Consider the following 123,222-nt stretch of genomic DNA (forward strand, 5'->3'; position numbering starts at 1 on the left):
AAATCAACTGAATGGTGGAACGACCAGTTGCTATGACACACACTGACCACCAGAGGGCAGATGCTCAACACAGGAGTTGCCCCCTGGTGGTCAGTGTGGCCCCACAGGGGGAGCGCCACTCATCCAGAAGCCAGACGCACTGCTGGCAAGCGGCAGCGCTAAGGATGTCCAACTAACGGCTTAGGCCAGCTCCCTGCACAGCTCCCAGACTGCTGGGCTGAGGGACCACCCCCCCCCTACCCAGTGCACTAATTTCATGCACCGGGCCTCTAGTATATATATATCAAATCACTTTGCTGAACACCTGAAACTAATACATTATTGTATGCCAACTTAATGTTAATAAATTTTTTTTAATGTCAAGATGGCAAAATCAGGGCATCAAACTAAGTACAGGGCCCTGTGTGGCTGCATAGGTCACAGGCCCATGAAGCTGGTCCTGGTGTCAGTTTCAGGGCCCAGGTTTTAAGAGACTGGCAGCTTTCAGTTCCTGTCTCTTGGGACACTCAGTCCAGCCAGCTGCCATGTAAGCACTCAACTGCCCTGAGCTGAGATCACCACACCATGAGAAGCCCAAGTCACATGGAGAGGCCCTGGTGAATGACGTGCCATCTGGAGAGAGACCAAGGAGCAACAAGGTGATCAGCACATAAGTGAAGAAGCTATCTTGGGAGTGGGTCCTCTAGTTCCTGCCAACCAGCCAAGACCTGCCCAAGTTCCTGACCCACAAAAATGTGATAGAAACAAAATGTCTGTTTTAAGCCACTAAGTTTTGGGATAGTTTGTTACCCAGTAATAGATGAAAAAATATACTGTCTCTAGTGTTCTTTAAAATGTCAGTTATTAAGTCCTGACAATAAACCAGCCGTGGGCAAACTACGGCCAGCGGGCCGGATCCGGCTGTTCTATCCGGTTCTCTTGCTCTCCCCTCGCTCCTTTACTTTGAATTTATATTAGTTCACACAAACACTCCATCCATGCTTTTGTTCTGGCCCTCCGGTCCAGTTTAAGAACCCATTGTGGCCCTCGAGTCAAAAAGTTTGCCCACCCCTGCAATAAACGCAGCATTTTTCTTTATTAACGGGTAGGGTCCCTAGCGGCTGCCAGCCACTGGCCAGGGCCTCCCTTCCCCGGCTGCCAGCTGCTGGCCTGGGCCTTCCTTCATTTTGCACCACCCTCTAGTGGTCAGTGCACGTCATAGCAAGCAATAGAACTCCCGGTCAGTCGAACTCCCTAGGGGACACTTTGCATATTAGGCTTTTACATATATAAAAGATTTATTTTTGTTAATCCTCACCTGAGGATATTTTTCCATTGATTTTTTTTAGAGAGAGTGGAAGGGAGAGCGAGAGACATAGCGAAACATCAATGTGAGGGAGACACATCAATTGGTCACCTCCTGCATGAGCCCTGACCAGGGCCTGGGCTGGGAAGGAGCCTGAAACCGAGGTATGTGCCCTTGATTGGAATCGAATCTGGGACCCTTCAGTCCACTGGCTGATGCTCTATCTACTAAGCCAAACTGGCTAGGGCAAACCAAACACTTTTAACACACTGTCTCATTTAATTGTCACAGCCAGTCTGTAGCAAAATATTACTACATTGTTAAAATAAATTTTTTATAGAATTCAAAGAGGAAGTAAGAGAGGAATAGAAACATCAATGACACCCTAGCCGGTTTGGTTCAGTGGATAGAGCGTCAGCCTGTGGACTGAAGGGTCCTGGGTGCGGTTCCGGTCAAGGGCACATACCTAGGTTGCAGGCCCGATCCCCGGCCATGGTCAGGGCTTGTGTGGGCAGCAACCAATTGATGTGTCTGTTTCACATTGATGGTTCTGTCTCTCCCCTCCCCTTCCACTCTATCTAAAAACCAATGGGGCCCTGGCCAGTTTGGCTCAGTGGATAGAGCATCGGCCTGCAGACTAAAGGGTCCCAGGTTTGCTTCCCGCCAGGGGCACATGCCCAGTTGCAGGCTCAATACCCCCTAGTGGGGGTCGTGCAGGAGGCAGCCAATCAATGATTCTCTCTCATCATTAATGTTTCTATCTATCTCTCTCCCTTCCTCTCTGAAATCAATAAAAAATATATACATAAAAATAAAAACCAATGGGAAAATACCCTCAGGTGAGGATTTAAAAAAATGTCCACACTATCCAAAGCAATCTACAGATTCAATGCAATCTCTATCAAAATACCAATGGTAGCCATAACTGGTTTGGCTCAGTAGGTAGAGCGCTGGCCTGCAGACTGAAGGGTTCCAAGTTCGATTCTGGTCAAGGGCACATGCCCAGGTTGTGGGCTCGATTCCCAGTAGGGGGCATGCAGGAGGCAGCCAATCAATGATTCTCTCTCATCATTGATGTTTCTATCTATCTCTCCCTCTCCCTTCCTCTCTGAAATCAACAAAAATATATTTTAAAAAAGAAGAAGAAGAAGAACAACAAAGTTGGAGGAGTCATGCTACCTGATATCAAACTATACTACGGGGCCATAGTAATCAAAACAGCCTGGTGTTTGCATAAAAACAGATATATAGATCAGTGAAACAGAATAGAGAGCCCAGAAATAAACCCATGCCTTTATGGTAAATTAATCTATGACAAGAATATACAATAGGGTAAAGACAGTCTCTTAAATAAATTGTGTTAGGAAAACTGTACAGATACATGCAAAAAATGAAACTAGATCTCCTTCTTACACCATATACAAAAATAAATTCAAAATGGAATAAAGACTTAAATGTAAGATCCAAAACCATAAAACTCCTAGAAAAAAACACAAGCAATAAACTCTTTGACATTGCTCTTGGTTATATTTTTTTGGCTATGTTTCCTTGGGCAAGGGAAACAAAAGAAAAAATAAACAAATGGGAGTACATCAAATTAAACGTTTTTGCACAGCAAAGGAAACCATCAACAAAATGAAAAGACAACCTACTGAATAGGAGAACATATTCGCTAATGATACATCCTATAAGGGGTTTATCCAAAATATATACAGAACTCATACAACTTAACACCAAAAAACAACACAAACCCAATCTGATTAAAAAATGAGCAGAGGTCCCTGGCTGGGTAGCTCAGTTGGTTAGGGCATCGTCCCATACACCAAGGTTGTGAGTTCAATCCCCGGTTAGGGCACATACAAAAACCAACCAATGAATGCATACATAAGTGGAACAAAAATCAATGTTTTTTTTCTCTCTAAAAAAAAAGTCAATTAAAAAAACAATGAATCCATGAATAAGAGGAACAACAAATTGATGACTCTCTCTCTTTTTTAAAAAATAAAATGGACAGAGGACCTGAGTACACATTTCTCCAAAGAGGACATAGAGATGGTCAACAGACATATGAAAAGATACTCAAAGTCAGTAATCATCAGATAAATGCAAATTAAAACCACAGTGAGAAATCACCTTATACCTATCTGAATGGCTATCATCAATAAATCAACAAACAAGTGTTGGAGAGGATGTGGAGAAAAGGAAACCTTCATGCACTGTTGGTGGGAATGCAGATTGGTGTGTGGAAAACAGTATGGAGGTGCCTCAAAAAATTAAAAATTAAACTATCATATAACCCAGCAATCCCATCTCTGGGTACTTATCCAAAGGAAACAGAAACACTAATTTGAAAAGATAATATGCATCCGTATGTTCATTGCAACATCCTATATAATAAAAGCCTAATATGCAAATTGTCCCCTAGGGCCATCTTTCGACCTGGAGTTTAACCACTCGCTATGATGTGTGCTGACCACCAGGGGGCAGCATGGAACATGGTGGACGTCGGCGACACGCTACAACCTCTCACCAGCTACCTGGGGGAGGGGGTATGGTGAGAATGCAGGGTGCCCACCAAGCTCACTCTCACTCTCCCTGCTACCCTCCTCTGGGACGCCAGGGCTCCCGCACTGGGGAAGCCCCTGTGCTCAAGTGCCAGGGGCCCACGAGGAGCCTGGCCTGCACCCGTGTGGCATCTTTAGGGTGAGCCGGGCTGCAGCCACCAGGACTGCAGAGGCCGGTCGGGCTCCCCGTGGGTTCATGCAGGAGCCAATCTGCGAGGCCGGCCGCAAGAGAGCACACTGCCTGCCAGGCTTCCCTGTAGCACTGCTGCTGCTGGGTAGCCAGAGGCCCATGCTGTGCCCCGGCCCGCAGCATCCGGCCGTGCTTACCGCATCTCCACATGGGGACTTGGGCACTGTGACTTAGGCAGAGGGGGTGTGTGGGGGGGCCCAGGGGCCCAGGTGTTGCCCAGGGCCCAGAGGTCAGCTGGGACCTGCCCTTCCACACCAGATGCTCACACTTCGATTGCCTGCCAGGCCTAGGGACTACACCCTTTGCACAAATTACGTGCACTGGGCCTCTAGTTATCTATAATAGCTAAGATATGGACTTCTAAGTGTCCATTGATAGACAATTGGAAAAAGAAAAGGTGGTATCCTATATAATAAAAGCCTAATATGCTAAGTGTCTGACTATTCAACTGTTCGATCAGTCGCTATGACGCACAATGACCACCAGGGGGCAGACGCTCCAATCGGTAGGTTAGCTTGCTGGGGTCCGGCCGATGGAGACTGGGCGAGACTGGGCGAGACGGGCTGAACATGCCCTGGAGCCCTCCCCGGCCCCTACCTGCACTGCTGGGGTCCCTAGGCCTGGCCTGCACCCTCTCACAATCCAGGACCCCTCAGGGGATATCATAGAGCCAGTTTCGGCCTGATCCCAGCAGGCCAGGCTGAGGGACCCCACCGGTGCATGAATCTGTGCACTAGGCCTCTAGTATGTATATAATGGAATGTTACTCAGCCATAAAAATAAATGAAATCTGCCCAGTCCGAGTGGCTCAGTTGGTTGAGCATTGTCCCATGCACTGAAAGATTTCTGGTTCCATTCCCGATCAGGGCACATACTTCGGTTGCAGGTTTGATCCCCAGGGGAGCATGCAGAAGGCAACTGATCAATTTTTCTCTCTCACATCAATGTGTCTCTCTCTTTCTCACTTCTTTTCTTGAAGCATGTCCTCTGGTGACGATAAAAAAAAAAAAAATGAAATCTTGCCATTTGCAACAACATGGCTATGTTAAGTAAAATAGGTCATACAAACACCGCCCTGGCCAGTGTGGCTCAGTTGGTTGGGCATCATTCTGTGCACTTAAAGGTTGCCAGTTCAATTCCCAGTCAGGGCATATGCCTAGGTTGCAAGCTCGATCCCCAGTAGGGGGTATGCAGGAGGCAGCTGATCAATGTTTCTCTCTTACTCTTACTCTTCTTTCTTCTCTCTCTCTCTAAAAATAAAAAATAAAAATTTTAAAGACAAGATACCATATGATTTCACTTATATATACAACCAGAAAATGAACAAACATGCCCTAGCCAGATTGGTTCAGTGGATAGAACGTCGCCCTGCAGCCTGAAGGGTGCCGGGTTCGATTCCAGTCAAGGTCACGTACCTCTGTTGCAGGCTTGATTCCCCGGCCCTGGTCAGGGCCCCTGTGGGCAGCAACCAATCAATGTGTTGCTCTCACATCGATGTTTCTCTCTCTCTTGTCACTCCCCCTCCCTTCCACTCTTGTCTAAAAATCAATGGAATAATATCCTTAGGTGAGGATTAACAATAACAACAAAAAAGAACAAACAATGCAGAAACAAACTCATATATACAGTGAACAAACTGATGGTTGACAGATGAAAGGGGGTGGGGCTGAGTGAAAAATGTAAAGGAATTAAGTACAAATTGGTAGTTAAAAAATAGTCATGGAGCCAAAACCGGTTTGGCTCAGTGGATAGAGCGTCAGCCTGCGGACTGAAAGGTCCCAGGTTCGATTCCGGTCAAGGGCACGTAACTTGGTTGCGGGCACATCCCCAGTAGGAGGTGTGCAAGAGGCAGCTGATCGATGTTTCTCTCTCATTGATGTTTCTAACTCTCTATCCCTCTTCCTTCCTCTCTGTAAAAAATCAATAAAATATATTTAAAAAAAAATAGTCATGGGGATATAAAGTACAACATAGGGAATATAGTCAACAATATTGTAATAACTATGTATGGTGCCAGGTGGGTACTATAACTATATATGGTGTCAGATGAGTATTACATTTACTGGGGGGGGGAATTACTTTATAAGTTATATAAATGTGTAACCACTATGCTGTACATCTGAAAATAACATATTGAATGTCAACTGTAATTGAAAAATTAAAAAAATTAAAGATTTTTAAAAATTGATTTTTAGAGAGAAGAGAAAGAAACATCGATGTGAGAGTGTAACATCAGCTGCCTCCTGCCAGGGATCAAGTCCACAACCTGGGCATGTGCCCTAACTGGGAATTGAACCAACAACCTTCTGGTACATGGGACAACACCCAACCAACAGAGCCACACGGGCCAGGGCAAAAATTTTAAATATTTTTTTAAAAAGAAAATGCACACGTAATCAACTTAATCCTTAAGTGTTTGACTGGCTATTTTGTTTTATTTTTTAAGTAAAGATTTTGTTTTAGATTTACAGAAAAGTTGCATGAATATTAGAGTTGCTATACACTGAGTGGCTAGATTATTATGATCTCTGAACGCATAATAATCTGGCCACTCAGAGTATATCCTATATAATAAAAGGCTAATATGCAAATTGTCCCCTCAACCAGGAGTTCGACCAGCAGGCAGGCCGGCCAACCACCCATGTCCCCTGCCCCTGGGCAGGCTGGCCGGACCTCACCCATGCACAAATTCATGCACCGGGCCTCTAACACACACACACACACACACACACACACACACACACACACACACACACACTGAGTGGCCAGATTATTATGCGTTCAGAGATCATAATAATCTGGCCACTCAGTGTATACCCTGTACTCAGTTTCCCCTATGGTTACTTTATTTTTTCAATGTTTTCAATCACAACCTCTACCCTATGTTATTTGGAACTCAATGAAATACGTTTCAGAGAACACTCAGAGTCCAGTGCTGGGCCATAGTGTGTAAGCATTTACAAGGGCTCCCTCCAGAAGCAGCAGCTCCAGATAAGACTCAGGGGAGTTCCTGAGTCTCTGGAGCATTTGATTTTAGCTTGGATGTCTTTGCAGTCCAAATCCAATAATATGTTTTTAGCTCAAAAGGGTATGTCTTTTCAAATCCCGCAGACATAGGCCTAATATGTTTCAGGATTCTCTCTTGTTTATTTGACATGTTATCTTTCCCACGTCTTGGTATTCCTGGAAGCTTCTGAAAATACCCACAGAAAAGCAAACTTAAACAAAAACCAGCAGAAAGGCCTGTAGAAAGCACTGGGTGAACACTAGCAAACGGAAGAGGATCAAGGCCCAGAGACATAAGGTATTTCTTGAGGCAACTCCAGGATTAGCACACAGGTCTTGTTTCCAGCTCAGAGCTCCACTGGAGTAAATGCTCTTGGGGATGCCTGTTCAGCCTGCACTGCTCTCTCTGGAGGCCACCCAGCCCACCCAGAGCAGTCATGATTATACAGGACCCTGTCCCCTCAGCCATAGCTGACTGACTCTTGACTGGGCCATTCAGGCTCACCCTCGCATGAGGCTGCTATTGGTATTCAGTTATTCCCACGGGCCAGCTAACCTGAGACAGAGAGGAGGCCATGTTTGGCCTTGTGCTAAGAGGAGACAAGGCAGGTCAGTCAAGAGGGACAAGAGTAAAGCGCACATGTAGAAAGAAGCTATAAGAAAGGTCCTAAAGGGGAGAGCAACCTGCCTGGCTTCTCAATGGCTTCAAAGCCCTAGTTCCGGCCTTTTGAACCCTGGCTGCCCCCTGCCCTGGGTTCCACAAGACTTCTATGAAAGCAATTGGTTGGCCGGCATGGCTCAGTATCAACCTATGAACCAGGAGGTCACGGTTTGATTACCAGTCAGGACACATGCCTGGGTTGTGGGCTTGATCCCCAGTGTGGGGCGTTCAGGAGGCAGCCAATCAATGATTCACACATACAGTATATGTGTGTGTGTATAGAGAGCACGTAACATATATGAATGGCTCTATTCTAACACCAAAAGTTAATTTTCCTGTTCTTTAAAAAACAAGTTTTTCAGATTATAAATATACTCATTGTAGAAATTTTAGCTTTCTTTTACTTACAAATAAATCATTTTTGTTCTATCTATACATCCTAAGAAATATAAAAATGAAACCTCAAACACCTGTAATGAGATGCATACATGTTTGACAAAGGATATGTATGAAAATGTTCACAGCTTTTAGTGATAAAAGCCCCAAACTGGAAACTATATAAATACCTATCAACAGCAAGGAGGGTCGGAGCTGGAGGAACTCATGAGCAAGTTTCATTCAAAGAACCAGAAGAGGCTGGAGGGTGACAGCTATGCCTAGCTGAGAGCACCCGCCGCGGCCGGCACGGCGCCCACCCCTATGTGGAGTATTATTTTTTTGTGTGTGTATTTTGTACCGTGGACACCAGGGCGTGCGCTGCTGGCGGCCCCTGCACCCGGCGGGGGCCAGCTCACCTGCTTCCTGCCCATGGCCTGTCCTTGGGCTCAGCAACACCCGCCCACACTCACCGCCTGCCCAAGGCCCACCTCAGCCAAACTTGCCGCATGGAGGTGCCAGCCCCTCCCAGCTCTCCCCACACCTCTCCCGGAGGCCATGGGAAACCCCTCGCCTCTGACCTCCTCCATCCACAAGGGGTCCCTGGGACTGGGCCTCTGTCCCTGTCCCACTCGCATGACTGCTCACTTCCCCATCCACTGGCACGCCCTGTAACCCGCCCCCCCCCCGCCGGCAGCCATGGGCCAGAGGGCAGCAGACCTGCCACCCAGCCATCCTGCCGGCCCCAGGTAGTGCCCACAGCACCCACCCTGTGCTCTGCTCCCCAGGTGGCCAGCGGGGTGCTGTACTCCCTGCACCTTTTCAAAAAGCAGGTGTGGCCTGGACTCACCCAAGCACTGGCCTTGGACATCCCACCCCACCCCCACTGCCCAGACCTCCGCCCCATCCCTGAAGCAGAGCCCAAGAAAGGAACTTCTCTGGCCAGTCTCAGGCCAGCCTTGCCCTGCGTGCTGTACAGGGGCCTGGGAGGCCTGGAGCCTGGACTCTGCAGACCACACCCCAGAACTGAGAGCCACACTCCGAGGTCCTGACATTAAACCAGTTTTCTCCTCACACACACAAAAAAATTACACAATGGAATACTATGCTGCCATAAAAAAGAAGGAATTACTACCATTTGTAGGCACCTGGATGGAATTAGAGAACATTATGCTAAGTGAAATAAGCCAGTCAATGAAAGAAAAATACCACATGATCTCACTCATTTGGGGCTAATGAAAAACATTATAAACTGATGAACAAAAAGATAGATACAGAAGCAGTAAAGCATCAAACAGACTGTCAAATTACAGCGGTAAAGTTAGGGAGAGGTGGGGGAAATAAGAGATCAACTGGAGGACTTATATGCATGTATACAAGAGTAACCAACGGATGCAAAACACTGGGGGGTGAGGGCATGTATGGGAGGCAATGGTAAGATATGTACACATATAATACCTTAATAAAAAAAATTTAAAAAAATACCTATCAACAGGAAAATGGGAAAATAAATTGTGGTGTATGCACACACTGGAACACTATGCAGCAATGAAACCGATGCAAACTACACGCAATAACTCAGGTCAATATGTGAGTGTAGTGAGCAAAAGACAAAAGTGCAGTTTATTTCATTTATATGAAATGTAAAAACAGGCAAGAGTTATCTATGCTGTTAGATGTTAGGATAGTGGTTACACTTGGGGTGATAGTGACTGGAAAGAGGTCCAAGGAGGGGCTTCTGAGATACTGATCATGGTCTGTCTCCTGATCTGGGTGGTAGTGATGCAATTGGATTCACCCTGTGAAAATTTATCACACTATACACTTATAAGTGGACTTTTTGTATACATGTTATAATTCAAAAAAACTTTAATTCCAATATTGATAGCAGTGAGATTTTTCATTGAAGCGTGTTAACTTTCCCTTTTTATTTGCTTCTAAAAAATGACTGGCCTGGCCTATGTTGCTGGTGTTTTTCTACCACTTCCTTCACTACTTTTTTTATTGATAATGGATATTTTCCCCATTGTTTTTTAAAGAGTGTGATAGGAGAAACATTGGTTGCACCCTCCCAACTCGGGCTGGGGATTCAACCTGCAACCCACGTACACACCCTTGACCAGGAATTGAACCCGAGACCTTATGTGTAGGTCAATGCTGTAACTACTTAACTACACTGGCCAGGGCCCCTCACTGCTATTATATGCATCTGACTTTATGAAACATCTGAAATTATCAGCCCTTCTGGAATCAATTATTCAAATTGATCAAGAGAAGTTTCACTTAGGGTCAGGCTAAGAGCCACATCCTGTCCTGCTTGCGGCTCCTGCCAGTCCCCATCTACAGATTTGGACAAGCAGCCTGTCAGTGAGCACCATCTCCGGCCTAACTTCTCCCATGACTGCCCCTTCCCACTATCTTTGCTCCATGTCTTACTTTTGCTCTATCCAGCACATAGCACATGTCTTCAGGAGAGGGATCCACATCAACCTTCATCCTACTCACTCCCCATTCCTCTGCTTTTCCTAGCCAGACACTGAATCAAGTGCTTTAGTGCAGTGGTTGCCAACATTTCGGACTTCATGGATCACCGGTTGACCGATGCATTAGTGATTACATTTCATCGTCAAAGGCCTTTGAGGGAGGTCCCATTGGCCTCATGCTGCAAGTGACACTGAGGCTTACAACTGGTGAAGATTTGAATTTGCCAACTCTTGACCACTCCTCTGCTGGCTTCTCAGTAAGCCATCAAGGGAATCACCACAGGGGTGACTGCATTATCTTGCAAAAGCTGACATCTTATACTGCACTTCTTGTGGGTAAATTAATTCCACTTCTCCCTTCAGGAAGCACGGACCTAATCCTTCAGATGAGAAACTACTGGCAATTGTACAACCTAGTGAGGCCACTGGAACCAGAACCTGTGCCCGTCTCCCAGGCTCAAAAGAAACCCCTTATACACAGCCAACCAACACTGGCACCCAAGTTCCTTTCTCTTTCAAGTCTAATTTTACCTATTCAAGGTTTGTAGAGAAAGTAGTGTTCTCGTCAGAGGGGTAGAGTGGATAGGGCTGGTCCCACACCCATGTGTGGCAGCTAAAGTCAGGAATATATCTGCTTTAGAGGTCCCCCTGAGGAGCAAGGGGTCCCCAGTCACACACCAGGAGCCCAGCCCAAGGTTCCAGTGCTGGGAAAAGAAGTTTCCATAACTTCTGGTTGTGAACACCAGCGGGGACTTTGGCTGAGTGAGACAGAGCGCTGCTGGAGTCATAGGCATTCCTCTTAAATGGCCCGTACACACTGACTTACTTGGGACTCACTTTCTCTGCGCTCCAGCAGAGGCCACTATTCCTTTGCTGGGCCCTCCCCCACAGAACCAACACGGTGCCACATCTGAGTCTCCATCAACCTGGCTAACACTACCCAACTGATGGAAAACTTCCCAAACCTGGTGAAAGAAATAGATATACAAGTCCAGAAAGTGGAGAGTCCCAAACAAAATGAACCCAAAGAGCCCTATACCAAGACATGTCATAATTTACAAAGATTAAAGACAGAGAATCTTAATTTCCCAGACAAGAAAAAGCTAGAGCTCATCACCACTAAACCAGTATTATAAGAACTGTTTAAGTCCTGGCCAGTGCGGCTTGGTTGGTTGGGCGTCAACCCATTCACAAGGTTGCAGATTCAACTTATGATAGGGGACATGCCTGGGTTGCAGCTGATCCCTGGGTAGGGAGCATGCAGGAGACAGCCTACCAATGTCCCTACCCCCCTTTCCTCTAAAAATCAACTTAAAAATGTTAAAGGGTCTTCTTTAAGAAAATAAAGACCAAAAATACAAAATCAAGGCCCTGGCCAAGCAGCCCAATTGTTTAGAGCAGTGGTTCTCAACCTTTCTAATGCCGTGACCCTTTAATACAGTTCCTCATGTTGTGGTGACCCCCAACCATAAAATTATTTTCGTTCCTACTTCATAACTGTAATGTTGCTACTGTTAATGAATCATAATGTAAATATCTGTGTTTTCCGATGGTCTTAGGCTCTAAATGCAGTGGTTCTCAACCTGTGGGTTGCGATCCACAGGTTGAGAACTGCTAGCAGGGTCGCCTAAGACCATCGGAAAACACAGATATTTACGATTCATAACAGTAGCAACATTACAGTTATGAAGTAGCAACGAAAATAATTTTATGGTTGGGTGTCACCACAACATGAGGAACTGTATGAAAGGGTCACGGCATTAGAAAGGTTGAGAACCACTGGGTTAGAGCATCATCCCAATAACACCAAGGTTGTGGGTTTAACACCTCCAATCAGGGCACATACAAGAATCTGTCCCTTCCTCTCTCAAAAAATCGATAAAAAATAAAGCAAAAAAACACTATTAAATATATATATACACATATATACACACACACATATATATATATATAAATCAATTGGCAATAAATACATGCCAACAATTACTTTAAATACAAATGGATTAAATGCTCTAATAAAAAGACATAGGGTGGCTAAATGGATAAGAAAACAAGACCCTTAGCCCTAGCTGGTTTGGCTCAGTGGAAAGAGCATCAGCCTGCAGACTGAAGGGTCCCGGGTTCGAGTCCAGTCAAGGGCATGTACCTTGGTTGTGGGCACATCCCCAGTGGGGGCTGTGCAGGAGGCAGCTGGTCGATGTTTCTCTCTCAACGATGTTTCTGACTCTATCCCTCTCCCTTCCTCTCTGTAAAAAAATCAATAAAATATATTAAAAAAAAAAAAGAAAAAAAAGAAAACAAGACCCTTAAACATACTGTCTACAAGACACATCAGATCCAAAGACAGTGAAAGTAGAGGAATGAAAAAAGATTATCTCATGAAAATGGAAAAAAAAGAAAAAGCTGGGATAGCAATACTTATACCAGACAAAATAGACTTTAATTAAGGCTGTAATAAGACACAAAGAAGGAACCAGCATTCCACTTCTGGGTATTTACCTGAAGAAACGCAAAACAGTAATTTGAAAAGATATACACATCCATATGTTCATTATTGCCTTTATAATAGCCAAGACATGGAAGCAACCTAAGTGCTTATCAATAGACAAATGGATAAGGTGGTGCCTACATACAATGCACTATGACTCAGCCATAAAAAAAGAATGAAATTGCCGAAACCGGTTTGGCTCAGTGGATAGAGTGTCGGCCTGCGGACTGAGGGGTCCCGGGTTCGATTCCGGTCAAGGGCATGTGCCTTGGTTGCGGGCACATCCCCAGTGGGCGGTGTGCAGGAGGCAGCTGATCGGTGTTTCTCTCTCATCGATGTTTCTAGCTCTCTATCCCTCTCCCTTCCTCTGTAAAATACCAATAAAATATATTAAAAAAAAAATGAAATCTTGCCATCTGCAACATGGAAGGACCTAGAGTGTATTATGCTGAGTGGAGTAAGCCAGAGAAAGACAAATGGCATGATTTCACTTAACTGTAGAATCTAAAAAAACAAATGAACAAAACATAAACTCAGAAAACATTTTAATGGTTGCCAGATGGGATGGGGGGTTGGGTAAAAAAAGGGTGAAGAAATTAAGTGTAAATTGGTAGTTACAAAAGTCATTGGGGGGGGGGGGGCGGTTTGGCGGTGCGGGCGGACCCTAACCAGTTTGGCTCAGTGGATAGAGCATCGGCCCTTGGACTGAAGGGTCTCAGGTTCAATTCTGGTCAAGGGCATGTACCTTGGTTTGGGATTGATCCTCAGTAGGGGGTGTGCAGGAGACAGCTGATCGATTCTCACTCATGTTTCTAACTCTCTATCCCTCTCCCTTCTTTTCAGTAAAATCAATAAAATGTTAAAAAACAAAATAGTCATGGGGGGCCCTGGGCAGGTAAGTCAGTTGGTTAGAGCCTTGTCCTAATACACCAAGGTTGTGGGTTTGTTCCCTAGCCAGGGCTCATACAAAAATCAACCAATGAATGCATAAATAAAGTGGAACAAATCTGTTTCCCTAATAAAATAAACTTTTAATATAGTATTGTATGTAAACTGTAACTGAAAAATAAAAAAAATTAACTCTTTAATAGGATAAATTTGAGTAAAGAATTGCTTCAAATTCTTGTCCTACTAATAAATATCACATTATTTAAAAAAAACAATTAGTTTTTAATGATATTAGTGCTATTTTACATTTTTGCAGATCTCTTTAATACCTGGCTTAACAGTAGACAACTAAATTCTCTTATTTAATCTTTGCAGTCTGTGATGTCATGTAGCCTTAAAACTGCTGAGACACATCATTATATACTGTTTAAAAGTCAAGTTCAAATTAAGAGAAACCACATGCCAGTAATTTAAACAAAGGAAACAAAAAGAACACTAAGGTATGATGGGATAGTATCTGTTGAAATTAGCTGCTACCTCTGGACCTGAGGGAAATGTGAATGAGTCCTTCTTCCAGCTGAGATTGACCCAAAGAACCTCCCCACCCCCGCTTCCCTCACTGCAGTTCCACCCTAATTCCAAAGGTTATGAGGACACTTGTTACTTCCCAACTTTTCCAGACATTTGACATGGCTTGCATAATGGCCTATTATTAGCCATTTGCATATTAGACAAATCCAACTGATTAATTAATCCCAAGTACTTAGAATAGTGCCCAGCACATAAATATCCAGTAAATTTTAATTTCTTTAGTGTCAAAATATTTTTTCAACCATTTAAAATTGCAGAAATCTAGTTCATAGGCCTTACAAAATCAGGCAGTAGACCAGTTTGTCAATCTCTGGTTCAGATGATGCCTACTTGTATTGAGGAAGAGCATATAAAGATGCTATTCATTTTAAAAAGAATGCGCTACCCTCAGGCACGAGGATATAAAAAAATATGAGGGCAGGACTGGGGGAATGAGGGGACAATGGGGGGATAAGGACACATTTGTAATACCTTAATCAATTTTAAAAAATGCTTTCCTCATAACAAAGTATAAAAGCAACTAGCCACGTGGAGCTGTTTAATTACAATTAAATAAAAATTTAGCTGTGTACAGGCTCTCAGTTGGAGTGTCGTCCCATGCACCAAAAGGTTGTGGGTTCAATTCCCCTTCAGGGCGTGTACAGGAAGCAACTGATTGGTGTTTCTCCCTAAAATCAATAAAAAAAATATTCCTGGGTGAGGATTAAAAATAATACTAATAATGATAAAATAAAAATTTCTTACATTAGCCATACTGAAGTACTTAGTAGCCAGAGAACACTTGTATCATTCAATACAAACCAGAATACAACAGCAGTTTAAAAGGTCTCACACATTTATTACTGAACCATCCTACTATTGCAGGGGGGAAATAATCAACAGAGCAAAATCACAAGTCCATTAATTCTCCAATTAAAATGCCCCAACTGTCCAGACAGTAGCATCTTTTCAATCATTTAAAGGTGTAGGCAACCTGGATACAGCATAAATATGTGAGTCATCTCTCATGTGTGATTTCTCATAGGCCCAGTTTGGTTCTTCTCCAATGTCTCCTCTTCGAGTTGTACCTACACAGAAGGAAATTCCAAGTTACAAAAGCAAGTCTGACCTCAATTTAGCTGCTCATTCACCACAAACTTTGCCTTTTTATGTACCACAATATCCTTGAAAGGCAAAGGGTCCAGGCTTTTCTTTCCGTTCACAAGTTTGGAGCTCTTTTTGGAGAGTAAAAAATGATTTGCTAGATGTTTAAGAACTAGTCAAATCAAATTTTTACCTCTCAAAATGATTCCAGGGTAGGAAGACACTGGTTCTTATGTGGTACTGAAGCAGTGGGTAAGCTCTCCCCTCCCCAAGTGTACGCTCACTCAACTTTGATTCAACAGACCTGAGGTAGGTAAGACCTAGACAGAGACATGTATATTTTGAAATAATTCAAAAACAGTCATTCCTACATAATGGGTCACACCCACACACCAAGTTCCTGCATAATTTTTACAATATATCAACACTCTCTCACTTTAATAGCAAAAAAAGTGAATTGCAGAGCTAAAGCCATCTCTGAACTGTCCATGTTAGCCTGTCATGATTTTACCCTCATAAAGGCAAAATCAAAATGACCAACACAAGATTTTCTTTCAGCAGGATAATGGCAGTACTTCCACAAAATGAAGCACTGAAATTGCAACCTGCTTTCAATACATTTTAAGACTGAAGACAGCTGAGCCGATAGAAAAATAATTCTGTGCCAGTTCTCTGGGACAAAAGTGTGCAATGCTAAATATAAAATACCTCCCCAGCTTTAGGAGCCCACAGAGCAAGACGCAAATATTGATAACCGCAGGCACCCAAGCTTCTCATACATTTCTTTCAATCCTTACAACAACCCAAAAGCAGGTCCCACCATCACCAGACAGAGAAACCGATGTTCATGTAGCAATGTTTAAAACAAAAAAAAGGGAGGGGCGGGGCGCTTTACTATGGATGCCTGATGTTCTCAACAGAAATCCATCAAACTTGTAGAAGGGCTGAGCTGCCAAACAAACCACTTCACCAAGTGCCTCAATGCTCTTTTCTCAGTACTGTATGATGGCAACACCATGTGCTTTAAATTCTAGTTGCACCTGTAACAATGAGATATCCCCCATACACATTAATATGCATAAATAAAGACTAGTGTTTAGTACCAAATAAACCAAAAGCAGCAAAGTGGTGGCATGTAAGGCTACAGAGGGTGGCGATTTTCACATGGTGCTATTAAACACCGCACTGTCACTGGCTGTGAGCCTTTGGGCAAATCTCACTGATTTTTCATACTAATTTTTCTTCCCCTTTAAGACCTATATCAAGGTCCACCTGGTCTCCAAAAAGCAGTGGGGTTGAAAGGCATGCAGGAGTTTTAAGGCCTAGCTTTGCAGGAATTGGCCTAGATGACCTGGGATTGGAAATACTTTACTTTGTAATAATTCTAATGTCTATTCTTCCAAAGCCATCAATTCAACTACTTCTGCAGTGGAGGGCAATATTCCAATCTTTAAAAAGATAAACACTTCAAAGATGGATTAGGTGAGCATCATGGCCTTCCTTGCTGGGCTGTGCAATGAGATAGCCTCCCATATTATGTTCTGGCCTAGCATGAAGACAAATAGGAAATTAACAAATATTGGAGGAGTGTCTAAGCCCAGCTGTGGAAGCATAATTAAAAAATTTCAGAGTGGCGGCATAGGATAAATTGGATTGTATACAACTTTTAATTATTTATGACCCCAAAGCAATCTTAAATTAAAAACAAAACAAAACAAAACAAAACACAGGAGGGTAGTGTCCTTACCTGATTTTATTACCAGTTTTCATCCGAATCCATTGGGGAATGGGCCGATTCTGCTTTTGTTTCTTGGCCAGGAATCTCTTGATCCTGAAAGTCTTGTGGGAAGACTGGGAAGGATATGCAACCAATTTAGGAATACCAGAACTTGCTCAAAATATTCAAAGTCAAGAACTCCCTCAATCCAACAAACATCTAAATGCCTAATATATACCAAAAGCAACCCCCTAAACTCCAAAGCCATCATGCCCTTTGTTTTGTTTCTCGCAACTTCTCTGCAGGCAGGTCCCATAATTCCCATAGTTAAAAAAGTCAGGAGATATGTAACCTGACCCCCAAAGGAAGCATATTAATGTGCAGAGATGGGATTCAAACCCTGATCCTTTCTGTTGAGTCTAGGGCACCCTCAAGTCTTTTGGAGGAGGTACCACATCAGGGATGGTGAGAGCTGGGGAACTAGGTTTTCAGGAAAGAACACAGCTTTTAGTAAACTAAATAATGTATAACTTGTAAGTCTGTAAGTCTCAGTACCCTTCTTTTTTAAAAAAATATATTTTATTGATTTTTTTACAGAGAGGGATAGAGAGCCAGAAACATCGATGAGAGGAGGAACACCGATCAGCTGCCTCCTGCACGCCCCCCACTGAGGATGTGCCCTCAACCAAGGTATATGCCCTTGATCGGAATCAAACCTGGGACCCTTGAGTCCGCAGGCCGACGCTCTATCCACTGAGCCAAACCGGTCAGGGCTCAGTACCCTTCTTTGTAAAACAGGAGTATCCCCTCTTTCGAGGCTCATTAATTACAAAAGTAATGAGGATTTACACAACGTTCCCCACATTCAGTAGATATATTCTAACCCACTGGTCATTTTGATATTAATTCTAACTCTACTTAAAAATGAAACTTTTCCAAGAATGACTATCCCCACTTCCCTTTGCATCTTTTGGCTTTCATGAAGAACTCGGGTCAACCTAACCCCAACCGACGTCCCGGACCCTCCCCGTTTGCAGGACAATCTGGAGGAATAGCATGAATGCTCGTCTAAAGTCTGGCTCTTGTGGCCCAACACACCCTTGAATTCATAACAGGAGCCATTTTAAAGAAGGCAAAGACTACACCCACCTCCCAGTTCTCAGTAGTTGTAAATTAAATTTTCTGTCAACTATTAAAACTATAAAACACCAAATACTGATTCTCTCCATACCCAGAAGCCTATACACAATTTAAACTTCTCAGGGAACCGTCACAGGAAAATCCCACAACAGTGACTGTCCGCAGTTGGCATCTTACGAAAAATGCCCAAATGGCAAAGAGGTTCATATTACAGCGCTCCTTGCTCCAGGAGCTTCCATGGGTAAAGCTCAAGTCCCTGGAAGGACTAAAAAACTCCTGGAAGCTCAAAACGTGGTAGGTTCCTGGCCGCCAACTTAAAAAAAAAACTTTACGAAAACCAGCAACCCCATTCTATTCTCCATGCCAGGTACGTGTCGTAGGCAGCCAGCAGCTGGGCCACGACTGCCGCGACCCCCCCCCCCCCATGCCTTCTCTCTCTGCCCCAGAATCACAGTTCGCTCGGGCGACGGGAAGCGGAACCCGCTCTAGGCGGCGGCCTGGAGCACAGCGCTCCGCAGTCAGACCTCCCAGCGCCAGCGCAGCCCGTCCCCACCCCCCCCACACACACACAAAGGCTAGATTGCTCACTAGTTTCCCGCCAGGCCCGCCGACTGGAGCAGGGACCAAACTCGGCCTTCCCTGCAAAAAGCCTCAAAAAGGCCCTCGCATCTCGGCGCAGCCCGCGGCGCAGGCCAACTCGCGGGACCTGAGAACTCAGGAAGCCTCCCCCACGCGGATGGTAAAGGATGGACTTACCATGGTGAAGGAGAAGCGAACGCACGCACCTCGATGGCGGAGAAAGAGAGAGAAGGAAGCGGAAGGACGTATTTAGTGGCACTGCCGGGGTGGGGCTATGGGTACTGAGGCGGTGCACTCACCACCCCCTCCGTGCGGGCCCTCCCCTCGCGCGCTCCCACGGAGCTGTGGGAACGCGGGCTCAGCCCTGGGAAATGCAATTTGCTTTGCGTGTCTTCTGTAGGTGGGTTCCTTGGAGCCTTTCAGTGTGCCGGGGGCACCTGTTTCGTGGGTGAGGATGGCAGCGATCATAAACACCTAAGCAGAAGCGCTGGGAGGCCAAGCGAGCGGGGTGGGCGGGCCTAACTCCAAGGGGTGGAGAAGGGACGACAAGTCTGAGCGCCAAGGGTTTGCGCCTGCGCTTGGGCTGGGAACGCCTTTTCTGAATTGTTTGAAGTACAGTAGACCTTGGGACTACGGTTTTAAACTGTGTGCGTTCACCGACCCTCTGGATCCCGGTTTTCACATCCGCAGACTCAACCAAAACAGTATTTTCCACCCGCGGTTTGGAATCCTATGGTGCGGACGTGGAGGGCCAACCTTATGCATTGGTCTAGGTCAGGACTGTATGCATTGTTCTACGCCATTTTATATAAGGGACTTATATCTGTGGGTTTTGGTATGGGGGCAGGGTCCTGGAACCAATCCCCTGGTGGATACCAAAAGGGAACTGCCTTTTGGGGAGTCAAAATTTATGCGTGGATTTTTGACTGCGTGGAGGTTGGCCTAACACTCCCCCCACCCACCCCGTGTTGTTGAGGGTCAACCATAGTGGTCACCTGGCTGGGTGGTGGTGGAGAAAGCAGAACAGCTGGGCAGGGGCTGGACCAGGTGTGCCCTGTAAGCCTACAGACTGCCATAGAGCTGTCTGAGCAAGAGGTTGTCAATCAAGGTTTTAAGCTGAGAATGTTCTGGACAGAACCATTTTCTTGGCTGTTAGGAAGCCCAGACTGGCTTTGTAGTCCACCTTTGGCAAAATGTACAGGAATTAATGGCAGCATTTTGGATGTTAATGTTCCATTTTAATCTTTTCCCAATTGAAAACAAAGGTAGCCCTAACCGGTTTGGCTCAGTGGATAGAGCGTCGGCCTGTGGACTGAATGGTCCCAGGTTCGATTCTGGTCAAGGGCATGTACCTTGCTTGGTTGCGGGCACATCCCCAGTAGCACCAAGTAACCAAGTGGCACACAGTAGTTGGCTTAGAGCACAGGAAATGAGGTTGAGCAAGCAGCCATCTGTGGAGAATAAAGGCTTTTGGATAAAGAGGAAAAGATTTGGAAGATATATGTATTCACTTGAGAAAGTAAGCATCCTTACTATGTGTAATATTGGGATAGATTGGGCAGTAGAGGATGGGGGGAAAGGTCTTCAGAGAAGGGGCTGCTTGAGGGAAATCCTGGCAGAGAATTGGAAAAAGCAGAGAAAGGGAGTGAAGGAAGGCTTTCCAGGAGAGAAAACTATAGCAAAGATTGGGGTTTATGGATGCTTTCCCAGGATATAATGGCACACGATAGTGTTACATTGGTAGGACTGGTTGTTGCTTCTTTTGTTTTTTATGTTTTTACTAGAGGCCTGGTGCACGAAATTCAAGCAAGGGGCTCAGCCCTCGCAGCTGCAGTGACTTGCCTTAGCCCTCACAGCCGCAGAGGCTTGCCTCAGCCCTCGCAGCCCCAGCTTCGTCCAGAAGGTCATCTGGAAGGACGTCCGGAAGGTTGTTCGGCTGTCCAGTCTAATTAGCATATTACACTTTTATTATTATAGATTGATTTTTAGAGAGAAAGTAAGGGAAAGAGAGATAGAAACATCAATGAGAGAGAAACATTGATCGACTGCCTCCTGCACACACCCTGCTGGGGATCGAGCCTGCAACCTGGGCATGTGCCCTGACTAGGAATTGAACCAGCCACCTCCTAGTGCATGGGTTGAAGCTCAACCACTGAGCCATACTGGCCAAGCTGGTCATTGCTTCTTAAAGCCTCGGTACCACCACCAGTTTCTGCATTATTCGTGGGCTCATCATAGAGCATGCACACCTATATATGATGGTGTCTCCATTTTTTTTATAATAATTTACTTATGATATTTCTTTAAAATCAGACGGCACTTCATTGGTGCCTCATTAAAAGTTATACCGGTCTATCCTGATGACTGTAGAGGATTTTTTGGTGAAAGAGGTGGGTAGGTCTTGGTAGCTGCTTTACCTTGCCATGGTGGTTTAAAGCAGTACTTACCAAATTTTCCGAGGTGAAGGCCAGTGCTTTATCTTTTTTTAAATCTCCAATTTGCAAGAACAAATTTATAATTTATAAAATGCAATAAATTAAGTTTGCCTCAGTTCTTATTAAATTATTTCATTTTATTATTATTCTGTCAAATGGCGATAAAAGCTTCTAAATGGTTACTCTCAATTTTTGTACATGTCTTGCAAAAGTGTAGAGGCTAAGAGCATGTATCCAGAGCTTCCCAGGGTAGGCTCAGGAGTCTGAGCTTTATCCTGGAGGTGAACAACTGGCAACTTCTTCAGCAGAATAATTTTTTGCTTTAAAGCCATTTAATATAGATAGCCACCCTTGATTCTTTCTCTTATACCCCTATTTCAATCTTATACCCCATAGCAACAATTTTCAACCTTTTTCACCTCAATAATTACTAAAATTCTGTGGCACACCAAAAAATGTATTTTGCAGATCTGACAAAAAAAATAGGTATAATTTTGATTCATTCACACCGGATGGCTATTGTTGTATTGGTTGTTATTTTTTTTACTTGACAATCTAAAGGAAAAAGAGGCCAGTGCCCCTGGCTAATAGATGTTACATGTTTGTTTTCTAATATATATTTTTATGGATTTCAGAGAGGAAGGGAGAGGGATAGAGAGATAGAAACATCAGTGATGAGAATCATCCATCAGCTGCCTCCTGCACGCCCCCCACTGGGGATCGAGCCAGCAACCCGGGCATGTACCTTGACTAGAATCGTGACCTCCTAGTTCATGGGTTGATGCTCAACCACTGAGCCACACTGACCGGGTGGGTGTTGCACGTTTTTAAAATTCTTGTTGCACACAAATGTGCCTCTTGCCACATTGGTTGAAAATCACTGCCCTATAGCAAATCCTGTTGCTCTCTCTTCAAAATATAACTAGATAAATAAGGTGACTAGGGAAAGCTTCACTGAGAAGGTGACATGTGAATAAAGACCTAAAGAGACTGATGGAAGAAGCTTCCAGCTAAAGGAAACAACAAATGTAAAGGCTCTGAGATGGGAAAGTAACTGGCCAGTGTGACTGAAGCAGGGTGGCTCAATTGATTAGGCATCATCCCATGCACTGAAAGGTTGCCAGGTCCTCATTGCCCCCACCCTGGCTCAGGACTCCATTATCTCTCCCTTGGATTATTACAGAGCCTGCTAACTCTTCTCCCTTCTTCTGACTGTCCCCACATAGTCTCTACTAAACATGGCAGCCAGAATGATCCTATTAAAACCAATCTAACTGCATCACTCACCTGCTTGATCATGATCTCACTCCGGGTAAAAATCCAAGTCCCTACAATGGTCCACAAAGGGCAAATACCACTAGACCCTTCCATCCCCACCTCTCTGACCTCATCTCCATCTGCTTTCATCTTCAGCTCACCCTGCTTCAGTCACACTGGCCAGTTACTTCCCCATCTCAGAGCCTTTACATTTGTTGTTTCCTTTAGCTGGAAGCTTCTTCCATCAGTCTCTTTAGATCTTTATTCACATGTCACCTTCTCAGTGAAGCTTTCCCTAGTCACCTTATTTATCTAAAATTGCAACCTCTGGCCCTGGCTGGTGTGGCTCAATTGATTAGGCATCATCCCATGCACTGAAAGGTTGCCAGTTTGATTCCTGGTCAGGGCACATGCCTGGGTTGTTTGCAGGAGGCAGCCGATCAGTGATTCTCATCATTGATGTTTCTATCTCTCCCTCTCCCTTCCTTTCTCTGAAATCAATTTAAAAAGTTGCAACTGCCCTGACCGGTTTGGCTTAGTGGATAGAGCATCGGCCTGCAAACTGAAGGGTTCGATTCCGGTCAAGGGCATGTACCTTGGTTGAAGGCACATACCCAGTAGCGGGCGTGCAGGAGGCAGCTGATTGATGTTTCTCTCTCATCGGTGTTTCTCTCTATCCCTCTCCCTTCCTCTCTGTAAAAAAATCAATAAAATATATATATTTTTAAAAATTGCATCTTCTGCTTTCCACTCAGCATTTCCTTACCACAATCGTGCTTTATTTTTCTCCGTAGAACTTTCTGATATAATATTTTTTTCTTTTTTGTCTGATCCCATCCCTACAACGTAAACTCCATGGGGGCCTAGATTTTATGTTTTGTTCACTGCTGCATTCCTTAAGCCTGGAATAATGCCTCACAATAGTAGGTGCTCAGTACATTTTTTTTAAGATTAAACAATTTCTGCCTGGCCAGTGTGGCTCATTGGTTGAGTGTTGACCCATGAACCAGGGGATCATGATTTGATTCCTGGTCAGGGCACATGCCCAGGTTGTGGGCTCAATCCCCAGTAGGGGGTACAGGAGGAAGCCAATCAATGATTCTCTCTCCCTCTCCCTTCCTCTGTTTGAAATCAATAAAAATATATTTAAAAAAAATACACCATCCTCAGGTTGCTGGCTGGCCGTACACAAATAGGAAGTGGCTGGGTTTGCCCCTGTTTTCAAACCTCTCTTCTCTCCTCACACTTGCAGTCTTTCCTCTTCCATTCTCACTCACTGTTGATGGTCTTGCTTCCTAGTCACTGAGAAAATTTGAGCCATCACAGAATTTCCATAATTCACCTATCACATCCCAGCTAACCAGCACCTGGCACTCAAATCCTCTGCCTTCCTCCTGTTCCTACAGATGAAGTACATGTGCCAAGGCCAGCCTTTTTACTTACGTGTGCCCTCGATCCTAACCTCTGTCACCTATTCAGGAACTGTGTTCTGGCAAGCCTTTCTTTTCTGTCCTGCTTTTCACTGGATTGTTCCCATCAACAAATAAATAGTTGAGCCCTAGCCGGTTTGGCTCAGTGGATAGAGCGTCGGCCTTCGGACTGAAGGGTCCTGGGTTTGATTCTGGTCAAGGGCACATGCCCGGGTTGCGGGCTCCATCCCCAGTGGGGGGGGGGCATGCAGGAAGCAGCCAGTTGATGATTCTCTCTCATCATTGATGTTTCTATCCCTCTCTCCCTCTCCCTTGCTCTCTAAATCAATAAAAATATATTTCAAAAATAAATAAATAGTTGATCATCTCTCCCATCTTAAAAACTTGCTCTTTACTTCAGCTCCCAACTACTGCTCCTTTCCCTCCTTCCCTTTACAACAAAACTCTGAAAATTCTGTTTATATTTACTGTTTCCAATTTCTCTCCCCCCATTATTTTTTGATATATAATACACATACCATAAAAGCCATCATTTTAAAGTATACAATTCAGTGGGTTTTGTTTTTGTTTTTAAAATATATTTTTATTGATTTTAGAGAGGAAGGGAAAGAGAGATAGAAACATCAATGATGAGAATCACCAATTGGCTGCCTCCTCCACGCCCCACACTGGGGATCGAGCCCGCAACCGGGGCATGTGCCCTGACTGGGAATGGAACTGGGACCTGATTCATAGGTCGATGACAATAGCTGAGCCATGCTGGCCAGACCAATTCAGTGGCTTTTCGAATGTGAGAATACTGCTATTTTGAGAACACTTTTATTGTATCCATTAGCAGTGACTTTCCATCCTCCTTCTCCCCCAGCCTTAGGCAACCAATATTTCTGTTTCTATGAGTTTGCATATTCTGCATATTTCATATAAATGGAATCATACTTTATGTCATCATTTGTTTTTGGCTTTTTCACATAGCACAATCTTTTCAGGGTTTCTTCATGTTGCAGCATGTGCAGTACTTCATTCCTTTTCATGGCTGAAAAATATTCCACCGTGTGGACATATTTTGTTTGTCCATTATCAGCTGATGGATACCAGGGTTGCTTACACTTTTTGGAAGTAGTGAATACTATAAACACAGTGTGCTTAAATTCTTGCAGTCCTTTCCTGCTTTGGTGTTTTTAATAGAGCAGCCAGAGGGATCCTTTTGTTGTAAAATATTGTCAGGTTATATCATTCATCTGCTCAAAACATTGCAGTGGTTCCTACTAGTATATCATCCTATATCCTATATAATAAAGAGATAATATGCAAATTGACCATCACTCCAACACACAAGATGGCTGCCCCCATGTGGATACAAGATGGCCACCACAAGATGGCTTGCAGGGGAGGGCAGTTGTGGGGGACCAGGCCTAATGGGGAGGGCAGTTGGGGGCAACCAGGCCTGCAGGGGAGGGCAGTTAGGGGCAACCGGGCCAGCAGGGGAGGGCAGTTGGGGGTGACCAGGCCTGCAGGGGAGGACAGTTAGGGGCGACCAGGCCAGCAGGGGAGGGCAGTTGGGGGTGACTGGGCCTGCAGGGGAGGGCAGTTGGGAGGAACAAAGCCTGCAGGGGAGGGCAGTTGGGGGGGACCAGGCCTGCAGGGGAGGGTAGTTGGGTGGGGACCAAGCCTGCAGGGGCGGGCAGTTGGGAGGAACCAAGCCAGCAGGGAGGGCAGTTAGGGACAATAGGGCCAGCCAGGGAGGGCAGTTGGGGGCAACCAGGCCTGCAGGGGAGGGCAGTTGGGGACGACTGGGCCTGCAGGGGAGGGCAGTTGGGGGCGACGGGGCCTGCAGGGGAGGGCAGTTGGGGGGAGGGCAGTTGGGGAGGACCAGGCCTGCAGGGGAGGGCAGTTGGGGGGGACCAAGCCTTCAGGGGAGGGCAGTTGGGGGGGACCAAGCCTGCAGGGGAGGGCAGTTGGGAGGAACCAAGCCAGCAGGGGAGGGCAGTTAGGGACAATAGGGCCAGCCAGGGAGGGCAGTTAGGGGCAACCAGGCTGGCAAGGGAGGGAAGTTAGGGGTGCCCAGGCTAACAGGGGAGGGCAGTTGGGGGTGACCAGGCCTGCAGGGGAGGGCAGTTGGGGGCGACCAGGCCTGCAGGGAAGGACAGTTAGGGGTGACCAGGCCAGCAGGGGAGTGCAGTTAGGGGCAACCAGGCTGGCAGGGGAGTGGTTAGGGGTTGATCAGGCTGGCAGGCAGAAGTGGTTAGGGGCAATCAGGCAGGCAGGCGAGTGTTTGGGAGCCAGCAGTCCCAGATTATGAGAGGGATGTCCAACTGCCTGTGGGATCAGGCCTAAACCAGCAGTCAGACATCCCCAGAGGGGTCCCAGATTGGAGAGGGTGCAGGCTGGGTTGAGGGACACCCCCACCCCCAGTGCACGAATTTCATGCACCAGGCCTCTAGTGTGTGTGTGTGTGTGTGTGTGTGTGTGTGTATGTGTGTATGTATATGTATGTGTGTGTATATATATATATATATATATATATATATATATATATATATATGGCTAATATGCTAAGTGTCCCTCCACCCATCCAACCAGTCACTATGACACACACTGACCACCAGGGGGCAGACACTCAGTGCAGGAGCTGCTGAGCTGCAGTGACTTGGCAGCAGTTCTTGGGTGACGCACCCCGAAACTAGACACGAGGGAGCCTGATTTCTCGCGGGGCCACACAATTCCACCTTCTGCCATGGATTATATTGTTGCTGGGGCACTGTCGGCCCTGAATCTGGTTTACTGCACACTTGCATTTGCATTCCACACCCTGTATGACAGCACCTTTGCAGCGTGCCCTCTTGTACTCCGGGACCCCTCGGGGGATGTCTGAGAGCTAGCTTTGGTCTGATTCCTGCAGGCCAGGCCGAGGGAACCCACCTGCCGGAGGGACTCTGCTTACTCCTCAATCGCTGGGGAACTGCAGGAGGTTGGCTCCAGGGCGTGTCTGCCCTCGTCTCACCCAGTCCCGCTGGTCACCTTTTAATTAATTTCCTTTCAATGTGCACAAATCCATGCACTCGGTCACTAGTTTGGAATAAAAGCCAAAGTCTTAACTATGACTTGCTGGATCTTGCCCATTAGCTCTTGTGACTTTATTCCATCCCTTTAGTCTACTCTCCCCCTTGCTCACTCTACTCCAGGCATAATGGCTTCTGCCATTTCTGAACAGGCCAGGCGCACTCCTAATCCCAGGGCCTTTTCACATATTTTTCCCTTTGTAGTAGGAGTTTAGTATTTGTGAATGCATAAATGAGCTCTGGGATATTTCTAAGGATGGTTAATACTATGTATGTAGCTGTCAATATATATTTTCCAAGAATTCGCCAAGTATGAGCCTATCTTTGCTACCATGCCTTCTTTAAAGATATAAATGATCATAATAAATTTTGTGGTGTATAGGACAGCCCCAGAGACAGTAAAGAAATTTCTGTGCAGCCCCCATATAGAGCTTCTATATACCAAACAAAGGCTATAAAATTTCTCTAACTTTTCTCCTATGGAATTAGTTTCAAGATAACATCTATGACTACCATAGAAAGTTAGATCTTAGTTTGCCTCTTGAATTTTTCCTGCCTACATCCCTTAGCATCACTTCTTTCACCAGCACAGCAAACTCCCCATGGCTGTAAGAATCATGGGAGCAGGGGCAGTGTTCACTACCAGTCTTAGTGCCAACACTAGGAGGTACTCAATGAATGTTTAGATATCCAGGTCTGAGCTGTCTCCATTCTGTCTTTATTTCCAGAGAAATCAAAGCCTGTTTGAAGAAAAGTGAGCAAAAAATGAAATGAATGCTAACTTTTCTGTTGTTTACAGCATAGTTTTTTATTAAGAACATGAAACTATGAGTTATGAGGAAGTGGTCTTCACCCCCTTCCCTCCTGACACAAGAAAGAGAACAAGGAAGCAAACAAGAGGAAGGTGGCAATGTGGGAAAGGAAAGCAAGATGGACTTTAAAAACTATTTAGCAGGAGGGAGGGCTTTCCTGTAGTCTCACCAGTTGTTCTGGTTTAGGGATTTCCTCTAGCAACATGTGGCAGTTTAGGGGCAGGAGACTCCCACACCACTGCCTTTCTTACATGGTGCACTGTACTCTGGTTATTTCTAGCTGTCTCTTGCCACCACTGGGCCATGGTTAAAGGATAAGGACTTGAGTACTTGACCCCCCCAGGCTCTGGCACTGTCAGTGATTAGTAAATGTTTGCTAAATGAGTAAATAAACGAGAAAAATTTACAGGGGGTGGGGAGTGTGGTTTACTGAGTTGGACTGGCAAGGCAAGTAGAACGAAAGAGGGAGGTGCTGACATGAAAACAGCCTTAAGAGGGCTGGCAACAGGCCCTAGGCTGGGTAAGCAGACAAGTGATGCCAACTTACGAATGATGGGTTTCAGAGCATCGCTTCTAGGACTAGCTCCTCTAACTTCAGCTGCCAAGAGGGTCTGCATTTCACTAATGACCTCAATACTTCCAAATGTAATGGACACTTCAGATTTCTTATCTTCCTTAGCCTCTCTGTGGCATGAGACATTGCCAGCCGTTCTCGTTAAAATTTTCCCTTCCCTTCTTTTAGTATGCTCTCCTTCAGGTGAGGACCATTCTCTTTGTTATCTTTGATGGCTCTTCTTTTTCTTTTTATTAATCTTCACTTTTATTAATTTTCCTATTGATTTTTAGAGAGGAAGGGAGGGGTTAGAGACAGAGAGAGAGAAACATCGATGTGAGAGAGACACATTGATTGATTGCCTCCCATACCCACCTGGTCTGGGCCGGGAATTGAGCCTGCAACCAAGGTTGTGTCCTTGACCAGAATCAAACCTGGGACCCTTCAGTCTGCGGGCCAATGCTCTATCCACTGAGCCAAACTGGCTAGGGCTTGATGGCTCTTTTTTTTTATTGCCTTTTTAAAATATGTTTTTATTGATTTCAAAGAGGAAGAGAGAAACATCAATGATGAGAATCATTGCTTGGTTGCCTCCTGCACATCCCCTACTGGGGATTGAGCCCACAACCGGGGTATGTGCCCTTGACCAGAATCAAACCTGGGACCCTTCAGTCTGCAGGCCAATGCTTTATCCACTGAGCCAAACCGGTTAGGGGTTGATGGCTCTTCTTTACCTACCTCTTGGGATACTGGTTTCTAAAAGCTGAGGAAAACACAAAGCAGTGACTTATTAAGTAAAGATAAACTGACACCATGTTAGGAGGAACTAGCAGGATGAAAATTAAGCAACAATTCAAGGATGTTGTCCAAACATTTTGGTTCTTATGGAACAAGAGGGAACCATGATTTGATCTTGGTGGGTAAAATAAAGGCAGAGGTTAGTGAAGGCAGAAACAAATATCATTCCTCCCCTTTCAGAATTTGCAAGAGATTAATTCAGTATCAAATTTAATTTTTGAAAACTAATAGCTATTTAGTAAAGTTAATAAACACACTTAGCTTCATACTTGAGTGATGTTGATATTTATTGACACCAATGCAAAACAAGCTAAGACTGAAAGTTGTTATTTAAACAGGAACAAATATTGGTGCAGTTTCCTTCCTGGACAGGTCATGCACTCAGATCATGAGACCTAAGATAAAACAAAGACTGGATTGTCAAGAACCAAACAAGGGTTAAATTTTACTTATTAATATAAAAATTGCTAGAGGCCGAAGGAGATGTTTAAAAATATTCTTTCCACTAATATCACATAAGCAAACAAAAATCTAAAACTAATCTTAAATTTTAGGACACAGGATACAGACATTGACATGACTATCTAAATTTTGCATAAGCAAACACTTGTTATAAACGTCACTGTACTTGTACTACAATTACATGCTTGTTGCTTCTACACAAAGTCAACACTTATCACCAACAATGAATGTAACTAGATCTGTCAAGACTTCAAAAAGACTCTGCTCCATTAAATTAAGAAAATTCAATTCAGGATTAACAAAATCTTTTGATTTTAAAGCTGGCTCTCTTCTTCTCATGTCATACCTAATTAAGTCCACTTGACATTTCCCACCTGCAAATTGTCCTCTCTCTGATCTTTGTCTGACACTTTAATTTGTAAGAATTGCAAAAAAAAATGAAATCGTACTTCCAGTCTGTACCCGCAATCAGGTTCCTGCTTTGACGCAAAATACACTCCTCTGCAGTGTACCCCACCAGCACAGCGACCCCCTTTCTCTCTCTATTCCTTTGCCCGGAGGCACTTCTGGATTGCTTAATACATGCTCTTTGGCTGCCTACACAGCCAGGAGGACATGTATGGCCATTTGGACTTATCACTCCTCTCCTCCTTCTTTTCTATGGCTAATACCACTTTCCTGCTTTTTTTCTATTGCTGAATCTCCAGACTTGGTGCCGTCATCAGGGGGACAGAGTCGATTTCGGCTTCGAGCACCTGGTTGGTAAAGCTGCATTGCTGGACGATCCTAAAGTAAAATGAAATGTTAAAACATTGCTACTCAGTGTTTACAGGGGATTTTCAATCATAGGTTATGTATCGATATATACCAATACCAACTCATACAAGGCCAAAAATGTGAGGGCACTATACATGACAGTAAGTATTGGTGGTTAATTTGCTTCTAACAGCCTGCATCCTTTCCCCTATCTCCAAAGAAAAGCAACCACTTTATAAGTATTATTTTATATGCCTAGGGTAAATTTTCAATAAAGCTATTATCTAATTTTCTTAACGATTTCAAGAGGAACTGAATTAGCTAGATTTTTTTTTTTATTTAGATAAACCACAGCCATTGCCTATCTCTCTTCCCTATTGGTAAATCGACTTTTATTTTTTTAAATAATTTTATTAATTTCAGAGAGGGAGAGATAGAAACATCAGTGATGAGAGAGAATCATTGATTGGCTGCCTCTTACACACCCCACATTGGGGATCAAGCCCACAATTCGGGCATGTGCCCTGACTGTGAATCGAACCTCCTGGTTCATAGGTCGATGCTCAACCACTGAGCCTTACACTATAGATTAGTTGTTTTTCCAACTTTTCACCTTGAAAAATTTTAAATCTATAGAAATGTTGTAAAAACTTAAACAATGAATACTGATACCTTTCTTCTAGATTTACAATTTTAACATTTTGTCACGTGCTTTTTCTGTCTCTAGTATGAACACACCTATATACACATTGAACAAGGATATCCTTTTACACAATACAACTGCTATTGATCAATCATAGCATCACACTAAAAGGACACCCAGACATTATATGCTTCCTGATATGATGCATAGGAAGTACACAACACTATTTATGAAGTGTTCTTGCCAAAAATTGCAGCCTCATATATTCAGGCCTCTAGGTGAAGGCATGCCTGTTTTTGTGAATAAAATGTGATTGGCACATAGCCACACTCATTCTTTTACATATGTTTATGCTTACAGAGCTTAGTGGTTGTGACAGAGACCATATGGCCCATAAAACTGAAAATATTTATAATCTGGCCCTTTACAGAAAACATTTGCTGACCCCTGCCCTAGATATGACCATCAGCTTTCAAGGAAACAAACATTAAGGAACATGTTAAATGATACCACAGGAATGTAATTAGCCTATCTGGACCATTAGAAGCTCTACAGAACAAACTGGTTTCTGCAACAAATAAATGGAAAATAAAAGGAGGGGATTGTTTAGATTAGAAGAGATTTAAGGGGACATATCAAGCAAATACAATTTGTGGACCTTGTTTGGAGCCTATAAAAAAGATACAAATGAGACAATTGGGAAAATCTGAACACAGCAGGTAGGATATTAAGGAATTATTATTAGGTTTTTTTAATGTGAAAATGCTATTTGGATTATATTTATTAAGAAAAAGACTTGATCTCTAATATTGATGAATGTAAAGAAGAAATTATACATCTTGGATTTGCTTGAAAATAAACCAGTAGAATGGGTAGGGATGGGGTAGAGGCGAAAGGAGGTTGGCCTCTAGTTGATAATTATTGAAGCTGAGGGATGGGTACATTGTATTATTCTGCTCTACTTTTGTGTATGTTTGAAATTTCTACAGTAAGTTAATAAAGGACCCAAACAATACTGAAAAAAGCTGCAGAGTTAAAGTTCCTATAATAAAATTGTCTATAATAGAATTTCCTTTAAAAGTTCTATAATAAACAATGAGCTAGCCCTTTTAGGAAAAGAAAAAATAAGTGTAACAAAAAGCAGCACCTTGTTTCTAATGCGATCTCTCTTAACCACTTCCTCTTTCTTTTCTGTTTTTTCTAAGCTGCCTAGTGATTCTGTACTTTCAGTCTTCTTTCCTTTATCCCGAAGTGCTTCTTTCTCTTTTTTAATTTCTTCTTCCTTTCTTTTAAAAGCCTTCTCTTTCTCATAGCGCTCCCTCTGCTTCCGGCGCTCTTCTTCTTGACGCTTTAGTCTCTCTCTTTCCCGAAGGATGCGCTCTTGATCGCGTTCATAATCCCGTTCCCTCTCCCGATAGTCTCTGCCACTCTCATCTTCAGGTCTGCATGAAAAAACAAATCTGAGAAGAATGTACCCACAAAGATCTTCTAATCACAAATGTAGTTATACTCTGATTCTAACTTGGCCACTGCAATGAGGCTGCACTTTTGGAGCAGAGTAAAAAAAAATACGAGCATTTTAAAAAACAATAACAGCCCTAGCTGGTTTGGCTCAGTGGATAGAGCATCCACCCATGGACTGAAGGGTCCAGGGTTCAATTCTGGTCAAGGGCATGTATCTAGGTTGCAGGTTCCATCCCAGGCTCTTGTTGGGGCACACGTACATGCAGGAGGCAACCAATCAATGTATTTCTCTCACATCGATGTTTCCCTCTCCCTCCCTTCCACTCTTTCTAAAAATCAATGGAAAAATATCCTTGGGTGAGGATTAACAAAAAAAGAAAAACAGTAACAAAAAAACAAAAGTCATCCACCCAGATCAAGATATTAGAATATTTAAAACCTTTCCTCCTCATCCCTTTGCCCTTGTTAAAACAGCTTATTTAATTCAGGTATAAGTCAAGGACATAGCAGTAAAACTAGCGTTTAGAAATACGATGAAAACAAATGTACTAAAGAGCCCTCATCTACTGACCTCTTAGGCTTTTCATCTTTAAATTCGCCATCACAACGTTTGGGCAATGTACAACTTTGCCCACTGGCTCTTTCATCGCTCAGATTCTCTTTGTCCAATTTCTTGGCTTTTTCTCTTTTGTCCAATTCTTTTTCATCCCCCTTTTCTGGCTTCTTGAGCAGCTTTAAAGAGAACAAATTTATTTTGAAGGGTGGGACACTGTCTTCTAAGCCTATCAAAGAAAACAATATACTAAATATTTTAAATTTTGACTACAAAAGGCCCCTTTTTCTGCAGGTACTTAAACTTTCAGGTGAACAAGTGTACAAGAGCAGTAATGTACTAAAAGGTTGCTATTAATATGAAAGTGTTATTCACTCAAATTAAGTGGTTTAATCACTTGTGGCAATAGGATCAAGACTCCTTTGGCTTTAAATGGGTCAACCTTTAAGTGAACCAATGCACACTTCCAAGTATGCCTTTTGTAGCAAAGCAGCATGTCAATACAACTTGATGGGAAAATATGCCACAAATTCAAAATGCTAGGTAGATCATTACTATTGGGAGTATTTTTATGTATTATTTGGAATGACAAATATCTTGGTCACCAAAGGAGCGATCTATTGTGAGAATAATTTTGCCTTGAGCCTGAGAGTAACTTACTTATATTATGGTACAATCATATTATCTTTAGAGATGAATAGTAAGAATTATTTAGCATTGGATTTAAAAATCCAAATACCTCATACAACAGCACGGTGAAGTTCCATCTCTACTAAGTAGGAACTCTGTACAATGTCATATGTGTATGAGAGGATGTAGTTCTAAAATAAAAGTGGTTCATACAGACCAAATTTCTAACAAAAGTTTCTTTTTCATACCACTGCTACAAATCTCTAGAATACCCTCAAGTGTTGGATATTCAGAGAGACTCTTAGGCAAAATAGAAGACTTTCAAGTCTCAGGGTAAAGGCATCATACAGGTTACCAAGCAAAAGGCCAAGCACCAAAAATTTAAGCATGAAGTATTTCAGCACACAGTCAGCCACAGCAAATGATGAGTCCAAATTGGACACTAAGAAGGCATTAGTGTAAAGTGAGGATACCATGTACAGGTTTCATTGGAGGTGTTCTTATTTCTCTAATGAACATCTTTGTTAGGAAGCCAAGATGTTCATTACTCTAATAAGAACATTAATGGGTGTCTCTAGCATGGATGGCTCTACCTTCTGCCTTGCTGATAGTAATAGCAAGTCAAGTCACTTGTGGTATGGCAGACATTGCTACAAAGAATTAAGATGGGAACTTTCCCACACTGTGGCCAAGCCCCCTATCAACAATAATGAGCCCTGGAGAGCCTCAGGGAACCACAAACTGCTGAATTTTGAGGAGGTAAAAGGAGACCCTGCCACCTCCACAGACTGTGAGATTTTTTCCTGACTTTCTCTGAAGTACTAGTACTTCCCCAAGAAGTTCATTGGAGCAAGGGCTGTCCAAGCCATGCCTTGAGAAGGGAAGCTGCAAGGCCAGGATCTTTCTACAGGTTTTCCTCTTCCTTTATGCAAGGTGTTAATCAGAATCAGCTGCTCATAGATTCCCAGGGAGATGGAAGAAGTTAACATGGGAATCATGTGAGAGGGGAAAGCATGTAATGCAAGGTATTATCTGTAGTACTTGCACAAGGCAGTTAGGAGAGGCAGCTAAAAAAGAGAAAGAGCTATTTAGGCATGGTTGTCCTCTGGCTGCATATTGTTGAAGCTTCTGGGGACAGAGCAGAGCATCAGGAAGTCATATGGGCTTCCTTTTAAAGTAGGAATTTAAAATAGCTTGCTTTTAAGAAGACTAGTCAGTCTGAAGGGTTTTCTACAGGTATCACTACCACCACCACCAAAAGGATTTATTAACTAAGACCTGTGTGTGTGACATGATACTAGGTGTTCTGTATCATGTACTTAGTCCTTACATTTTTCTGATTCACAGCTTGTAACAGAAACCTGTGTACCTGAAGACAGTGGAAAACAAACAGATGAGGCAACTTCATGTATCAAATATGAAGGAAAAGCTGAATAAAAACCATAATTCATGCCAGCCAGCCCTACTTTATGAAGAATTGACAGAATAATCATCCAAAAATTGAACATTTTAAATGATAAAAATAACACAGACCTGCCCTGAAGAAATAGCATGTAAACTACTTAGTCCTTTTAAATTATCTTAAAATTTAAAAAGCATACTATTAGTATTATATAAAGATTCCAATTGGTTCACTTGCCCCCCCCAAACCAAAAAGGACAAAAACAAAACTGAACAACTATATTTACACCACACAAGATGCATGCATATTTATAAAGAAGTAGATACATGCAATTTTCAGCAACATGCAGTCAGTTTAAGTTATTTTCATACCTTAATCTTTGGTTCTTCCTTTAATTTGTCCCTTTCTGGAACTCTTTCTATCTTCTTTAGCTTTTCTATATCTTTCCTTTTTCGTTTCTCTTCTTCTTTCCATTTCCTCCTCTCTTCTTCTCTTTGTCTTTTTCTTTCTATTTCTCGCCGCCTTCTTTCTTCTCTTTTCTCTTCTCTCATCCTCTAGAAAGAAAGATCAACACACACCTTCAAACAAGATAATCATCACCAAAACTTAAATCAGTCCCAAAGGCATGGTGGGAACCCACTAAACTGGATCATCTTTCCTTCCTACTTTCTACCTCCTTAACCCTCTTCCCACCCCATTCAGAATATGAGAATAAAGTCCAGGACTTGCTAGTATCAGTCTCCCACCACTGCCTTGCTGTATTTCCAGAGGCTTTCAGAAAAATCAAGAGAGTGTCTCCTGAACAAGCTAAGGACTCTCTGGGTTTGCAGAATGATTCCTTGGTCCAGCAACCAAAGAGAAGGAGGAGGCCAATAAGCCAAATCTTTAAAGAATAATGGTAAGAAAAAGCAGCTGTTTCTCCTAGGGGATCCCAATGCTCTTAAAATGTTTAACAAAATGTGAACCAATGAAATAAATGTATTGAGAAAACTATAAAAACAAAGGTTTACCTGCTTGTTTTTCAGGAAGCTCAATAGTGGGGTTGTCTTTTTAGCTACATAAATGTAAAGAGATTATTAATAATACTTATCAACCCCTAGAAAGGATTCCATTTTCTGACATTCCCTGCCAACCACCCAAGGTGGGAAAAACTATACCCCTTAAACAGAGAGTTCACAACTATATTATTGGAAAGAAATTTTTACAGTATTCCAATTCTGCAAATTTAAAATACCTTTTAAAAATTAAAGAAGTACAAAATAAAACAATAAACTGTTCTACAGACGGGAGTACAAATTTGTCCAATTGGGAATATATATGCGTCCATTAATAAAAACCAACTTTTAGAAGAATATTTAATTCATTTTCCAGTATTCTGAACAATGCTATCTAATCTTGTAGCTAGCTTTTGAAAACATACTTCCTTTGGATAAATTCTTCAGAGTGGACATCCTGAGTCAGAGGCTATGCTTATGTTTAGTGTTGATACAGTAGTGACAGCTTACTGCTAGAACCAACATCCAAGCTAGAATTTCTCAAGAGGTTTTCCATTTTGTAGTAACTAAATCCATTTCTTATATTTCTTTTTATGAACATTAGCTTATTACTTGAAAACATCAGCTGATTTTCAAATGCTTACCAACATCTAAAGGTACCATGCATGAGTCTTCAAGCATTTTATACTTATGGTACATTTGTGTGGCACTAAATAGGTCACAGAGAGTTTTCCCCATCTAATCAGAGCAATTGCATAATCCTGTGACACAGGTATTATCCTCTGCTTATTGCAGTAAAAGAAACAGAGTCTCAGAGAAGTTAGTGCTTTCCCCATGACCATACAGCTATCAAGTGACAGAAGTGGAAGTCAGACAGGTCTTCTGATGAAAAAGCTGTTGACCTTAATTCCTTTGTCCACTTACCTATTAGTTCTCTATTTTTAGCTTCTATTTCTTCTAGCAGCGTCTCTGGAGTAGATATCATTTTCTCATTATCGGCAGCATAACTTTCCAAAAATTTTCTATATTCTGGATCTAAATAATTGTTTAAGGAAACAGAAAATATAGTAGAGTTTAAACAAGCAGGAAATTATTATCTAGGATTTTATCAAAGAAGATTAATTTTTTACTTCATGGGAGATTGAAAATAAACCTATACTCACAAGATAAACTATTTACAGCTTTATTGGTTACTCCCAGAACTCCTATTAGAGATACCCACAAAGGGAGTATGGTGTAACTTGGGGTCAGGGAAAATGAGATAGCACAGATTACAATAGAAACTTCAGGGATGATAGTTTGCTTTTCAAAGTCACTGATCCTACTAATCCAGAGTCATACTTGTGAAAGAAATGCTATGTGTATATAGTTAGTATATATTTATTATGCATATAGAATGTAAGCAATTCCTGTATGGGTAAACCTCACTTTAAATAAACTCAACATATGAAAATCAGATGTTCCAAAAAGACACAAAAGGGGGATGTCCTGGATGGCATTGGAGGTGATGGTAATTCCTGGAGTTCTTTCCTAGATGCCTTTGACATCAGACAGGGTAATGCATCTGAGTTATTATACTTCTTGTATTTGGAGTTTCTATGCAGTGTGGACCATATCACTTGATCTAGTCTTCCAGGTCTGAATCTATCATACAATCAATAAGCAGCTGCATTTTGAGTCTTTTCTGTGTTCTTTATAAAATACCTATTATAGTAGTAAATAATGGAAATCAAATTAGATGGTTCTAAAATGTCAATCTGATAGAAAATATTGCAGCTAAGCCATTATCCAATATAAGTTACAGAGATCTCAAAATCTGGGTCCAGTTTACGTTATGTGGCAATTATTCCAGTTTTTTAGTTCTTCTCTTGGCTCAGTGTAATTACTATGTGTGTAGTTAACTTCATATTCAAAGCCGAGAAAATAGGACTGACCACTTCAGTTACTTCATATTAAGTTACTTGAATACATAAAGTTTCCCAGTAGAGCTCTCAATAATAAATCTTCCTCTTCATAAAAATGGAAACCCAAACTAATAGTGGTAAAAAGCCTCAAGTAGTTGTTGTACTACTCAGTAGTCAACAATGTATTATTTAATGGTGGAGGAATGAAATGCCACTAGCCAGAGAGAGTGAAAACTCTATAGGAAACCTACCTCCATTTTAATAGTTAAGCAAAGCTTTCATCAATGAATTATATTTCATATTAACTTTATCCCATATGTTCTCTTATTTAAAGCTTGGAGTTCAGTTAATTCTCACAAAAGGTAATATTTTTTAAAAGCATATGACATTAGCATTACAAAACTAGAGCTATACTGTACCATCATCGATAGTCCCAACTTTAGTATCTCTTTTCTTAGTCTTCTTTTTTGCAGCTTTTTGAAAAGGAGCAAATTCTACTATTGCAGGATATTCCTGACCTGTTTACAAAAAAATTTCACACTCTTATAACAAAGAAAGTGTCAAGTGGATAAAAGAGAGTCAGCCCACTGCTCTCTAGGCTTTTCTTTTCTTTTTTTTTGGAGGGAGGGGCTTTGTATTTTTTTTTAAATATATTTTATTTTTTTTACAGAGAGGAAGAGAGAGGGATAGAGAGTTAGAAACATTGATGAGAGAGACATCGATCAGCTGCCTCCTGCACGCCCCCTACTGGGGATGTGCCTGCAACCCAGGTACATGCCCTTGACCGGAATCGAACCTGGGACCCTTCAGTCCGCAGGCCAACGCTCTATCCACTGAGCCAAACCGGTTAGGGCTGTCTGTATTTTTTATTAAAATTTTTTAATGTTGACATTATACGTTTCCCCCCTACTTCCCCTTTTGCCTAGGCTTCCTTTGATGGCAGTCATCTGAGAGGTGTCTCCAAATGGGCATCAATCACACTGGCCCAACTAAAGTCAACATGCCAAAGGGCTTTGTCTGTATTTTTTATTAAAAGTTTTTAATGTTGACATTATTGTAGGTTTTCCCCCTATTTCCCCTTTGCCTAGGCTTCCTTTGATGGCAGTCATCTGAGAAGTGACTCCAAATGGGCATCAATCATACTGGCCCAACTAAAGTCAACTCTACCAAAGGAGCCCCTAATGGAAAAAATGAAATGAATAAAATATTCATTTAAATTCTACTTCTAAAGTGTGATATTTTGATATGTGGGGGGAAATAAAATGATTTTCATTTAAAAACACATCCGAAATCTCTAGAATAAGCAAATCTATAGAGAAAAATAAGATTAGGGTTGCCTAGAGCAGGGGAGAGTGGTGGGGAGAACAGGGAGTATCAGCTAATGGGTATAGGGTTTCTCTTTAGAGTGATGAGCATGTTCCAAAATTAAATTATAGTGATAGCTGTACAACTTTATGAATAAAAACATTTTTAAAAAGAAATTTGTTTTTTTTATTGATTTGAGAGAGAAACATCGATTTGTTGTTCCATTTATTTGTGCATTCATTGGTTGATCCTTTTTAAAAAATATGTTTTTATTGATTTCAGAGAGAGGATAGGAGGGAGAAAGAGACAGAAACATCAATGAGGAGAGAATCATTGATCGGCTGCCTCCTGCACGCACCCCTACTGGGGATCGAGCCCGCAACTTGGACATGTGCCCTGACAGGGAATTGAATGGGGACCTCCTGGTTCATAGGTCAATGCTCAACCACTGAGCCACACCAGCCAGGCATTGGTTGATTCTTGTATGTGCCCTCACCAGGGATCAAATCCAATACCTTGGCATATTGGGACAATGCTCTAACCAACTGAGCTACCTGGCACTAAAAAACATTTAAAAAAAAATATTTTTATTGATTTCAGAGAGGAAGGGAAAGGAAGAGAGATAGAAACACAAATGATGAGAGAGAATCATTGATCGGCTGCCTCCTGCACGCCCCACACAGGGGATTGAGCCAGTAACCCGGGCATGTGCTGTGACCAGGAATAGAACCATGACCTCCTGGTTCATAGGTGGACACTCAACCACTGAACCACACTGGCCAGGCTAAAAAACATTTTTGTGGTATGTTATTTAAAATATACACCAGGGCATCAAAAGCAAGGCAACAAAAGAAAAAAGCGATAAGTTGGATATCAAAATTAACAACTGTGCATTTAAGAACACAGTCAACATAGTAGAAAAGCAACCTATAAAACAGAAAATATTTGCAAATCATACATCTGATAAGGAGTCAATATACAGAACATACAAAGAACTCATACAACTCAACAACAAAAAACCCACAATCCACCCTAGCCCGTTTGGCTCAGTGGATAGAGCATCAGCCTGCAGACTAAAGGGTCCCTCCCGGGTTTGATTCCGGTCAGGGACACATGCCTGGGTTGTGGGCTCGATCCCCAGTAGGGGGCGTGCAGGAGAGAGCCAATCAATGATTCTCTCTCATCATTGATGTTTCTCTCTCTCCCTCTCCCTTCCTCTCTGAAATCAATAAAAATATGTTTAAAAAACAAAAACAAAAAAAACCCCAATCCAATTTTTAAAAGTTCAAAGGACTTGAATAGACATTTGTCCAAAGATGATATACAAAAGGCCAAAAAAACATGAAAAGATGCTCATATACGCAAGCATGTGAAAATGTTAAACTATTAACTCACTAATCATTAGGGAAATGGAAATCAAAACCACAATAAGCTATCACCTCACATCCATTAGAATGGTTACTATTAAAGGGAAAAAAACACAGAAAATAGTAAGTGTTGGTGAAGATATGGAAACATTAGAATGCTTGTGCTTTACTGGTGGGAATGTAGCTTCTATGGAAAACAATATGGTGGTTCCTCAAAAAAAAAATTTTTAAATAGAATTACCATATGACCTAACAATTCCACTTTTGGGTATATATTCAAAAGAAGTTAAAAGCAGAGACTTAAACAGATTATCTGTACATCCACATTCACAGAAGCATTATTCACAATAGCTAAGAGTTCAGGGAAGCATCCATGTTATATATTTTTAAGATTGAATAATATTCCATTGTATGTATATACTACATTTTGTTTATCCATTCATTTTTCAAGGGACATTTGACGAATGGATAAACAAAATGTAATACACACACACACACACACACACACACACACACACACACACACACTAGAGGCCCAGTGCACAAAATTCGTGCACTGGTGGGGTCCCTCAGCCCGGCCTGAGCCTTCTCAGTCTGGGAGCCCTTGCCAGCCATGAGCCTGGCTTCTGGCTGAGCGGCGCTCCCCCTGTGGAAGCGTACTGACCGCCAGAGGGCAGCTCCTGCATTTAGTGTCTGCCCCCTGGTGGTCAGTAGGCGTCATAGCGACCAGTTCTACTGTTCAGTTGATTTGCATATTAGCCTTTTATTATATAGGATATATACAATGGAATATTATTCAGCCTTAAAAAGGAAATTCTAACATATGCTACAACATGGATAAACCACAAGAAGTCAAATACTATATGATTCCACTTGTATGACGTACCTAGAATGGTCAACTTCATAGAGATAGAATGGTATTTGCCAGGGATTGGGGGTGGGGGACATGGGGACTAGTTTTTTAATCAGTATAGAGTTTCAGTCTTGAAAAATGAAAAAGTTCTAAAGATTGGGTGCACAACAATGTGAATGTCAACACAACTGGACTGTACACTTAAAAAATGGTTAAGACTGCAAGTTTTTAAAATATCATTTATTTAAAAAATATTTTTATTGATTTCAGAGAGGAAGGGAGAGATAGAAACATCAGTGATGAGAAAGAATCATTGATCAGCTGCCTCCTGCACTCCTCCTACTGGGGATCAAGCCTGTAACCCAGGCATGTGCCCTTGACCAGAATCAAATCTGGGACCCTTTGTTCCACAGGCTGACACCCTATCACTGAGCAAAACCAGCTAGGGCTGCAAATTTTAGTATTGTGTATTTTACCACAATTTTTAAGAATGCAAACAAAAATAAAGGAATGAGCTAATGATACATGCTATAACAAGGATGAACCTTGAAAACATGCTAAGTAAAAGAAGCCAGTCACAAATCCTGGTGAATGCAGAATCAGATTAGCTTAATAACTGATATATGTGAAATGTCTAAAATAGGGAAAACCATAGGTAGAATAGTGATTGCCAGGGGCGGGAGGGGAAAATGGGAGATGAATGCTAATGAGTATAGGATACTTTTTGGAGTGATAAAAACATCCTGTATTTACACAGAGGTGATGATTGCACAACTTTGTGAATATACTAAAACATTGAATTTTATGGTATGTGAGTTATAACTCAATTAAAAAAAAAACACAAGTGTTGCCCTAGCCAGTTTGGCTCTGTGGACTGAAGGGTCCGGGTTCAATTCCAGTCAAGGGCACATGCCCAGGTTGCGGGCTTGATCCCCAGTAGGGGGCATGCAGGAGACAGCCGATCAATGATTCTCATCATTGATGTTCCTATCTCTCCCTTTTCCTTCCTTCCTCTCTGAAATCAATAAAAATATATTAAAAAACAATTTCCCTGGCAGGTGTGGCTTAGTTGGTTGAGTGTGGTCCTATGCAACAAAAGATCACTGGTCAGGGTGCATACAGGAGGCAACTGATTGATGTTTCTTTCTCTCTCCCTCTACCTTCCTCTGTGTAAAATAAATAAAACATTTTTTTAAAAACAACAAGTAACTACTGGAAAAAAATATACCAGGGCCCTGCTATAGAATAATGTCACACAAAGTATAAAGATCATTCACATGTAGACATAAACCAGAATAAAATAACTAGAATTGACCAGAAGGTATCACAAAGCAGTCATGGAAGAAACATGATTTGGAAATCCTGGTGAATGCAGAACCAGATTAGCTTAATAACTGATATATATGAAAAGGAATAGATAAACCAGACAGAAGCAGAAGGAAATTGTGGAAGATATGCTGAAAAACACACACAAAGCAAACAGAAGTGAGTCCAGACTATGAAGGGCCTTAACTACGAGGCTAAAGAGTTAACTTTTTCACAGTTGTTCTTAAATCACTATTTTCAAAAATATTAATTTCATGGCAATATAACAGACTGAATTATACAGAAATATAATTCAGAAAACCCTACAAGTTTAGACAGTAGTTGTCTAAGCATTAGGTGACAGACATAAAGTATGAAAGTATTAGTAAGAATAGATGGACAAGATGTTAAAAAACAAATTCAAAAGATTCATCACTTAATGTTCCTCTCTAAAATCAATCAATAAATAAAAATTATAGAAGATTCATTACTTGTTTATATATAAGGTATAAAAAAGAGAGGAAAAGATTAAATACAACTCAGATTCCCAGACCAAGTCACTAGGAAATCATTGCTATCTACTGGAATAAAGTTGGAGTAGAGAAGTAGCTAGTTTGTGGGGATTAATAAAGTTGGACAGTGGCATTATTCCAACAAGTAATTATTGGCAGGAGATTTGACTTTGGGTAGTGGGCACACAGTGCAATATACCACACATGATCTTGTACTATCTGAAACCTATGTGATCATATTAACCAATGTCACCGCAATAAATGTAATAAAAAAGGAAAACAAACAAACCCAAAAAACCCCCACAAGTAACTATTGGCTTAAAGGATTTGGATAAATAAATGTTGGTTCTTGAAGCAAGATGAGAAGTAAATGTTTAAAACTTGTCATACAAGTTTAAAGAGTCACTTATCCATATTACTGCTGAAACTAGTAAATAGTCAAAACAACAGATATTCTAATTTCAGGGCAAAAAAATTGTCACAGGAGGAGAAAATAGGCAATTTCATTCAGTTATTCAAAGTACGAAATAACAGGTTAATAAAAACACCCGAGGGGTGAGAAAAGTCACATATCTATAAGATTGTAATAGCCTTATCAAATGTGTGAAACTCTTTAAATGTTGCACATTTTATCAATCAGGATTTTAGAAAAACTATCAAGGCATTGAGAAAATACTGTGACACACACATTGTCTTAGACAAATGACAAAGGAACCTCTTGTTACTAGGACTCACCTTTATTGTCAAGGAATACATAACCATCAAAGCGATCCCTGAACAAAATAATGTCCTCTTGGTTTTTAAAGTTGATGTATGCTCTGGCATACATATGAGGATACAGACTGCAGAGAGGAAAGCAATTATGTAAATGTGCTTGCAGGTATCTGGCTGAATTATAAGAATGCATATATTAAAGAGACAGGCTCAAAAATCACATAGACAACATTAGTACGATAGAATGGAATGGAAGAAACCTTTTTCATTTACCCCCTCCCTCTTTGATTTATTTTACCTAGTATCATTAGAAAAAAACTCAAAATAATCATGCTCGGGCATAGGCTGAAGATGTTCCTGAAGCTGCTCCTTCGTCAAAGTGGGAGGTAATCTCCGAATTACCACCTTCAGAAATGAATAAGTAAAATAAAATTAGTACAAATCAATTTTCTGTCATATCTAAAAGAACCACTATCCCTGAAGAAAGCTGGGCTTTAAAAGAGATCACTTATAAAAATCCAGGAGAAATAGTCCTTAATGCTCAGAATCAAACATAATAGTAACGCGGTTTTAAAAATTTTCTTAGAAATGAGAACTGTCTGTATCAAGGAAAATATCAGCTTCTGTTAATCCGAAGCCCCGCAGTTTACTAGGTTTTCGTATTATTTTTCCATCACCCATTTTTCAATAGATGTAGTGGTAAGAAATGAGTAGGCCAATCCTGGTCTTTGTGGGTGCCATGAACACTTGATTTACTAATATTTCCCTAACACATCCTAAAACAAAACCCTTTCTCATTCAGCATAAAGAATTCAAAACTGAGGAATACCGAAAATTCCCTCATCCCAAACAGGATGAACCAGATGTGGCCCCCAGACCGTTAACCCCAATACTCCCTCAACTCGCCTCCATTAATACTTCCATCACAAACTACGCCCACCCTTGATAACCCCTTCACTATTTAATAATCCCCTCAATTAACGTTTTAATTCCTCATTCTCTTTATCACTCCCCTCCCATTATCATTTCACAGCTCTGATCTAAAACCTTCTGGTCTAGGAATTTCCCCCCCCCCCTCCCTGTCCCCGTTTCCTTCACTCCCACCCTGAGGCTTGGCCGAGAGCCGCCCCACCCCCCCTTTTCGGTACAGTGGATGAGACAGGGTGATGCGATTTTCACTCAGGTGAAGAAACAGAAAGGGAGACTGGGAGAAGAAGGCAGCCCCATTCCCAACCATCCTCCATGGGTGGCGGACGCGTCCCGCCCTCTCACGGGCCAACAGCCAGCCAGGCACCTTGCTCAGCGCCTCTTTCTTCTCCTTGTTCCGATCCTGCTTATCTTCCCCTTTGGTGCTGTCCCCCGAAGCCCCACTACTACTGCCAGTGGCCCCCGGGGGAGTCAAGAGGGTTACTCGCTTCTCCTTAGGCCTATAATCCTTCTCTTCCTTCATGGCTACGGCTTGGCTCCTCACAGTCGAAGCTCGGGGCCCGAATGCCCCTACCGGCACCTACGACTCCCGGTCCACTCGCGTCACAGCTCGGCCCACTCTCGTCACAGCTCCGCCCCCAAAAAGCTCCCCTAGTGATAAGACAGCCCCGCAGTTCCATTGGGTCTCTTCAGGATCTCGCGAGACTTAAAGGCGTTCCGCTTCCTCCGGTGAATAGGTTTTAACACCTAGTCTTACGTTCTGGTCCGCGGAATCACCGCGTCACCCAATACCCTCTAGGTCCAGACTTCCCTAGGGCCTCTACATCTTTTAGCAAATCCGCCATCTTGACTACAAAGACTTCCGAGGACTACAAATCCCGGCATGCAAAGCAGTTCGACGCTTCTGGCTGGGAGTTCTATCCCTATTTTAAAAAGTAATCCTCTAGTTTTTTTGTTTTTGTTTTTAATATATTTTTACTGATTTTAGAGAGGAAGGAAGAGAGAGATAGAAACATCAGTGATGAGAATCACTGATCAACTGCTTCCTGCACACCCCACACTGGGGATCGAGCTCCCAACCCGTGCTTGTGCCCTGACAGGGAATCCAACCGTGAGCTACTGGTTCATAGGTCGGAGCTCAACCATTGACCTACACCGGCTGGGCGATACTCTAGTTTTGAAAGTTTAGTGTTTTGCAGATCAAACATAGGTTCTGTGGGCTGTACTTGACTACCTGTTCCTCAGAAAACCTGATGTTATCCAAAGTTTACCTTACCAGGGAACTTGTATTTTCTATTGATTCTGAGGGGAAATAGAGGTTTCCACCCAAAATGCATCTTTTGTGATGATTATTTTAAGCTGGTTATTATTAAGAAAAGAGGAAGACGCTCTAGCTGGTTTGGCTCAGTGGATAGAGCATCGGCCTGCAGACTGAAGGGTCCCGGGCTTGATTCTGGTCAATGGCACATGCCTGGGTTGCCGGCTCCATGCCCAGTAGGGGGCGTGCAGCAGGCAGCCCATAAATGATTCTCTTTCATTATTGATGTTTCTCTCTCCCTCTCCCTTGCTCTCTGAAATCAATAAAATGTATATTTTAAAAAAGAGGAAGAACCTTTCATCATACCCCTAATTGCCTAAAAGAATTTAGAAAGCTGACTTGCTCCAAGTAGGGAGCTATCATCATAGTTACTATGAACTAGTGTGAGACAGGGGGGGACCTAGCAAATTCCTCTCTGTGTTCCATTGTTAAAGATAGCCAAGTAAACAGTTATTTAGCAAACATTTGCTTTTTCATCTGTATGTGAATTGCCTTCCTGACCTTTGAAATGTTGTTTATTTTCTATTACAAAAATATGAACAGATTTCTTGTCAAATATTAAACAAGTATAGTAACACATTTTATAGATAATAGAAGTAAAGGAAGACAATTACAAAGAGGAATAATGAACTTACAGAAATTCAGATTTGAGGGTTTGGAACTATAAAACCCCAAATGAAAAAAAAATCACAGAAGAATATATAAGAATAAAAGTTAAGATTAGAAATATTTTTTTAAATCCTCACCCAAGGATATGCGTTGTATTGATTTTTTTTTTTTTTAGAGAGAGAGAGAGAGAAAGAGGAAGGGAGAGATAAACACTGATCAGTTCCCTCTCCTATGCACCTCAACAAGAGATCAAACCTGCAACCTGGGTATGTGCCCTTACCAGAATAGAACCCAAGACCTTTCAGTGCAGGGGAGGATGCTCAATCAACTGAGCCACACCGCCCAGGGCATATTAATTTACTCTTGTGCAAACTTCCTCATGCATCCTGGGCTTCTGTTTTCCTCTTCAATGTAATCTCTTCTGCTTTCTGTTTTCCCAACTCAGTTATTTAGGATCAAGTTTAACCATGTTTTAAACAAGATAAAAGTTTCTTTCTTTCTGGTATAAATAAAGTCAGAAGGGCTCTTCTGTCATTCTTAACATGAGGCTTTGCCTCCTAGTCCAAAATAGCTGCTTGAGCTCCAGCCATTTGATCAGCATTCCAGCCAATAAGAAGGAGGAAGTCACAAAGAGCATGCCCCCTCTTTTAAAGGATACACTTCCATTTACATCAATTGGCTAGGACTTAGTCTGTAGGGAGGTTGGGAAATGTGTTTTGTTTTTTTTTTTCCTAGATAGCCATCCGAGCTTCTTTTATTCAAGACAAAGGAGAAAGGGTAATAAGGGATAATTAACAGTTTTTATCTCACCAACTAATTTGTAAACCATTCTAGAGTGAGGATCTTGCTTTATACCTTTATAAAGTTCAGTGCTGACAAGGACCTCAGTAAAATCTCTTAATAATTATGGTTAATCTTTTCAGCAAACATTTGTTTAGTACCTATTTTATGCCAAGGATTGTGTTGGGAGGCTGGGGGCTAAAAAATGAAATGAACACAGGAAACAAAGACTTCACCCAAAAAGTGTTGATCTAAGCAGGTATTTGAACCATTACAAAACTTGTCAGGAAGAGGAGGGGAAAAACATTCTAGGCAAAGGGAATAGTTTGTATAAATTATCAGAGGTATTAAACAACATATCATGTTGGAACTGTGGACCATCTGGTATACTTAGACCAGTTGTCTGAACCAGGGACAATTTTGCCCCCTAGAGAACATTTGGCAAAGTCTGAGAATTTTTTTGGTTTCCACAACCAGATGAGTGCTACTGGCAACTAGTGGATAGAAGACAGATACTGCTAAAAATCTCCTCCCCCAAAGAATTATTGGGACAAAAACCACAATAGTATTGAGGCTAAGAAATCCTGCAGTATAGAGTGCAAAAGGGGTAGGGGTGGGAGAGCTTAAGATATGAAATCAGAGAAATCAGCTTGATCCTAAAGAATCTTGTTTTCCTGCTAAAAAATGTGTACTTTATCCTGGCGATTGAGATGGGGAAATAATTGAAGAAAATTTTTAAAATAATTCTTTATTGTTGGAAGTATTACATATGTTCCCCTTTTTCCCTCATTGACCCCCTCCAACCCACACCCTCCACCCCATACTCTCACTGTCCCATTGTCTGTGTCCATGGGCCATGCATATATGCATACAAGGTCGGTCCTTGGTTGATTACCTCCCACCCACCCACGCTCCCGTCTGCCCTCTGAAATTCCACACTAATTGAAGAAATTTTTTCAAAAACGTTTTAATTATGGAAATGTTCAAGTATGCCTAAAAGTAGAGAGAATACTATAATGAATTCCCATCAAACAGTGACTCAGTTTCAATAATTATCAATATTTTTTATGTAATCTTGAAAAGTTTGTTTATTTAAAACAGCACGACTCACCCGGACAGTGTGGCTTAGTGGTTGAGCGTCAACCTATGAACCAGGAGGTCACGGTTGGATTCCTCATCAGGGCACAGGCCTGGGTTGCAGGCTCAATCCCAGTAGGGGATGTGCAGAAGGCAGTCAATGATTATCATTGAAAGGAGTTTTTAGGGGTAAAATAGGAGTTTTTAGGGGTGAAATAGGCAGGTTTAGGAAAATTTAGGAATTAAGGGGTCCATGGAAAAAGCACAGGGCTACAGAGCTGCAGAAGGTACATTTCCATCAAATAAGGGAGTTGGGAGCAGCAGAAGGTATACATTTACAGAATAAAGGGAAGGAAGCCCCTTATTCAGAGAGGGAAGAGGAAAGCCCAAAGGGAATAGGAGAACAATAAGGGAGAGGAAGGAGGGAACCTCAAGTACCTCACGTGAGGTTTGAGCTCTGAAGTTGCTATAGTGACCAAATCAGAGGGGATAGTGACCAATCAGAGGGGATGTCAGGGCACAAAGAACTGCAACCTTTATAAACCGTAGAAAAAAGGGACTTAATGGGATTCTTTCCCCCTCCCCACGTGGGAGTCTGTGCTTGTTTCTCAATAAATTTCCACCTTTTACTATACCACCTTTTGTCTGTGGTTTCATTCTTCGACTCCACCTGGACAAGAATCTGGGAACCATCCTGCCCAGAGGAACACCATGCGTTCTAGTCCAACTTTCCTATATCATCATCATTGATATTTCTATCTCTCCCTCTCCCTTCTTCTCTCTCTAAAATCAATTAAAAATGAAAAGAAAACAGCAAGACTTTTGGGATTGGAGTTTATTGATAACGTTAGATTATTGGACCAAAGTATTTCATTTTAGGAAACTAGTGAGCTTGAATGATTGTTAGCATTTAAGGTGAAGCATAGTGGTCCCTCCTTTGGAAAAACTGCTGTTTGAAACTACTGTTTGAACTACTCTGTTATTCTTAGACAGTCTCTTATTCTGTAGGTCAACTCTGTTATTTTTAGACTGTAAAATAACTTAGTTTTTTGCTTGCATAGAAAAGATAAAAATTAACTGTCTGACCTTGCAAGCTAGCCATCTAAAGGGGCTGATACACTGATACTGATATTAATTCACATAATTCTGCCAAATGTTTATTTGTCCAAGGTTACAGGTGTCTATATAGATATGATATGTGCCCAAAGTTACAAGTATAGATATTACAGATGTTTTATTAGATATAATATGTATTCAAGGTTACAAGCTGTCTTACACAAAGAACTAGAAGGATATAAAAAGGAAATACTCCCTCCTGTGTTTGTTCAGAATTTTACAGAGGTAATCTGCTCTGAACCTGCGTGCAATAAAGAAGGCTCCTAACTAATTGGCTTATTAGGCATCTTGTCCAGCTCGCTGATTTTTGATACAAGGAAAAGCAACTTTATTCTCTGGCAGAGGAAATGACATGTTATCTGGAAGCTGCATTCTCTTGTTGGCATTCACATCTTTAAATTTTTCTTCTTCTTTTGACTGACAGATCCTGCCTCAAGTTTATTTGTGCTGTTGTATTGTCAATCAGCGAGCTGGACAAGATGCCTTAATGAGCCAGTTAGTTAGGAATCATCTTTATTTTGAGCAGGTTCAGAGCAGAATACCTCTGTCAAATTCTGAACATACACAGGAAGGAGTATTCCCTTTTTATATACTTCTAGGGTCTTTGTATAAGTTATTTTTGCAGACAGCTTGTAACCTTGAGTATATATCATATCTAACAAACACCTGTCATATCTATACAGACAACTTGTAACCTTGAGTACATATCATATCTATACAGACACCTGTAACCTTGGATACATAATGAACAAACACTTGGTGTGAGAATATGGGAATTATTATCAGTATCTGTGTATCAGCCCCTTTAAATGGCTAGCTTGCAAGGTCAGACAGTTAAGTTTATCTTTTCTATTATTCAAGCTAAAAACAAAGTTATTTTTATAGAATAAGAGCCCATATGAAAATAACAGAGTTGACTTATGGAACAAGGGACTATCTAAAAATAGCAGAGAATTTCAAACAGCAGTTTCAAACAACAGTTTTTCCAAAGGAGGGATCATTACTATGCTTCAGTAATGATAGCACAGGAGGACACTAACTCCATGCAGACAGCAGCCCAAGGGTCACACCAGTCCTTCCATCCTCACATTGGTAGACAGAGGACTCTACTGTGGAGCTTTCCTGGGGGCACCTTTGGGAGCCTGAGCCTGAGTGGCAGCCTGGGGCTTGTTTTGAGTCTTGGCCTTGGATTTTGGCCGGCAGAGCTTGACATCTCATTTCAGGTCTTTAAATGCCTCTCAGCATGGACACCTGCTGCCCTGACCCCCACTCAGGTTCCATACTGACCCATCCAGATGCCTCTTTGACAGCTCCTTTTAGAGATCTAATGGGCCTCTCAAACGTAGTATGTTCAAACTGAAGTCCTCCTGAGCTTCCTACCAGTGTCCTTTCCGCCTCTATCCTTCCAGTTTGGGTGAAAACCTTTGCATTATTCTAACACCTCACGTTCCTCTCATACCATAACATGCAGTCTCAGCAAACACTTCCCATCTCATTTACAATGAGTTTTCCCCCCGCCCTTGCTGTGGCCCACATGGCCCTACATGATTGGGTCTTTCTCTATCTCACCAACTCCATCTCCTACCAACTTCATCCCCCACCATCCCCCTTTATGCTGCTCCACTACTTCCCAGTCCCACCTGCTTGTTCCTTTTTTTTTTCCAAGGAAGAAACAGCTTTATTAGGAGTCTATGCATGTTTGGGGAAACCCAGTCCAGTCACAGAGAAGAGAGGCTAACATTGTATAGGGCAGGCATCTAGCATTACAGAACATCCTTTTAAAAACCAAGTATGATACTAAAGCCTCCATCTCAGTATCCTAATAGTCAGAAATGCTGCTGAGGTCAGCCCTACTGGAACTTCTGGAGGCTCCTAGTGAAACAGCAAGCTCTGTGCATACGGGAGAGCTCCGGTACTGCCGAAGCTAAGCTCCACACAGGTGGGCAGTCTGGGGCAGGAGAGTTAGAGGGAAAGGCAATGGGGATGTTCTCGTCACCCACACAAGGTCATCTCAGTCTGCAGGTGATAGAGGAACCACAGGTCCTTGAACAGAGGCTAGACCGGGGCAGCAGAGGGACGCTGGCTGAAGACACAACGTCTGGGCCATCTGTCATAACTCGGAGCGCTCCGTGCAGTCTGGAGTGAGGGCACCTCCAGCAGGTCCTGCAACATTGGCTCCCTTCTCGAGGAGCCTGGGAGAGAGCCATTTTGGTTCTGCTCTGACTCCATTCACAGCAGAACTGGCCATGTCCAGCACCAAGTCCAGGGTCATAGTCACTGAGAGGAACTGAGTGGTCACTATGATAGCTGCACCTCTTAGTCTAGGAGACTTCTTTAGCAGAGCAGTCACTTTTCTCAGACCAAGAGAGATCTTGCCACAAATGGGCCCAGTCTAGAAATGACTCCACTTTCACATGAGCACCAGGTGGAGGGAATCTTTCCCATGAGTCGAAGCTTTAGATCTCGGCCCTCAGATGATGGCCCTTAGACAGAAGATCAGTGCTCAGGTGCCAGTTTCTGTCCCAAGAGTAGCAAGTGTCACCTGTTGATGACAGGCCCAAGCAATGTGCTGCTATAACTCTCCCAAAGGAGAGCACGCACTCTCTCAACCTCGGACTGAAGAGTCCTGGGTTCGATTCCAGTCAAGGGCACGTATTTTGGTTGCAGGCCAGATCCCCAGCCCCGGTCGGGCGAGTGCAGGAGGCAACCAGTCAATGTGTGTCTCTCACATCGATGTTTCTCTGTCTCTCCCCCTCCTTCCACTCTCTCTAAAAAATCAATGGAAAATATCCTCGGGTGAGGATTAACAAAACAAAAAAAAGAGAGTACACTCTTTTCAAAGGCAGGAAAGGAAGAAACGAGGCAGGTCTCAGGATAGTTGATGCCACTTAATTCTTCCACCGAATTTGCGTGCTACTGAGAATGGCATCGATCTTCTCCTCCTCTGCAGATCCTTTGTCCACCTTACTCCTGTACGCTAACAACTGCTGACGGTCCTTCAGGTCCCGGCCAGTATCAATGACGACATCGTGGCACTTGAACTTGGTAGCTAAATTCAACTTTGTGTCCACATCTTCCACTAGATCAGTGGTCGGCAAACCGTGGCTCGCGAGCCACATGCGGCTCTTTGGCCCCTTGAGTGTGGCTCTTTCACAAAATACCACGGCCTGGACGAGTCTATTTTGAAGAAGTGGCATTAGAAGAAGTTTAAGTTTAAAAAATTTGGCTCTCAAAAGAAATTTCAATCGTTGTACCATTGATATTTGGCTCTGTTGACTAATGAGTTTGCCGACCACTGCACTAGATTGACATACTCCTGTAATATCTGAACGGGGGCACTGTTCTTATGAAGAATTTCCACGACCCGATGGAAGCCTATGGGTGCTCTCTTCTTGGTGTAGCTCAGCCAGTTCTTTGTGGTAAAGAGAGCATCTACATCATGCCAGGCATGGAGCTTGGCGCGGGCGGCCAAAGCAGTCAGCACATACTGTTTATCTGGGATCTAAAATGTCTTCTTCAGGTTGACTGGACCGCTGAATGTCCCCTCGGGCTCCGTGTAGTGGTAGAAGCAGGAGTAGAAGAGTGTCATCACTAGTGGCATATTGAGGATGGGAGCTTTGCAGGGGTGCTTCCGGAAGATCTCAGTCTGTCCTGCTGATCTAGATGGCGGTCATTTGCCTCAATAATGATCTGATGTTCCAGGAGCATGTAATGGTCTTGTATGTGTGCAGAATCTTCCACTGAAAATGGCAAACCAATGCAGGTCTTAAGAAATTCTTTCTAAGAATTTTCTCAGGGTCCTGAATGCTCAAGTGCTCTCGATAATGGGACAGCACAAGCTCTTCTGTTCTATCTAGGAACCTGAAGAGATCTAAAAGCAGCTTTTGATCCCCTATTTCCTTAAAGAAGTGAATGAGATGTCTCAGGGCGACCTGTCGCACCTCTAGCTCTCAGAAGAGGACCTCTTTGCTCAGTGTCCTCTTCAGGAATATCAGAACGGCAGTAATGACGTTTCCATCATGCATGCTAACTGCTTCCTCTAAGACAGGGGTCCTCAAACTTTTTAAACAGGGGACAGTTCACTATCCCTCAGACTGTTGGAGGGCCGGACTATAGTTTAAAAAAAACACACAACTATGAACAAATTCCTGTGCGCACTGCAGGCGGGAAAGAGGGACCATCTCTCTCCCTGTAGATGTCCTCAGGGTCCCCCTCACTAGGGAAGCTCCCCTGTTCTCTAGACTGACCTCAACCCCTCGCCCCTTCATCCACACTTTCTAGAAACAGGTGCTAACCTCTTGGCCACAATGACCTTAGTTTCCAAACTTTAAAATCAGTAACCAAGATCTGACGAGTTTTATCATGTGTTTTAGAGGTAACAAGACTGAATTTTTGAAATCTATCACATGTAGGCCCTGTGGCTGCTCAGGTTTCTGTTAGGGTGAATGTGACCAAGAATCAGATACATATTTACTAGAGGATATTTAGAAGCTACTGTACAGGCGAGTGCAGAGAAAACCCACCCACAATCCTACATCCTAGATGCTAAACACTGTTAAGTAGGTATTATGTAAAGAAGTTATGCCAACTTTACCTGAATATTTAAATAGGAATGGATATTATGTCTGGCTGTGGAACATTTCCCCTACCCAGTATTGTAAAACCAAAACTTGTTGATTAAATCTTAATGGAAGCTATAGATAAGATAGTTCATTCACCCAGCACACAGCAGAGTCAAATACTGAATACCAAGAATTGCAGTGGAGGAATTAGGGTAGCTTTATTGCAGGGCACCACACAAGAAGAACTGGAAGCCAGCACTTAAAAACCCAGATCACTGATGGCTTACAATTGGAGGCTTTTAAAGGCAAAATATCATGATTAAGCATGAGTAAGAGGTTCAGGGTTGTGGGCTGCGTTGTTGATTGGTCAGTTCTTGTGCAAGCTTCATAATCTCATTTTAGTTCTTGGTGGCATCCTGTTCAGGGTCTTCATCATGCCAGGTGGTCCTTTCTGCTTAATGATTTCTGCAAGACATCTTTGGAGTGTGAGTCAGTAATGTTATCTTAAAAGCAGAAAAAAAACAGAGCTATACATCCTATGCTTAACGGTTACATTCTTCTATTATCTTAAGCAAAGTATACTTTTATATTCTTCCTGAAACTTATTTTACATGCAGGCCTCCAGGCCCCAGGACATGACTACATTCCAGTGCAACTAAGACTCTTAAAAAAACTAATTTAATAATTTCAACTAAATGCTAAATTTTAGTATACCTATCCTATATAATAAAAGGCTAATATGCAAATAGACTGAACAGCGGAATGACCAGTCGCTATGACGCACACTGACCACCAGGGGGCAGACACTCAATGCAGGAGCTGCCCCCTGGGGGTCAGTACGCTCCCACAGGGGGAGCACTGCTCAGCCACAAGCCAGGCTCACGGCTAGCAAGTGCAGCGGGGGTGGCAGGCCTCTAATTCTGTTATGATTTGCTATCAGTTTCAACAGTTCACAGTCACTTAGTTTTCTTTAGAAATTGAGGTTTTTAGCGGTTAAAAAGCCAAATATATGTAATTGAAACTACTAGGAATAATAAGTGAATCAACTTAGAATGCAAGGAAAGTAGTATATATGTTTTCAGTAATGGAAGATATTAGGTATAGAGATACATTTTTTGAGGGGAATTATAAGAAAATAAGTTTGTCCTAAAATAAGTTGATTATGTCTGAATGAGGAAAGTTGTATAAGGTTTGTGAAAAGGATTCTCAAGAAAGGAAATTTTCTGTGTGGTCAAGTGAGATTGGAATGAATTTAAGTAACCAAATTTAAATACTAAACATAAACTGATGCAAAATTAATTTGTTTTTTCTCTCTGTTTAAAGGATAAAGTTTTTATGGATTATTGGTCTGCTCTTCCTAAGATACAGTACTGAGAAAAGTTTTTTGCCAAGAAAAGATTCTATTTTATATCAACATCATATTCTGTATCTTATGATGCCTTAATTACTCAAGAAAACTGAATCATCTCAATAATAAGAACAAAGTTTTGCCTGGCTGGTGTGGCTCAGTAGTTGAGCATTGACTTATGAACCAAGAGGTCATGGTTCGATTCTTGGTCAGGGCACATGTCCAGGTTGCAGGCTCCATCCCTGGTGGGGGGCGTGTAGGAGGCAGCTGATCAATGATTCTCTCATCATTGATGTTTCTATCTCTCTCTCCCTCTTCCTTCCTCTTTGAAATCAATATATATATACACACACACACACACACACACACAACTAGAGGCCCGGTGCACGGATTTGTGCACCGGCGGGGTCCCTCGGGGGATGTCAGACTGCCAGTTTCAGCCCAATCCCTGTAGGCCAGGCCAAGAGACTCCATGGGTGCACGAATCCGTGCACCAGGCCTCTAGTATGCATATAAGATCTTTGATTAATCTCTTCCCACCGTCCCCCCTGAGATTCATCAGTCTGTTCCATGTTTCCATGCCTGTGCATCAAGCATCTGCACCCTGGTGGTCAGTGTACGTCATAGCTACTGGTCAAACAGTTGCTTAGGCTTTTATATATATAAATATAAAAGAACAAAGTTTTGCTAACAGTTATGTAACCTTTTGTATGTTTTTGAAATCTTTTATTGTTACTTTGGTTAATTGAATAAGTATCCTAAATAAAAGCCTAATATGAAAATTGTCCCCTCGGGCAGTCACCTTGCAGTTGGCTCCCAGGCACTGAGGGACCTGGGTGGGCGGGGGGCCCAGCCCTGATCGGGCTGCAGGCAGGGCTGCTGGGCTGTGAGGCTGGGGGTGCAAGCTGGGGGTGCGAGGCTGGGGGTGCAAGCTAGGGCCCAATTTCTGCAGGCCTCCCAGAGGGACCCTACCCATGCACGAATTCGTGCACCGGGCCTCTAACTGTTTCATAATGACCTATAATCCTATTTAAGTCAAGTATTTTAGAACTTCTTGATAATTTGACAAACTTCCCCAAATTCCAATTTTAAATAGAGCCTTTTTCTTGACCTGGAAGTAACTTTGAGGCGTTCCAGAGGGCCCCTGGAACATCTCAAATTATTTTTGTTCTCTCTATAAAATAGATATTAAACTGATTAGGCTTATTTGGTATGTTAAATTACATGGGAAGCATTGTGAAATAAGTGATGATAAACTCGTAGGGTATATTGTATGGGTAAATAATGGCTGTAAATTAAACTAATAGTTGGGATTCTGGGAAACCCAAAACAGCTACTTGGTTCTGCCAGGTTCCCTGGTAAATTCCTTTTATATATATTCCTTATCCATTATAGTACACTGAAGCTAGATTTCATTCAACTGCCACTAATTAAGGGTTATCGATATGTTCTTATTGTTGTATGTATATTTTCCAGATGGGTTGAAGCCTTCCTCTGCTGCAAGGATGATCCTTTACAGTGGCAAAGAAATTGTTAGAAAATGTGTTTTACACTTGATGTATAACTCCCATGGTCTCTAGTGATTGAGGCACCTAATTCACTGGGTAAAAATCATATGAGCCTTGATGAAGGCCTTGAAAACTTCTTAGAATTATCACTGTCTCTATCACCCTCAATCATCAGGCAAGCTTGAGAGAACTAGTGGAAAAACCAGATTCAAGCAAAACAAGACAATTACACAGGACTGAATGATGAGGATAATTACTGTTTTTATGACTTTTTGTTTCATATATAGCTGGTTCTTTAATTTTTGTTTCTTCCCCAGATATAAGGAAATTTTTCCTCTTAAGCTAAATATGACTTAGAAAAATTTGATAAATTATACCCTTTGTAAGCAGAACTGAAACATTTCTATTCTCTCCCTGCTTGATCCCTCCAGAATTCAGAAACTCTCAGTGAGTATTCTCATTTTCATGGTCATATTGTTATCTGTATAAGTTCAATAAGAATCTGTTCCTTTTATAGGACATAATTGGAAACTGATTATATTACCAAGGCTTTGACTAGGAAGTCAAATTAGACAAACATGCACGGACTCAGATATGACCAGACAGCTTTAAGGCATTAAAAAATGGACTTATGGAAGCCAATAAAATCCTTTGAAATATTGCCTTGACACCCTGCTTACAAGGTTCTTAGTGGCCTTACCAAGTGAGTAAGGAAGGTCATTTCCTGGCTGGTGCAGAGACTTCAAGATGTTATGGTGACCTCAAGAAGAGAGGAACTCACCCAAATCTATACATATTGCAAGCAGTCTGATGGTAAGTCCTTGCATTGAGAAGTCTTTTAAAGTTCAATCTGAAGATTCCTTATGAAAAATTCCAGTAAAGCAATTTAAAAGAGCATCTATAGTTAATTGCTATTCTTGCTACTTCTATGTAAATAACAGGACAAGTTTATTGAATCTAGACTTATTTTGCAAACAAATTAGTCTTAATTTGATGGTCTTTGGTAAAAATGGGGGGTGATTTTTAACTTTATTTATTTGGGTGACACTAGTTAACAAAACATTACAAGTTTCAGGTGATTTAGAGAGAAAAATTATGCTTTAGTAGAAACTATAATACACATTTGTGGATATCAGATTCCAGTTAATTGTCTTCGAGGTTTTATTTCCCCCCTGTAAACTGGACTGGGTCCTGAATTCTTCTATAGTTTCCTCAAATATTTGGCTGTAGCTCTCCAAACTCACGTTTCTAATTTTCTTCCTCTCTTCTGACTTGGAATCATTGAGAAGTAAAACTGCCCTTTTTCCTGAAGCCCTGCAAACAAACTGACACTAGATGACTTGTAAACTCCCAGAGGAATCTCCACAATAGCTAATATATGGACAATCTTTGTGCCTATTGCAGCAGGATCACCAGAGATATTCAAACTGAAAAATCTATCAGCCTGTCACTGCCTGCCTTCACTCCATCAAAAGATGTTTCAATCCTGACATCTAGAAATCTTGACTGGCTCCACCCTTGGCTCAGAAACTTTTATAATTTGCTGCAATCATTAACCATTGTTTTCTGTTTGCTTCCATGGGTATGCCTCTTCTTAATTACCTGATTGCTTGCATAATACAGGCCTAGCTTTGGGAGCCTACCTGCAAGACAGCCTCCTGAAATGAGGCACAACTGTTAACTAAACTGACCTAGTCTCAAGACTGAGACTGGTTTAATGCAACATGGAACACTCTGTCAACTTAGCTTCTGAAATGTGAAACTCTTATTTGAAATTTCACATGTGGGATGTGGGGGAGCAAAATTTGTCACCCCAAAATATATCTCTTTGGCATAAGGATTACTTTAGGCTAGTTCTTGTGGCTAATCTAATAATAAAATTAAAATGAGGCAGATTAACAGGAGAAAAACAAATTAAAGTTTAATAACATTCATACCTCCTGTATACATGGGAGAGATCCAGGAAAACTGAGTAACTTGCCTAAATGGTGGAAGCCACAACCTTAAATACCACCTTCAGCTGAAGACAAAAGACCTTGGGAATGGAGAGCCAGTTATGGGAGGTTACCAGGAAAAGCAAACTAAACAAGTATAAGATTGTTATGCAGATTTAAGCCCAGGCCAATAAATCTATTGTTAACAGTTTCTTCTACAGATTTCGATATCTTCTTCCTGGCACCGTAAGGGAAAGACCCTTACATCTGTAAGATTTCCCTTATAAATGTAAACTTCCTTTTACAAAGGGTAGCTTCTATAGTGTAACCTCCTCTCTAATTCACTCTGGAAGGCTGTTCGAAAACCGAATCATTTTTTCCTTTTTTTCCCATTAGAAAACATGTAAATTGAATTAATCCATTCCAGACTCCCAAATGATTCCCTGTTCTAACCTTTCTTATATACAGTACATGTCTAATGTACTGTTTAATCTATAAACACTTTAAAAACAAAATACATGAAATGTAAATGAAAATTTAGCAAAAAGGAAGTGAAATGTACAGTTAAAAATGCAACAACAGCAAAAAAAAAAAAAAAAAAAAAACAACCCGAAAATATTCACAGCATTTTATGAAAATCCAATACTCTTTCATGATAAAAACACTTAAAGTCAGTATAGAAGGGAACTTCTTCAACATAAAAAAAAAGCATTTAACACTCAGCTAAACTCACAGCTAACAACACACCTAGGCAGTGAGAGATTGATGCTTTCCTCCTAAGATCAGGAACAAAACAAGGATGTCTGCTCTCACCACTTCTATTCAACATAGTACTAGAGAGTCCTGCTGTAGCAGTTGGTCAAGACAATGAAATAAAAGGCATGCAGACTAGAAAAAAAAAGTAAACTATTTCTCTTTCCAGATGACATGACCAAGTATATAGAAAATCTGGAGGAGTTCAACGTGATTACAGAACAAGATTAAAAATCAATTCTATTTCTATATACTTGCAATGAACAATGCAAAAATGAAATTTATATAGACACAATTTTATTTACAATGGCATCAAAAATAAAATATTAGGAATGAAGCTATTAAGAGTGCAATATTTATAATCTGAAAATTAAAAAGCATTGTTGAAAGAAATGAAAGATTAAAATACATAGAAAAGTATGTGCTTATCAATTGGAAGATTAAGATAAACATAATTAGTATTGTTAAGATGGCACTGCTACCTAAATTGATCTACAGATACAATGCAATCTCTATCAGAATCTCAGCTGGAAAAAAAGAATCCCAGCTGATTTATTTGTAGAAATTGATAAGCTGATTCAAAAATTCATCAGGAATGCCTAGCCAGTTTGGGAACAATTCCTGGTGAGGGCACATGCCCGGGTTGCGATTCAATCGCCAGTGTGGGTGTGCAGGAGGCAGCCGATTGATGATTCTCTCTCATCATTGATGCTTCTATCTTTCTCTCCCTCTCCCTTCCTCTCTGAAATCAATAAAAATCTATTTTTTAAAAAATGCATAAGGAATTGCAAGAGATCCAGGATATCTAAAACAGTAGGAGGACTCACACTTCCTGACTTTAAAACTTATTATAAAACAACAGTAATTAAGACCTTGTGGTACTGGCATAAGGATAGACATAGATAAATGGAATAGGATTGAAAGTCCAGAAATCAACCCATGTATCTATGGTCAAATGATTTTTTATGAGTGCCAAGAACATTCAATGGTCTTTTCAAGAAATGGTGCTAGGTCACTGGATAGCTACAGACAAAGGAATGAAAGCAAAGCCTTATCTCAAAATGGATGAAATACCTAAATGTAAGAGCAAAAACTATGAATCTCTTGGATACATTTAGCAATGTATTCTTAGACATGATACCAAAAACATGAATAACAAAAGGAAATAAATTGTACTTCATTTAAATTAAAACCTTTTGTGCTTCAAAGAATACCAACAAGAAAAGTAAAAAGACAACCCATAAAATGGGAAAATATATTTGCAAACCATATATCTGATAAGGATCTAGTATCTAGAATATATAAGGAACTTACAACTGAAAAATCAAAAAACAACAACAAACAACACAATTTAAAAATGGGTAAAGGACTGGACTAGACATTTCTCCAGAGATGATAATACAAATGGCCAACAAGCACATGAAAAGATGCTCAAGGACATTAGTCATTAGGGAGGTACAAATCCAAACCACAATGAGATACCACTTTACACCTACATTTAAAAAAAGAAACAGATGTTGGTGGGGATGTGGAAAAATTAAAACCTGCTTACATTGCTGGTGGGAATGTAAAATGGTGTAGCTGCTATGGAAAACACTTGGCCAGTTCTTCAACGAATTAAGAATAGTTTTACCATATGACTCAGCAATTTTACTCCTAGGTGAGAATACTCAAAAGAATTGAAAAATAGTTATTCAAATCTATTCTATGTACACCCATTTTCAGAGCAGCACTATTCATAATAGCCAAAAGGTAGAAAACGCACAAGTGTCCATCAACAGATGGATGGATTAATTGTATATACATACAATGGAATGTTATTCAGTTCCCAAAAAGAAGTACAACGCGGTTGAACCTTGAAAGCATTATATTAAGTGAAAGGAGCAAGATTGTATATCATATAATTCTATTTATATAAAATATCTAGAATAGCTAAATCCACAGAAACAATGCAGTTTGGTGGTTTCTAGGGGTTGCAGGAAGGAGAGAAAGAGAAACATTTGCTTAAGGAGTATGGGGTTTTCTTCTGAGGTGATGAAAATATCTTAGAACAATATAAAGGTGGTAGCTTCACAACACTGTTATTGTACTAAATACCACTGAATTGTTCACTTTAAACTGGTTAATTTTATGTTATGTGGATGTGGAAACAACCCAAATGTCCATCAAATGATGACTGGATAAACAAAATGTAGTATCCTATATAATAAAGAGCTAATATGCAAATGGTCGTTGTGCCCTCGCGCCGGGGCCGGGGGACCTGAGGCTGCACCCTCCACCCGGCGCCGGGCTGGGGGACCTGAGGCTGTGCCCCTCGCCCTGCAGAGCTTGATGGGGATGGGGCCGGCTGGGTTTGGGTCTTGCACAATTTCGAGGTGTGCATGGGTGGGCGGGGAATGGACTCTGGGTCCCGTGGCATGCCCAGACTCTGACAGGAGGGATATTTTCATATACATTTTACTAATTTTCTTTCATCTCTGACACTTCTATTACAGAGGAAGGGCAAATAGCAGTATTAAAATATTTCCTCTAATTAATTCCCTTTTAATGTGCACGAATTTCATGCACCAGGCCACTAGTATCCATATAATGGAATATTATTTAGCAATATTCAGGAATGAACTGACACATGCTACAACATGGATGAATCTTGAAAACATTCTAAGTGAAAGTAGGCAGTCACAAAAGGCCACATATTATACGATTCCACTGATAAGAAATATCCAGAAGAGGCAAATATATAGACAGAAAGGAGATCAGTGGTTCCCTGTGAGGGTAGGGGTCAAGAGGGAATGATGGACAGTAACTGCTAACAGGGATGGGTTACTTTTGGGGGTGTTTAAAGTGTTCTTAAATTAGATAGTGATGCTTGCATAACCTTGTAAATATACTAAAAGCCACTCATATAAATATCGTATCATGATATGATATGGGAATTATGCCAATAAAGCTGTTACAAAAGAGAATAAAAGGGAGATGAGAAGGGCAAGATATTTGGCAGACATTATCCTTGGTTTGTTGAGAGGGAAGGAGAGATAAATAGCTAAAGAGGAAGGCTGGGTCAATGGGAAAAAAGCAAGGGAGTGATTACCATAAAAGTCAGTATAGTGGTTACCTGTGTGCATGTGAGGAGGAGGGATGGGACCGGGAAGATAATACATAAAGGGCTTCTGAGTGTTGTCAGTTTTGTATTTTTTAATGGTACAATCAAATATTACTTATTATTTATTAGAGTTGTAAAATGCTTTGTAAATACTTTCCCTTATATTTGTTAGAAAGTATACTTTCTGATCACATTTTAAATTTGATACTAAGGCAGAATTAAGTTTCTTTAAGCTAAATTAAGTAACATTTCTTTAAATTTTTCATAAAAATTACTATCTTGCTGAACAGGAATTTGAACCAGACTTACCCACATATATGTGTATGCTTCTAACTTGTCCTGACACTTAACTTTTTGCATTTTTCCTTTGCTGTACTTCAGTCCCTGTCGTAATTTGGAATACAAAAGGAACTTCCAGGAAGGACATAGCATTACTTTAAACATGTAAAAATAGGAATAGAGTCATCAGTCAGTGACTAAGGATAGCCAAATTCAATTTTACTGGTTTAAACTGTCGAATGTCCTGTCCTTCAGTGAGATCACCATTTGGCATTCAATATCAGGGATTGTGGGCAAGGTGGAAGGAAAGGTGAATGCTAATAATGAATCAAGGCAGTAACTGAAGGAGACTTTGTTTAACTTGTTTTGTAATAAGATCAGTGCTTCAGTGACTAACCAAGTTGTAGTGACAGGAGGAATTGCACGTTACTTGGGAGATGCATAATGACATAGGAACTGCCAAAATTATTTTCATTTATCATGAATTCTAGAAAGAGAACTTTTGATCAGAATTATCACATTCCTTGGTTATCATTAACAAATCAACAAACGACAAGTGCTGGAGAGGATGTGGAGAAAAAGGAACCCTCCTTCACTGTTGGTGGGAATGCAGACTAGTGCAACCATTATGGAAAACAGTATGGCGTTTTCTCAAAAATTTAAAAATGGAACTGCCATTTGACCCAGTAATACCACTTCTAGGAATATATCCTAAGAAAACAGAAACACCAATCAGAAAGGATATATGCACCCCTATGTTCATAGCAGCACAATTCACCATAGCTAAGATTTGGAAACAGCCTAAGTGCCCATCAGCAGATGAGTGGATTAGAAAACTGTGGTACATCTACAAAATGGAATACTACGCTGCTATAAAAGAGAAGGAATTCTTACCATTTGCAGCAGCATGGATGGAACTGGAGAGCATTATGCTAAGTGAAATAAGCCAGGCAATGAAAGAAAAATACCACATGATTTCACTCATTTATGGATAATAAAGAACATTATAAACTGATGAACAAAAAGAGATAGAGAGGCAGAGAAGCATCGAACAGACTGTCAAATTACAGTGGGAAGGCTGGGGAGCGGGGAGGTAAGAGATCAACCGAAGGACTTGTATGCATGCATATAAGCATAATCAATGTACACAAGTCACTGGGAAGGGGGGTGAGGGCATGTGCCGGGGGGTAGGGGAGGCCAGGGGAAGGTCAATGGGGGAAAAAAGGAGACATATGTACTACTATTTGTAATACTTTAAACAATAAAAGAAAGAAAAAAAAAGAATTATCACATTCCTTTTTCCACTTTAAACACTATTTGGTCTTTGGGGAATACAGCACTTCAGTTTCACTCAAAATCCCAAATGGAATCATTCTGCATGATTGTAATAAAAAAAAAATAATGCGTAAATAGCACCCAAGAAAGACTTGTAAGGCTGCTTTACCAAGTTTAAATACAACTTTGTATCTCTAAGCAAATCCATAACTAATCCTCTTTCTCTGCTTCCTTCCCAATAGTCATACCTAATTTGTATTGGAACTTTTATTCAAAATTCATAAACTCTTAGTCTAATTGGGAAAGAGGAATTTTAGTAGGTTAACATGTAATGGGCCCTGTTTGTGATTTTTTTTATACTATGCTAAAAAGCAAAATAGGACCTGGGTTTGATATATAGCTTTTGCTCCTTACCTCAATACTATGTGTTTCTTTTTTTGTCTTTAATAGTTGATAGTCAATATTATATTAGTTTCCCATATGCAGCACAGTGGTTAGACATTTATTAAACTTACAAAGTGATCACCCTGGTAAATCTAGTACCCACTCCCACACCGTACATAATTATTACAATATTATTGACTATATTCCCTATGCTGTACTTTACATCCCCGTGACTATTTTGTAAATGCCAATTTGTACTTCTTAATTCCTTCATCTTTTTCACCCAGTTCCTTAAAGCACCTCTCATCTGGCAATCATCAACATATTCTCTGCTCATCATTGATGTTTCTCTCTCTCTTCCTCTCCCTTCCTCTCTCTGAAATCAATAATATATATATATATATATATATATATATATATATACATACATATATATATATATATATATATATATATTCTGTATCTATGAGTTTGTTTCTGTTTTGATTATTCATTGCTTTTCAGATCCACATATAAGTGAAATCATATGGCATTTGTCTTTCTCTGAATTATTTCACTTAGCATAATACATTGTAGGTCTATTTATCTTATTGCAAATTGTAAGATTTTATTCTTTTTTATGGCTCAGTAATATTCCATTGCATATTTGACCATCTATCAATGGACACTTAGGTTGCTTTCATATTTTTGTCTCTTGTTATAGTCTTTGTTTTATAGTCTATTTTGTCTGATATAAATATTGTTACTCCAACTTTTTTCTGTAATAACTGCCAGTTTTATTTCTCTGGCTAAGAGATCCAGAGGTGATATGAGGCTTACATTTATAAAAAAATTTTTTTTATTGATTTAAGAATGGAAGGGAGAGGGAGAGAGATAGAAACATCAATGATGAGAGAGAATCATTCATCGGCTACCTCCTGCACACCCCCTACTGGGGATCGAGCCCACAACCCAGGTATGTGCCCTTGACCTGAATCGAACCTGGGACCCTTCAGTCCAAAAGCCGATGCTCTATCCACTGAGCAAAACCAGCCAGGGTTATATTTTAATAGTTATTTCATCAAGAGTTTAGGGCCCCCCATTGCCCTTATAAACTGGTTGCAAATTATTTGATTCTTACTTATTAAAGAATTTTAATTCTGTCTGTGACACAAATTCATTAAAAATACATAAGTGCCCTGCCGAAACCGGTTTGGCTCAGTGGATAGAGCGTCGGCCTGCGGACTGAAGGGTCCCGGCTTTGATTCCGGTCAAGGGCATGTACCTTGGTTGCGGGCACATCCCCAGTGGGAGGTGTGCAGGAGGCAGCTGATCGATGTTTCTCTCTCATCGATGTTTCTAGCTCTCTATCCCTCCTCTCCCTTCCTCTCTGTAAAATGTCAATAAAATATATTTAAAAAAAATACATAAGGCCGAAACCGGTTTGGCTCAGTGGATAGAGCGTGGGGCTGTGGACTGAAAGGCCCCGGGTTTGATTCCGGTTGAGGGCATGTACCTTGGTTGCGGGCTTGATCCCCAGTGGGGGGCGTGTAACAGGCAGCTGATCAATGTTTCTCTCTCATCGATGTTTCTAACTCTCTATCCCTCTCCCTTCCTCTCTGTAAAAAATCAGTAAAAATATATTTAAAAAAATACATATAAGCAAAAAGAAAACTCACACCACACAGAAATAAGCACAGTTAAGTTTTTGATGTATATATGTATACACATGCACGCAAACACAATTTGGGATTTTATCGTACATATGTGAACTGATACTAAATATGCTTTGTAACTTACGTTACTTTACAATATGGAATGAACATATTTTCATGCATTTGTGTAAAACTTCCTAGTTGAAAAATAGACCTGGAGAATGGGTCAAAATACAAAATCCAGTAAGATGCTGGTTAACAAGGAAACTATCTAAAACAAAATTCCACCAGATGATTAAAAGCAAAATGAAAATAAAAGATACATCAGAATATGCTAACAGAAAGCAGGGGCCAGATTTTACTATCAGATAAAAAGAAAAGAATTCAAGGCCTAAAGTACACAGGATAAGGTCATCTGCGAGAATGTCTTTGCTTTCTTTTTTTTTTAAATATATTTTTTTATTGATTTTTTACAGAGAGGAAGGAAGAGGGATAGATAGTCAGAAACATCGATGAGAGAGAAACATCGATCAGCTGCCTCCTGCACACCTCCCACTGGGGATGTGCCCGCAACCAAGTTACATGCCCTTGACCGGAATCGAACCCGGGACCTTTCAGTCCGCAGGCTGACGCTCTATCCACTGAGCCAAACCGGTTTTGGCTAGAATGTCTTTGCTTTCAATGCATCATCACAAACTTGTTTTTACTCTTATTTCTTCTCTAAGCCTTTCCAACTCATATACTCCTCTTAGCATTTCTTCAGGGTCCAAATGCCTAATGGGAGTGTTCTCTTTAAGTGCCTGGACAGGTTGAGTCAGCCCGCTTCTAAGGTTTCCTTCTGCTTTCTGTGGTACATCTTCTGAAGGGTGGTCTTCCTTGGCCTTTGGCATGTTCTGTGGCTTTCCTTCATTTCCTTCACAAGACTTTTGCATGGTGAGTATTTTTCTATTATTTCCTTTTTGAATAAATTAATCCTGTAGGGATCCAGTGGATTTTTCTCCTTCTTCACTCACTCAATTTGTGTCACGCCCAAAAGACCAAATGTCCTAAAAGGATCTGGGGCACTTTCCCAACTTTTTTTTTTCATTTCGATTTGCCTAAAATATCTTCTTCTATTCCTTTATTTTCAATCTGTGTATCTTCTGATTTGAAGTGGTTCTCCTGTAGGCAGCATATGGATGGGCCTTATTTTCTTCTCCATTCAGCCACCCTGTCTTTGGATTACAGCATTTAATCCATTTGCATTTAAAGTAACTATTGGGGGAGGGAATAATGGTCGTGGAATAGACAGACGTGTTCCGAGCCTTGTCCCGGAGCAGAAAGAAAGAACAGCTGAGGGTCGCACGAGGAGTGTTTGTTGGCAAGCTGGGGGACAGCTGAACTCCAGAAGAAGGTGGGGGACTGCTAGACGGGGTTCCCCTGACCGGACAGGCCCCACTGCGGCTGGGTCCCCTCCCGGAGCTGCGGGCTTGGACGCGGAGTCTGTGCCATCTTGAACCGAAAAGTGGAGCTTATTGGAAGCCTGAGAATCCACAACTGCGGCACCCACCAAACAGCTGCAAGCCCCAGAACAACGCTCCCCAATTGGCGCAAACACACGGGTTCAGAGGAGCTCTACACTCCACCACGGAAAGGTCAGATTTCGCCTGGGATAAGGTGAGGTCTCTGGTCCCGGCGGGAGAGAGGAACGCGCGTTTTGCGGGAGCTGGAGGACCAGGGAAGTCTGTGCCTAGAAAAATCCGTGGCTGTTGGGGCTGGCGTGATCTGTGAATGTGAAAAGGGGTCCTCAGAGCTGCTAACAGAAGGGCTCTCTAAAAAGCAACCCATTTTGATCTGAAGTGCAGGGACACCCTAAGAATTTCAGGCTGCCCAGACTTACGCGCAACCCCGGAGTTCGCACACTTGGGCTTTTTCCTCTTGAAATTCTTGCTTCTGATTACTAAGCCCAATACATAGGATCACCCAGTTGGGGACACCCTGGGAGACTTCAGGGGAAAGTTGTTTTTCTGGAACCTGGGAATCTGAGCCGGGAGTGACCATTGGAGAGCCAGCTCTGAGGCAGCCCACTCCCACAAACCGGTAGTGAGTGCCACAGGGAAAGAAGGCTCTAACACTGCCTAGAGAGGCCATAGATAGACCCAGAAGTCAATCCAGAAACACTGCCACCCAGGGGCTGAATCACAAATTGTCTCTTGTGTAATCAAAAATAAAGGAATACGAGAAATTAAGACACACCGCCTGCTTAAAATCAGGACTGGCTTACAACACTGAAGAGCAGTGGAACGCGGGGAACTGCAATACTGTCCGGACTGAGAAACAGGCGTGCCAAACAGAACAACAGAGGAAGTGAATGACCTTCACTACTCCACATTTTATTTTATTTTTTATTTATTTTATTTTTTTATTCTCATTTTTTGCATCTTTTACTCAAGAAACTAACCTTTTTTTCTTTTTTCATCACTTGATTTTACCTTTTTAATTATTACATTTTTATTTTCAATCCGTATTATTACTACTGCTATTTTATCTTTTTTTTTTAAAGTGTCATTTTATTTTGGGATTAGTGTTCTACATTCTATTTTTATCATTCCTTTAGCATAGTTTTACTCTATCTCAACTCTACCTTTATGCCATCACTCTCTTCCTAACCTTCCCCTGTTCGGTGTCCTGTTTATCTTACCCCTTTCCTGCTTTAGATTTTCCCTATTCTTTCTGTTTGTACCCTGTTAAAATTTCACCCTACTTACATATCTAATCTCCAATCCCCTGCTCCAAGTCCATACACACCTCTCTCTTCGCTGTCTTAACTATCCAAAAAATTGTTTTTCTCTCTGTCCTTTTGTTGTTGTTCGCTTGAATGTAGATTATATCGAATTTTTATGATTTTTTGTGAGATTGTTTTGCTTATTCTTCTTTTATTTTTTTGTTTATTTTGTGCTTCAGCTTTCCCTTGCCTCACTCAATATTAGTTGGTGTTGTAGTTTGTATTAATCCCCAGGCACTTGTTGCTGGCATTTGCTGGGATTAGTGATTGTTCTATTGGAGTTTTATCCCCAATATATATAGTCTGTTCCCCTTTCTCTCTTAATCTCTTTCTTGTCTCTCTTACTTTTTTTTCTTTTTTCTTTTTCTTTTTTTTTCTTTCCCTTTTCCCAATTTCATTTTGACACTCCTTTTTTCTCTTTTTTTTTTCTTCTGTCTTTCTTTCTTTTTTCCTCTTCTTCTTTCTCTCCTATCACCTAATTTGCCTTTCTCTGGTGATCACCTTTATTGGAGGTTATTAATATCGTGAATACATTTCTCTTCAGTGCCTTGTGAGTCGTACCTGGTAGCGCTGTATTTTGTGCCTTTAAATCAATGCAGGAGAGAGAGCACTACATAACCAGACACCCAGAGAAGAGAGACCATGGGGAGACAACGAAACAGCCTGCATATGAAAGAAAAGCAGGCATCACCAGAAAAGGAAGTAAACGAAATGGAGGCAAGCAACCTTCCAGAGAAAGAATTCAGAGAAATGGTCATAAGGTGGCTGAAAAGAATGGAAGACAAATTCGACAATATGAGCAAGAACCAAGAGGAAATGAAGAAGAACCAAGAAGAAATGAAAAATGACATCGCTGCTGTAAAGAACTCAATAGAAAGCGTCAAGAGTAGACTAGAAGAAGCAGAGGACCGCATCAGTGAGCTAGAAGGCAAGATGGGAAAAATACCCAAGTAGAGCAACTTCTAGAAAAAAAAATTAAAAGGCAGGAGGAGAGCCAAAGGGAACTTTGGGACAACACGAAACAAAACAACATCCGCATAATAGGGGTTCCAGAAGGAAAGGAAGCTGAGCAAGGAATAGAAAACCTCTTTGAAGAAATAATGACAGAAAATTTCACTGATATAGGGAAGAAAAAACCCACACAAATCCAAGAAGCTCACAGAGTCCCAAGCAAAATGAACCCCAAAAGACACACGCCAAGCCACATTATAATTAAATTGGCAAACACCAACGACAAAGTAAGAATCTTAAAAGCGGCAAGAGAGAGACAGAAAGTTACATACAACGGATCCCTCATCAGACTAGCAACTGATTTCTCAACAGAAACTCATCAGGCCAAAAGGGAATGGAATGAAATATACAAAGTCATGCAAAGGAAGGGTCTGAATCCAAGAATACTGTACCCAGCAAGGCTGTCAATCAAAATTGAAGGTGAAATCAGGAGCTTCACAGACAAAAAAGGACTAAGGGAATTTATTACCACCAAACCAACAATGCAAGAAATGCTAAAGGGTCTGCTGTAAAAAAAAAAAAAGAAATAGGAAACGAAGAAGGAACACAGGGGTAAAGAATAGGAATGGCGACAAATAAGCACCTATCAATAATAACTTTAAATGTAAATGGATTAAATGCCCCAATCAAAAGACATAGGGTAACGGATTGGATAAGAAAACACGACCCATATATCTGCTGTCTACAAGAAACCCACCTCAGAAAAAAGGACGCACACAGACTGAGGGTGAAGGGATGGAAAAAGGTTTTCCAGGCAAATGGAACTGAAAAAAAAAGCTGGGGTAGCAATACTTATATCTGACAAATTAGATCTCAAAGTGAAGGACATAACAAGAGATAAGGAAGGCCACTTCATAATACTAAAGGGAAAAATCCAACAAGAAGAAATAACTCTGGTAAACATATATGCACCCAATACAGGAGCACCCAAATACATAAAAAAAACTCCTGGAAGATATCAAGGGAGAGATTGACAGCAATACAATCATAGTAGGAGACTTTAATACCCCACTATCACTATTGGACAAATCCTCTAAACAAAAAATCAGCAAAGAAACATCAATCCTAAATGACTCACTAGACCAGATGGAATTAATTGACATCTTCAGAACATTTCACCCCAAAGCCACAGAATATACATTCTTCTCAAGTGCACATGGGTCATTTTCAAAGATAGATCATATGTTGGGACACAGGCAAAGTCTCTTCAAATTCAAGAAAATAGAAATCATATCAAGCATCTTCTCAGACCACAGTGGCATAAAACTGGAAATCAACTACAATAAAAACAACCCAGAGAAATCAAACACATGGAGACTAAGCAGCATGCTATTAAACCATGATTGGGTTACCAGAGAGATCAAAGAAGAAATAAAAAACATCATTGCAACAAATGACAATGAAAACACAACAATCCAAAATCTATGGGACACAGCAAAAGCAGTCTTGAGAGGGAAGTTTATAGCTCTACAAGCCTACTGCAAAAAACAAGAAACAATGGTAATAAATTACCTAACCCAACAACTCAAAGAGTTAGAAAAGGAGCAACAAGAAAAGCCCAGTGTAAGCAGAAGGAAGGAAATAATAAAGATCAGAGCAGAGATAAACGACATAGAGACCAAAGAAACAATAGAAAAGATCAACAAAACCAAGAGCTGGTTCTTTGAAAGGATAAACAAGATTGATGAACCTCTAGCCAGGCTCACCAAGAAGCAAAGAGAGAGGACCCAAATAAACAAAATCAGAAATGAAAGAGGTGAAATAACAACAGATCCCGCCAAAATACAAAGGATTGTTAAAAAATACTACGAACAACTCTATTCCAACAAACTGGACAACCTGGAGGAAATGGACATATTCCTAGAAAAATATAACCTTCCAAAACTTAATCAGGAAGAATCTAAACAGCTCAACATGCCAGTAACTATGGAAGAAATTGAAGCAGTCATCAAAGAGCTTCCGGCAAACAAAAGCCCGGGGCCAGACGGCTTCACAGGAGAGTTTTACCAAACATTCAAGGAAGAACTAAAACCTATCCTCCTCAGACTATTCCAAAAAATTCAAGAGGAAGGAACACTTCCAAGCTCCTTCTATGAAGCCAGCATCACCCTAATACCAAAACCAGATAAAGACAACACAATGAAGGAGAATTACAGGCCAATATCCCTCATGAATGTAGATGCCAAAATCCTCAACAAAATTCTAGCAAATCGGATCCAGCAGTACATCAGAAAGATCATACACCATGACCAAGTAGGGTTTATCCCAGGAATGCAAGGATGGTACAATATCCGCAAATCAATAAAGGTGATACATCACATAAACAAATTGAGAGATAAAAATCACATAGTCATATCAATTGATGCAGAAAAAGCATTTGACAAAATCCAACACCCTTTCTTGATAAAAACTCTCAACAAGGTGGGAATAGAAGGATCATACCTCAACATCATAAAGCTATATATGATAAACCCACAGCTAATATCATACTCAATGGGCAAAAACTAAAACCATTTCCCCTAAGAACAGGAACAAGACAGGGATGCCCACTCTCACCACTCCTGTTTGACATAGTACTGGAAGTATTAGCCACTGGAATTAGACAAGAAGAAGAAATAAAAGGCATCCAAATTGGAAAAGAAGAAGTAAAGCTGTCCTTATTTGCAGATGACATGATATTGTACATAAAAAACCCAAAAGACTCCATCAAAAAACTAACAGACTTAATAAATGAATTCGGCAATGTAGCAGGATACAAAATTAACGCCAAGAAATCTATGGCATTTCTATACACCAACAGTGAACTTACAGAAAGAGAGACTAAAAAAGCAATCCCATTTTCCATCGCACCAAAAAAATTAAGATACTTAGGAATAATCCTAACCAAGGAGGTAAAAGACCTATACGCGGAAAACTACAGGACACTGAAAAAAGAGATAGAGGAAGATGTAAACAGATGGAAGAACATACCATGTTCATGGATTGGTAGAATCAACATCATTAAATGTCCATACTACCCAAAGCAATCTATAGATTCAATGCACTCCCCATTAAAATACCAATGGCATATTTCACAGACCTAGAAAGAACTCTCCAAAAATTCATTTGGAATAAAAAATGACCCCGAATAGCCACAGCAATCCTGAGAATGAAGAATAAAGTAGGAGGGATCTCAATACCAGATTTCAAGCTGTATTACAAAGCCACTGTCCTCAAAACAGCCTGGTACTGGCACAAGAACAGACATATAGATCAATGGAATAGAATAGAGAATCCAGATATAGACCCAAACCACTATGCACAATTAATATTTGATAAAGGAGGCATGAGCATACAATGGAGTCAAGACAGTCTCTTCAATAAATGGTGTTGGGAAAATTGGACAGATACATGCAAAAAAATGAAACTAGATCACCAACTTACACCATACACAAAAATAAACTCAAAATGGTTACAGGACTTAAATATAAGACGGGAAACCATAAAAATACTAGAGGAATCCACAGGCAGCAAAATCTCAGACATATGCCAAAAGAACTTTTTCACTGATACTGCCCCTAGGACAATGGAAGCCAAAGAGAAAATAAACAAATGGGACTACATCAAAATAAAAAGCTTTTGCACAGGAAAAGAAACCATCAACAAAACAACAAGAAACCCCACTGTACGGGAGAACACATTTGCACGTTATCACTGATAAAGGTTTAATCTCCAACATCTATAGGCAGCTTATACAACTTAATAAAAGGAAGATAAATGATCCAATAAAAAAATGGGCAACGGACCCAAATAGAATCTTTTCGAAAGAAGACAGAAGGAAGGCCAAGAGACACATGAAAACATGCTCAAAGTCACTAATTATCCGAGAGATGCAAATCAAAACGACAATGCAATACCATCTCACACCTGTCAGAATGGCTATCATCAACAAATCAACAAACGACAAGTGTTGGCGAGGATGCGGAGAAAAAGGAACCCTCGTGCACTGCTGGTGGGAATGCAGACTGGTGCAGCCACTGTGGAGAACAGTATGGAGTTTCCTCAAAAAACTGAAAATGGAACTCACATTTGACCCAGTAATCCCACTCCTAGGAATATATCCTAAGAAACTAGAAACACCAATCCGAAAGGATATATGCACCCCTATGTTCATAGCAGCACAATTTACAATAGCTAAGATTTGGAAACAGCCTAAGTGCTCGTCAGCAGATGACTGGATCAGAAAACTATGGTACATCTACACAATGGAATACTATGCTGCCATAAAAAAGAAGGAATTACTACCATTTGTAGGCACCTGGATGGAATTAGAGAACATTATGCTAAGTGAAATAAGCCAGTCAATGAAAGAAAAATACCACATGATCTCACTCATTTGGGGATAATGAAAAACATTATAAACTGATGAACAAAAAGATAGATATAGAGGCAGTAAAGCATCAAACAGACTGTCAAATTATAGCAGTAAGGTTAGGGAGTGGTGGGGGAATTAAGAGATCAACTGAAGGACTTATATGCATGCATATAAGAGTACCCAACGGATGCAAAACATTGGGGGGTGAGGGCATGTATGGGAGTGGGGTGGGGGGAGGCAATGGCAAGATATGTACACATATAATACCTTAATAAAAAAAATAAAAAAAATAAAGTAACTATTGGTAGGTATGTTGTTATTGCCATTTTATTATTCAAATTTTTTTCCTCTTTTTCTTCTGCTTAAAGAAGTGCCTTTAACATTTCTTGTGATGATGAACTCCTTTAGCTTTTTCTTATCTGGGATAGTTCTGTATTTCTTGACCTGGGTGGTGGTTATTGCAGGTGTGCCTATATAATTACTTATACTGAAAAATTGTGCTTTATGCACTTTCCTGGATGTGCATCTTTCCATCTCAGTAAGTGGCACCATCTTCCATCTGGTTACTCAGGTCAAAAATTTTGAAGTCACCTTGACTTTTCTCTTTATCTTATACTCCATATCTAACTAACCAGAAAACCTTGTCAGTTTTACTTTCACCCCTTCTCACCATCTGGTTTGATCCACTATCATCTCTCACCTGGACAAAGGCAGTAAGTAGCCTTCTAACTAATCTGTCCCCTTCGTCCTTTGACCCCTCCGCCCCTGATTTGGTTTATTTTCTCCCTAGCAACCATGTTTTTTTTCTCCTTTGACTTGAAGATATTTCTTAATGAGATAAATATAGACGTGTAACAGATACTCCAATTAAGATATAAAACATTTCCTCTGTCCCCTCAAAGTTCCAAAAGGATCCCTTTTTTGGGGTTAATCCTCACCTAAGGATGTTTTTTCCCTGTTGATTTTTAGAGAGAGTGGAAGTGGGAAAGAGAGAAAAAAAAAAACATCAATGTGAGTGCCTCCCATACTCGCGCCACAAATGACCAGGGCTGGGGATAGATCCTGCAAGAGGTAGGTGCTCTTTGTGCTCTTTACTGGAATTGAACCCATGACCCTTCAGTCTGCAGGCTGATGATCCAACCACTGAGCCAAACCGGCTGGGGCCAGAAGGATTCCTTTTATTTAATTTAATTTTATTTATTTATTTAATTTAATTTATTTATTTATGAAATTTTAAGGCCAGTTTATTAAGTTCATTGATGAAAGCTTTCAGAAGAATATTCTCCTGAAAATTGTTTTTTCTTAGAAAAGAAAGAAGAAAAATCAACACCCTCTCAGCATAGCCACAGATGCTGTGGCAGTCTAAGCCTCTCTGCAGGGGATGGTCCATCAATTGGTTAAGTCACTCTCTGGGTCAGCAATATTGTAGTCTGGATTATCCTCATCATCCTCCAGCTCCAAGTCATCTATTTCCTGGGACAATGACTCATCTACCTCCACATTGTTTCCAGCATCCTTCAAGAACTGGGTATCAGATATGTCAAGGTTGTGATCTGTTTCAAATAGCTGTTTCCTACTTATTTATTCCTGCTTGGGTTTTTTTCTTTCATTCTTTTTAATTTCCAAGAGTTCTGCATCAAACTTGGCTTTCCAACTTAAGAAATTCTCAACTGTAACAGGAGTGCAATGAAATAATTGCTTTTTGGCTTCTTCTGCTTTTTTTTTGTTTGTTTCTTTTCTTCTCTTCTAGTTTTTATTTGATCTACTGTTTCATTTAATTTTTCTTGTACAGCTGTCACTAAAGTAAAGATCATCACCATACCAAGGTTTTCTTCTGCCTGTAATACTAATAATTGTAAGATGCTTGAGACGACATTATCTCCTAGATTTTCCTGGGAGAATCTATATTAATAAAAGGGTAATATGCCAATTAGACTGGACATCTTCTGGACATCCATCTGGACATCCTTTTGGACAAAGCCACGGTGGCGGGGGCCAAGGCAGAGGCGGTTAGGGGCGATCAGGCTAGCAGGGGAGAGCAGTTAGGGGGATCAGGCTAGCAGGGAGAGCAGAAGGGGCAAACAGGCTGGCAGGGGAGAGCAGTTAGGGGGATCAGGCAGGCAGGCAGAGAGGTTAGGGGTGATCAGGCAGGCAGGCAGAGGCGGTTAGGGGGATCAGGCAGGCAGGCAGAGAGGTTAGGGGCGATCAGGCAGGAAGGCAGAGGTGGTTAGGGGTGATCAGGCAAGCAGGCAGGTGAGTGCTTACAACCAGCGATCCCGGATTGCGAGAGGGATGTCCGACTGCCCCTGAGGGGTCCTGGATTGGAGAGGGTGCAGGCCAGGCTGAGGGACCCTCCCCCCATGCACGAATTTCATGCACCGGGCCTCTAGTATTTCATAAAGGGGGACTTCATCTGGATATTTCTCACCATATGTAAACTTGAGGGTAGTCTGGACAGTTTCATCATTTCCTCCAGCCTCAGATATCACAGTAATGGTGAAGCTAGAATAATTTTCTGATAATACTGTAAAGGAGTCGGGGTAGATGGACTCCAGAGCCTCCAGCTGCTTGCACTGCTCCTCACCGTAGTTTGTCATCATTGCCCTCACTGCTGCCCATGGATCGCCCAGACACCCAGGCGGTGTGCCATAGCTGGGACCACAGCTGTGCTGGGAGAGCGGGCGGTGGCCAGGCTGGCACAGGAGCAGAGTCCCTGGCTGGGGGGTCCGGGGCCCCCAGAAGGATCCTTTTTAAAGCTAGTATGAGATCATGTCATTCCTCTGCACATAAGCTCCCAGTGGCTCTCCATCTTATTGAGATAAGGCTGTAAACAGTCTGCGCTGCCCATCCCCCATTATTTGTTATCTAATCTTGGAGTTCTTTCCTCTTCCTTGAGTCCACTCCAATTATATTGCTTCCTCACTGTTCCTAGAACTTGTCTGGTACTTTCCTGCCTCAGGGCATTTGCACATGATTTTATGGCTCTTTTCTGGAATGCTCTTCTGCTGTATGCCTGCTTTGTTTAGGTTTCTGCTCAAATGTCATCTATCAGAAGAGGCCCTCCCTCACCATTCTAAATAAAATAACCTTTCCATACCACTGCACTCTTATCTCCCTACATTGCTTTTTTATTTTTCATAATACTTACGTCAATTTGATATTATGTATCTGTATGTATAAATCTTTTACTGTCTCTCATGTAAGTTCTGAGAGGAGGAACTTGAGGGCTTTTGTTATGGCTCTATCTCCAGTGCTTAAATCAGTCAGTACCTGCCCATATAGTGGGTGCTCAAAACTATTAAATTAATATCCACAGATTCTAGTTTGTTTACCATCATGTCACCTGGACTAGTGCACCAACCTAATCCATCTCCCTGTTTCATGTCTGGTTCCTTCAATTCATTTCCCACACTACAAAATTATCTTTATAAAATTCAAATCTGATCATTTCACTTTCTTTCTTAAAACCCTTTGAAGGCACCCTTTTGCCCTTCAAAGTCCTAAACATGACTTGCAAGGTGTCTGTTCTTTGGCCCTAACTACCTGGCCACTTTGCCTTTTTCCTTTAACCACCCTGGACTGTTTTGAGTTCTGAGCTGAAACCAGTCTCGTACTTCAGGTCATTGGAATATACTTAACTTTCTGCCTGGGATATTCTCTTTCCCACCAGGGTCATTTCCTACGGGAGACTCCTCTGACTTCAGACTAGGTTAGCTCTTTCAGAGTCCAGCTGCAATCTCATCTCTGTTGGCACACTTTTTTTTGTAAGCATGAAAAATATCTTGAGTACACCATTGACTTATGTACTTTCCTAGTGTTATTATCCCTTTAAGGATCTGCTGCCTGGCCAGTGTAGCTCAGTGGCTCACTGTCGACTTATGAACCAGGAGGTCACGGTTTGATTCCGGTTCAGGGCACATGCTTGATACCCTGTGGGGGCATGCAGGAGGCAGCTGATCAAATTATATTTTTAAATACATTTTTATTGATTTCAGCGAGGAAGGGAGAGGGGAGAGATAGAAACATCAATGATGAGAGAGAATCATTGATTGGCTGCCTCCTGCATGCCCCCTACTGGGGATTGAGCCCGCAACCCCGGACCCTTTACTCCACAGGCTGACGCTCTATCTGCTGAGCCAAACCAGCTAGGGTTAAAATATATTTTAAAAAAACTATGCTAAAAAAAAAATCTGCTGAATGCTATGGATTCTATGAATAATGTTTATTTGCATATATTTTGGATATTCTCTTAAGATTCACAGATAGGTATTAAAAAAACATGTGGAGTAGTAGACAAATGTTATCTTTCTCCTCTTCTCTCAGCTCTTTAACTTCTTGCGTGCTCTTGCTCTGGGGAGCAGGACCTGGCCTTTCCACTCCCCTCTTCTTCCCCCCAGGCAATTAGTTTACCTTTGCCTTTCCCTAAGCGCCAAGGGCCTTTCTTTTTATTATTATTATTTAAAAAAATATTTTTATTGATTTCACAGAGGAAGGGAGAGGGAGATAGAGATAGAAACATCAATGATGAGAGGGAATCATTGATCAGCTGCTTCCTGCACGCTCCCCACTGGGAATTGAGCCCACAACCTAGGCATGTGCCCTGACCTAGGAATCAAACCATGACCTCCTGGTTCATAGGTTGATGTTCAACCACTAAGCCACACCAGTCGGGCCCTTCTTTTTATTTTTTATTTTATCTTTATTGTTGAAAGTATTACCAATGTCCCCCTTTTGCTCCCATTGGCCCCCTCCAGGCCCTCTCCCTGCCCCGCTTAGGCCTTCACCACACTATTGTCTGTGTCCCTGGGCTATGCATGTATGCATATAAGTTCCCTGGTTAAGCTCTTCCCACCCACCCTCTATCCCTACCTTCCCTCTGAGATCCATCAGTCTGTTCTATGCTTATGTCTCTACCTCTATTTTGTTCATTAGTTATTTTGGTTCATTAGATTCCACATGTGAGTGAGATCATATGATACCTGTCATTCTCTGACTGGCTTATTTTGCTTAGGATAATACTCTCCAGGTCCCTCCATGCTGTCTCAAAGGGTGCAGCCATGATGGAAAAACAGTATGGAGTTTCCTCAAAAAATTAAAAATGGAACTGCCGTTTGACCCAGTGGTCCCACTTCTAGGAATATATCCCAAGAAACCAGAAACACCAATCAGAAAGATTATATGCACCCCTATGTTCATAGCAGCACAATTTACAATAGCTAAGATCTGGAAACAGCCCAAGTGCCCATCAGTAGATGAGTGGATAAAAAAGCTGTGGCACATTTACACCATGGAATACTATGCAGCTGTAAAAAAGGATCTCTTTTGTCTTATTCTTTGAGACAGTATGGAGAGACCTGGAGAGCATTATTCAAGGGTCCTTCTTTTGTTTCTATAGTTTCCTGAGCCCAGTAGGCTCACTTCTATTATCTTTGTAACTTTCTACATAAATGTTCTCTTATAATTTGAAAAAAAAGACCAATTTTTGGTATGTGCTTTTAATTCCATCCCTTCTCAGTTCTAGCTACCTCCTAGAACTTAGTCATCAGCAGCATTCTTTCCCTTTCTTCTTGTTTTCTCCTGGACTCTTTCTCTCAGCTTATGTAACATATAACAATTCAATGTATATCTTTTTATTTTTCCCCTCAGAAACATAACTTTACTATTTAACCATAGTGTAAAAATCTAAAAAAATTTCAAGAAATTCAGAAAAGTCCAAAGAGAAGAGTAACCAAATCCCTAGACTCTCACCATCAAAATTAAGCAATGTTCCCATTTGATGACTATTACTTTATACATGTTTTTAGTCACTGTATATCTTTTTCTATAAAGCTTTATTCTACTCTTGAATAACTTTTTTAGCATAAATTCTCAGGAATATTTATTTAAAATTAACCATTTTAATGATTATTTTGTTACTCATTGCCTTCTTTCTTGCCATGATACCTTTTTTTAATAGAATTTATTGCGGTGACATTAGTTAATAAAATTATATAGGTTTTGGGTATATAATTCTACAATACGTTTGTATATTGTATTGTGTGTTCACCAACCCAAGTCAAGTCTCCTTCCATCACCATCTATCCCCCCTTTACCCTCTTCTACCTCTCCCACCCCTCCATGATACTTTTGTTAATCCTTACCCGAGGATATTTTTCCATTGATTTTTAGAGAGAAACATGTGAGAGAGACACATTGATTGGTTGTCTCCTGTACGCCCACTGACCAGGGCCAGGGATGGAGCCTGCAATCAAGGTATGTGCCCTTGACCAGATTCTAACCCAGGATCCTTCAGTCCGCAGGCCAATGCTGTATCCACTAAGCCAAACCGGCCAGGGCCTTTGCTCCTGTTTCTCCATTTGCCTCTACAAGGTCTTCTTTCCTGTTTCCTATTTTGGCTCAGTCTCTTTCTCTCATCCCTTAAATGCTATTTCTGTGTGATGCTTTCTTTATTAAAAAAAATCATTGATTTCAGAGAGGAAGGAAGAAAGAGAGAGAGAGAGAGAGAGAGAGAGAGAGAGACATCAATGATGAGAATCATTGATCGGCTGCCTCCTGCACCCCCCCTACTGGGGATTGAACCCACAACCCCGGTATGTGCCCTTCACCAGAATCAAACCGGGACCCTTCAGTCCGCAGGCTGACGTTCTATCCACTGAGCAAAACCAGCTAGGACCTGTGTGATGCTTTCTTAAGCCCCTTTCCCAGTAGGCTTCTCAAGTATCTAACTAAGGCATCTCCACTATACTTTATACACTGTTACAGAATGTTACACATTAATACACTGAGAAGCGTACAGCATCTCTCCTATGGTTTTTCTTCTAAAAATGAATAATTTAAATTTAATAATAAGAAAACATCAGACAAACCAAAATTTGGAGGTAGCTACAAAATAACTGGCCAGTATCTTCAGATATGTCAAGGACATGAATGACAAACGAAAGACTGAGAGTTCTTCCAGAATAAGAGAGACATCACAACTAACTGCAATGTGTGACCCTGGATGGCATTGTGGTCCAGAAAGAGGACATTAGTAGAGCAATTGATGAAATTTGAATAAGGTCTGTAAATTACTTAACAGCATTGTACCAATGTTAATATTGCAATTTTACTAACAGAATGCAATTATGTGTGTATAAGAGATCTGTTTACTCCAACTTTTTATTTCAATGCAATCCCAATAAAAATTCCAGCATGTTTTTGCAGTAGTTGACATGATGAATCTAAATTTTTTTACGGAAATGCAAATAAACAAAAAAAAGTTTCACATTGTGAGTTTATGTTTCTGAACTCCTCCAAAGCTGGGATTGGGTTTATCCTGAGAGAGCAACCCAGTGCACTTTTTTTCTTGTACTCATCACACCTGTCACTGATGTCTAGCTCCGTGAGTAGAGGGGCTGTGTCCATTGTTTGCTAATATCCCTTACCCTGACACAGAATAGCTGCTCAAAGAATATCTTTAAATGGATTAATGATGTGAACTTAAAAAATCCTAACCCACAATTTATTCTTGCATTTCTTTCCTGGGATCAGCCCAAATTCTAGCCAGATCAATAAAAATTTACTAATCATTTGGCTTAACTGGCTTCCCTACCTCTTGTCATCCATCTCCCTGCCATCTATCTGATAGTCTACAACAAAAATTTTTTTAAAAGTCTGATTTTGTTCCCTTTCCCAAAACTCTGCTATCTCCCCATTACCAACAGAATATATAGTCAAGCTTCTCAACTTGGATTCAAGGATTTGGCCCCAATCTCCCTCTTGAAACCTCTCTGGGTTTATTTATTAAGGGCTTATTATATGTCAAGCACTGGGCTAGTTATAGGAGTTCACAAATTAGTTGGGAAGACAGGTATCTAGATTAACTTTAATAGGGGTCTTTTACAGGGTCTGTGACTATATAGTTTCAGACAATGCATTATAAAATACTAGATTTTTGCCCTCTGCAGGTTCTCAAGTTCAGTCCACAACTGCAATGTCCAATATGGTGGCTACGCCACATTTCATGTTCTCAACAGCCACATGAAGCCAGCAGCTTTCATATTGTACAGCACAGCATAGATCATTTCAATTAACCATGGAATGGGTGGTTAGTATAGATGCTTCAAAGAGAGCAAGGGCCATTTCCCATACATGCATTCTGTGGTGCTAGCCACTAGTCAGTCCCCCAACCCAATTCTCCCACTCACCTCCCCCCCACCCCACCCCCATACCTTGGCTGGAGTGTATTATGGCACAGGCTCCCAATAGAAATAATGCATGAAAGTACTTTTGCAAACCATTAAGTGATACAGAAATGTGATATAATAAATAGATTCAGTTCTTCCTTTCACCACCGTTTTGGTTATTTCAAGCAAATTCTAGCTCTTTTCTCAAATTTCTCCCATCCTTGTAATTTATGCCAAAGAGTTTTGAAAAGTTACACACAGGCAGCATTTATACCAGGTAAAAATACACATTATACCTACCTTGATGCTTTCACAAGCCATCTATCCAGGAACCTACTTCATCACCTGCCTTTTCCTCTGTCATTTTCCCTACAAAGGAAGGACACAAATTAATATTTCCAAAATATTTATTTTGAAATTGGAAAATAAGGGGAAAACTAAGTAATGGGAATTGGAACCGAATCGGGGTTTTCTGGAAAATCATAAGTACCATCCTCTTCTGCATCCTGATGCTTATCCAGTTTAGCAATTAATTCTTTCGCTGGATTGAAGACGCCATTGGTCTGCTGGTCACAGACGTAGCAGCGCGGGGTCGTGCGGAAATGCTGCAGTGCACAGCTCTCGCAGAAATAATGCCTGCACTTGGTGACGACTGGGTTTTGGAAGGACTGGCGACAGATGAAACATTTGAATGGTATTTCCTCACTATCGCTTCCCACTTCATAGTTTTCATCTTCATAGACACCATAGCGACCCTCATCAAGCTCACGTTCGATCTGCCACCCATGCTTGTAATCTGATCGGTCATGGAGGAATTTGCAGCTGTCTCCGAAGCCGCAAAAGCCAGTCTCCTTATAGTCCTTACAAATGTCGGGCTGGTAATCCCAGCGCACGGTGGCACGTAGATGCTCGGGAGCTCGGATGGGGCCCTTCCGCACCATTCCGGAGGAAGCATTGCCCATGGATGTATCCTTGGGTTTCATGTATTTCTGATAGTTATTGATTCCCCGATAGATCTTGTCATCTTCCTTGCCTCTCAGCTCCTCCTGGATCTTCTGGCTGCGCTCAAAGATGGCTTGTGCGTCACGCTCCTTTTCTGTGTCTAGTTCGTAGACAGCAGTCGCCCCCATATCCTCTGGCCCCACGGGTTTCGCCGAGCGGGTGGACTTGTAGACCACACGGAGAGTCTCAGCCTCATTACCCTTCCCATCTCCCTCCTCCTCCTCCTCGCTACTCAATTCACAGTAAACCACCTTCTGTTTACCACTGCCACGGGTCTTCTGTATCATCGGATTGTGGGTCGCCCGCTTCTTTTCGCGGCGAACCACAGTGCTGCCTTCGTCGCTGCTGCTGCTGCTGCTGTCTCCGGGCTCTGGGTCGCAGATCGGGCGCTTCCTGCGGCCTACAGCTCCCTTCCGTCCAGGCTTTTTGAACAGGAAGGTGCACACCTGGTCCGTCGCCTTTTCAGGGGAAAGTTGCTCTGCCATTGTGCAGCCCCAGCTCCGAAACAGATGCTTCGCTGAGCACCGGGAGCAAAGTGCGCCCGGGCAGCTGGAGCACTCCGGTGCGCGAGTGCGCCACTTTAGAACCCTGCGGGCCACCGTCGTTTCCTCCGGTGTACGTGACCCCGCCCAGCCGCGGGGCTCAGTGGGAAAGGATCGAAGTCGGTCACTTTTAAGGATCTGGAGGTATTTTTCTGGCCTTGGTAACCTTGCCGCGATGTGGTTCGAGATTCTCCCCGGGCTCGCTGTCATGGGCGTGTGCTTGCTCATCCCCGGAATTGCCACCGCTCACATTCACAGGTTCAGCAACGGGGGCAAGGTGAGGAGGCTGCTGCTCCGCGGCCCGGCGTTACGTAATGGGCCGTGGATTAGGGAGGTTGTTAGCATCCGGAACCTCCGTCGGGGAAGGGGGATACCAAGGTCGCCCCACCCCCTTTTTTTCCGTTTTGCCTAAAAGCGGAGGTTTGCGGAACAAAGCCCGACGTAAACAACATTCTACTCTAGCAAAACCCAGCTAGTTGTTGGGTGGAGAAGAGTGGGCCAGAGGGCCGAGTGGAGAGGTTAGGTCCAAACTCCTCCATAGAGGAGGGAGGTGCCACTTACGCTTGCCTCCACTCCTTCCCATTCCTAATCTTTCATGATTTTGATTTTAACTCCTCGTATTCACATCTTAGTAACTTCTCATTCTGCTTACCCAACCTTAATTAGGTTTTTTACCTTGATATTTTTTTATCCATTTTCTCTTGAAAGCCTTTAAGAATGTACCTCAAGATCCTGTTTGTTTGTTTTTTCATATTGTAATTACCCCCTTTTCCTAGTCCTTTATATCATCTCTAGAGTACAGAGTATAAATGTATTTGCTTTTTGGTTTTGTCCTTCACAAAACCGCTGTTTTCTTTCCATTAGGTCCCAAAAAGAAATAAGTAGTTATGTCGTTAAGAGGGCGTGGGGGCGGGGAGGAAAGAAAAAATATGATCCAGGTTAAAATAGAAAGTGTAAATTACCATGTTAATTCTAAAGTTTGGTGGTCCGATTTTTTTTTTAACGGAGGGGTAGACAGAGAGGGAGGGGGAAAGGAGGAGGGAAGTAGGGAGGAGGGAGAGAGAAACATCAATTCAACAGAGACACATCCATTGGTTGCCTCCCACTTGCGCCCAGATTGGGTGGGGGATGGAACCTGCAACCCAGGTACATGCCCTTGACTGTGCCCTTGAAGGGGAATTGAACATGGGACCCTTTGGAGCTCTGGCCCACACTCGAACTACTTACCTACACTGGCCAGGACAGTGGCCCGATTTTATTTAGGATTCTAGTCTTATACTGTTAATTTGGTTTTTGTTTCAGTAATGATTCCCTTATTCTAGAATATCACTTACTCAAGTTCTAATATTCCTCTATTGGGTCACTCATCTTAAAGTTGCAGTAATTATTTCTTTTAATTATAGGAAAAAAGGGTTGCCTATTATTCATATCAGTGGTTTTTGATGGAAAGAGATAAGCGCGTCTCTGGAGTTAATTGTCACTATGCGTCAAAGGTAAGATGGCTCTGATGCTACTAGGCATCTGCCAGGGTGGAGGTGGGTTTTAGTAATGTTTTGCCAAAGGTCTTACAGTTCTAATTGAATTTGCATTTTCTTGCCTGCTAGTAAGGTTGAGCAGCCTTTCACACATTTAATAATTGTATTTCTTGTTCTGTGGATTATTTGCTTATATATTTTACTTGCTCTGTTCTCTCTTTTTTTATTTATAGGGTTTCTTTATGTGTTATGGATGTTAAGCTTGTCTTTTTTATATGTACAAATATTTTTGCCAGTCTCCTGCTTGTCTTTATAATAGTTTTTTGTTGTTGTTAATCCTCACCCAAGGATATTTTTCTTTTTTTAAGTATATTTTTATTTATTGAAAAAAACTATATTTTTTATTTCAGAGAGGAAGGGAGAGGGAGCGAGAGATAGAAACATCAATGATGAGAGAGAATAATTGATTGGCTGCCTCCTGCACACCCCATACTGGGGATGGAGCCCGCAACCCCGGCATGTGCTCTGACTGGGAATTGAACCGTGACCCCCTAGTTCATAGGTCGATGCTCAACTACTGAGCCACGCCAGCCAGGCATACCCTAGGATATTTTTTTCATTGATTTTTAGAGAGAGTGGAAGGGAAAGAGAGAGACAGAGAGAGAAACATCGATTGGTTGCCTCTTGCATGCTCACTGACCTGGGCCGGAGATGGAGCCTGCAGCCAAGTTACGTGCCCTTGTCTAGAATAGAACCTGGGACCCTTCAGTCTGATGGCTGACACTCTATCCATTGAGCCAAACTGGCTGAGGCTGATAGTAATTTTTTAATTTTGATGTTCAGTTTGTATTTTATTATTCTTAATGTTGGGTTTTATGTCTTGTTTACAAATGAGCTTCCTATTTAAGATTATAAAAATATATTCCTCCAATTTCTCCAAATACTGTTACAGTTTCTTTTTTCTTTCTTTCTTTTTTTTTTTTTTTTTTACATTTAGAGCTTTGACCCATCTACCAGTCATTTTGGGGTATAATGTGGAGACAGGATTTAACTTTTCTTTTTTTCCAAGAGATAGGCAGTAATCACAATGATCTATTTATAGATCAGTTCATTTTTTATTTGAAATACCACTCTGGTAAACTAAATTTCCATATACACTTGGGCCTGTTTCACAAATGTGCTCTTCTATACACCATTGGTTTGCAAATTCCTGCACTAATACCATACAACTGTAAAGATTCACTATTATTTTCTATTTGAATGAATAATATGAAATTGCTGTTTTTGTGGTTCAAAAATGACCAAGTAGAAGCATAGGGGATATAGTCAATAATGTAATAACTATCTATGGTGCAAAGTAGGTACTGGAAATATGAGGGGAAAACACTTTGTAAAGTACGTAATTGTGAAACTAGTACAAAGTAATATTGAATGTAAACTGTAATTGAAATTTTTTTAAATTAAAAAAATAAAGCGGAAATACAAAAAAAATGACCAAGTAGTAGCATTTTCATATGGTTCAACCTAATAGTATGTTCTAATATATTGTAGGAGTTCATCTTCATTACTCTTTTAAAAAATTTTAGTTACATTTTTATATTTTCCCTTTGCTCATTTATTCCTCACAGCAAACTTAGTTAAATATTAATCCCATTTCATAGATGAGAGAACACAGGGTCACTGGTTAAATAACACTATGAGGACTCAAATTAGGTGCTCTATCTCTCAGTGTAGTGCTATTTGAGAATCTAGTCTAAACACGATGATAGCTATCTACTCATGTAGAACAGTATTTCTCAGTGTGGTCCAAGAATAACCATCATAATTTGGCATACAAGATACAATGCAGACTCCTAGACCTCTGGCCTGACCAGACAAATTAGGATTTCTATAACGTGGCTTCTAGGACTATGTAAATTTAATTTACCTTAAGGTGATTCTTCCTGCAGTAGTAATCAAAATACCTGGACTGTGTTATTTTAATACCTGAAAGAAATGTCATCACTAATCACTAATCTTTTTTTTCCCTTTATTGATTAAGGTATTACATATGTGTCATTATCCTCCCATTGCCCTCCCCACCCCACTCCAGTTCGTGCCCTCACCCCCCTGTTGTCTGTGTCCATTGGTTAGGCTTATATGCACGCATACAAGTCCTTTGGTTGATCTCTCCCCCTTACCCCACCCTTCCCTACCTTCCCTCTGAGGTTTGATGGTCTGATCGATGCTTCTCTGTCTCTGGATCTGTTTTTGTTCATCAGTTTATGTTGTTCATTATATTCCATAAATGCTAATCACTAATCTTTTACTCTATAATTTCTGAAGTATTAGTATTTGGTTGTGAACTGATTTAGATAGAGTGGGTCTTCTGAATAACTAGTGTCATGTTATGCTTACATAGGGCAAGAGTTCTGGAGTTGGGGGGCCTTGAACTTGAATTCTGGCTCTGCTACTTCCTTACTGACTTAAACGACTTTTAACCTCTCCACTCCTCCTTTTTTCATCTGTAAAAATAAGTGAAATGAGGCTAATAGTATTTTCCTCACATTGACTATTATTTTATACAATGGGTTTACCTTAGTATTCTCTGACTCTCTGAGAGTGATTTAGAGAAGGATCCAGATATTACTATCTGGATCCTTCTCTACATAGTTGTTTGACTTTAGTTCTGATTGTGGGGGGAAGGTCTTTTCATATAAAATGGTATGTTTGCTGCTGTCAGAAAATGAAAACTAGCCCAGCTTGTGTGGTTCAGTGGCTGAGCATGGACCTATGCACCAGGAGATCTTGGGTTTGATTACTGGTCAGGGCTCATGCCTGGGTTTCGGGCTCAATCCCCAGTAGGGGGTGTGCAGGAGGCAGCCTATAGATGTTGATATTTCTCTCATGATGTCTCCCTCCCCCCCTCTCCCCCTCTCCCCCTCTCCCCCTTTCCCCTTTCCCCCTTTCTCTCTCCCCCTCCCCCTCCCTAAAAATCAATAAAAACATTTTAAAGAAAATGAAAACTAGAGGTCATTTTAAGTTAGTCTTTCTTACGTTAGTATTATAAAATTCAGTCTAAGTTATTGTCGCAGTGAAAGAAATGTGGGATGCAAAAGTACTTTACTAACAGAGAATGCCATTTGGTGACACTAGAAATAAGAGTACATGGTACATCTTGGACGGGAACAGAATTCTCACATTTTCCTTTTTAATTTATTTTTCAGGGTTTGGAGAATATTGATTGAGGAAGCACTTCCTGATTAATGAAAAATAACTCAGTTTTGCTCATCTACCCCTGCTAGAAGGTTATGCAGTGTATTATGTAATGCATAATAAAAGTTAAAAAGTAAAATCAAACGTTTTCTTTATTTTTTAAAATACGACTCCACAAGTTCAAGCAATCTACCCAAGATAGCTTTATCACTTAAAAAAAAATCAAGGTAGCTGAGCCTTGTAAAATTATAGACATAATGTACACCAAGCACCTATTACTATGCCCAGTGCCTAATGTGTCATCAGTGGTAGTTGCTGCTATTGTAATAGATATTTAAAGACATTTTTTCCTAGTTCCTTTTCTGGGTGAATCAAATACTGTTTAAAATTCCAGTTAGGATGCTTTTAAAACTGAGACTGCACTTTCTTTCAGTTTTCATGCATTCTGTATCTAACACATAATATTTGCTTAAGTGTTGATTTTTGTTTTAGTGGTAGAGCAGCAGCAATCATTCTGTTTATTAAAATGAGTATACTGAGTCCTAGCAGGTTTGGCTTAGTGGATAGAGTGTCGGCCTATGGACTGAAAGGTCCCGGGTTCGATTCCAATCAAGGGCATGTGCCTGGGTTGCGGGCTCATCCCCGTGTGGGGCGTGCAGGAGGCAGCGGTCAATGATTCTCATCATTGATATTTCTATCTCTCCCTCTCCCTTCCTCTCTGAAATCAATAAAAAATTATTTAAAAAAATGAGCATACTAACCACTTGAAATAAAGCATTGCATGTTCACTGCTAAAAGTAACCACATGAAGATCTGAAAAGGTGAAACTCAGCATGTATAGATCAACACCTCAGGTGACCATAGGACCTCTAGGTGAGAAGACAAAATTGTTTTTTATCTCCATCCTCTATCCACTTTGACATTTGTTCTGCTTATGACAAACATCTACACTGTGATTTTCGTCAACCCCATCTTACTGGGCAGGGTTTACAGAGTAAGGAGGCGGTATTCACACTTACCCTATATAATAAAAGCCTAATATGCAAATTGTCCCCTTGACCAATGGGAGTTCAACCGCTCTCTATGACGTGTGCTGACCACCAGGGGGCAGCACGGAACATGGTGGGCATTGGTGATGCATGACCTTTCGCTGGTTACCTGGGAGCTGGGGCTGGGTGCCCCGAGAGGAGCCTACCCCGCATCCACCTGGCTTTTCCGGGTTAGCCAGGCTGTAGCCAGCAGGACCACAGGGGCCCGTTGGGCTCCCTGTGGGTTCCCACAGGAGCTGGTATGCAAGGTTGTCCTGGAGAGAGCGTGCTGCCTGCCTGGCTTCCGTGCGGCCCAGAGGCCCAGGCTGCGCCCTGGCCCACGGCGTCTGGCAGAGCTCACTGCATCTCTGGGTGGGGACTTAGGTGCTGTGACTCAGGTGGAGGGGGGCACATGGGTCCCTGGGGGCCCAGGTGCTGCCCAGGACCCAGAGGTCAGCTGGGACCTGCGCTTCGATTGCAGGCCAGGCCTAGGGATCGCACCCATGCATGAATTTCATGCACCAGGCCTCTAGTCCTATCTAATAAAGAGGGAATATGCTAATTGACAATCACTCTCACAAAGATGGTGGAGCCCATAGCCAATAAGGAGGGAATATGCTAATTGACTGCCACACCCTCAAAGTTGGTGGTGCCCACAGCCACAAGGTGGCGGTGCCCACAGCCACAAGACGGTGGCATCCAGTCCCTTCAGCCCCGCCGGGGCGGCAGGCGCGTGGCACGGCCGGGCCCGCCTCCAGGCAGGTCTGGTGGCTCCGTGCACCTGCATCCGGAGTCCCCCAGTCCTCTTAGCCCCTCAGCTGCCCAGGGCCGGCCCAAGGTGCAGGCAAGCTTCAGATGGTGGCTGCCCAGCTGCCCAGGGCTGCCCGAGGCTCAGGTAACCAGGGCTGGCCGAGGCTTGTGCTGCCGGCAGTGGCAGCAGCAGAGGTGTGATGGGAGCATCGCCTTCCCCTGATTGCTGGGTCGCCTCTCGCCCCTGAGGGCTCCTGGACTGTGAGAGGGGGCAGGCCAGGCTGAGGGACCCCCCCGCCAATGCATGAATTTTCATACACCCAGCCTCTAGTACTCTATATTGTGCTATCTTATGATGATGAAACTTTTTAAGGAAAGTCATGGTCATGATTGCAAAGTTAATATAACCTCTGATCTACATTTAGTGCTGCACAGGCCTCATTTAATTGATAGTTATGAGAACTACCTGGAAAGGAAGAAAGAGGGCAAGTAGTACAGATAGGGATACAGAAGACTTATTGACAACATTACTAAATCTGTCACTAAATCTACTGAGTTTTAGACCTTTTATCTCTCTACTGTTCCTCTGGGCAGGGATCATCCACTAAGTTTATATCCTTAGGTGAATGTCAGGATTGTATAGTGAGGGGCTACCAGATGACAGGTAGAAATCAGTTGGTCAACATTAGGGTCTGAATTCTTCACCTCTTTTTTTGTGTGGCATCTGCTATGAAATTTAGGTTTATTTTTATGCTCTACTGCTTGGGAGTGAACCAGATTAAGGCACTTGGAAGCTAGATTACAGTGGTGCTTTGTAGCCTGCATCGCTCTTGATTGTTTGCAAGTGCACTTAGCCAGAAGGGTTTTCATACAGCAGTTACAGGATGGGGTGGTCTGGCCACTGGCCTCGGGTCCATAACTCACCTGCTCTTAAGGAGTTGAAATGGGAAACAATGCCATTCATTTGGTTGCATTTACTATCTTTGATTTTAAATAGATACCATATTCACATAATTCAAAAGTCTAACTAACAATGTAAGGTATTCAGTGAAAAAAAACTTGCTCTAATCCCCTGCCCAGCACTTGCCCAATTATCACACCATCCAGAAACGTCTCTTTATGCGTGTGTAAATACATATATTCTTCAGTCTTCCATAATGAAGAATAGTCCCATTTGAAATTACATTTACCAGGCTTCCATAATTATTTCTAGGGTCAAGTGAAATAGTCAATAGGAAAAGACTTTGAAAAGGGTTAGAGAAGGATAGAGGAACCTATGAACACACATTCAGGAAGCGGGGGTGGGGGGTGGCGGGGAATGGCCCTGTCCTTTGGGAAACATCTATGAAAAAAAAGGGAACATTTTACTATCAGCAATTCCAACTCTTAAAGACATTTCTGATTCTTCCAATGAGGAAACAAAAGTTCAGGGATGGGAAGCGATCACCTTAGATTGTGGCAGAAGTGAGACTAGAATCCTGGTGTTTTGACACAACCTAGTGTGCTTTCAACTGTTCTTTGCAGTTCACTTCAACAAACTGCTAAGTAAATGCTACATGCCAGGCACTGTGCCTCAGATTTGAATACAATACAGCCTTGCCCTCCAGGAGCTCACAGAGTGAAAGACAATGACAGGATGTGGTGATGAGTACTATGACAGGTTTGCAGAAGGTGCTGTTGGGAGCATAGAGATGGTGCTTGATCCAGTCTTCTGGTTGGAGGAGGGAAAAGGCTTAGGATAGATATCCACGTGATGCCCACACCTGGCCAAATCTTGAAGGTTGGGTAGAATTTATGAGATAAACAACTGACAGGAGGACACCATGCAGAAAAAGGTAGCATGAGTGTGGGTACACAAACTAGTATGACGGTGTGGGAACAATCTATAAGCAGTTGTGCAGAGCTAGAGCAAAGATCTCAAAGCAGGAAGTAGAGGGAAAAGGGACTGGAAACATTGGCAGCCTCTGCAAGGCAGGAAGCAGGAGAGTGAAATGGTGGTGACTTGCATACATCTATCTGGCTGCTCTGAAGAGGATGGACTGAAGCAGTGGTTTTCAGCCTGGGCGAGTTTGCCCTCTAAGACACATTTGGAAAGTTTGGAGACTTTTTTCCATTGTCACAACATGGGGAGTTGGGTGAGTTGTTACGGCCATCTAGTGGTTAGAGGCCAGCAATGCTAAATGTCTTACAATGCAGAGGACAGCCCCAGGACAGTTTTAGGTAGCCCAAAGTGTCAATAGTACTGAGATAGAAACCCTGAAAACAGTTGCAGGACCTTCATCAAGGAAGATACCAGGAAGTATTTGTTTTTTAATCTCTACTTTTCAGGAGTATATGGAAGCAATCTGCTTTCTTTCTCCCACTCCTAGTTCTTTTTTCATTAAATTGAAGATCCCAGGTTCTCCCTTGGCTCCTCTTGTAAACCCGAACTTTATCACTTCCCTGGAGGCATTTGTTTCTCAACAATGTATCCCGGCCCTAGCCGGTTTGGCTCGGTGGATAGAGCATCGGCCTGCAGACCAAAGGGTCCCAGGTTAGATTCCGGTCAAGGGCATGTACCTCCGTTGCAGGCTCCTCCCTGACCCGGGCCCTGGTCAGAGCATGTGCAGGAGGCAACCAATCGATGTGTTTCTTTCACATCGATGTTTCTCTCGGTCTTTCCCTCTCTCTTCCACTCTTCCTAAAAATCAATGGAAAAATATCCTCGCGTGAGGATTAACAACAACAAAAATAATAAATAAATAAATAAATAAATAAATAAATAAATAAATAAATAAAGTGTGTTTTTTTTTAAAGAATGTATCCCAACTCACTGCAGTGTTGTGCCTCAGGCTGAGAAAGCAAAGAAAAAAACCCTTCCCTTTTTGAGGAGTTGATATGCAATGTTGGGAGGATTGGGAGGACCATCACATTAGGAGGCTCTACTACCTGTCAGCTGTGTGACCTTAAGCAAGTCACTTCACTGCTCTGAGCCTCAGGTCTCCTATCTCTCAAGTGAAGATAGTACATCCTCTGCATACGTTCTTGGGTATCTGAGACTATCATGAAGTCATGTATATAAAATAGTTTGTAACGGTACAACCCTGTGTGTGTGGAAGGGATCATTGCTGGTGTTATAAGCACCCCTTGAACAGCTATCCAGGCCACCCCCAGATCCCTCAAAGGCACTTATCCAAATGTAATGTCAGGAGGATCCTTGGTCCCAGTGCATAACTAAGTGTAGGTGGTGGCAGAAGTCTTGGATTCCCACCTAGAATAAGTGATCACAACCAAAATGCTATATTCTCAGAGCACTGCAAACAAAGACAACAGACCACACTGACCTCAATTGCTCTGAAGGTGTTTTCTGGAAACAGAGAGGAAAACCCAACTAAATGCCACTGTGAGAACCGAGTTCCTGATTACCCCTCTCAGCAGTTGCCACTTGTTTTAAGAGTAGGTGGTGACTAGATGGGATTGCAGCCAGCCACCATACTCAACAGGAAGCTTCTGGGTAAGAGTGGGGAATGGGGTGAAAGTTAAACATCACTTGGTTTTTAAGATTTCATATCACCTTGATACTTCTGTGACCTGAGAACTCAAATTCTCCTACTCTTGTGAGACACAAAACACATGGAAAAATTAGAGCTTTTCTTTACCAAGTATGGTGATGCAGATTTTAGGCAACTAAAGAGACTGGCACTCAGCTTCTTGGTTTGGGTCTGTGTGCTTGTATAATGCTTCCCTTCTCCCTCCACGCCCACCCCCCATCCCCTAACCAAATATTTCACCTCTGAGGTGTGTATACTCTAGAATATTCTTTTGGGATGTGCTCTTCCTTGTTTTCCAGACAAAGCTGGAGCAGACCCTACAGCACACTGAATTAGAGTTGAAGAATATTCTTATAACATTCATATTTTGATACACTGTTGATAAGAGACAAGAGAAGGAAATGTAAAGAATAAATGCAGAGCTATGTTTGCATAACCTATAATTGTCGAGCATTTCTTTGGCTTATCTGTGTACACTCTATGTCTGATGCTGTTGGCTATAATAGACCTTCTTCACCGTCCAAAGGCTCTTTTGCAATGAAGAGCCAAATCACTGCTTTGGGGATTTCCACAAAATTTGATTCAGGGTTAGAGACCTAATTGTTCTTTTCAAGGCATCACTGAGAAAATGGCCTAGCAGATCTTACTTGTGTAAACACATATAATTGCTGCTTTATTAGCTGCTTTATTAATTTGAACATATTTTTCAATCTGTTGTTTTGTTTCTTGGCAGGTATCTTCTTCAGTTTCGGAAAACATGGAGAAACCAATTATTATACAGGATGTCCCCCTAAAATGTATACATACTTTAACAGCTGGTAGCTCCATTTTGAAAATGAAATGTATTTTTAAAAAATATTTTTGTATTGATTTTAGAGAGGGAGAGGAAGAGAAAGATAGAAACATCAATGATAAGAGAGAATCATTGATCAGCTGCCTCCTGCACACCTCCCACTGGGGATCGAGCCTGCAACCTGGGCATGTGCCCTGACCAGGAATTGAACCGTGACCTCCTGGTTCATAGCTTGACACTCAACCACTGAGCCACACTGGCCGGGCAATGAAATGTATTTTATTTTTTAATTTAAAAAAATCTAATATATATAATTGATTTCAGAGAGGAAGGGAGAGGGAGAGACAGAAACATCAATGATGACAAAGAATCATTGATCGGCTGCCTTCTGCATGCCCTCCACTGGGGACCAAGCCCGCAACCTGGCTATATGCCCTTGACTGGAATCCATCCCGCGACCCTTCAGTCCACAGGCCAACGCTTTACCCACTGAGCCAAACCAGCTAGGGCTGAAATGTATTTTAATAAATGCTGCCTTTATAATTATTCAAACTGTATGTATACATTTTGTGGAACACCCTATATATGGGCTAGAGAGTGGCCAGATAATAAAATTTACAAACAAGTATGCAATTTCAATTATGACCCCAAAGAACTATAATTCCAAAAGCAGTAGAAGAAAGGTAGGGGAAACAGTGGAAACACTGAGCATTACTGCCCCAACAAGACAAAAATCTTTCCCATGTGTTTAAGATTTTCTACCTCACCTGTCCCCCTGTGTGCCATCTACCACACAGCTAGGGAGTGTCAGCTTCATTCAGCAGATAGTTTTCCTTTCATGTCTAATACCATTTTGTTTTTATAGGCCAGAAAACACACAGCACCTCGAAGCCCACTCTCTTATCTCTAAGAGCCTAGTCTTTGGGGTGGGGTAGGTAAGGTCTCTAGGGCAACCCTGGAGTTTTCATCCAGTGCCTGTAATTATGACTGTGGCTCAGAACAACAAGGCATCACTATCAAAAGTCCAGGCAGCTCTGGCTGGTTTGGCTCAGTGGATAGAGCGTCGGCCTGCGGACTGAAGGCTCCCTGGTTTGATTCTGGCCAAGGGCACATGCCCGGGGTTGCGGGCTCAATCCCCAGTAGGGGGCGTGCAGGAGGCAGCCGATCAATGATTCTCTCTCATCATTGGTGTTTCTATCTCTTTCTCCCCTTCCTCTCTGAAATCAATAAAATTATGTTTTAAAAAAAAAGCCCAGGCAACCAGGAACAGCTCTGCTATAGTACTCATATTCTAACCAAGGCACTGTTCAATGATGCACTTGCCCTGTGGCAACCCTGCGTGCTCAAGGATGGCTGGAATGTTCTGAAAGGTCTTTGTGACATCATGACTCTCAGGGGTCTGCCCATCTGGGACTGCCCAGTACTGTATTTTAGGTCTGTGGATTTTACTATTGGAGGATGGGCCTTACTTAGGAAAGTTCCTGGGCTCCTACCACTTCCTTCCCCTTTTTGGCATAGTCTGGTAGCCCTTTTAGAATTGAAGCACATCACTCAGCCACATTTAATTAGAAACTGCCTAAATCCAAGATGCCTTGCTATGTTTGACTTGCTAGTTACCTTTTCATGTGAGCACACCTTATCTTCCTAACTAGATTATAAGTGCACTGAGGGTAGGAACTTTGTCTTATTTGGCTTTACTTCCCCACAGCACCTGCCATTCCTGTGCTTTGCAGGTACTTAAAAGATATGTGCTAGCAGACTGGGTTCACTTGACAAGGGAATGTTAGCATTTAGCCAGAGCTTCATCCCCAAAAGTTGACATCCTTGCTAGGCATAGGCAGGGAGAAGGAAGAGGAGGGAGAGGGAAAAATAATAAGTTAAATAGGGGGGGAGATAAATAAGGGAAGGGAGTGATAGGGTGAGCTTGAGGGTATAAAGGTAGAGAAGGAAGAAACTGAGATAAATGAACATGACTGAGGGGACACAGGTGGGAAAGAATATAATTCAAGGCCCAGGGTGTGAAGTCCTGAAGAGAGGATCCCCTCCCTTCCTATGCTCTGATGTTAGCCACCCCTATATCCATCCTACAAAACTTTCTCACCCACAGGCGCAGGTGGGGCAAGTGAGGCTCTGCTTCTCCCCCCAGGGTCTGTCCAGCCAGGCAGCCTTAGGGTCCAGGCGGGCAGGGCCCAGATGGGCAAGCCTGGCCCTCTGTCTCCTAGGACCAGACACAACATACACTTGACACACACTCACCCAGGATGGCCTGCTGCCTAGAAGGAGACTCCCTAAATATTGTCTGGGCATTCAGCAGTGGTTCTTATTTGTGCACAGGCTCCATGATAGATAGGTGATTGATGGGTGCATCAGTCACCCATTGTGGGTGCATCGGGGAGGCAGGGCTCCCAAATGATAGGGGAGGCTCAGGGATCAAGGTGGGGACTGGGGCTTGGGACTTCGCAGCCTGCAGAGTCTATTTCCTTCCTGAGGAGTAAGAGGCTGAGCCTCTGGCCAGCTCCTCCTCCCTGTCCCCACCTGCTTGTTGCATCTTTCCCCTCCCTCTTGGGGTCTTCCAAGCCACTTCTCCACACTTACCCGCATGGGGAGAGCAGTGTCAGGTTTGGAAGAACATGTCCTCAGTGCTGCCTGAGAGTTCAAAAGGCCTCTAGTCTGGAGCACCTTGGAGGCAGAATTTGTAGTTTCAGTGAGGGCCTTGGCTGGGAGGTAAAGTTCTGGCTTACGGGCGTTTAAGCTCCTACTTCAAAGAGGAGCCTTTCTAATCTACTAGGGCATCTCTTCTTGGTCTCCTCATGAAAGCATTTTGCCCACAAGGAGTTTCTCAACCCTTGCCTGCATCTCTCTCTCCCTTGGACAATTAAGAACCCATCTGCCAAAGCGAAGATGGCAGCATAGGTAAACACCTGTACTTACTGCCTCCCACAACCACATCAAAATTACAACTAAAAGACAGAACAACTATCATCCAGGAAACTGCAGGAAAGCTGGCTGAGTGGAAGTTTTACAACTAGAGGTAAAGAAGAAAGCACTTTGAGACTGGGAGGAGGTGCAGAGGCACGTGCGCGGAATGGGTTCGCACCTGGGTGCGCTGCTTTTTTAATCAGGAGGGAGATACAAATTCCCAATTGCTCTGAATTCCTGTTCTGGGAGAGACTCTGGGGACCCAGACACATGCAGGGAGAAACTGGACTGTCTGGCATCGGAACAGGAACGCGAGGGCGGCTTTCTTCTAGATGGAGGTGCTAGCAGCGATCATTATTCCTGCGCTGGGACATCTCTGGTGCAGGGTTGACTGGAAGCCATTGCTGTTTGCTCCACCCTGGTGATTTCCTGAGACCCCGCCCCACCCAATTTACAACCCCACCCAAACTGTGCACAGTGGCTTTTGCATATGAATGGCCTGTCCTTTCGAAGCCTAAACCTAACAAACTGCAGCTGGGTCAGAGTGCTCCAAAGCTTCCAAAAGAAGGCCTAAGGCCTGGCAGCAGCAGCCTGCCTTGCTTCACAGCTGGGCCTCATTTGGGCACTTCTAAACCCCAAACAAAGAGGAGGAATCTGCAGATCTCTCTGTATCTCCTGCTGGGTGGCCTCAGGCAGTGGCTGACTTTGCACCTCCTTGGAGATCCAAGAGCCAGTGTACCCAGGGGTCAGTGTGAAATCATACCAGATTACAACTCTTCACATCCATAAGCGACACACTCAAGGGGTAGACTCAGTGAGCACCAAAGTCCCACTGAAGCAAGTCCTGCCCTATAAGGGTGTCTCCTGCACAGCACCTCTCCCACTATAGACACAGCTGGTCCTCACAGCCAATTGGCCTGGAGGTCAATTCCTCCCAGTGACACCAACAGCAATCAAGGCTTAACTGCAACAAGACTGTGCACACAGCCCACACAGGGGTGCACCAAGAGTGTCCACCTCAGGTAATTAGGGAGGCTGAGCCACTGGGCCCTATAGGACACCTACCACACAAGGCCACTCTATCAACACAGGGAAGCAGCCAAAATGCGGAGACAAAGAAACAGGTCACAAATGAAAGAAATGGAAGAAAGCAAAATACTGGATATAGAGTTCAAAACCACAGTTATAAGGTTACTCAAGAATCTTCTAGAAACTTCTGAGGAACTTAGTGAGATCTTCAAGGATTTTAGTGAGAATGCCAAACAAATGGAAAAGGACCAGTCAGAAATTAAGCATACACTGACTGAAATAAAGAATAATATACAGGGATTCAACAGTAGACTAGAGGATCCCAAGAATCAAGTCAAAGATTTGAAATATGAGGAAGGAAAACACACTCAACTGGAAAAGCAAAAAGAAAAAAGAATCCAAAAATATCAAGATAATGTAAGGAGCCTCTGGGACAACTTTAAACGTACCAACATCCGAATTATGGGGTGCCAGAAGAAGAGAGAGAGCAAGATATTGAAAACCTATTTGAAGAAATAATGACAGAAAACTTTCCCTACCTGGTGAAAGAAATAGACTTACAAGTCCAGGAAGTGCAGAGAACCCCAAACAAGAGGAATCCAAAGAGGACCACACCAAGACACATCATAATTAAAATGCCAAGGTCAAAAGACAAAGAGAGAATCTTAAAAGCAGCAAGAGAAAAACAGTTAGTTACCTCCAAAGGACTACCCATACGATTGTCAGCTGATTTCTCAACAGAAACTATGCAGGCCAGACGGGAGTGGCAAGAAATACTAAAAATGATGAATAACAAGAACCTACAACAAAGATTACTCTACCCAGCAAAGCTATAATTTAGAATTGAAGGTCAGGTAAAGAGCTTCACAGATAAGAAAAAGCTAAAGGAGTTCATCACTGCCAAACCAGTATCATATGAAATGCTGAAGGGTATTCTTTAAGAAGAGGAAGAAGAAGAAAAAGATAAAGATAAAAATTATGAAGAACAAAGTGACAACAAGTACGTATCTATCAACACGTGAATCTAAAAATCAAGTGAATAAAAAAATCTGATGAACAGAATAAACGTGAATATAGTAGAATCAGGGGCATAGAAAGGGAGTGGACTGACAATTCTCAGGGGGAAGGGGTGTGGGGGTGCGGGAAGAGACTGGACAAAAATCTTATACCTATGGACGAGGACAGTGGTGGGGGGGCTAAGGGCAGAGAGTGGGGTGGGAACTGGGTGGAGGGGACCTATGGGGGGGAAAAAGAGGAACAACTGTAATAATCTGAACAATAAAGATTGAAAAAAAAAAAAGAACCCAGCTGCCAGCCCTCCCAGGCCAGGTGCTCTCACCAGTGGCCTCGGGGCTTCTTAGGAGAGATCTACTGCCCTTGCCCACAAAAGCTTGACAGAAAGGAAGCTGGAGCTATGCCTTTTTGGAATGCAGTTACTGTTGGGCCTAGTGTTTCCAGCTTCCCCCGTTCCCCTCAGGGAACCCAGGGGAAGGGCAGGGCTGTGGATGGGGACGTGCTGTGGCACTAGAAAGTTCCTAGCAGTTGGTCTGATGGGCCGTGTGGGAGTCAGACTAGCGAACAGAACTCAGGCCATCATCAATAGCATTTGTAGATCTGGAGCTTGCATGCTCACTAATGACAGTACCACACAAGTCCTCCTCCTGGCTTGGCTGCTGGGCATTGGGCCTAAACAGTGAGAGCTCAAGACACACCTACCTTTATTGTCCCAGGCAAATTCTCCCCACTTTGGGGAAGTGGCAGCCTCTTTCTGACTTCTCTACTTCTTTAAAAAATATATTTTTATTGATTCAGAGAGGAACGGAGAGGGGAGAGAGATAGAAACATCAATGATGAGAGAATCATTGATCTGCTGCTTCCTGCATGCCCCTCACTGGGGATCGAGCCTGCAACCCAGGCACATGCCCTTAACCAGAATCGAACCCAGGACATTTCAGTCCGCAGGCCGACGCTCCATCCACTGAACCAAACCAGCTAGGGCTCTACTTGTTTTTTTCCAATTGCAGTTTACTTTCAATATTATTTTATACTAGAGGCCCAGTGCACGAATTTGTGCACGGGTAGGGTCCCCCAATGTGGCCTGCAGGGGTTGGGTCCCAGCTTGCACCCCTAGGCTCACAGCCCCAGCTTGTGCCGCCAGCCTCGCAGCCCCACAGCCCCACCTGGCACCCCACTGTGGCCTGATGCCGCCCCCTCACCTGCTCCACCATCCTGCCTGCAGGGTGATAGATCAGGGCTGCCCCCCAAACCCTGCCTGGTTCCCTCAGTGCCTGGGATCTGGGCGGTGGCCCCGCCCACTGCCGCCGCTGCCGCTGGTTGACATCTGCGGGGTGATAGGTGGGGTGATTGGGACCCCACTTGTACCCACGTTGGCCTGGTGCTACCCACTCACCTGCTCCACCATCCCGCTGCAGCCCCACTCTCGTCGGGGCCCATTGGGCCAGCAGCAACTCCATTGCTGCCTGCTGCCACTGCCACATCACCCTCCATGTTCTGCGCTGCCCCCTGGTGGTCAGCACACATCATAGTGAGCAGTCGAACTCCTGGTCGAACAATTTGCATATTAGGCTTTTATTATATAGGATTGGTTTCAGGTTCTGTCTGTTGTGGTCTATTCATCCTCATGATTATGATAACTAATGTTTATTAAGCACTTAGTATACCTGTTTTGAGTGCCCTAATGAACCATTACATTTCATCTTCTTATCAACCTTATAAAGTGACTCCTATTAAGATCCCCATTATACCCATTAAGAAGCTCAGTGAGGTGAAACAACCTACCTAAAGTCACAAAGCCACTTTGTGCTGGAGCTGGGATTTGAAATGGTTGGGATGAGGCAACTTTCCCTTCCCCTCAGTTCTTCTGGCTGGTCAAATAATTCAAATGACATACAACAGATTAATAGGAGAAAATCAAGTTTTGCCATGTGCATATGCAGAACTGACGTAAGCATAGAAATTCCAAAGATAGTGAGGCAAAATGAGGTATGTATGGCATTCTGGACTAAGGAGAGGTAGGCAGGGGTTGGGACTTCAAATGGAAAAAGAGGCAATTCATAGGTAGAAGAAAAAGAGCAAAGTTGCAGTAAACTAATTCTTGCTGAGCCATCCAGGAACAATGGGACACAGAGGAGAATCTAGCAGACTTTTCAGGTTCCTCCCTGTCTGCCACAGTTCATTTATGTTAAGAGGGATATGCTAGGGTTCCCTTACTGAAGCAGGTTTTCTTTATGAATTCCCTCAGGCAGGTTAAGAGGAGGTAAGAAAACCAAAACTCTTCTTGAGTTTGTTGAGCTTTACTTTCAGCTCAAAATAATCTTCATGTCAGAGTATTCTGGGAGACTTTTTCTGGACTCCTACAAAACCCTCTGGGATCAGACATCGAGTTCCTCCAACGAAATCACACTGCCTTCTATCCATCTCTTCTCCCAATCCCATTCCCCAACCTCACCATGATATTGGAGAAAGTGGGGGTTCATTTTCCCCACTGGGCATTGCTGGGAGTGGACTTCTTATGATATCCTGAGAAAAATAATTTTCTGAGATTTGCACAGGAGAAAGAGTGATTTTTATTTGCATGGAATTAAATCCCTGTGTTTCTCAAGTTTCATTTCCCTTAGTCCACTCATAGAAGAAGTGTAGCTGGGGATTCAGTAAAACTAGAAGCAAAGCCAGTGTCCAGACTTTCCTTTCCATGTTGGAGACAGATCCAGTACAGTATCAGGCTAGTTGCAGTCCATTAGACCACTGTGTGTGAGGGTACCCATGGCCATGGGCCACATGGGAAAGTGCCAGGGGATTATATATCCCAAATTTTCATGCGCTTGCAGTGACCATGCCTATTCTGGCCAATGACCTCTGTTCCCAGGTGTGACTGACAGGCAGCACCTTCCCTATCACCCAAACTTTACTGGACATGCATCTATCTTCCCTTTGTCCAGTCCCTTCCCCCAGTGTTTTGTAGGGAATTGGCTGGTAGTTCCCTGGAGAGTGCAAAGTTGCAGCTTCCTGGTGAAGCTGCCCAAATGACATGCTTATAATGCCTGGCTTCCCCTTTGCTCCTTTTCCATTATTAACTAGAGGCCCAGTGCACGAAATTCATGAATGGGTAGGGTCCCTAGTGGCTGCCGGCTGCCGGCCGGGGCCTCCCTTTGTTCCACTCCCTAGTGGTCAGCACATATCATAGCGAGCGATCGAACCCCTGGTCGGTCGAACTTGGGAGGGGACACTTTGCATATTAGGCTTTTATACAGTGAGTGGCCAGATTATTATGATCTCTGAACGCATAATAATCTGGCCACTCAGTATATATATATATATATATATATATATATATATATATATATATATATATATATATATTAGAAGCCCGGTGCATGAATTCGTGTATGGGTGGGGTCCGGCCAGCCTGGCCAGGGGGAGAGGACATGGGCAGTTGGCTGGCCTGCCTGCTGGTCAAACTCCTGGTTGAGGGGCAATTTGCATATTAGCCTTTTATTATATAGGATATACACTGAATGGCCAGATTATTATGCATTCAGAGATCATAATAATCTGGCCACCCAGTGTATATATAGATAATTATCTAATTACAATGGTATCAACCACACCATCTCAGCAGCAGGCTCCTTGTGTGTGGGACCTTGATATATGTAGTGTCTTCAGGCAGCGAACTCAGCATTTCTTCCTGTATAAAGAGGACACTTAGCAAAGCAATTTCCTTTATTTGTTGGGCTTGAGACCAATTGTCTGAGGGTGAGAAGCCAACCATTCCATATATAGAGCACAGTGATTAAGGGCAGGGGCTCCCAGCCCTTGAAATTTCATGGATTAATAAAATAAATAAAATAAAACTGGGCCCTATTACAGGGCCTACAACTTCATTTTAATTAATTAATTAATTTTGTTATTCCTCACCCAAGGATATTTTTTCATTGATTTTTAGGGAGAGTGGAAGAGAGAGGGAAAGACAGAGAGAAACATCGATGTGAGAGAAACACATTGATTGGTTGCCTCCTGCACCAGTCCTGACTAGGGCCTGGGGCAGGGAGGAGCCTGCAACCAAGGTACATGCCCTTGACTGGAATCAAACCTGGGACCCTTTGGTCTGCAGGCCGATGCTCTATCCACTGAACCAAACCGGCTATTGTGGGCTTACAACTTTTGATTTCACCATTCAAAATAACACTTTATAGTATTACAGCTATTAATGATAATACTGGAAATAATATCTAACCATTACAGAGAGACTTTATGAAGTATCAGGCACTATTCTCAGTCTTTACATGAATTATCCAATCCTCTTAAAAAACACTTTTGTATTATCCCCATTTTATAACAAAGAAACTTAGAAATGTTAAATAACTTATTCCTGGGCCTATGCTGATAACCATTATAGTATAAGCTCATCCTGGATTCATAAAAGGTATCTTTGAAAACACTCAGTAAATGAGTGGGGTGCACCAAATACGATGTATGTTCCTTCAAAAATCCAAGTACCATATTTCAACTAATCTAAGACACCATCATCTGAAAGGTACATCTTCATTTATATTCCACTGTGAAGAATTTTAAAAAACACTATCAATTAAACTATTATATTGTTACTTAAAAGGGAACCTGGCCCTGAGCAGGTCTGCCTAGGGCCAGCCGATGGTGTGTGGGTTTCCTGTAGGAAAAGTTTTGTGTAGGAAACTTTTTATGAAAAAAAGTTTCATAGTTGTTTATGAAAGCTGGGGACAGTAAAACAAGGAAGGGCTGGGGAAATGAACCTAGGCTGGTCTGCTTTGGCTCACTAAGAAGTTAGAGAAAGGGTGGCCTTGGAGGCAGGTTCAGGGGGTTTATCTGGGACAAACTGCTGCTGCCCATTGCTGCCCTGGTTGCAAGCCTTGTGGGGTCCCTTAGAGTTTAGGAGATGCATGTCTGTGGGGGAAGAAGAGGAGGGGAAGGTGCTGGTGTGCTCCTTCAGGGTCATGGTCCCCACTGATTGGTCAGTGTCAGGGCAGGGCGTCCTTAGTCATTGCAGCTGGTCCTGGTGTCACCCACCTGGTTTTGCTGCTTTCTGGGTCAGGAGCTGAAATACCACTGAGGCCTAGATGTTGTTTCTAGGGAGGTGACCTTCTGCATCTGCTATAAATTGATGTCAGTTTGTTCATCTATCTGTCTCAATTTCCCTATTCCACTTGCTCTGGCTTACTGGCTTGTCTCAATATATTATTAATTATATGATGAATCCCCATTTCAGAGATGTTAAAATGTTAGGGTGGGGGGCACTGTGAATGTACTGTCACTGAATTCTTCACTTTAAAATGGATAATTTTATGTAATGTGAATTTTACCTCAATAAATTATTTTTTAATGTGAATAAAAAAAAAGACATCTTTGAAAATAATCAAGCACACAAGGGAGGTCCTACCCTCAGAATCTGGGAATAAATAAGTAAAAAGTTTAGTCAAGAAGTCTGATAGGTGCTCGCTTTGGCAGCACATATACTAACATTGGAACGATACAGAGAAGATTAGCATGGCCCCTGTGCAAGAATGACACGCAACTTCATGAAGCGTTCCATATTTTTCAGACACTGGGGGCTTGCCCGGGGTGGGAATGGTTGGGGGGGGGGTCAATTGGAGAAAAAGGAGAGATATGTAAAACTTTAGACAATAAAAGAAAAAGAAGTCGGACAGGCCCTAGCCAGTTTGGCTCAGTGGATAGAGCCTCTGCTTGCGGACCAAAGGGTCCTGGGTTCAATTCAGGTCAAGGGCACATGCCCTGGTTGTGGGCTCAATCCCCAATAGGGGGCGTACGGGAGGCGGCAGATCAATGATGCTCTCTCATTATTGATGTTTCTATCTCTCTATCCCTTTCCCTTCCTCTCTGAAATCAATAAAAACATTTAAAAAATAAAAATAGAGATTCTATATTAAAAAAAAGAAGTCAGACAGCTCTGGGTTTGAGTTTCTGGCAACTTCTCTAACACTGTGCCCCAGTTTGTTCAATTATAATGAAAATATTAATACCTACCTCCCGGGGCTGCTGTGAGGAGCAAGTGACTTAACACATATTGAGCCCTTCACACAGTGACTAGCACACAGTGAGGGCACCAATACATAGCAACTAAGAGGCTCATTGTTGCTATCCTGCCTGGCACAGCCCTGCAAGCTCATCTCCTGCTGGGGAGAAGCTGGGTATGGACACTACAGCTTGGTCCTGCTTTGGAAGTCAAATTGTTGTGACTGACTAGCCCCCTCCTTTACTAAAAAAAGTAGTCAGAGTTCTCATTTGGACTTTGCTTCCCATTGGTTGAAACTGGTGTTGCCCTGGTAGCACATGTAAACATTCCTTCTTGGAATCCTGGGGAAAAGCTGCTGAGAGACTTTCTGAGGCTTCCCTGGCTACTACTTTTCCATACAAGACTCTGTTCACTCAGGTATTGGGGGTTGTTAAGGGTGGGAGGGCTCCACAAAAAGGATTTGCAGTGGTTCTCCCGATTCATCACCCAGACCCCAAACTTGATCACACCCCTGACCCTTCACACCCATTCTGCCCACCTCTTAGGGAGAGAAGGGGAGAAAAAGAAATAGGAAAGGCCAGTCACAGCGATGCTTAAGAATTGATTGTGCCCACAGATGTATGAGGATAAGATGTGAACTGCTTCCTTAGCCCTGCTCCCCCTTTTTCTTCTCCTGTTGTAGCACAGGGCTCCCAGGGGAAGTTCTTAAGGAGGTGCTCCTATGGATAAAGCCCCCACCTCATTTGCTTTGTGTTGGGAGTCACACATTTGGCTTCCAGTCAATTCATCAAGAGGCAATTTGCTGAAGCTAGGTCACTGAATGACCAAGTCACCAAATGGGCCATTTTCTGAAGGACTGAGTTACTGTATAGACCAGCCGTGGGCAAACTACGACCCGCGGGCCAGATCTGGCTGTTCTATCGGGTTCTCTTGCTCTCCCTTCCACTCCTTTACTTTGAATTTATATTAGTTCACACAAACACTTCATCCATGCTTTTGTTCCGGCCCTCCGGTCCAGTTTAAGAACCCATTGTGGCCCTCGAATCAAAAAGTTTGCCCACCCCTGGTATAGACTCACCAAAGCCTACTGAATTTATCAGTTTACCAAAAACATTCTATTGTCTTTAATTACGGAGTTTACAGCAAATTACTTTGGCCAAACTGGGCTGGGGAGAGCCAGTTCTCCAAGGTTAAGGGTCTTTAGACTTCCTCACTCTTCACCCTTCATTTAGGTCTTCATAGGATCATTTTAAGCTCTGTTTGCCTCTGCCTCAGTTCCTTAATGCTACAGCAGGGGTGGTGGTGGTGGTGGTGAACAGGTCCCCAGAACTCTCTGTGAATCTTGGAGGGAGGAGAGCAGTGTAGTTAAGAGCAGGGGCTGTGGAGTCGGACAGTCTGGGTGTGAGCTTGGCTTCCTTGTTTCACATGGTAACAAAAATAGGCACGCCCTAGCCGGCTTGGCTCGGTAGATGGAGCAGTGGCCTGCGGACTGAGGGGTCCCAGGTTTGATTCCGGCCAAGGGCACATGCCTGGGTTGCGGGCTCAATCTCCGGTGGGGGTCGTGCAGGAAGCAGCCAATCAGTGATTCTCTGTCATCATTGATGTTTCTCTCTCTCTCTCATTCTCCCTTCCTCTCTGAAATCAATAAAGAAATATATTTAAAAAAATAGACACACTAAAAGTAGAATAGGTAGGGAAAGGTTAAGGGCATCTTTGGGGCTGACAGTGGGGAAACAAGGGCAAGCACAGTCACCCAGAGCTAGAAATGGTGGTGCCATAGAGCTGAGGGGAGAGAATGGTTACCCTTACCAGACTGTGAAGTTGTGAGAGAGCTTCCCTGGAGAAGCTTCCTTCTCCATATACCAGCTACTGGTGACCCTGTAGGGAGACAGCCTTCTGGGGAATATAGACCTCATCCTCACTCTCCTCCATTCAGCCTGATCTCCCCATTGTGTGGAACCTCCTGGAAGATAGAGGTCATGGGAGAGCCCATTGATGTAGTCCAGCCAGGTCAGCCTTCCAGGGGAGAGAGCAGGGGAGATGGGGAGAGTGGATCTGGAAGGGCCAGTGAAAGGTGCACGATCTCACAGGGCTTGTGGTGAGAGTTGAGACCCATTAAACATTTCAAATTGGGAGTTGCTATTTATAGAAAAATAAATAGCTCCCTTTGGAGAGAGATACCCACTTTCCTGCAGCACTCCCAATGCAAGGACTGCCTGCAAGGGATTTATAACTGTGGAAAATATTAGCTATCATTTATGATGAACATTTTACTAAAATAGGAGCAGACAAATATTTTTTTAACAAGAAAAAATTTAATTACATGTATATATATGGGAACTCCGCACACATGAGAGTCAAAAATCCAAAATACATGAGAGGTTCCAACAAATATTTTCTTTTAAAAAATATATGTTTATTGATTTCAGAGAGGAAGGGAGAGGGAAAGATAGAAACACCAATGATGAGAGAGAATCATTGATCGGCTGCCTCCTGCACACCTCCCACTGGGGATTGAGCCTGCAACCCGGGCATGTGTCCTGACCAGGAATTGAACTGTGACATCCTGGTTCATAGGTCAACACCCAACCACTGAGCCATGCTGGCTGGGCAACAAATACTTTCTTTTCTTTTTTTAAAATATATTTTTATTGATTTCAGAGAGGAAGGAAGAGGGAGAGATAGAAACATCAATGATGAGAATCATTGATTGGCTGCACTGGGGATCGAGCCTGAAACCCAGGCATGTGCCTTTGACCGGAATCAAACCTGGGAGCCTTCGGTCTGCAGGCCGACGCTCTATCCACAAGCCAAACTGGCTAGGGCAATAAATATTTTCTTGATGTGATAAATCTCAAGCCATAAACCAGCATCACACTTACTGGTGTAAGGCCAGAAAGCATGCCTGTTAAAGTCAGACACAAAGGAAGGATTTTAAAAAATATATATATTTTTTATTGATTTCAGAGAGGAAGGGAGAGGGAAAGACAGAAATATCAATGATGAGAATCACTGATTGGCTGCCTTCTGCACCCCCCTCCCCCCACAGGGGATCAAGCCCACAATCCAAGGATGTGCCCTGACCCGGAATCGAACCGTGACCTCCTGGTTCTTAGGTTGCTGCTCAACTGTGGAGCCACGCCAGTCGGGCTGGAAGAATTTTTTTTTATTCTTTATTTAAAATATTACACGAGTCTCTTCCCCCCCCCCCATTGACCTCTCCCTGGCCACCCCCTCCCCCAAGCACAAGCCCTCAGCCCCCTACTGTCTGTGTCCATTGGTTTTGCTAATATGCATGCATACAAGTCCTTTGGTTGATCTCTTACCCCCTCACCCCCCCTCATAGGTTGTACAGTCTGTTCAATGCTTCTATGGAAGGATGTTTTTTAAAAAATATTTTTATTGATTTTTTACAGAGAGGAAAGGATAGGGATAGAGAGTTAGAAACATCGATGAGAAACATTGATCAGCTGCCTCATGCACACTCCCTACTGGGCATGTGCCCCCAACCAAGGTACATGCCCTTGACTGGAATTGAACCTGGGACCCTTGAGTCCGCAGGCCGATGCTCCATCCACTGAGCCAAACCGGTCAGGGCAGAAGGATGTTTTTTATATCCACTTTCACTTCACATTTTTCTGGAAGTATTTACCAAAGCTAATACTTATATATTTCAGGAAGAAATGAGTTTCTGGCAGATGACATTATTGTATACCTGAAAAATCCAAGAGAAAAACCTGAAAAACCAACCCCTCCTATACTGTATTCCCTCTAATCCAGGGGTCCTCAAACTTTTTAAACAGGGGCCAGTTCACTGTCCCTCAGACCGTTGGAGGGCCGGACTATAGTTTTTAAAAAAAAAACTATGAACAAATTCCTATGCGCACTGCGGGCCTGGGACGAGTCGGCTGCTAAGCAGGACAGGCAGCGGCACCCGGTGGGCCGGATAAATGTCCTCGGTGGGCCGCATGTGGCCCGCAGGCCGTAGTTTGAGGACCCCTGCTCTAATCATTTAAATTCACTTTATCTTTAAGTAGTCATAGGCTCTCAGTTGCCTAAAGCAGGGTTTGAGGTTCTATTAAAGACTCAACTAGAAATCAGTATTGTTAGAATTCCAAAGAAGTTAAGAATCATTCTACTACATCTTAACTCTTCATAGTTATGTGAATCTGAAAATCATTGGTTTTTAGGAAAAGTACATCTCAGTGGCCAGGCACAAAGAAAAAACAGTAAGGCCTCACTTCTTCCTCACTCCCTAATCCCCTCCCTAGAGGAAACAACCGTTTTCTGTCTCTTGTGATTCTTTAAGAGATAGTCTGTACTTATATGAGTATGTATGCATGTGCACAAAAAGGTAACTTTTTGAGTTTCTTTTTCTAGACAAAAGAAAATGAAGAAGGCTAGAAGTATCAGATTTAATAATATGGTAGATGTGTATAAAGATTTTCCAATACCATTGATTGATAAAGAAGACATTGATGTGACTGAACCAGCAACGGATAAAGAAGACAACAATGTGACTGAACCAGCAATGGATGAAGAAGACACCGATGAGACTGAAGAAGCAATGGATAAAGAAGAGAGCGATGTGACTGAACCAGAAATGGATGAAGAAGAGAGCGATGAGATTGAAGAAGCAATGGATAAAGAAGAGAGCGATGTGACTGAACCAGAAATGGATGAAGAAGAGAGCGATGTCACTGAACCAGCAATGGAAACAGAGAGCAATGAGACTGAACCAGCAATGGAAACAGAGAGCAATGTAACTGAACCAGCAATGGAAACAGATAGCAATGTGACTGAATCAGCAATGTATACAGACAGCAGTGTGACTGAACCAGCAACGTATACATATAGCTATGTGACTGAACCAGCAACGTATACATATAGCTATGTGACTGAACCAGCAGCAATAGTTAGAAGCAGCAATGTGACTGGACCAGCAGTAGTTATAGACAGCAATGCGCTTGAATCAGCAACAGATACAGAAGATGACCATGTGAATGAAATAGCGCTAGATATAGCTGAGAATGTCATTGCTGCTGCTCTTAATATTGTGGAAGGTAGTGATCTTGTTTGGGTGCCTAAAGGACTGTCTTGTTATATAATGTCACACTACCAGGCAACTAACATATTCACATCTTTTTTGCAGAAGATGATGAATACACCATCAAAAACATTGACTGGCTCACACATGGTGAATTCACGCCAGAAAAGTGCCGTAAACAAATCGAAGACTTCGTTACGGTAAGTTAGTTGACCACTCCAGCTTGGTGTACAAGGGTGAAGAACAATAAAAAGGCTCTTCCTTTTTAAAAAAATATTTTTATTGATTTTTTTTTAGAGAGAGAGGGAGAGAGAGATAGAAGCATTGATGAGAGAGAAACATCTATCGATAGGCTGCCTCCTGCACATCCCCTCACCCCCCCGCTGGGGGACAAGCCAGCAACCCGGGCATGTGTCCTGATCAGGAATCAAAACTGAAAAAAGGCTCTTCTTCGATGAAAAGTTTAAAGTCCAGAATCCCTAGGAGATGATATAAAAGGCAACTAAATGTCCTCATCTGGATCCCCAAATCGACATGCAATAGTCTTTGAAGGTGAAAAGCACAATCGTATTTCCCTGTGCTCCTGTCATCCTAACCTTAAATTTTCCTAGTAAAATCTGATATTCCCAATTAAGCAATTTTCCCATCTGGTACTCTAAATGGGGCCTACTGGCCTAAGGAGGGAGCTGCTTCTCTCAAACAAGAGTTCTCCAACACCAACTTTATTTATTTATTTTTAATTTTTTAAAAAATATATTTTATTGATTTTTTACAGAGAGGAAGGGAGAGGGATAGAGAGTTAGAAACATCGATGAGAGAGAAACATCGATCAGCTGCCTCCTGCACACCCCCAACTGGGGATGTGCCCGCAACCAAGGTACATGCCCTTGACCAGAATCGAACCTGGGACCCTTCAGTCCACAGGCCGACGCTCTGTCCACTGAGCCAAACTGGTTAGGGCGCCAACTTTATTTTTATTTATTTGTTAATCCTCACCTGAGGATATTTTTCCATTGATTTTTAGAGAGAGTGGAAGGGGAGAGAGAGAGAGAGAGAGAGAGAGAGAGAGAGAGAGAGAGAGAGAGAGAAACATTAGTGTGAGAGACACATCAATTGGTTGCCTCTCTCACATGCCCTGATTCGGCCTGGAAGTTGGGGGAGGGTTGAACTGCAACCCAGGTATGTGCCCTTGACCGCCCTTGATTGGGAATCAAACCTGCAACTCTTCAGTACATGGTTCAACACTCTAACCACTGAGAAACACTGGCCAGGGCTCCAACACCACCTTTAGAATGCTCATATTAACAGAGGGGATGCACATGGATCAAAAGTCTTTTTACTGTACCTTTGGAACATATTGCCTGTGAATTCCTTTTTCTTTTTCTCTTGTGCCTGGCTCTGACCCATTCATGTGGCTTAACCTGGAAGTTCTGGTGAAAAGGCCCTGGGCTGCTTTGCATAACAGGCGGGTGGATAAAGAAGAATGACTTGAAATACTTACTCACTGTATTTCCTTGAAAAAGAGACCAGTTGAAATTGGTTGAGGCAAAACTCCCAGCCCTGGGAGAAGTTTCTTGCTATCTCTCTTCCTCTGTTCCTAAGCCCTAGACAGCCCTGGTCAGGTGAGATTGAGGAAAGGTCAGGTGTTTCTGGCTCCACACCTTTTGTTTATATGCCAGTTGGCACAAATCACCATTCCCATTAGAAGGGGTATCTAAAGCATAGTGAAGATGAATGATGCAAAATGCTAGTTACCATTGAGCCTTCTTGCTCTGATGCATATCTCCATTTGGGGTTGGGCAAAAGTTTCTGCCTGCTATACCCAAGGTTTGTGAATCAGACTGGAATGGGGCACAAAACAAGCAAGGAATATTTTCCCTACAAATCTCACTGGTTATCTACACTAATAAAATAAATATGCAAATTGACCATCACTTTGCGACACCCACCAGCCAATCAGGAGTGAGTATGCAAATTAACCTCATCACCTCCGTGGAGACTGACAACAGGGAGGAGGCAGCTCCCAGCATGGTGACCGGGGAGCAGGCAAGCACGGCCTGCAGGCGGCTCCCAGCATGGCCTGCTTGGCAGTCATCGTGGTGTGGAGCAGGCAGGCCCTGCAGAGAGCAGAGAATCACAGGGAGTGGGCCTAAGCCATCAGTAGGACATCCCCTGAGGGCTCCCGGATTGGAGACGGTGCAGGTCAGGCTGAGGGACACCCCCCCCCCCAGGCCTCTAGTTCTGAATAAAAGGCAAAAGTAAGTTCTGATAATGGCCTAAAAGGCCTAACATGATCTGACTTCTCCCTCCCAACTTATTGCTTAGACTCCATCACCTACTACCTTCTCCCCTTTTACCTTCCTTACTCCAGCCACACTTGCTTCCTTGCTGTTCAACTGCCAGGCATGTCCCCACCTCAGAGCCTCTGCACTTGCTGTTCCCTCTGTCTGGAATAGTCTCCCCTGAGATCTATTCTCAGGTATCATGCCTTACTCTCTTCAGATCTTTGTTAATATTCCATTTGCTCATTGAGGCCTTTCCTAGCCACCTCATCTAAAATTATACCCACTCTCCTTCTCTGATTTATTTTTCTTCAGCATTTAGCTCTACTTAAGATATTATATTTTATTTATTTACCCTATGGCTTTTCTTCCACCACCAGATCATATGGTCCATGAGGGCAGTGACTTTTGTTAATTTATGTTCCCAGCCCCTAGATGTCAGGCTCTATAAATAAATGTTAATTACACGAACAAGTTTGTTCTCTCTATACCATTATTTTTTCACAGATGAAGAGCTTACCTACTTTGTAGGGCTGTTGTGCAGATAGAGACAATTAGAAAGTAGAAGGTGACTGAAAAGCTAAAAGCTCTATATAACTCATGATATCAAATCACCCTGTTCCCAGCCCCACTAATGCAGCAAGCCCTAGAAGTGAAGTCTACCATCTAAGTGCCAGGCATTCCTGATGGAGAGCTTTCTAAAGCTTAGTTCAGATTTCTCAGAGTTCACCATACACCAAGGGATGGCAAATAAGGAGTTACCATTTCCTGAGCATTGATATGTGCCAAGCACTGCTAAGCACTTCATGTGCATTATCTCATTTAATCCTCACAACAAACCTGAATGCAGGTACATCAGTGTACCCATTTTACATATGAGGAATCTTGAGGCTCAGAGAAGTTGGGCAATATGTCCAAAGTCTTTCTGTTTAAGCAGCAAAATGAAGTTTTGGTCATAGGTCTATCTGATGTACTTTTTTCACCATAATAGGAAAAGGACTTTTGATGACAAAAAGATATTGCAGAGTTTTACTATCAATGAAAAATGCATATCCAAAATATTTTAAGGTATTGCAAGGTGAATAAGAATGATTAAAGCTGATGTCAGAAGGCTTGTGTGTTTGTAGGGAGGGAATATGTACGCTTTAACATTGACAATGGGCACAATAATTGGTTTATTCCCTTTAGGAATGTAATCTGGCAATGTGAATAGACATGTAAGTTCTCTATAGAAGAAAAACTGGAAAAATCTCCAATGCCTAACACATAGTTAAAGTTATTATTATTTTAATACATTTTTATTGATTTTAGAGAAAGGGGGGGAGAGGGATAGAGAGATGGAAACATCAATGGATGAGAGAATCATCTATTGGCTGTCTCCTGCATGCCCCTACTGGGGATTGAGCCTGCAACCTGGGCATGTGCCCTGAACAGGAATAGAACCATGACCTCTTGGTTCATAGGTCAACACTCAACCACTGAGCAAAACCAGTCGGGATAAAATTATTTTTATAAGAAAAATAAAGCATCATTATAAAAATCCCCAGTGAGCAAAAAGGCACAAAGTAGAAAATGAAACTTACCTCTTTACTCCCCCTCCAATACCCAGTCCTACTCTCTCAAAGGTCACTTACCATGGATAACAATTTTGTGCATATACTTCCAGTGCCTGTTGATTTTGAGTGTCTAATTATGTGTAATGGGCTAAGCCATCATGGTAGAGTAGCACAGTGAGAAACTGTTTCCTGGAAGTGAGTTTATGAAGCAAGGTTCTGTAAACATTACAAAACACAGGGATAACACACACTCATTGGAGCTACATAAAAGTCAGCTGCCTGCACAGTGATAAAAATGGGAAGAGATTGGGCTGATGGTGATAGTTGTATTTAACATGCCCAAGGCTGCCTTAGTTCACAAAATGGGGGAAAGCACTATCACACCAAGTTGAGAGGAAGACAATATTAGATCTGAGGCATCTGATGGAGTAGAGAGAAAACTGAGCTGGGTGTTGGGGAGCCCTGAGTCCCCATCCCAGCTGTTGTGTTGGGCTGTCCTTCCCCATTTCTAGGCCCCAAAATCCTCATCTGTAAAGTAAGGGACTTCATTAGATGATCTCTAGGGACCATTCCAATGCTACAAAATCTGTGCTTATGTGACAGATTAAACATTAGGGCTGAAAAAATGTATCAAATACTATAGAAAGGCTGAAAAAAGGGCATGCTTCTATGGGCTTCACGGGATTGACTGTTGAACTTCATTACAAGGAATGATCTCTGTAGGAAGGCGCAGTCTCTCATCTCAAGAAATCTAGAGTCTGGTGCTCCTCTCTGGTTGAGTGAAACAGCCAATTGGGTAGAGACTTGAAATAAAGTAAGCTGAAGCAGAAGGCCAGCCTACTGCTTTTTTTTTTATAGGAGAGCAGGAAATCATTTTACCATTTCCTCCCACAGTCCCTCTGCACATCACTGGTATTGTCAGACAATCCCACTTCCTTCCTTCTATGGACCTTCCTCTTAATTCAGGATCTTTTTTGATTTGGAAGTTTCCTGCGCCCTGAGAGCTAGCCCAAGGGGCTTAGGTTGAATTGAACTTGTTAAATACCTATAGCATTCAAGGCCCTGTGCTAAGAATCAGGGCTGCATTATGACCCATAGACCCTAGGTACTGGCAAGCTTTGTGCTTTGGAGGGAAGCTTCTCCAAGGGTGTAGGGATCTGAGGGATTTGGAAGATCCTATTGCCTGACTCATTCCTTTCCTGACTTTATTTTACATACTACCTATGGCTGCAATGATGTGAGTCTGATATTCAAAAACAGTTTGCGAAATCAGCCTCATTACTTTCTAGTCACACTTTTAGGTCTCCTTGAGTAAAGTGAGCAGATCACATGTTCCAGTCATTTTCTTACTATTTTCCAATGAACAAAACTTGCCTCCCAAGTAAGGGTCTGGAAGGAAGTGAGTGTGTACGTATAGGCAGTGTGTATGTACACACCAACATCTGAGCATGTGAATCTACAGTCCAAAGGCCAGTCTCAAGTGATCTTTGCATTAGTAACTCATTTTGTTTCAGCTCCACCTTTTCTCTCCTCCACTTGTGGAGATAATGGGAAGTTGACTAGTTTGAATCCCAATCAAAAGTGTTAGAAATGGATTCCAGAAGCAGAGCTGTAACCCCTACTGTTGTGCGCTGCCTTTATCTAGAGGCCTTGAACAGAAGTCTGCTTGTCTTTCTCTGTGTGCTCTTTCTTTTTTCTATGAAACAGAGTTGGGAGTATCAAGACCGTTGGGTTCACTACGCAAAGTTGGTAGAGACAAGAGACCTGATTCACAGCTTCCACTACATCTACTCTGTACGCTGGAGTGTCCCAACTTCTCAGACACCCACGGCATTCAGCTCTGCCTTTGCCTTCTTCACCGTCAAGTTCAACAAAAACAAACCTCCGGTAAGCTCTTCCCTTTATGCTCTGTTCCCTTTAGTGAGACTTCAATGAAAATGGAGACTTCTTTTGTCAAGGTCATTGATGACCCCTTCTTTGTAAAACTCAATAGTCATATTTCTGTTCTCATCCTGCTTGGCCCATCTACAGCACTTGCCATAGCTGATCACTCCCTCTTTCATGAAACAAACATTCCATTTGGCTTCTAGACCAACATACTCTTCTGATTTTGAGGCATTTGGTCACTGAAATGAGTGACTAATGAGTAATGCCTCACTGACCATTTCTTTTCGGTCTCTATCAGTTTCTCCTCTCACTAACCTCTTCATATTGGAATGTCCCAAAACTTAGGCCTTGGATCTCTTTTCTATACTCACTGCCTTGATGATCTTATCAGTCACCTGGCTTTAAATGGGTCACCTCTAGCTTATGATTCCCAAATTTATGTCTCTACCCCAGACTTCTGCCACTTGGATGTTTAAGAAACATCTTACTTAATGTAACCAGAATTGAACTTACAATTTTTCCTTCCAAACCTTATCTGCAGGTTTCCTCATCTCAGTTGATGCCAATATCCTTGGCATCATCCTTGACTATCTCAGACCCCTTATCCAATCCATTAGGAAATTGTTGGTCCTACCTTCAAAAACAGGTCTTTTTTTGTTGTTGTTCTTTAAACTTCCCCAACATTTAATTATCACAACCGCTACAAAGTCGACTAGGCTGCCAATAATGTACTGTCTCTTTAAGCGGTTTCCTGGGGCCAGTTCAGTTTACAAAGAAATTCCTGAATCCAGGACAGGGACTGGGAAACAGCGGTCAGGAAGGGAAGTACGTGCACCCAGAGGGACAGGTCACGGGCTCCAGGGCGGAGCCGTCCCCTGGTCACTGCGCTGACTCAGTACCTATGCCTAGCACACACAGGGCCCTCCTGGGCCTGCATCCTGCTCGGCTAACCCTATGTCGTTGGAGGCTCAAGGGGCGGGGCCGCGCTGGTTACCTGAGTACACAGGCCCAGGGCAGCTTGCGAGCCTAGAGCCCCGCCGCTTCCTCGAAGCCCGAGCTGCCCCACCGCGACTGTGCGGCCCAGCAAACCGGTGAGTGGGCACCGACAGAGGGGTCGGGTGGCCAGGGCACTGGGCACTCTCAGGGGCGGCGCGGGAAGAGTGAGCCAGGGCTTCGGGGCTCTTCTGAGCCGGGGGCTGCACTGGGACTCGGGTCCCTAGGCTCCGCCCTGAATTGTCCCCTGGGGGTGGGGACACAGGGTACTGTGTGTGTGGGGGGAGGGAGCGCTGTTTCCGCGCAAGGCACTGTCCAGGGGTGAGAGGGGGGGCTGTCCCGGTGCAGGGCACTGTCCCGGGGGTGGAGGGGCGCTGTCCTCGCGCAGGGCACTGCCCTGGGGGGTGGGGGCGCTGTCTCCGCGCAGGGCACTGTCTGGGGGTGGGGTGGGGTGGGGTGGGGCGCTGAGCCGCTGAGCTGCTGAGCTGGGAGGGCAGCCAGGGCTGGGCAGCCCTGGGCAGGGTCAGTAACCTGCAGAGGCAGCTGAGAGCGGCTGCCCACGGCCGAGGGAAGCCGGCAGCGCCATGATGTCACCACATGTTCCGGGGACTGACCAGGTCCGCTGGGTCACCGTGGTCATAGCTCTCGTCCTTTCACGATTACATTTTTAGTGAGTTCTGGGCACATCTGATTGGAGATAAAGTCTGTGGCTGTCTTGGCTCCTTGAGAATAGGTCACCCCTGGGCTTGGGCAGGCTCCTCGGGCTCAGCACCGTTCTGCTCCAACTAGAAGCCCAGCAGGGCGGTCCTGTCACAGCCCCATTGCCCCTTACCGAGTGTGAACCTCACTGGGGTGCAGTATGGTTGTGCAGACCTCAGGGTGTCTCCCCACTGGGGACCACTCATTTCAGATCCCCATGCCACCTTTTCTGTTGCTTCAACTTTGTTCTTCAGATTCCACATATAAGTGAGGTCATATGGTATTTGTCTTTCTCTGACTGACATGTCACTGAGCATAATACCCTCTAGGTCCATCCATGTGGTGGCAAACGGTGAAATTTCATTCTTTTTTGTGGCCGAGTGATGTTCCATTGTATATAGAGCAGAATGGGTGTTCAGTGGCTGGGATACAGCCTGTGTCCACGGCTTTTTATCTGCTCACTGCTCCATTCCACCTGTAAACAACCAGCTCCCTATCTTAACTGATCAGCCGGGCCTTCTCCCAGCTATCTCCTGCGTCTGGCCTAGGCCAGTGTTCACTCACAGGGTGCAAGAAGCTTGCTCTACAGCCTCTACAGTGTTTCAGTAAGAAGGAACAGCAAATGCAAAGGCCCTGAGGCAGGAGTATATTACTGTGTTTCCAGGCTGCTCATGCACCTAGGTGCCCAGACCATGTGCCTCACTGGGCCCAGGTGGGCACCGCCAACAGTGAAGAGGCACTATACTACTAATATGCTCTCCACGGCCGTTCTCCAACCAGGGCCTCAGGTAGCTTCCCGGTGACGAGGCCTTGGAAGATAACCAGCTTTAAAAAACCATGGTTCTATTCTGTGAGTGCTGACTGCTCAGGCAGGAAGCTGCACCCATGACACTGCTGAGGGTGGTGGGCTAGGGCCCCATCACTGGTGTCCTACCTCCCTAGTGAGTGAAAAACAGGTCTTGAACCCAACAATTTCTTACCACTCCACTTCTACCACCCTGTTTCAAGATACCATCATCTCTCATCAAGATGATTTCAGTAGCCTTCTAATTGGTCTTTCTGCTTCCACCCTTGCCCTCATCATGTCTCTGTTCAATATAGCAGCCAGCCAGAGTGACCCTTATTAAATCAATTGATGTCACTCCTCTTTTTAAACATATTGCAATGTGTTTCTCAAACTTCAAAATGCATGCACATTATTTGGAAGATTCTGATTTAGGAGGTCTGAGGTGGGGCTTGAGATTCTGCATTACCAAGAAGTTCCCAGGCAAGGCTGATGCTGCAGGTCCATAAACTATGCTTTGAGTAGTAAGGTCCTACAAGGCCTTGTGTGATCTGGTCCCTGTTATTTCTGCTTTCCCACTATTCCTTCTCCATCACTTACTCTCTCCAGCCACTCTGATCTTGCTACTCTTTTTTATCCCACTTGTTCGTACGTTTTAAAAAAAATTTAATAAATCTTTATTGTTCAGATTATTACAATTGTTCCTTTCCCCCCCCATAGCTCCCCTCCACCCGGTTCCCACCCCACCCTCTGCCCTTACCCTCCCCCCCCCACTGTCCTCATCCATAGGTATACGATTTTTGTCCATTCTCTTCCCGCACCCCCCCACACCCCTTTCCCCCCGAGAATTGTCAGTCCACTCCCTTTCTATGCCCCTGATTCTATTATATTCACCAGTTTATTCTGTTCATCAGATTTTTTTATTCACTTGATTTTTAGATTCAGTTGTTGATAGATATGTATTTGTTTTTCATAATTTTTATCTTTACCTTTTTCTTCTTCCTCTTCTTAAAGAATACCTTTCAGCATTTCATATAATACTGGTTTGGTGGTGATGAACTCCTTTAGCTTTTTCTTATCTGTGAAGCTCTTTATCTGCCCTTCAATTCTGAATGATAGCTTTGCTGGGTAGAGTAATCTTGGTTGTAGGTTCTTGCTATTCATCACTTTGAATATTTCTTGCCACTCCCATCTGACCTGCATAGTTTCTGTTAAGAAATCAGCTGACAGTCGTATGGGTGCTCCCTTGTAGGTAACTAACTGTTTTTCTCTTGCTGCTTTTAATATTCTCTCTTTGTCTTTTTCTCTTGGCATTTTAATTATGAAGTGTCTTGGTGTGGTCCTCTTTGGATTCCTTTAGTTTGGAGTTCTCTGCGCTTCCTGGACTTGTAAGTATATTTCTTTCACCAGGTGGGGGAAGTTTTCAGTCATTATTTCTTCAAATAGGTTTTCAATATCTTGCTCTCTCTCTTCTTCTGGCACCCCCATAATTCTGATGTTGGTATGCTTGAAATTGTCCCAGAGGCTCCTTACACTATCTTCATATTTTTGGATTCTTTTTTCTTTTTGCTTTTCTGGTTGAGTGTTTTTTGCTTCTTTGTATTTCAAATCTTTGACTTGATTCTTGTGATCCTCTTGTCTGCTGTTAGATCTCTGTATAATATTTTTTTATTTCAGTCAATGTATGCTTAATTTCTAGTTGGTCCTTTTTCATATCCTCAAGGGTCTCGCTAAATTTATCGGCCTTTTCTAGGATATTCTTGAAAAACCTATAACCGTGGTTTTGAACTCTATATCCAGTCGTTTGCTTTCCTCCATTTCTTTCATTTGTGATCTGTTTCTTTGTCTCTGCATTTTGGCTGCTTCCCTGAGTTGATAGAGTGGCTTTGTGTGCTAGGTGTCCTATAGGGCCCAGTGGCTCAGCCTCCCCAGTTACCTGAGGTGGACACTCTTGGTGCACCCCTTTGTGGGCTGTGTGCACAGTCTTGTTGTAGTTAAGCCTTGATTGTTGTTGGTATCACTGGGAGGAATTGACCTCCAGGCCAATTGGCTGTGCGGGTCAGCTGTGTCTATGCTGGGAGAACTTCTGTGCTGGAGACACCCTTATGAAACAAGACTTGCAAAATTGCAAAAGCCTCTGTGCTCAGCTTGGATGGGGCGGAGTCTCAGGGCAGAGCAGACAGCATTGGTTTCCTGTCAGCTCTGCCCTAATAGGCCTGTGTCTCAGTGTCCCGTGGTAATCGCTGCAAGCACCTCTGAGAGAAAGCGACCCTCGAGTTCCGCCTGCTGCCAGACAGTCCAGTTTCTCCCTGAATGAGTCTGGGTCTCCAGAGTCTTGCCCAGAACTGGAGTTCAGTGCAGTCGGGAGCTTTTGTCTCCCTCCCACTTGAGAAAGCCAGCCGTGCATTCAGTTGCCCACTCTCTCTGTGCACGTGCCTCGGTACCTCTGCCTTCCACAGTTCCTCTGAGTCTCAGTGTGCTTTTCTGTTTCCTTCTAGTTGTAGAATTTCCACTCAGCCAGCCTTCCTGTGGTACTGGATGATGTCCGTTTTGTCTTTTAGTTGTAGTTTTGAAATTGTTGTGCGAGGCAGCAGTTTAGGTGTTTACCTATGCCGGCATCTTAGTTTCCCTCCTGATCTTGGTACTCTTTAATAATATACTCCTGCCTCAGGGCCTTTGCACTTGCTGTTCCTTCTGACTGAAACACTCTCCCCTGGGTATGTGCATGGCCTGCTCTCTCACCTCCTATTCTGCACTTCCTACCACCACGCCCCAACTCACTAATGCTTTTGCTTTTTCTCCTTAACACTTTATCACCTCCTGATATCTTATATAATTTATCTTACCATCTGTTCTCCCTACCAGAATGTAAGTGCCATAAAAGCAGAGATTTTTATCTTGCTGTAAAACAAGGTCTGGCAAACAGTAGGCACTCAATAAATACTTGAATGACTGCTTATAGCCATTAGGTAGACCATGAATCTGAAATATGTTGATAGCTGGTGTGAAAAGAGCCAAAATAACATGAATCTAGGCATAGGGTTCTCAGAGGAGCAGGGTTGATACCAAGCATAATGCCTGGAACACAACAGACATAAAAATGTATATCCCCTTTGCTGCTTTAAACATGTTTTTCAAAATTTGTTAATCTATATTATTTTATTCCTATGCCATTACTCAGCGGTAAAGTAGCTACTATCAGTTGAATAAACTGGAACATGTAAAGATGGTAAATCACTTATTCAAGATCCTATTAATAAGCATATGCTTCTCCTGACTTGTTTCCAATGTTGTGGTGATGCTTAAAGTATTTGTTGACCAAAAGATCTTTTAGAGAACAGAGGTTTGATGTGACAAATAACTACAACCTACAGACTACCAATTTACAAGGGAGATGAAGTCTAGAAATTTAAGAGTATGTATATATATATATATATATATATATGTATATATATATATATATATATATATATATATATGGGAAAGTATAGAGATGGAAGGAATCATGAGTTGGTATGATTGGT

General features: G+C 42.5%; 4 protein-coding genes and 2 pseudogenes across 8 annotated transcripts; 1 reads left to right on the forward strand and 5 right to left on the reverse strand.

Moving 5' to 3' along the window:
* Window positions 1–14,065: 14,065 nt before the first annotated feature.
* RPL39 (ribosomal protein L39) lies at window positions 14,066–19,366 on the reverse strand. The gene is made up of 3 exons (XM_080651891.1): window positions 19,228–19,366; window positions 17,362–17,465; window positions 14,066–15,598 (listed from the first exon to the last, which is right to left on the reverse strand). The coding sequence occupies exons 1-3, from the start codon at window positions 19,228–19,230 to the stop codon at window positions 15,550–15,552; spliced, it is 156 nt and encodes a 51-aa protein (XP_080508017.1). The 5' UTR covers window positions 19,231–19,366; the 3' UTR covers window positions 14,066–15,549.
* A 10,987-nt stretch (window positions 19,367–30,353) lies between these two features.
* UPF3B (UPF3B regulator of nonsense mediated mRNA decay) lies at window positions 30,354–46,056 on the reverse strand. Of its 3 annotated transcripts, XM_080651878.1 has the most exons (11): window positions 45,554–46,056; window positions 44,558–44,664; window positions 44,281–44,387; window positions 38,623–38,721; window positions 37,224–37,334; window positions 36,315–36,358; window positions 35,676–35,858; window positions 35,233–35,271; window positions 33,291–33,451; window positions 32,403–32,697; window positions 30,354–30,642 (listed from the first exon to the last, which is right to left on the reverse strand). In XM_080651878.1, the coding sequence occupies exons 1-11, from the start codon at window positions 45,707–45,709 to the stop codon at window positions 30,493–30,495; spliced, it is 1,452 nt and encodes a 483-aa protein (XP_080508004.1). In that variant the 5' UTR covers window positions 45,710–46,056; the 3' UTR covers window positions 30,354–30,492. The 3 variants fall into 3 exon arrangements, with proteins under 3 accessions (XP_080508004.1, XP_080508005.1, XP_080508006.1); XM_080651879.1 differs by lacking the exon at window positions 35,233–35,271; XM_080651880.1 differs by lacking the exon at window positions 44,558–44,664 and having other exon boundaries at window positions 45,554–45,814.
* A 6,918-nt stretch (window positions 46,057–52,974) lies between these two features.
* LOC308240219 (spermatogenesis-defective protein 39 homolog) lies at window positions 52,975–67,798 on the reverse strand (annotated as a pseudogene). The gene is made up of 4 exons: window positions 67,564–67,798; window positions 53,948–54,125; window positions 53,575–53,840; window positions 52,975–53,176 (listed from the first exon to the last, which is right to left on the reverse strand). The product of its transcript is annotated as a spermatogenesis-defective protein 39 homolog (transcript).
* On the reverse strand, window positions 54,848–84,647 carry RNF113A (ring finger protein 113A; the record flags this gene model as incomplete). The annotated part of the gene is made up of 3 exons (XM_080651888.1): window positions 54,848–55,151; window positions 83,461–83,529; window positions 83,651–84,647. The coding sequence occupies 2 exons, from the start codon at window positions 84,645–84,647 to the stop codon at window positions 83,471–83,473; spliced, it is 1,056 nt and encodes a 351-aa protein (XP_080508014.1). The 3' UTR covers window positions 54,848–55,151; window positions 83,461–83,470.
* On the reverse strand, window positions 76,385–77,592 carry LOC308240220 (RWD domain-containing protein 1-like; annotated as a pseudogene). The gene is made up of 2 exons: window positions 77,375–77,592; window positions 76,385–76,897 (listed from the first exon to the last, which is right to left on the reverse strand). The product of its transcript is annotated as an RWD domain-containing protein 1-like (transcript).
* Window positions 84,648–84,762: 115 nt separating the features above from the next.
* NDUFA1 (NADH:ubiquinone oxidoreductase subunit A1) lies at window positions 84,763–89,518 on the forward strand. The gene is made up of 3 exons (XM_080651890.1): window positions 84,763–84,981; window positions 86,108–86,197; window positions 89,386–89,518. The coding sequence occupies exons 1-3, from the start codon at window positions 84,880–84,882 to the stop codon at window positions 89,404–89,406; spliced, it is 213 nt and encodes a 70-aa protein (XP_080508016.1). The 5' UTR covers window positions 84,763–84,879; the 3' UTR covers window positions 89,407–89,518.
* Window positions 89,519–123,222: the final 33,704 nt, after the last annotated feature.

This window comes from Plecotus auritus, assembly GCF_963455305.1.
Source record: "Plecotus auritus genome assembly, chromosome: X".
Classification (NCBI taxonomy): Eukaryota; Metazoa; Chordata; class Mammalia; order Chiroptera; family Vespertilionidae; genus Plecotus; species Plecotus auritus.

What these genes read in the sequence shown, in the direction of transcription:
- NDUFA1 (XM_080651890.1), top strand. Translation starts at nt 84,880, where the DNA reads ATGTGGTTCGAGATTCTCCCCGGGCTCGCTGTCATGGGCGTGTGCTTG. An exon ending in GGTTCAGCAACGGGGGCAAG is followed by an intron (nt 84,982 to 86,107) that starts GTGAGGAGGCTG and finishes TTTTAATTATAG; the next exon opens with GAAAAAAGGGTTGCCTATTA. An exon ending in ATTGTCACTATGCGTCAAAG is followed by an intron (nt 86,198 to 89,385) that starts GTAAGATGGCTC and finishes TTTATTTTTCAG; the next exon opens with GGTTTGGAGAATATTGATTG.
- RPL39 (XM_080651891.1), bottom strand. An exon ending in AAAACTGGTAATAAAATCAG is followed by an intron (nt 15,599 to 17,361) that starts GTAAGGACACTA and finishes CCTTCTGTGTAG; the next exon opens with GTACAACTCGAAGAGGAGAC.
- UPF3B (XM_080651878.1), bottom strand. Translation starts at nt 45,709, where the DNA reads ATGAAGGAAGAGAAGGATTATAGGCCTAAGGAGAAGCGAGTAACCCTC. An exon ending in TGTATTCCTTGACAATAAAG is followed by an intron (nt 38,722 to 44,280) that starts GTGAGTCCTAGT and finishes TTTTGTAAACAG; the next exon opens with GTCAGGAATATCCTGCAATA. An exon ending in GAGATCGCATTAGAAACAAG is followed by an intron (nt 30,643 to 32,402) that starts GTGCTGCTTTTT and finishes ATTTTACTTTAG; the next exon opens with GATCGTCCAGCAATGCAGCT.